At 44.2% G+C, this 138,649-nt stretch overlaps 3 protein-coding genes across 4 annotated transcripts; 2 read left to right on the top strand and 1 right to left on the bottom strand.

Moving 5' to 3' along the window:
- The first annotated feature begins 22,293 nt into the window (after window positions 1-22,293).
- On the top strand, window positions 22,294-26,268 carry TEX55 (testis expressed 55). Its single transcript, XM_071572195.1, has 5 exons — window positions 22,294-22,354; window positions 23,431-23,874; window positions 24,151-24,213; window positions 24,909-24,973; window positions 25,965-26,268. The coding sequence occupies exons 2-5, from the start codon at window positions 23,713-23,715 to the stop codon at window positions 25,975-25,977; spliced, it is 303 nt and encodes a 100-aa protein (XP_071428296.1). The 5' UTR covers window positions 22,294-22,354; window positions 23,431-23,712; the 3' UTR covers window positions 25,978-26,268.
- A 10,722-nt stretch (window positions 26,269-36,990) lies between these two features.
- UPK1B (uroplakin 1B) lies at window positions 36,991-49,413 on the top strand. Of its 2 annotated transcripts, XM_071572173.1 has the most exons (9): window positions 36,991-37,092; window positions 41,268-41,321; window positions 42,312-42,399; window positions 42,931-43,131; window positions 44,671-44,745; window positions 45,477-45,599; window positions 45,895-46,074; window positions 46,855-46,938; window positions 47,563-49,413. In XM_071572173.1, the coding sequence occupies exons 3-9, from the start codon at window positions 42,331-42,333 to the stop codon at window positions 47,611-47,613; spliced, it is 783 nt and encodes a 260-aa protein (XP_071428274.1). In that variant the 5' UTR covers window positions 36,991-37,092; window positions 41,268-41,321; window positions 42,312-42,330; the 3' UTR covers window positions 47,614-49,413. The 2 variants fall into 2 exon arrangements, with proteins under 2 accessions (XP_071428274.1, XP_071428284.1); XM_071572183.1 differs by lacking the exon at window positions 41,268-41,321 and having other exon boundaries at window positions 36,994-37,092.
- Window positions 49,414-54,118: 4,705 nt separating this feature from the next.
- Window positions 54,119-114,835, bottom strand: ARHGAP31 (Rho GTPase activating protein 31). Its single transcript, XM_071560465.1, has 12 exons — window positions 113,663-114,835; window positions 78,521-78,623; window positions 77,876-78,020; window positions 73,338-73,420; window positions 72,626-72,733; window positions 70,795-70,940; window positions 68,886-69,084; window positions 66,999-67,123; window positions 64,522-64,581; window positions 63,087-63,710; window positions 62,443-62,750; window positions 54,119-61,568 (listed from the first exon to the last, which is right to left on the bottom strand). The coding sequence occupies exons 1-12, from the start codon at window positions 113,760-113,762 to the stop codon at window positions 59,115-59,117; spliced, it is 4,455 nt and encodes a 1,484-aa protein (XP_071416566.1). The 5' UTR covers window positions 113,763-114,835; the 3' UTR covers window positions 54,119-59,114.
- Between the last annotated feature and the right edge of the window lie 23,814 nt (window positions 114,836-138,649).

Raw genomic sequence — 138,649 nt, 5'->3', positions numbered from 1 at the left:
GGAACATTTGGGACACCCTTGAAGGTGATCTGGAGGGCTTGGAGGTCACAACACTTCCAGTCCTCCTCATCCTCTGCTCCCATTTCTCTTCTCTACAGCAGTAAGTTTAACTGCAATTTTTACTTGTCTGGAAAGTGATTTGGAGCACTCTTTGAAGCCCAGGGGTACCCCGTGTCTTGCCCTGATGAAGCTTCATGTAGGGGAGATGTGCATGGTGCAAGAAAATTGCCTTGAGCTGAAGTGTACACTTCAGGGAGAGTGCTTTGCTTTTGAGATAAAGACAACTTTGGCTTGCCCGCTACCCAAAAAGAAGTCATAAGAAACATTCTGATTTACTGCTGCCTTTCAGATGGGCTATCTAGCTCTGGTAAAAGCTAATGCCAGTGTGCAGAGCTCCTCTTGACTTGAAGGGAGGCTGGTGCCTCATAGGGCTGTACATAGCAGCAGGGAAGCAGCAGGAGCTGGAGCAAAGCCACTGCCGGGTAGTGTGCATCTCTCTGATTAATGCTCTCAGGCTGCCTGTTGACAAAAGCAGCAAGAGGATTTGTAATGCCTAAGCTTATCATCATCACACTTTGAGAAAATCCGTCTCCAAGAAACAGTGTAAATAAGTAAAGTTTTACAAGTTAGTGGACTCGACTAATTGAGTAGCCCTTGTAAATTAATAACATTGAAGCAAATGTGCAAAGACTTTGCTGACTTTCTGGAAGATGTCTAATAAGGTTCAGGTTTACTAAAATTCCCAAAGTATCTGGTCCCCAAACATTTTTGTAATTTGTTGAGACACTAATGATAGCTACTTCTAGTGGTTTATTCAAGTGCGTTAGTACAAGGACAGGAGAACCACCAGTAGGTCTTCCCTCCAGATCCAGCCAGGTGCCAGTTCTTCCATTCCTACTACCTTACAGTCCTACAGTGAAAGGTGGGGGGCTCTCTCCTTCCTTCAAGGAGGTCCTGTGAAAAAACCATACTTAGAGCACTTTCAGAGCCAAAGTGGAAAGTCTCAGAGCTATCTCTGTGTCACTGTTCCTGCCTGAGGGCTCCATGTCTCAGAGACACCACATCCTTCTACCCTGAGCAAACACATTTAATAGTTTAGCCCCAAAAGGTAAAACATGGAAAAAATGCTTGGTTTCCATTTATCTTGCACTTTTTGCTTTTGCTTTGCTTTCCCTCATCCCAGCCATTAACAGTTTGGTTTCCCTGAGGACAATGTGGTTGGTGAATAATGCAGAGTGAATATACTTTTTTATTTATTTGAATGAACTTTGTCTTTCTTTTTCATGGACACTGACAGCAGTTCCTGCTACTGTGTTCACTGTTTGAACCTGTTAGGACATCCACAGTATTTATTTTTACTTTAATGGCTGTGTATATTCATATGGCTTTAGTCATGTTGCTCAGAGCTTGCCCACCCTTAAAATTGTGCTGGTATAATACACATTTAGTTGATGGCTCCCCCACCTTCTCTATATAGGATTGAGAAAAGCTTATGATGATCCAAGTTAAGTCTGTAAGGAAATTATGAATTAAAAAGCAGATGTAAAACACTTTTATACTGAAATGAGAGAGCTCAGGGAGAGGACTGTGCTGCTTTAACTAACCCAAGGAAAGGCTGTGAGTGAGAAAGGTCTCAGGTGATGGAGAGGTGCCTTCCCTCAGGTTCAGCTATTCCAGTGGAAGAGCAGGTGTACTTCAGCTTCCTTTCCCTTCCTATGGGAGGATGGACCCTATTCAGCACTGCTGGCAAACCACAGAATTATAGAATCAGTTGGGTTGGAAAGGACCTCCGAGATCATGAAGTCCAACCCTTGGTCCAACTCCAGTCCCTTTACCAGATCATGGCACTCAGTGCCACATCCAACCTCAGTTTAAAAACCTCCAGGGATGGGGAATCCACCACCTCTCTGGGCAGCCCATTCAAATGCCTGATTACTCTCTCTGTAAAGAATTTTTTTCTGATATCCAACTTAAATTTCCCCTGGCAGAGCTTGAGCCCGTGCCCTCTTGTCCTGTTGCTGAGTGCCTGGGAGAAGAGCCCAACCTCCACCTGGCTAGAACTTCCCTTGAGGTAGTTCTAGACAGTGATGAGGTCACCTCTGAGCCTCCTCTTCTCCAGGCTAGACAATCCCAGGTCCCTCAGTTCCCAGGAAGCTTCCAAATCCAAGCCATGGCAAAAAGAAAGAGATTACTTGATGGGACCTAAGCTTGAGGACTTTGCTCAACTTGGATGAGGCAGGGAAACATGCACAGCTTCCCTGGCAGATTGTGCAGGGCTGGCAACTCCCAACAGGGCAGCAGTGCCAGTGAGCTGGGACAGCCGTCCTTTCCATCAATATAGATGCCCTCGCTTTCCTGGGGAGGCCTGGGGTAAAGACAGTTTTCATCACAACCTTGACCAAAACCTGTTTGGATACCACAGCAGGCCACACCACTTGCAGAACTGTCACCTGCTGTGCCCAACCCAACAGCAGTGATGGGAAGGAGGAGGGCTTCCATCAGGTGCTCTTGAGCCAAGCAGGTCTTTGGACCAAGAGGTGCAAAGTACAGGATAATGACCCCACCACCTGCTTCACCTAAGCCAAATCATTGAGCCAGGCTGGCTACTGCTGCGCTCAAGCAGGCAGAGGACTTTTAGGATATAGACTTGGCAACACACAAGACAGCAGAAGATCTATGCTTCCAACAGTTCAGCAATGGCAGACTTCCTGAAAGTCCTGGTCTAGCCTCAGTCCTTTAACCTTGTAGCAATCTTGCTGACATGGCTGAGAAGCTGTGAGACAGCTCTGGGTCCCATGATTTCTGCATCTCACCTGCTTTTATGAAAAATATTCTGACACACAAGATGGAGCTCAGTATGGGAGTTCCAAGGGGCCCTGTGTGCAGTTGTGTGCAATTGCTGCAGATTAGAGGGGCTGCCACCAGTCAGCAATAGCCCAGCTTTCTTTTACACAAACAGGTACATCAGGCAAGAGACCATGACTGTCTTGCTGCCTGCTATAACCTCTTGCCCTTGGTAATCCTGTGTATAGACCAACCCCTGATCCTGGAGCTTGCTGGTGCAGTGCAAAGAGCCTGGCAGTGCTGAGCAGCTACTGTCATCACAGCCCCCAAAACCCCTGCTGTAGACAGGCCTTTGTCTCTTGTGAAGTGACACGGCCCTCACAAAATCATCCTTCTTTTTCCTCCTCTCCATCCTCTTTTCTGAATCCCTAGGCTCTTCTCTGCTTCTTGGTGAAGGGCAGCTCATGGTCTGCTCCCTGGAGGAGTCCCAGAGAAGCACTCCTGCACTGAGGCCAGCTCAGAAATCACAAGTGAGATCTCCAGCATCTGAAACAGGATGTGCAATCTGTGTGGTCGAAACAGGAGAAATATATTCCTTTTACACCACTAGAAGCCAAACTTACTTCTGAACTTCTCAATCCAGAGACTTCATGCCATGGCAAGGTCTTGTTCTCAATATTTAAATATGAGTAATATCTCTGGCAAGTAAGCGCCTGTCTGATAGAACAAAGAGATTCTTTTGACAATCATCAAGCAAAAGTGAAATTTTAGTTGTGCATCCCCAAGACAGTACAAAAAGCGCTCCTCTTTGGGTGATATTTAAGTGTCAAAGTCAGTCCTCTGCAAGTGCAATTCTATTCCAGGCCTGTGGCATCTGCAGGCTTACAAGCTGATGTGCCACAAGAGAGCAGAGAGGAGAAGATGTTCATATAGAGGGAAATATACATTTACGATGCATCCACATTGTGCAGCTGCACTGGGTATTATTAGATTAGCTTCTCATTTTATTAAATCAGATCACTGCAGAAAGGAAAGAGATCAGATGTGATGGTCTAATGAAATATCAAAATATGAAGGTTTCTTGCTTTAAGGAAGAAAAAAAGCATGAAAGCTGCTGATAAATCCCACAGAATTGATTGGTATATGAAAACATTCAACTCAATAGGTATAACGGTGAAGGAAATGGTGGAAAACAGCTGCTAAAGGGGCACGTAAATAGAATAAAAGAAGACAAAGAAGCAAGTCAGTATTGCTTCTCTCCTCCCTGAGGAGCTCAACAAAGCCCTGGAGCTCCTCACAGCCAAATCCCAGGGCATTTCTAACTCTCACGAAAGCCCAGCCATGCCAGTGGCTCTGGTTAGAGATCCTGTTTGGCTTGTTTGGGGAATAGTTCCTTAGTGTCCTCTTGGTGGATCTCAGTGCAAGGGGACTGTGGCAAGAGCAGGTGACACAGGTCATCTCTTCCTGCTCACAGCCATCCAGTCCACCACAACCCACACCAGGAAAGCAAATCAAACTTCTCCAGGAAAGTGAGGCACCTCACTTCCCCAGTTTTTATGCTACCAGCTGGTCTAATTTCTCTTGACATTTCTTCCATAACAGCAACTGCAATGTGTCAGGATTAATTAAGCCAAGCAGTGGGCAAGTCTCAAAGGAAAACACACATCTGCCATGACCTGCCCCCACCTAAAAGCCAAGGACTCTTTCCTGCCATGGAGATGGAAGGGAAAAGGGAAAAAGAGGCAGAAATGGTGCGGCATCTTCCAGCGGAAGAGGCACAGTGAGCAACCTTGAACTGTCAGAGGAACACCTGCAGGGCTACAGCACTCCAGCCTCAGAGCAAGCACCTTGAGCCTCATTATTGAGCACTTCAAATAGACCCCAGTAGATTTTGCAAGGTGTGCATTAGAGATCTGGCAGGCAATTAAGGCTACTTCTCCCCAAATTTGAATATGTGACAGAGTTTATTGGAAGATTGCCAATGAGAGGGTCAGAGATCAATGTGTTTCCATGGTCTGGAGACAAGGCTGACCCTCCATTCACAGTCCAAATGGTGGCCTAGCAGCAAGGAGCACAGCTATGCTTCCCAGCTTCAGGCTGGAAAGGAAAGCATATCCGCAATATAACTAACAACCAACACACTGGTAATGACAACACAAGGGCACAGCACTTGCTTTTTGTGAAGTCAACTCTCCGTTCCTGAGTGTGGCCAGGAGAAAGGTTTGCACCAGAGTGTGTGCAGTGGTAAAGGATGCCCATACTTCCAGATAGGTGCAATAGCTAAGTAGTGGCACAGTATCCAGCAATTTCCCAGGGGCCCCTTTTCTAGTTGGAAAGTGAGACATGGATCAGCGCTTCAGCTTAGTGGCAGTCATCATGGTCACTTACACCAGAAGATAACAGTTGGAAATGCTGGGATATTCTCACTACCTCTTCTTCTTCCTCTTAGTTTCTTCTTTCAGTTCCAGCACTGCTGCCATAACTTTTACACTTCCAACAGTTGGATAAGGAGCAGTAGATACTCTGTGCTTTCAGTTCAGCATTAATTCCCACAAGCTGAGCTCTGTCACTCTCACCAAGCAGCAGGTGGCTCAGGAATAAGAGAAATTCCCACAATTATCATAATGTTTTAAGGCAGGAAATGTATTTTAGTAATAAAAAGACGCTGTCACAGTAAGTGGCACTACATGTAAGAGATGTCATAACAACCTGCACAGATATAATTACCTAAATGCTAGTGTTGGTTGATTATCAGAAATCCTGATCCATGAATAAACCTTCTGCTCGACTCACTGTGTGTGATGTTGGTGTATGTCAGTGTCTAGATAACTGCAGAAATGCTTGGTTGAATGTCTTCTAATTTTAGCAAAGATTTACATTTGTCCAAAAGACTTCAACAACAGTACATTTATTATTATGGTCTCAAAATTAATCCTCTCATCACAAACCACCAAGAGAGATTGCTGCATAACCAAGGAGGCCAACTACAGACAGGATGACAAAGAATGCCTTGCAAAACCTGCAACTTATTAGTTAAAATTGTTTATTAATAACTTTTGAGAAAATCTACTGGGATAAAAACAGGATGGAAACACAATTCACATACAGGAAAAAAAGGGTGTTATATAAGCACTGTGTCACTGAGCCCACTTTACTAGGTAGTAATACCAGAACAACAATCTCTAAGCTGTGTTGTACAGATGTTACAATACAGGGTGTTAAAGGCTTTGACCTTATTTGATACACTCCACATTCTTCAAGTGCTAAGGCAAATTCTCTGATGAGATACCCAGTCATATTTCTGCTCTCTTTCTATCAAAATAAGCATAGCTATTTGGCAGAAGATACTCCAGTCAAGCCAGGCTAGGTATAGAAGAGGATGGAGAATGCTTAGTGATCAGTAGTTTTTTTCTGTATGTGGTGTTCTTGCAAACATTTGAAGCTGTGGATTTTCTCTCTGACACAATTGTGATGTAGAGTTGCCAATGTATTATGAATAGAGGTATTATATCGGTGTGTGTAACTGTATATTCCAGTAAATCTCTTGTGCTCAGACATCTCTAGATATACGTGGTCCTTCCTTGCCCCACCACTGATGAAGAGCTCTGTCTCTGTCAGGGTTCATAATGAAGAGGCACTATATCTCCAGAGACATGGCATACAATTCTCAAGGTCACTATTTGTCCTTAGGCATACTCCATCTGCATCCACACCCCACAGCTTATTGCACTTTAAGCCTGTCCACATGGTAAGTGGTTTTCTAATACCAGCCATAATTTTGCACCCAGTTGGCATGTGGAAGGCTATATTAAGCCCAGACGATTAATGCTGTCTTTGCTGAGAAGCAAGAAAATAGTCTCTGTGCTATTATACACTGCCAGCTTTCCCAAACACTTCAGGCAACTAATTCTGAGGACTTTTTGACTGAATTGACATAAAATGCATCCTTCCTCTCTTGTTGCTTTTTAAATGCAGTAAGTTAATTTTATACTGCAATCTCAGAGGTCATTGGCAAGAGCATGTTCTGCCTGCCACCAGGCACTTAAGGAAATGTAGGAAGACAGTCAGGTCTCATTTGTTCTGGTCATCCTCCGTGGACTTACATGTCAGCCTAAAGTGTATAAACACCAAATTGTTGTTCATCATCCAAAGTCCCCTGGATCTATCCATGGGGAGATGTTTTGGAACAAATATAGTGGTTATGGCCGTCAATAGATACAGAAAGACAATGTGGACATCGGTAGATGTGGAACTGGAAAGAGGACACCTGGAAAGAACTAAGAAAGTTCCAGGAAATCCATCAGAGCAAAGTCATGAGAAGAAGTCATTTATAAGACAGACATGGTGGGTGAAAGGTTTAAGAGAAAGACATTTTTATGTACATTTATATATTCTTGACTTCTGGGACTGAATGCTTTGTGAACACACCCTTCAGAAGATATTCCTATTCAGGATTTGTTTTCCAAATACTTTCTACATCCTCACATCCTTAGAGTGTGAAATAAGGTGGAAGCACCAGTCTTATACACTAAGCTGATATTCCCAGGGAATTGGACATTATGCTTTGGCAGCCACCTTTTGCAGGTTCTTGCTATTATTATTGACTGACATAGTGCACATCAAGGTGAGGTTTGCAGCTCAGGACTGAGACAAACTGTATGTAGTTAAAGCTAGAGTGAGATGTGGCTGTCTGCAGTGTGGATACCTACATGTGAACCTGGGGTTCACGTGTTGACTTACAGTCAACAGAAAACGAGTCAATGCAGACTGCAGACTCTGGAGAGCCATTTAGCTGATCAGCTGTGTCTGCATTGACTGAACCTCTGCTGACTGCAATGTCATACCTTTCCACATACCAACACATAAGCGATGCAGTTGGATGTAAATTTTGCTGTCAGTAAGAAGTTTTGGAAATCCACTCATTGCCAGATTCTAAGGTGAAACATGCTCCAGACACTGAATGTCTAGTTGACCTTGCCTTATCATTGTGTTCTGTTTTTCTTGCAGATTGCTCTGACTAACATTCAGTATCTGTCTTCAAAGTGTCAACTGCAAACACAACATGGCCTGATATCAAATATGTAAGTTATCCTTTTGCAGACTTAGATTGCCTTATAACATCATAATCAGTGAGACTTTAATCTCTCTGACTCATGTCATCCAGGTAATGGGGCTTCAGCAATTCTGAACAAAAATCAGTCTGAGGGCAATCCATCAAACCATCGATTTCTATGCACAAAATGAGAAGTTGCTCAACTGCAAAATTTTGACATCCACTAAACAGGAGATGCGGTGGTACAGAAGTGGGAACTGAATGTTTAAACTCCTCACTGTAGATATATCACCTCCACAGCATTTCTCCTTTCCACAGAGGTGCCATCTCTTAACCAATAAGTACTTTCTGTATGGACACTGATTTTACTGTCTGTCTTCCTGTGAGATTTGTGAATAGGCAGTTCCAGCAGTGCAAGTTCCTCACTTGGAACAGAGAGGGTGTTGATAAAAGCTGATTTCAAATCAGTTCAACTACTCTTGGATCAAATTATATTTGGGAGACAGGAGACCTTCTGTTACATCAGTCAGAACAAAGTTATCTGTTTTACTGTGGTTTACGATGTCAGTGCAGTCATGTGCAGAACACAACCAACAAAACTACTGCTGTTGTGCACCACCATTTCAACAGGAATTCTAGAATCTGGGTTAGTTCCTTGGCACATGACTTTCAAAAGGGCCAATGAAAAGGGTATTTAGATCTTATCTCTTCAATCTGCTCTTAAGCTTATTTTTAATTATGGAGAGAGTTAGCAGCATACTTTCTACAGCATCCAAATGATTAAATTTTTGAATCCTGGACAATGTAATGTCCAATAAGGCTAAGTTCTCCATACAGAAAATAAGAGCCATAAAGATACCATTCTTTTGCTACCCAAGATGTCCTAACATCAGAGATGTCCTAGCTTCAAATGTACTCACATACTCTTTCTCATTCCTGACATATTCTGAACTGGCAAAGAAGTCCAGGGTCCCATCCTACAGTCTTGCTGGATTGCAGGGCCAACTTCTCAGCTCAAGAGCTTACTGGTGGGAGCTCCTATGGGATCAGGTATTTCATGTCTGAAGACTATTGCCTTCACCAGTCTCATAAATAACAAAATAGAAACTTCAATATGATAGATTGCTTCTTTTTTTTTTTAGGCAGAAAATCACACACTGTTCCCTGATTTATATGAATGCAGAGTAGCCGTTTACCTTGGAAGTCAGATGAACATTAAGGAGATTTTTTTTGCATATTGTTGGAAAGCTGAAAGGCAGTCTACTATAAAATCGATACTAAGGCTTTGGCAAAGAGGGAGGAAATAATCTGTCCTCCATATCCTGACTGGATAGGCCAATATACTGACAAAGTGAATAACAACAATGAAACACTGGAATAGTTGCTCAGTTTTGTGTGCATGCAAATCTTCTACCACTCAGATGCTTCAGGAAGAAGATCTACAGCTGGCAGGAAGGACACTGGTGAAGCTGTTTCTACTTTTTTGAGGGGGATTGATTAGGATAACTTCTCAAAATATGTTAATGCCTACAGTTCAGTAAAAACTAAAGGATCTGGTCAGGATCAAAGCCCCGCAGGCAGGCATCATTAGGCCAGGCCAGACAGGATGGTGGATGCATGAAACCCTGAGCCCAGGTTGCACTGACTTCTGCATTCTAAAAGATCTGCTGGAGACAACAGGAGTCCAGATGTGCAGAAAAGCAGGACTGGTTCTTGATATTCAGAGTGAGACATTTCTAAAGCTGGGCAGCAAAAGACTTTCTGCCTCATGCATAGACATTTCAAAACCCTTCACTTGAGTTACTTGATGCAAAATGTCTCTGCTCCTTCGTGCTGGAGCTGCTAAATTAAGTGTGTTACTTCCTATAAATCCTTCCTGTTGTCAGTGGGTTGCCTCTTACTTATGGCCATTGTCCCTTTTGTTGCTAGCAAGGAAAGAAACATAGCAGAAAGCTTTTGTTTAATGAGCCATCACATTTAAACATCATTTGTCTCAGTTGTTTTCCTTTTCTCATCTACCTTTGCTCATTAAACTCCACCCCGCTTGGTTGTTAACAGCATAATCATGGGGAGCAATAGCATCACGAGATTCCTTGTACCAGTGTGATGTTGCTACCCCTGCTGCTTTTCCCCTATTCACCAGCTCTGATGGGGCTGTGCTTGCCTAGCATTACAGCCAGGGCAGCAGCAGCTTCAGAGCCAGTTTACTCCGGCTGAAGGCTGAACAGCTGGAACTGTACTTCCCCATATGGAGCAGGGTTTCAGATGGATTTTCTTGGTGCTGCCTGTGACGTTCACCTTGTCCTTTTGCACGTCTGTCGCAGTCAGTTTCCAGCCCCTTGTCTCTGCAGTGGGGCAAGGAAAAGAGCTATCAGTCTGTTCTGTACAGATGGCACATAGCTGTGGCAACATTGAATGGTGATGGGGGGCAAAAAGTGAGGTAGAGGAGTAGTGTTTGTGCCCCTCTACAGGACATGCTATAGTTCCTGTGCTTCCTTCCCTGTCCAGAGCTGCAGACATCATAAGCCTTGCAACCTAAGCCAAGCAACCATGGCAAGGCTTTGGGATAAAGGAGCTGCTCACTCCAGTTACTCTATGGCTGCAGATCCTAGCCAGAACTAAAGAGAACAAAGACAGATGTGTTTTCCACAGTTCTTATCTTCATGGGCATGCTCAAATACAAGCCAAAAAATTACCCTTGCATCCCCAAACCTCTTGCTGAGTAAGTTTTGGGGAGGAAGGATACACCCATTGACTCCTATTGTGACTCATTTTTAGTATGAAGAACTATAATGAAAACTCCAAGACAGTTTCTCGGAGTGTTATTTACTTCTGTGGTTTATGGTGGCAATCTCCAGCACAGGGGCATTGAGACCTTAAGGATGGCACTTTGTACCCGTGAGGGCAGTGCTAGGACTAGGAAGCTGCAGTAGCACCCCACAGTACCTGTTCCTTGTCATGTTACTTGAGTGAAGCAACACATGTGATGAGTTTAGTCTGCAGTCCAGGTGCCAGTGGTGGGAGAAGACAACTGTGGAGCTGTTACTCTTCTGGCTTGTGGGCAAACAGCTGAGTCTGGAATAGCTATGAGTGGGACTGTGTCTCTACAGTACCAACAGAGGCCTTTATAACCCTGTTAGGAAAGCAGGTCCTCAAAGGAAGTGGTCATGTCCTCCTATCTGAATCGCCATTAGCTGACTCTGTTATGTTTCCCATCTATATTTGCCAGGTTGAGGTTTGTGTGGGATCTCATCAGAGGATAAACCAAAGCCCCTAAGGTCAGTAAAACAGGGAACACTGGACAAAAGGAAGACATTTCTGAGAACATATTGTAGGGCCAAATCCCTGTAGAGATGGTTGTTTGAAGCTTATTCCCAGACCATTAGGAATACTCCGTAGACACCATGACCTCCTACAAGTGGGAAGGTTTACTTCAACCTCGAATAAAGTCCATCTGCCCATTTTCCAGTTGTTCAACCTTCCTGTGAGCTGAAGGGAGCCAGGTCAGTCCTTGCTAAGCCACTGTGTGGCAACTCTACCTGGACTTGTGGGTAACCCTGAGCACTTTTTCTTGGGTTTAATTGGCCATGACAGCTACCAAGCTCACAAGGAAAAGCATTCCCCGGCAGAATGAGGAACCAAGAGGCAGTGCTTTTTTAATGGGTGGCAAGTGTGCTTCTTTGTCACCACCCAAACCACCTCACATTTGCATGCATACATGGTGCTGAGCCCATATTTCCCAATCAGAAAGGCTATGGCTAATTTCTTCAGACAGTTCAACCCCAGAAAGTCAGACCTGAACATCTACTTCTCCAAGGCTTAACCCAGTGAGCACTATGAGTGAGGCTCAACCTCTTTCACAGTGCAACACTACCCCAGGTCTTGCAGAGGGGCGAAAGAGTTGCAACTCTTCCATACTCACTAGATGTTCCTGATCTTCGTATCTCCCTTTTTTACCCATCCAATCTGGAAAATACTCTCTCAGCCTTGTTAATTATTCCGTGTACCTTTCCTTCACAGGGAAAAATGGCACTTTCATAATATCTTGTCAGACACTGTCACAACAGAGCTAATTTCTCTTTTATGAAGGACTTGATTCAGAGCCAGGGAAGTCTCTCCTGCTTGTCTTTGATTCTTGTTGTCCAGATCCAACTTATTCTTTTAAAGCTAAGCTCTTTATTCTGCAATACCTCCTAGATTTTGTCGTTGCGGGGAAATTTTACCAGTGTAAACTAGGTTACAAGATTGAAAATGAAATAGTTTTACTGGTAAATATATGGATAGAAACTCCTTTCCTCCTTTGTTTTAGTGATGTTTTGGAAGAGGCTTAAATTAAACCAAAAAGTCATTTATTCTAAAAGAATGCCTGCAGGGGACATAAACCAATAGTGCCTTAATTATGCCTGTATGCTCATTTTGATTGCTTTAATGTTTCTAATTACAGTGTTAACACTTCTCCCATTTGACAAGCTGGGAAGACAATTTGGCTCAACCAAAGAAGCTGGAGCATGGGTTATGAGAGATGTACATCACCTTCCAAAATGGCTTGATCCTGCCAGCTTGGAAAGAAAGGATGCTCTCATCGCCATTCTGTTATTTCAGCCTGTTCTTCCATTGGGGGCACTGATGGGATAGCATTTTCAATGACAATGCAGCGGCAATGAAAATGCTGCTATTGCCACTTTTGGCAAGAAAACTTTGTGGACATATGCAGAATCATAGAAAACAAAGTTGAAAGAAACTGCAAAGAATGATGTCTTTCCTTGTGGGAGAAGACGAGATCCAAACTTCTCTATAGGCAGAAGGCCCCGAGCCATTTATTCTTGTGCTTAATTACTGTACCATTAGTAAAGGCTTCTTAATGTCTAACGAGATCTTCCTTCTGTTTAAGCCAATTACATATTGTCCTATCCCTCAGGAGACACAGCACTGATTATTACTTCAAAGCATGTTAAGGCCGATTCAAATTTAACAGCAAATGCTGGATTGTGAGTGAGGTATCTAAAGACTGATACTTACACATATTTGGATGGAAGCCATAGCTTGAACAATTTTTAAGAGGTCTCCATAGACAGTAGAAGTGCTAAAAAACTTCAGTACAGAAAATTTTAATCCAATTTGCTTAGGTGGAAGGGAAGGATGGGAGCTTTTAACTAATGCCTCCGAAGATAAGTTTCTCTTACATCCAGAAGAACATTAATTCAGATCCCTTAATAACATAGTCTGAACTGTAATTTAATTGATAAGAAATAGATGATATTTTATCTTAGTAAATTTAATCAAACTATTGCAAGGCCTTCAAGCTCCAAGACTTCACTGTCCAAAGTTTAGACACATCTTCATAGCCAAGCAGGGGCTTTGTCACCATGCTATCCACCGCTGAGCCGAGACAGCCCATCTAAAACAGGAACAAAGGAAAGGGAAAGGGAAAAAACCACAGAAGTCAACAGAGTAATGCTTCAGATAAGTGTATCACTCTCTTTGTAATCAGTTCGACCCCATTTTTAGTCTCAGATTCAGAGACACACACACCCTGTGTGTACTCAGGTCCAAAAATAGGAACTTTTATATTTCCCTCTGAAAACACTGAACCCATATCTTCAAAAGTAAGTGGGCCAGTTCCTCTGGAGTCAGCACTCTCTTTTCCTGGTTAGTTCTCTAATGTCTTCTTTGACCACATCCCAAGAAGGTTGCCAGTATCCATCCTGCCCCCTTTCCACCCACCATCTTAGAAGATCACTCCTTTGTAGGATCTGGCTCCCTCTGCTCCCAGAACACATCGGGTTTGATATCTATAGACACCAAGACCACTCCTGCTTTTGAAGAGAACAGTAGTTACTCAGTCAGGTGGGGCATGCACTTGTCCAAGCCTTGCTGACTATGAAAGTTAAATTACCAGAGATGTAAAATGGACACACATGAATTAAAGCATGTTAAGCCCTGCATGGATATTTTGGGACAAAGTGACCTTGCTTTGCTTTTGTTTAATTGTCACCATAGTGGAACAAGTTCATTTTTCTTCTGTATTGGAGCCCCCACACAGAAGTTTAATGCTTTTCAACTTCTGCACTTTAACTCACACCTCACATTAATTTGTCTTAACTCCCCATGTAAACATGCTCTCAGAGGACTGGTTTTTCCTCTCCCATGTGATGGTTCACTTTGTCACAAAGTGAAACGTGTTGGAGAAAACTATTTGCGGTGAATTTTCCCTTAAGCTTCACCCGCAGTTACATCTTAGTTGTGAATTGCTGCAGAACTTCTCTCTCCATCTAAGATTCTCTACTTTTTTCCTAAGCTTGTATACCTTTTTCCTCTTTCAAACATCTACACTGGATCAGCTTATGGTAAGTAAAGCAGCATTCCTCAACCAGGCAGATAGAGAACTGCTGGCCTAGTCTACAGGTGAGCCACAGAGGTGATCCAGGGAGATTAACTGCTGCGCTAAGGATCACAGTCTACATCTGAGCATAGAAATCATCTAAACCCAGGCCTCTTTTGCCTCAGAAACATTTTTTCTCTTGCTCTCAGTTGTTTTTTCCTTATTAGAGTAGTCAATGAGCTTCTTCAAACCTCAGGATCATGCCAGTTGTGTGGGAAAGAAAAAAAATACTGCCAACTGCATGACTTCCATCCAGGGACAAATCTTTCTCTCTCTTTTCTTCCATCCTCCCTTTTTAGTTAAGAGCAGTAGGAGACCTTCACATTAAGACACTGAACCCATCACAGTTGGAATAGACAACGCTAGAGTGAAAGGGGAGGTGATGGAGGCTGAGACAATGTATTTTTAGTCATTTCGATGAATTATGGAGATGTGAAGTTGATAATTTATTGAAGAAGGGAAACGGGGGACTCTATGTAAATGTTTTCAGATGAATAATTAATGTGCCTTTCTAGCATCAGGGGGTCTTTAATTAAAGCCTCTGTTAAACAACGGAAGGCAGACAGCCTCAGCTCCTTGCAGCAGCTAATTGCACCTTTCCCATGTATAGCTACAATTCAGAGACAAAGCATCTTTTGCACCAATAAAGAAGGACAGATTCTACCTAGGGTGAGTGATGGGAGACTGTGGAGGCCAGCTGCGTGACCCCGAGGCTTAGGTGATCTGCATCACATTCTAAATTATCTCGGCATAAGGGCCAAATGAGGAGGTGTGGGTAAGTGATGATGGAGGGGGTACTTTGAGGAATGCAGAAACCCACTCACAACCATCTGTAGGTTACAGCCCCTTCAAGAGGGGCCTAGTGACAGAGTTATCCAGGGTCTTGCTGTCACTGCATGATACATTTGTCTTCCAAAATCCTGTTCTGTGCCATCTCTGCTTCCCTGTTCCATTGCAAGAGATGGATTCATAGCAGGGGGGAGCAGAGCAATAAGGCACATTCACAGGGTGAAGAAAAAAGGCAAACCTGATTCTTCCCTTTACTCAGCTGCTATCCTTATCCCCAGCATCCTCCCTATGCACCTGGACTTTTCCTTTCTTCAGGGGTGCTACAGCTGATGGGGAGAGGACGGGATGAATGTTCACTGTGGACTTCAGTCAGAACACAGCATCCCCTCCCTCTCATGCCATGTGATGGTGAGACCAAGCTCAAACATTCTCCCTTACGAGGCCTGCGTCTCCCAAAAGGTCTGTGCTTATTTCCCAAGAGAATGTATAAAACCATAAGTGACGGGAACTAGAAAGGGACAATTAAGGAAAGACAGAATTCCTGCTCTGGTTAATACCTCTGAGGAACATTCAGCATAATCCCAAACTTGTCTTAATTAAATGTCATGGGAACAGCAGGTAAAATTCCAAACAGGGAACAAAGTCTTGTTCTTCTTGAGAATGTTGTCTAAATTAGAAACAGATTAATTAGTTTTGACACCTTGGCAAAGAAACAGTATCTCACAATTTTTTCATTCATCCTTAACACCACTAACATCCATGGTAAAATTATAAAGTGAGGGAACAGGAAAGGCAGCTGAAACTTTATTTTTAACAAAAAGGGTTAAATCTAAGGTAGGCTTAGCAGGTTCCCAAAGCAAATATTTACAAACACAGAAGGTAAGAACACCTCTTTCCTACATTGCTGAAGATTGGGCTGAAGGGGTTACCTAGTCTGTGCCAGTCATCTATGAAACTGGTTTGCTTAACCTGCTACAGGTATCTCCCCACTTTCTGAAGCCTTATTTGAGGCGGTCCCTTCTGGCACTGAGCACAGACAATCCACAGAACATCTCCCCAAGAAAGGTGTCTCCGATTTCCACAAACACCTTGGTTTTCGGGAAAGCATCGCATCTTTGAGATTGAGAGCATGTGTCTTCTGTTTGTCCACACCAATGTTCTTGACAAGTCTCACATGTGTCTACGAGCTCAGCGAAGGTTTGCTGCTGTGTTTTGTGGGGTCCAGCGCTGCCAGAAGGACTTTGGAGGATGATGCACCCGGAGACTCTGCAAGCAGCTACGAGGCTCTGCTGCTCTCTGCTGGGAAATGCGGGCAGAGCCGGAGCAAGAGGCCGGTCCTGAGGGAAGAGCACGATCTGCCAGCACGCTCTGGCATGGTCTCTGAATGAAAACACTCAGAGCCACCTGAAGAAACGCAGACCCATGGGAGCATTCTCCTCCTCAATGTCGCTGTCCGAAAAGGACCCCCACATCAAAGGCGGCAGGTGCAGGAGCAGTCTGAGTGCAAGTCAGTAGCCCTGGTCACCTCTCTTCCCCTTGCATCCCAGCCCTCTCCACTCTGTTGCACTTACACCTGCTCTCCTCCCAGCCTGTAATGTGATTACTTTCTCAAAAACCCTCTGGAAAGAGGGCAGAGCATCTACTGCACCATGCAGGTAAGGCACCAGTGTGTGGGGTAACTGCATGACCCACCGAGTCACCAGTCACCACATGGATGCACAGAGATGTCTCTCCAAGAACCCCAAGCCTCTTTCTCACAGCCTGTTTGTTTTTGGGGGTTTCTTTTAATCATTGCTCCATACCACAAAGCTACTCATTGCTTACCAGCCCTCAGGAAGGCTTTAACTACATCTGTCTGCAACTGTGCAAAACCACAGTTTGGAGTGTTCTGGGGTCACAGGGAGCAGAGAAACAGCAAGGCCATGGACACAGTAATTATAGAATCATAGAATCATAGAATCGATTGGGTTGGAAAAGACCTCCAAGATCATCGAGTCCAACCCTTGGCCCAACTCTAGTCCCTTTACCAGATCATGGCACTCAGCGCCACGTCCAATCTGCGTTTAAAAATCTCTAGGGATGGTGAATCCACCACCTCTCCGGGCAGCCCATTCCAATGTCTGATTACTCTCTCTGCAAAAAATTTTTTTCTGATATCCAACTTAAATTTCCCCTGGCAGAGCTTGAGCCCGTGCCCTCTTGTCCTGTTGCTGAGTGCCTGGGAGAAGAGCCCAGCCCCACCTGGCTAGAACTTCCCTTCAGGTAGTTCTAGACAGTGATGAGGTCACCTCTGAGCCTCCTCTTCTCCAGGCTAAACAACCCCAGCTCCCTCAGCCTCTCCCCATAGGGCTTGTGCTCCAGTCCCTTCACCAGCCTTGTTGCTCTTCTCTAGACTCACTCCAGCACCTCAATATCCTTTCTGAACTGAGGGGCCCAGAACTGAACACAACTCACCAACGCAGAGTACAGGGGAAGGATCACTTCCCTGGTCCTGCTGACCACGCTATTTTTGATACAGGACAGGATCCCATTGGCCTTCTTGGCCACCTGGGCACACTGTTGGCTCATGTTGAGCTTCCTGTCAATTAGTACTCCAAGGTCCCTTTCTGCCTGGCTGCTCTCCAGCCACTCTGTGCCCAGCCTGTAGCACTGCAGGGGGTTGTTGTGGCCAAAGTGCAGGACCCGGCACTTGGCCTTATTGAACTTCATCCCATTGGAATCAGACCATCTCTCAAGTCTATCCAGATCCCTCTGCAGAGCCCTCCTGCCTTCCAGCAGATCGACACTCTCCCAGCTTGGTGTCATCAGCAAATTTGCTGATGATGGACTCAGTCCCCTCATCTAAATCATCAATAAAGATGTTAAACAGGACTGGACCCAACACAGACCCCTGGGGAACACTACTGGTGACCAGCCGCCAGCTGGATGCAGCTCCGTTCACCAGCACTCTCTGGGCCCGACCCTCCAGCCAGCTCTTAATCCAGGAGAGGATACACTTGTCCAGGCCATGGGCTACCAGCTTTTCCAGGAGTCTATTATGGGAGACAGTGTCAAAGGCCTTGCTGAAGTTCAGATAGACCACATCCACAGCCTTCCCCTCATCCACCAGGTGGGTCACCTGATCGTAAAAAGAGATCAGGTTGGTCAGACAGGACCTGCCCCTCCTAAACCCATGCTGGCTGGGTCTAATCCCTTGTTCACCCTGAAGGTGCTGTGTGATTGCCCTCAGGATGAACTGCTCCATCACCCTGCCAGGCACAGAGGTCAGGCTGACAGGCCTGTAGTTGCCAGGGTCCTGCTTGCAACCCTTTTTGTGGATTGGGGTGACATTGGCCAACCTCCAATCATCTGGGACCTCCCCAGAGAGCCAGGACTGTTGACTGGGCTTACACAGCCTCATGGACTGTGCAGCAGGTGAGCTCATTGCTCTAGCCAGCAACCTCATCCTGGGCCCCAACAGCAGCTCCCACACAAGAGAGAAAAAAATTCCCTAGCCTGGAGCTGACCAAGGCCCTCTGCCCCTTTAAGCAATAACATTAATTTTCTATTATGTTTCATCTCATGCATCTCGTCATGACTTTAAAGTCATAGATGATGCGACAGGAGTTTAAGATGGGCAATTTCAGGATTTGGCTATTATGTATGTATATTTACAGCTCAATAAAATAAGAAGAAATATTCAAAGTAAACAGACTGTGGAAAGTGATTTCTTCCAACTCTCCACTGCAGACTTGCAAGAAACCAATCAAAGAGGCTCAGGAGTGGTTTGAGCGTAATTTATTAACCCAAACGGGTCCGCATTGTTAACCAAGATTATTTATAGTGAACAGCTCAACCATCACTACTGAACAACTGTGTGATACTGCAGGGACAAATGCAATGAGTTACTACAGAGATAGGACAAAACCAGCAGCAGGTCTTTGTTACAGCTGTTAGAAAAAGCATCCCCAGGAGACAGACACTGAATCTCTAATGGCTATCTTATTTCTCTGACAATTTATTTAAGTTTTAACTTAACAGCAGGAATGATAGCCACAGTTACACAGTGCCTCCCAATAAAGGAGAGTATTGCTGATCTGCAGCTGGTGTTTTCTTATTTATTTCAAAGTCTTTAAGTTCCAGACTTAGCATATGGTGCCATATAAATAATGATATAATAATACGTTTTTGCTTTCCACGTGCCTGAGTAGAAAAAAGCCATGTGATTTATCTTACATGAGCATTGTATTTAAGGCATTATTTTGCTCAGAATTTTTAATGCATTTAAAATGCAGCTTCTGCTTTTTGTAATCTGTTCTTTTGAAAGAATAAACAGAACAGTGATGTTTATTTAATAGAGTCATTCATCTTACTTCCTTGTGCAAAATCCTAACTTTCCAGCCCCAGCAGCCAGATCCCTGCAGTAGGCAATGGGGTTGGAAATGGAGAGATCTGCTGTTTACCAATGAGGCATAGATGAAAGAAACACATGGGGCTTGAGATTTACCCACAGCACGACCCTATTGGAAGCCAGCAGGCAGCTGAGAACTGCTTAGTCCTGTCCAGTAAAGGATAGAGAGGAGAAACCCACAGAAGTTCTGTAGGGAGTCATGCTGTGGCGAACACAGCACTGGGTGGCTCAGCACACAACTACCATACACACAACAGATATCAAGATGCCTCTTTCAGATGAAACAGTAACAGCAGTTACCAAAGCACACACCACCCCCATAGAGTATGGCAGGGATGTAACTGTTCACAGCTTTCCTTTCAGACCCTGGATAAACTAGCTCTGTGAGCATCACAGCTGCAGAAACACCCAGCTGAAGGGCAGGGAAGATCTCTTAATTCACAACTCAGCTATTTCTGGATGCTTCTGTCTTAAGTTTCTAGAATTACTGGCTGAGAAACCTCATCAAGCAAAAACTTCTTGACAGCTACAAGAGCCTTTACAGCTACAAGAGTTGCAAATGTGGGTTTATACCTGCCCAGGTCACTGCAGAATAATCAGAGTATTTCTAAGGGGCATACAAGACAAACCAGTGAACGTTTTACTTGCAAACACAAGCCTGCTCCATTGGTCCACAACTCCTAGAGGAAATATGGCAGGGTCCACAAATCAAGGACTGACAATCCCAAGCACCACACAATGTACTGTACCCTCTCCCATCATGTGGAGATTGAAGGAATGAGATCCTGAAGTCTCCCTGAAAGTCCACCCACGCAACTGCCTAACAAATTTATCAATTTACCCTTCAACAAATTTACCAATTTTCCCCAGCATCTTTCAAGATCTTTCCAAGTGAACACAGACCAAAAAAACTTCACACTCAAAAATCCAGCAGTCCCATGCTGTCTGGAACCACTGCAGTCCCATGGGAAAGAGGGAGAGGCAAGATGGGCTCAAGGGAGTTAAGCAATGACCCAGCATCAGGTCAAACAGCCTTGCTCCAGTGCAAGATGATCCGAGTGCAGTGTGGCTGAGGGTATGGACCGCACTGTCATGAACCTGTACCAGAGCAGTGGGGCACCTGTTCTTCTTAAAAGTTCTTCAGCATGTCCTGAAAACCACACACAAACTGAGCTTCTCTGAATAGAAGTGACATCTGTAAGTTTAGAACAGCTTTAGAAGTCCTCTATTTCCCTCCCTCTCACTCCCCATAAGCCCCCATGGCAGTTTCAGCCATTGGTTTCAATCCCAGCTCTTGTCAGACTGGAGCAGGAACAAGAATAAGTCAGAAGCTGGTTACTGTGGTAACCCAGCACAGCTTTCATCTTTATTCCTTTCATCTCCACTCTGGGGGAAACTGACAATCTGTTTATTTGCTTTTTCTGATGAAGTTCATCAGAGAGCACACCAACTGCCTGGATTTGTGTAAAACCGAGGAGAGAAGAAAGTACCTCTCACACCAATGCACATGTAAATATTTCACTTGGCACTCTTCTACCCCACCTCTTGCTTCTCTGCTTCCCTTTTCGAGCTATTTGACAAATTCTTTTCCATCTGCCCCTCCGTGCACAGCTTCTCTCTCTCCTCCTCTTCCTCCAGGCCTCCTCACTACCATGGCACTTATTAACAGAGCCAACAACAGCAAATGCTTGTCCTGGGCTTTCCTGCATCTCTCATAGGTGCATGGTTAGGCCTACAGGACACTGGAACTCACAGTGAAGTAACTCAACTCCCGGCAAAACAGAAGGCCAGTGGCAGGCTGGGTTATGGGAGACCCCCATGTCCTTCCCTGTGCCAAGGCAGCTCCCACAGGTGGCTCACTGGATCTGGCACACACCAAGAGAGCTCTCTAGCTGCTGTGAGGGGAAGAATAACTCAGGTCAGGGAGCGGTTGCCATGGACAGAACCAGACCCAGGGCCAGGACCAGGGTCAGCAGCATCACCAGAGCAAGGGCCAGGCACCGCTGGCAATGGCACCATGGCCTGGATCAGCAGTAATGTGGCCAGGGAGACAGGGCAGGGATTGTCCCCCCGTACTCGGCACTGGTGAGGCCACACCTCAAGTGCTGTGTCCAGTTCTGGGCCCTCACTGCCACAGAATCACAGACTGTTCTGAGTTGGAAGGGACCCACAAGAATCAACAAGTCCAGCTCTTAAGTCAATGGCCCATACAGGGGATTGAACCCATAACCTTGGCATTATGACAACCAAGTTTTAACCAACTGAGCTAATCTCACAAACACATTGAGGTGCTGGAGCCTGTCCAGAGATGGGCAATGAGGCTGGTGAAGGGTCTGGAGCACAAGATCTGTGAGGAACAGCTGGGGATGTTTATCCTGGAGAAAGGGAGGCTCAGGGGGGACGTTATTGCTCTCAACAACCACCCAAGCAGAGGTGTGGGCAGGTGGGGTCAGTCCCTTCTGCCAAGCAACCAGGATGAGAGGACACAGTCCTCAGTTGCGTCAGGAGAGGTTCACTCTGGACATTTGGAAGACTTTCTTTACAGAAGGGGTGATTAGACATTGGAATGGGCTGCTCAGGGAGGTGGTGGAGTCACCACCCCTAGGGGTGTTAAACAAAAGACTGGACGTTGCAATTAGTGCCATGTTGTAGCTGACATGGTCGTATTAGGTCATAGGCTTATCTCGATGATCTCAGAGATCGTTTCCAACCCGATCGATTTCGGGATTCCGGGATCCCCGTCACCACTTCCCGGCGTTTTCGCCCTAATCAAAAATGGCCGCGCAGCACTCGCTGCTCACGTCACCTCGGCGGCACCGCCCGCCGACACACGTGACGCGGTTTCCCCGGCAACCGCCCCGGCGTCCTGCACAGCCCGCCCTCTACGGCGCGCGACGAGCGGCATAAAGTGCCGGCGGGGAGCGAAGCGCCCCCTGCCCTGCAGACCTGGGGGCAGGTGAGGGAGAGCCCCAGGGAACGCATTCCTTTCCTTCCTTCCTTCCTTCCTGCACCGACCCGCGGTGCCCCCGAGTGCCCCATCCCTGCCTGCGCCGGCCCGACCGGTGTGCTTTGCCCCCCGGGCACAACACGCGGGTTCCCAACTGCAGGGACGGGCGCAGGTCCTGCTCTCCCAGCACTCCGCTTCAGGCCGCGCTGGTGCCAGCAGTACCCCCAAATCCTTGGAGCAGCCGCGGGCGCTGCCAGCGCTGCCCCGGGCGGGTTCGGAACGGGAGGAGAAGCGGAGCAGAACTGGCTGTGCTCAGGCACGGACTGGGACGGGAGGGCAGCACAGCCCCATAGCACGGCCCCCCAGCACAGCCCACCACCCCATGGCACAGCACAGCCCTCAGCACGGCCCCATAGCCCATAGCACAACCCCATGGTCCATAGCACAGCCCACCACGCCATAGTGCAGCCCCCAGCACAGCCCCAAAGCCCACAGCACAGACTACAGCACAGCCCCATAACACAGCACACCCCCACAACCCCACAGCAGAATCCCATAGCATAGCACACAGTACACCTCCACAGCACAGCCTACAGCCCCACGGCCCAGTCCCACAGCCTGCCAGGGCGAGCCCTGCAGACATTTGGGCTGCCTGTTGTCAGGGAGCAAGGCTGAGTGGGGACATGAGCCCAGAGCTGAGGGCAACCCCAGCACAGGCAGGGCACTGGTGAGAGACCTCACCAACAGCAAGGAAAGGTGGAGGGTCTGGGGTCCACCCAAGGGACTTCCACAGAGACAAAACTACCTACAATATATACTTAGAGTCCCCCTAGAAAAACTAGTCAGATCAGGCACAGATACACCTGCTACACGGTTGGTTCAGAGCAATTCTGAAGGCTTGGGCCTGAGCCTAAAGGGAGTTCCTGGGATCATGCAGAAGGTTCTGGTGGGGCCAGTCACAGAAATTGAAGACTCTTAGTGCATGTTTTAAGAGGAGTTGCAGAAGAATGCAATGATGTGTTGTGTTGGTCTGTGGAGGTACATGTTTAAAATATTATTTGTTCTTTATTTGTTAAATATTTTAGCAGGAGCACAACAATCATTCAGAATCTGAAGCGGAGGAATTTGGCACACCATCAGCTGCTGAACCATCCAAGGACCAGACACCTATAGCTGAATCCCCACCATCACTGGATGACTCACCTGAGGTTGAAACACCAGCACCTGCAGACCAGCCATCTGTAGTGGAACTAGCTGTGTCTGCAGACCAGCTGGTTATCAAGAAACTACCAGTTACCACTCCCAGCCAGGGAAAGAATACCTGAAATCAGATCACTTGTGCGTGAACTGCCAGTTTCAAAGTCAAGATGCACACATCTGACTCCACACAGGATGCCAGTAACACACCTGTGGCTGCGGCTTCAGCACCAGAGACTGCGGGTGAAATATCAGAGCCAGACATATTTGAAAATGCCTATCAAGTCTCCATTGATTACGTGGAGAAACATAAAATTCTGGAGATATTTCAGGTGAAATACATATTTCCTTTTTCTTTCCAGAGGCCTACATGAGGAGCTTGGCCTAAAGTTAGCTTGAACCAAATTATCCCTTCCCCATATTCCTCCTTGTTGTGTGCTTTCTTAAGTGTAAACTTAAGAAAAGCAGTAGAACAGGACCCTTGATCATCTTTGGTGTTGGAAAGAGACGCTTGCTTTTTAAAATGCAGTTAGTGTTGGAGCAGAAAGTGCAGCCACCCACCTACACAATTATCAATAATGGTTTCCTTCTGTTTGTCTCTGTCTCAGGAAATCACCGAAAAACTCGTGTACCACAAGCCTGATGACCCCTTGCAGTTCATATTGCTGGAGGTATGGTCTTGCTGGGGCTCAGTGGGGACTGTCTGTTAGGGCCACAGCAGAAAGCCAGCTTTGCTGAGCACACCAGAATCATGGTCAGCCTGGGACTGTTTCTCTCACGGTGTGTCTGCTCACTTGAGAGGAGGAAGCACAGAGCAGGAGCAGAGTGCCTGGGGTGGAAGGGACCACGTGTGCTCTAAAAGGAAAAGGAGGGAAGGTATGGGAGGGTGGGTGAAGAGGTGGATGTGGAAAAAGGATGGAGTGAATGTGCCCTGGGGTTAACTGAGAGGTGAGAGAAACTTAAGGACAGAGATAGGGCCCCTCTGTGACCCTTCCCCAGATCCCTCTATTCCAGACTGAGAGGGAACACTTCTGCCCACACGCCTCTGTTCAAAGCTGTCTCTGCTGATCCTGCAGGGTATTAAAACACAGCTAATTCAAAATCAGTCATGTGAGACAATAGTTTGAGACTGAGCTAGATTGCTTCTTGGGAAAAGGAGGAGGTTAGAGGAAAGAAAGCAGAGAAAGTGAGTCTTTCCCTTTGTTGCCCTCTACTCAGTTAGGAGAAGCACCATCTTTATGTTTTGCCACTGGCTTCATGGTGCACTGAATGCAAAACCTGCAGATGAATGTCAAGGTCAGTTCTGGGCACCAGTGTGTAAGGAAATAAGCTCCCAAATGACCCTTTTCCTTTTCCTTTTGCCCAGGTGCAGTCTATGATATATGCCAGGCAGGCAGAAACAGAGACAATATCGGAGGAGAACAAAGATGTGTAGGTGTTTCTAGAAGAGGGCCTGTACACTCCTTTTGGCCCCTACTGACCTTGCTATCATGATATTGCATCATGCTTTTGTAGTCATTGGCAATAACTTGGAAAAGGTCTGCTTGTATCTCTCATGTTTTCTCTGTTCTGTATGTTTGTACTTCCCCTTGGGTTTAAATCCTGCAACCAAATATTGGAATCACAAACTCAGATCTAAGTGTGTATGGACCTGCATACACATGTGGCACATCTTGAGAAGTCAGGTCTGCTGAACTCCTATACAGTTTGTGCATACAAATGCATAAATCCTGTATTTAGGCCACTCCTAGGCTCTGCTTTTCCGTGCAGAGAAACCTCACAGCTCAGACAAAGCAAGCACAAAAGCAAGTAGAATTGAAAAGCAGTCCTGGACAAACCACAACCCTCTTTTTTCATGCTGCATTGGTGGCTATGCAACAATGCCTATCCCCGTCTAATAGGCTGGGTCTGGGCTTCTTCACTGCCCCCAGAGCTCCTCTGATGCAAGAAGATGTCTTCTTCCTCTTCCACACACTGGGTGCAGCTGTCACACCCTCAATCATTCCTGCTGGGTACCCATCATTCTGCTTTTTGGGGTTGCCAACAGAAAAGCAACAGTTGCACACACCCTTAATGGCTTCAGAAAACATTGTCACTCAGGAATGTGGGAGGTGAGTAAAACTAAACAAACCAAAACCAAGCACTGGTAGCCCAGGGAATTCATCAGACGAGGTACATTTCGCAAACACATCATTTGAGCTGCTTTTGATTCTTAAAACACAATTCTCATTTTCATCCTATTTAAGTGTCTGTTTTCACCCTGTTAAGAAACTTCATCTTTCTTGTCTCTTGCCTGAAGATTATTGAAAATGTGCAACACAGCATACTGTTGTTTTGGCCTCATATATGGTGTATGTGCAGTAGATGCCAGAAAGTTTTTGTCTTTTTTCTTTAAATATCTACAGACTTTTCTCTTTTTTAGGCAAGTGTTCTAATTTCCTGATGGATGGCAGTATATTGCCAAAGGACTGTCTCTATGGCTATGAAGAGAACATTATGGAAACTTCCATCTATCTATTTTTAGCTAAAAGTATGATGATTAGGTTGTGTGATTCTCTGCAGCACAACTTGGACCCCAAAAGTCTGGGAATAACAGAGGCAAGTATTTGGCATACAAATGCCATGTCTGAAAGAGTTTCATTTTTATCTAAGGTTCTCAAAAAAGATCAGCTCGCTCATGTATTTCTAGGTTAAAGGTAGGTGAGCACCCCTGTCATTTATAGGACAGGGAGGTTTTTAAGGTTATTTTGACCTTAGAAATGGCTCAAGATTCAGATTCAATCTCCATTGCTTTTATAAGAAGTTTGATGTAGACTTAGGCATCTAGATCCCACTGAAGCAGTGACATGCTTTTGAAATCACTACTTTGGCAGCTGAAAGAATCAGACACCGAGATTGTTTTTCAGCTTGATGTATTTTTGATCAAGAATTTGTAAGCAGTGCTATGCATACATGCCTTGTCCTAACACACCTCTGTGAAACCAGAAATGTATGGAAGATAAAGATAGGGCTGAAGCCTTCTCATCTCTATGGTCATTTGTCAGCATGTTGTCCCAGGAGATGGAGAAGTCATGTCTTTGAATTTTGCTGTAGAACAGGATTAGGGTGCTTTTGGGTACAGCCTTAACTGTCCACTTCCTGCTTCTGTCATTTGTGTGTTGTATTTTATTGTTCTCTTTTAATTACGATAACCTTTTGACTTGTAATATGTCAGACAATAAGTGTAAGCCTTCAAATTCATGTCATCATTAGGAGAGTTATGCAAGGAAAGTTCATTAATTGCTCCTTCAGGTAGGCCGAAGTGATCTGGAAAGCAGTCTTCTTACAGATGACAAAAATTTTGCAAGAGAGGCCCTACCCAGCATTCCTCAGCAATCTCAGGGCCAAAATTCTCCTGTGGTGGCCTGGCCACCTTATCTCATGCCAGCAAAGTTGCTGTGTGGTACCAAGAATTCTTCCCAATGCACAGAAGAGAGAGCATTTGTCTGTTCCATTTCTCACAAGAGAGAAACAGAAACAGTGTTTTCTGTTCATTTCTGTCCTCAGGGGAGAGGTCACTCTCCTTTGAGGAGCAGCAGTTGTATAGAAACAAATAAGGCAGCTCCTGGGGCCTGGATTTGGAATGTGTAGATGGCAAGAAACTGGAGAAGACAGTAGGCCAAGGACAATCCTTCAGCTTTTACCAACATAGAGGGAGTTGATCAGCTCTGAGCAAGAGCTTTGACCAGAAATCTTGGAGAACACATCATGAGCTGAGGAGGAATGTCACTTCCTTCACCTCAAACCTCTCAGATGATTGAATTGTATTTTGAATTGCAGTTTTTCAAGGAAAAAGAAGCCCAGTAACTTAATTTTATGAAAACAAAAAAGCATCCTCCAGAATGTTTGCAAATTATTGTGTTTAAGCTAGTGTCACACAGCTTTTGATTTGCTTGAATTCTTCTGAAAAATACACTTTAGCTCTAGAAAAATTCTACTTCACAGTAAGGCAGTGCTGTTTGTGTATAAGAAAACTTTTCTGTAGTGAAGAAAAGGAGAAAAGTTAGATTTAAAATGGAAACTTTGACTACAGTCTTAATTCCAGAGTGACTGTCCCTTTTCCATAATTTCTTTCTCAAACCATTGGATACTTATTTCTTCTTCATAAGTGGACATTTATCAACATGACATTAAACTGTCATTAAATTTCTTGCCTTGAGTGCTCTAAAGGAATTAGCAGTTCATTGTGTGTAACCGAAACTATTCCATATAAGTCCTTATAGCACACTAGTCACAGTATATTTGAATGCCCTCCAGAGTGTGCTAACCAACGTGACTAACATCTGTTGTTTGCTCTTTCTCCTCTCCGTGAGGGAGACATCTGTGCACTGAAGTGCATTCTTTTAAAAAGGGTGGTTTGTGGGGTTTTTACCCACAGCTGTGTATTGCTGTGTGCTTCTAATGGATAAGGATAGGTCATGGAGTGAAAGGTGTGGAAGTTGGAGGTAGTTTGTATTTCCTAAGGATGATTCATCCATAGTATGATCTGGGCACTAAGAAAGTGCATTATTTTCAAGGAAGAGGTTGTTTTTTGTTGATCCATGGACAGGCACAGGAGCATGGTATGCAGTTAATCTGCCAAATGGCGTAATCTAATGATCCATAGAATGTTTCTGTTGTGAACCTTGTACTCTTTCAGAAGCAGGATGCAGAGGAGGAATCAGAAGGAAAGTGTAGTCACTGTGAAATAGGTCTCTTGGATCCAAACATCAGGGTTTTTTTTGCCACGTCTGTATGGAACTTAAAATTACTTAGGTGCCCCAAGCAATACTAAAGTTGCCTGTGTACTGCTTCTAACCAATGGAAAAAAAATGTTGCAACAGCTGATTAAAGATCCTTTGAAAAGCTCACACAGAGTCTGCTCTGCTTCTTAGTTAGGTGGAGAGTATATTTTTCAATGGCCAGCTGCTTATAGCATGAGACATTTCATTGTGACTCATGGGATATGAATCATTGCTACATAACACCAACTTTAAGCTCGTTTAATGTCATTGATTTCAAAGTTTCACAATCATGTGGAACTCAGAGTAAGCAGCAGCAACTACTTAGGGCTTTCATGTCTGAAATGGAAGAAACTAAGCTCTGGGTGAAGTCTGACAAAATACTCAAGAGAGATTGCCAGCTGAAGACTGAAGAACGTGGAAGAGCTTGGAAGGGAATATACCAGGGCAAATTGATCAAACCCTGTCTGACATGCCTTCAAGTTGTATTCAGGGGGAAGCTTCTCTTGACCATTCCTTCAGCCAGAGGAAATGGAGACAAAAATGACAAAACATTCCATGAAGATCAGGCATTAATATCCACGTCTGCATTACTTTTTCAGGACTGTCCTCATGGATAAAACTAATGTAGCACCATCATCAAAAGTTCATGGCCGTAGCTCAACATACAGAAATGAAAAGGAGAATGTTGAGTTGTTGAAATGACATGGATTGGATGAACACTCAGTCACCATCTTCTCCTGGGGAAACTTGGTGGGCTGGAGTGTCATTGCAGAACAGGTGAATTTAGGCAAAGGAGATGAAAGAGATTTCTATATACATAATTCAACACTGGAAACTGACTGCAGACACTGCGATAGTTGGTCTGGTTTAGAAACACCTGGTATGAATTAATGGAATGGCTCTTCCTTTCTCCCTCAAGGCTATCATCTCAATTCCCCTGCAACTCCTCTCACAAGTGGAAAGAGCTCACTCTCCTTTGTCAGACCTTGCTGCTGTCAGGCAATAGGAAGGACATCTCATTGGCTTATTCACTCAGGAGTCTGGGGTAAACTTTCTGTCTTCCAGTGGAGAAAACAGGAGAAACCACTGATATCCTTTCATAAACTGCATTGAAATAATACCAGGGAAGAAATAAGCTATGAGATGGATTCATTTGCTTTCTTATGTTGTTCCTTTGAGACCAAAAATAAGCATCTTTTTCATTGTCACTCATTAAAGTGGCAAGAGATGGAGGAATGTGGGACTACACAGAGCAGGACTTGCAAAGGTGCACAGCTATGAAATACAGTTCTCAAAGTAAAAAGGAAGGCATTGTAGCTAAAGGAGTGAAACTCAGTTTACACTGGCCATAAAAACTTCCTTATAAACTTGCAAGCCTTTCAGGCAAATGCCTTATTTGGAATCAACTGGTCCAACCTTAAAAGTCCTTATTATTAACTAGGATGTAGGTTCCATATTAGAGTTAGGGAGTTTGTAAGAAAAAGAGATGACCTCTGTCCTTCCTCCTTCCTGTCCTCCTGGTTTCCTAGAGCATAACACAGGAAACAGAGGTGTATGAAGCCATGTGTAATAGCACAACTGTTCATTAATGAGAAAAATACATGTCATACCAGCCCTTGAAGAATAACAGTTTCCACCCTGAGGAGCTTCTGGTGTTTGGACAGATGAGTAGATATTAGGGAGAAGGCTGTATTACATGCAGGCAAACAGTCAGAGACCCAAAATTTTTAACAGTGGCTCAAAGTTACATAAATACCATGAACATCATAGCCCCTTTGAAGAGCAGAGAGATGCTGGCTCTATACTGCTATTGTTTAAGTATGCCCTTGGGTCTAGCATAACATCCTGCCTCCTTGCAAGGAGATTCAGGGGAGGACAGCATTGCCAGTTTGCTGAAACCCTACACTACTGAAAGCAATTATTGCCCACTGAAGAGCCCACCTTTTGGCCCTGTTGTTTGAATTCTTGATAGGCTAACAGAGCTATCTTGACAGACTTCTTCACTATGGTACGATGTCATAACACCAATATGTGTTTGACATGGCAGATAGGAGTGCATATGGTAGAAACTCGGCCTGGTTTTGGGAGCAACAGCTCCCTATTTTTTGCACTGTTAGACGTCTAAATGTTACCAAATGAAGTGCAAAACCCTTTAGAAATGTAAGAGCTAAGCAGAGTCCAGCACAACTCTCAACAAAATTATGTTTCGTAGCTACGTTTTGTATACCTCTTAGATGTTGTTCTAAGCCTTCCTGGCTTTTTGGAAATCATGTGTGGAAAAATAGCGTTTGAGTAGTAGGTTAAAAAGCATCTGAAAACAAAACAAAAAAAAGAGTAAAACGTAACCTTTCCAATGTACGCCCATGAGAGGGCAGCACAGACCAGCTGAGCCTTCACTAAAGGCTATTATGAGGCAGAGAGACTCGAAGAGTTTACATCAAGCCGTGGAGCAACTAGAAGTCGAAGAGGAAAGGTCCACGTAAAAGGTCTGGATTGTCCAAAGCACAACCCCATCTGATGCCCACGTGAATCTAAAGCCCAGGTATAGCTGGATGCATGAAAGGGTCTCAGGGGATTTTCCAGTTACTTACTGAAACCTTAAGAGAGTTTCATAGGAAAAATATTGGACAGTGCCTACAGTCCTGTCAAAGCAATGAGTTGGTGTGAGACATGAACCACACCCTTGCCAAGGCAGAGGCTGTCACCCCAGAGAGCTATAAACTCGCCCAAAGCATGCATGCTATTTATTTCCATCCCAGCATCACACCAGCCAACACCCTCTGCTATTCCACTTTCCTCTTGCTGCCAAGACTCTTGTGACGCAGCTTTAAACCGACTGCCCTCCCTCTTTCTTTTGGGTACTCCAGCCCTCTGGCATGGTGGGAGGTGGAGATGCTGAGATAAATGAGACATATGCTTGCAGCAAGTGCGTTGGAAACTGGAAAGTGACAGGCAACCATATGTAGATGGCAGCGCTCACAGCCAGCCCCTAAGAGCCTCCTACATCAGAAGCAGCTAATGCAGAGGAGGCATTAGCTCCATTAGGATGGATTTGGGAGGAATGAGGTACCCCAAAACACTCTTCAATAATAAGATGGAATCAATTAATGTGAACAGACTTTTTTGGCCCCTTGAAAAGAAGCAGTAAAGGTTCCCAAACAAGACCTCTTCTTTTGAGCATATTGTGGCTCATGACTGACATACAGAATTTTGGAGAAGTGGTTTTTAACCATAAGCAAGAACAATGCAGTCACTTCTTTTCTCCTGTTAGAGATCTCTTTGCAAATCCCAGATAATCCTTTGCCAAAGACACAATGAGATTTGTATCCTCTTGTGAGCACTTCTATGAAGACAGGCTGAGAAAGCTGGGATTGTTCAACCTGGAGAAAAGAGGTCTTAGGGAAGACCTCATTGTGGCCTTCCAGTACCAAAAGGGGGCTTATAAAAAGGAGGAAGAGGGACTTTTGATACAGACAGATAGTGATAAGACAGGTTTAGATTAGATGTTGGAAAAAATTCCTTTACTCAGAGGGTGGTGAAGCACTGGAACAGGCTGCCCAGAGAAGTTGTGGATGCCCCATCCCTGAAAGTGTTCAAGGCCAGGCTGGATGGGGTCCTGAGCAACCTGATCTAGTGCCTGGTATCCCTGTCCATGGCAGGGAGGTCAGAACTACATGATCTTTAAGGTCCCTTCCAAACCAAACCATTCTATGATTCCCTCTGCTCAGGCACCTGTTCAGAGTGAGCTGGCCTGCCCTCATCTGAAGTTGAAATTCAAAAGAAAGCCACATCTCCTTTACTGGCCCTTTTATGTCATCAAGGGTGTTGGCTTGGCAGCGTCACTCTTGCAGGGCTTGGCCCTCTTTCCCTGCCAGGAGAAAATCCTGTCAGTGGGAGTGGAGTCAGGGCAGGGCTTGACCTCAGGGCTCCCCCAGGTTCCTCCATGTGTGTTTTATCTTCTGGTCTCTGCATGTACAAAAATGTGATCTGTAGGTTGCTGAAAGACCTAGGTGAGATCAGCTGCTCTAAGATGCAGATATTTTGGTCTGCATTTTCCTTTGCAGAAATTAGCCTCAGGCCTGTGTTGAGGCTCTCCTATGAGTTTCTTTCATAGTCAGCAGAGTAAAAGAGGCCTCCTTAGGGTGAGACTTAGAGCCTAAATCTCTTTCAATGTGTGCAAGAAGGCACCCTAAGGGTCTTCTTTATTAGCAGTAGTAGTAACCAATAGAGATTAACCTTTATAAACATCTGCTGCTTCACTAAGCTTTTGGGCTGAGACCACTGAGGAAGGGAGCCTAAGCAGCTGTCTAATTGTTAGCAGTGAGGTACCAATATTTAATTTGTTACTGCCTTTATCCATGCTTGGAATGTCACTATAAACATTAGTCCAAAAGTCCTGGGGAAGCAGTTCCTTGCCTGAACTCAGTTCTTTACCACACAGAGTAGCTTCCTCCAAGTTGTTCTTTCTGCTTGTTCACATGACAGGAGAAACAGTCTGAAAGGCTGAAAGTACAGATTTTCCTGCAATCTCATGATTTCAGTAGCTCAGGATTTATGCAACTGTGCAAAATCTTGAGTCTTAATGACATCAGAATACAGACATGGTCTGTATTTTTATGGTCTGTACATTTATATAAGCTCATAAATAAAGCTATCCTACAAAACTGGAAAAATATGATGTATCCCTTTTCTTCCCCAAAATATTAAAAACCCTGATCCTCTAGAGTGTGCCTCATGGCACTCTCTTTAGGAATGGAGACTAAAATGCCATATTCATTGCTAAATGAAAACACCAGGATTAGCTGTGTCACAAAGATGCTTGTTATCTGGGTTCTCTGTAACAGTCTTCACCAAGGTAGCTGAGGTTTTAGAAGGAAGTTCTTTACTGCATTCCACATTATACTAAATATATACATACAGTTATGCTTTTCAGTCTATATGTTTGCAGGTTTAGCTGGGGTGGCCAGCCCAGTGACCCAGTGGTTTATCCTAACCCACTATAATTAGCCCATGGTTGTTGCTAACCGTATGCCATTTGTCTCCACACACTCAGCATTGTTTGGTAAACAATTTCAGAGACAGAGTTGCTCTCCCCTGATCTTACTAGGTGGTGTTCACTTATTTATTCTCCGCACCCCACTGTTAGTCCTCTCTCTTGTGACTCAGAAGTATAGAAGTGGCAAAAAAGGGGCAAAAAATTGCTAAAAGAAGAAAGCAGCTGTAGCAAAAGACACAACTCAACTGGGGAGGCAGGAGGCAAAGCTGGCAGAAGGCCAGGCCAGCTGCAAACCCGAGGAGCACAGCGGACATCTGTCCCACACAGCCCACATCCTCGCCCCCTGTGCGGATGCCTTGAGATGGGAAAGGAGGCAGCCATGAGGAATTCTCCTCCTGGAAGGAGCTGGCTCCTGGCCAGGGCATGTGGAGGGTAGTAGGCATGAGCCCCAAGCCCAAATCTGGCCCAGGGAAAGAAGGTCAAACTGCGGACTGGGAAGCAGCTGTTCACAGCCCTCCTGGGAATGTAGGAGCAGAGCTGGGTGGCAGGAACTGGGGGGGCTGCAGCCATCGGGAGCAGTGCCCTCAAGAGGAGGTTGCTGACCTGGCTAGTGAGGTTGGGACTCTGCCAGGAAAGGCAGTAGCACCTCCACTCATGGGCAGCACCTTCACAGTGTGGTGCAGTGCGGATGCTGTGCGCTGCCGCCATGTGCTAGAGGGACCTTCAAAGAAGTTTCCCTCTCTGGGACAAACAGATAGCTGAACCTGTGCATGGGTGCACAGGTTTGGCCAATGCTGAAGCCACATAGCTAGAGATGCAGGATCTCCCAAGTCCTCTCCCTCAACAATGAGGTCTGATCTTCCCATCCAGCATCACAAATGCAGTCAGGAGCCTCCTGTTCATGCATGGGAGTGGCTCCATCATGACACTGGCATGGGGCAGTCACAGAAATGATTCCTGGGAGTCTGCTACTTTGACCATAAGGTCCTTTTCCTCCCTATGTGCTCTCTCCCTCCCTAAATTCTTCATCTCACATTCTCTCAGTCTTGAATCATAGTTTCCATGCTACAAAGAAAAGAAATTCAATGGATTCAGGAAGGTGAAAAAGTGTTCTTAGAGGTGAGGAACCAGGCCAAACCATTGGAATTACTCGCAACATCTATTCACCCCTTCTCAGTGACTTTGGGCATCCTCCAGCATGCCTTCTGCATCAGTTTTGAGTAAACACACCACACTTTATGGCAGGCATGTTCTCACATTGCCCTGTCACCTAGAGTATGTTGCAATAGCCAAGTGATAGATCTGAAAAATTTCATTTTCCACCTCCATCTGAAAAATAGGCCAGGCTGTGGCCTCAGCATCTGACTGTCCCTCCAGATGAAATCCCAAATGACTGTGAGCCTTCACTCCCATTCCAGCACTTTTCTTTTAATTCACACGCAACAGAAGTGTGCATGTACATGGACCTATGTCTGGATACACAAGGAAAGCATGTACATGTATGGATTTCTACATGTGCAGTGTGTGATCATATGGCTCTGTGAGAGGGTGTGCGCTCTCATCAGTCTGTAGCTTTCACAAGTACAAGGGATTGCACAAATGTATGGGTCTGGTAATGTAGAAGTGCTGGTTCATCTGAAGCATGCCAGTGCAGACACAGACCTACAAGAGAGGCTAAAAAAGCTGCAGGGACCCCACTGGATGTACCCATAAGTGCATCTGAGCTTTCCACTGCATGGCTTTTCAGCCCCACTGCGCTCCCTTGCTCAGACAAGGTCTCTGTCTGACCCTTCTCTGCAAAGGCATTCAGGCAAACTTACAGTCTGACCTTGTTAGCGCAGAGCAAAAGAAGTGCAAAGAAGCAAACAAAATGCCCATCCAATTCACTCCTTCCCCCTACCAAATCTTATCCAGATTATAAAACAGATTAAATAACTGTGAGCAACCAAATGGTGATGGCAGCTGAGGAGTGACCACCACCCACCCCAGCCTTACCCTTTCTTCCAGCCCAAAGAAAGATTCACTCTAACAGCCTTTTGCAGTGTCCTGGACAAGGCTACAGAGCTGCAAGAGCTCAACCACACCAGGGCTCTCTCAACAGCAACCACTGTCAGTGCTGGTGATTGGCAGGACTACAAACTTCACTGCCAGCTTCCTGTTCCCTCCCTCCTCTTTCCTCATTTGCTTTTCCAAAGATAGTATTTCCACACTTGCTGTCTTCTCTTTTCTCCTTCCTTTTTAAGATGTGATGGGGTGTCTTGCCACAACAGCCTCATGTCTAATTACTGCCCCAAGCTCATACAGGCTGTGATGTTCAGGAGGTGCACTGCTTTTCCCCCTGCCAGCTGCTCTCAATGTCCAGCAGCAGCAATGGGAGCCTCCCCTCCTAGAATTCAGCACACCAGCTAGTGAGAAACTCCTGGTCCTGCCAACACTGCCAAAATATGGGGTGGCAACTGCACCAAAATAGACTTCATATGTAGGGAGCAAAAATAATGGGCAAGGTCTCAGTTATTTAAGTCTAGACAAATGTGTCTGTATGCTTGAGGACCTAAATGACCCAAATGACCTTGACCCTGCCTACTAGATCAGGCTGGCTGCTGGGTGTTCTTTTGCTTATCACTGTGATATCTCGTGGTGCTGGAAAAGCTAAAAGCACTGTTCTTTCTTCAGGGTGAAATCTCATGAGAATCTCATGCAAGAGATAGATCTTTCTTCAATTGTCTCCAGGTACCAAGGGATCCATACAATACTATTGCAGTTCTCACTAATTTCACACAAAATATTTGCCAGGATGGGAACCTACTGGATATATACATGTTATATTCATGGGGGGGGTTGACTTGTGAAGGGCTCTAACAACATGGAACTCCCCTCACCCTTCCCAAGCCCATTACTTATTTGGCTTCTTTTTGCACCAGCAGATGGAGAACACCAAGCACTACCACCTGTGCTTTTGCCAGAGACATGCTCAAGGCTCCAGTAATGTGAATCATGGCTTTTGGCAGACTTGTATTGGAATGAGTGAGGGAGAGGAAGGTGACATTCCTTTTCTGCTGTGTTCCTCAGCCTTTGCCCTTCTCAGTTCATCACAGGCCAATTAATATACATGGTGTGTCTGTGCTTGGCTTTGCTCAGTCTTAGTAAAACTGAGTATGTTAAAAATCCAGAGAGCCCAAGGAAATGGGATGGTCCCACTACTTTTCATGTTATTCAGAGTGTCTTGCAGAATAGCCAACACTTACACTTCTGTTTCCAAAAACAATCCAAGCAAAATAAAATGAAAATGGATCAAACCCAAAGCACTGGATTTTTCCCATGCAATGTAGTTAAATGAAAAGATTAAAATTAATTTACTCTCTGTTTCTATTCAGTACATTCTTCTTATACCCATGATCAAACAATAGTTCAGCAATACTTTAGTCCAGCAATATTTACCTCTTTCCAATTTGCCCATCCTATTTAAAGTTCAAGTACCTCATATGAGTGACTCATTCATCCACCCTTTCAAGGATATAATAATAGAAATTCTTTAAAGCTTTGTGTTTTTGGCACAACAGCATTCCGATATGATCTAAGAATCACAGAGACACCCTCTGGTCCCAGGGGAACCGGGGAACAGGTTTGGCTAGAAAAAAAGTTTTACTCATGTGATGGGCACCCTACCAATCACACAGCACGTTCCTCAAGCAACCTGGGCTCTTTAAAGGCCAGCAGAGGTGGGAGAAAGGTTTTGTCAGCTTGGCAGGTGTGTTGGGGTTTCTGTTGGGAAGAATCACAAGAAGAGAGGGGTGAGTACCTGGCTTTGGTGATCATCTTCCCTTTATGGCAAACGAGGGATAAGTGTCTGTTAGTAGAAAAGGCAACTCTTATGTTTAATGGTTTTTATTTTAGTTCCTGGACTGTGTTTAGTATATGAGTCTGGTACCTGGATAAGGTTAACTGCAGTAAATTATTAAGTATTTAATTTTTCTTAACTTTGGCTTCTCTATGGCTCTTTTAATTTGTTTCATATTTTTTCTCCTAAAGACTGGGGAGAAGGGAATGAAAAAATTAAATCTGTTGTAAATCTGAGTTTAAGAAAAAAAAATCAAAAATAAAAAAATGTTGCAGAGGAAGATGATCTTGTATTCCCCCTCACTTGTGAAAATAGGAAAGGGGAAAAACCCACTTGTTTTGGCTGTGCTGAACTAATAAGGGAGAGAAAGGAAAAACCTACCTCCCAGTGCTATTTCCGAGGTAATTATGGTTGATGGTGATTTACCAGCCACTCCACTGTTCACACAGGCTTAATTTCTTAGCTATCTCTCTCCAAAGGGAAGTTAATTAGACTCTGACCCCTGCTTGATGCCAAGCTTTGTTTTTGCTTTATTTTCCTCCCCTGGTAGCGCAAAATAACTGTCTGACTCTTCCTTTTCTGAGTGTGGTTGATTCCTAGCACACAAGTAGTTCTCTGCCAAAGTAGCTGCATTTCAGGGTAGGTGGAGCATTGGGAAAAGTCCAGAGGGGCAGGAGGAGTGCATGGCTTTCTGTGTGCTGGAGGTGTTTGCTTTAAAATAAGTAAACATATGATGAATCGATATTTGTAAAACATTTGTCTTCTTACAGGGGAGTCCAAGCGACTCATCATTAACATATTAAATTGCATCCTCTTAAAACCTGTGTAACTCTGAAGATGATCCAAGCACTTGAAAAATACCTTCTTTTTAAGCCCTTTAGGGGCTACATTTTCGACTATAACCAATTACAAAAAAAAAAGTGGAAGTTTCTTGCTTAATGCATCAGACTCCACAGCAGGTCCGGGTGTGGGCAGGTCTGTGGCTCATGGAGTCCTCCCATGACACCATCGCTGGCGTTGGCACAGCACCTCCGGTAGCGGTTCCACCTCAATGACTTCCCTCCATCAACACCCCAGGGCTAGCCCAGGCATCTCGCTCCTGCCTGTGGAGACATGCTCTCCCCTGGGGCTGGGTGAGCGCAAGGGACAGGAGGTGTGGTGCCTGGGCCTCTGTGCCGGAGGGGTGTATGGGCAAGGACCAGGTTTCTGCCGTTGAACAGCTGGGTTTGCTTGGTTGCGCTCAAGTGGTGCGGAGCCCTTCAGCCAAGGTGTGTGGAGCCCATGAGTAATAAAACAAATGTGCCCTTTGCCTCCTTGCACCAGGGGATGGGAATGCAACGCCCTTCACGAGGATGCTGAGGTAAAGAGAGGTAGCAAGGGGTGATGTGAGGACCTGTAAGCCCTGTCACCAGGATGAGAAACCTCCATGTAGAGACAAATGATACTCACAGGGGTGTTTTCAGGTGTCCCTTTGTCACAATGCTTAACAACTACCTCAAAACAAAAGACAATCAAAATGCTACTAGCTTCTGCATGTGGCAATGCCAAATCAGTTCTTATCCATTGGCTTTTTTGTGTAGAGATGGAGTGGAACTAGGCTAAAAAGGGGAATTTCATCTCTAAAGCTACTGAAATCCTGTCCCAATCTATAAAAATAAAGCATGGAGGCTTCAAAAGATCAACCAGCCCAAAGTGTGTGAGGGCTGCACAGCAGAGCCCAAATCTCACTTGAATCCAGGGACTGCTGGCAGAAGGGCTTCCTTTCAAAGCCTGTACGAGGTTATCACCTAAAATGCAAGGGCAGAAGTCAGCCACTGCAGAAAGGAGCTTTGTTTTTATCTCCCACAGTTGTGCTGCAGGTCTCACAAAGCCACTGTGAGTAGAGGATGTGAGAAGAGGTCATGAAAGCTCAAAGTGCATGGAAATAACAGATCTTTCTGCCACTGGAGGAGCAGGAGGAGAGGGAGGCACTGTTCCTGGGCTCTGACATCTGCATCACCATGAGTGTCAGGGGTGTTTGGGGATTCTGAGGAGAGAGGATAGGGGAGAAGTCGCAGTCTAGGTTGAGACCAGTGCTTCAGAGAGAGGAAGAAGCATGTGCTTCAGGAGGCAAGTAGGTTTCTTTTGTACAATAAGAGCAATGTATTCTTCCCAAAGCTACTTGGAGTATGGAGCGAAGCCTGTGGTAGTGATAACTGAATACTTCAGACCTAGATGGGTCATAGCTAAATTGCAAGGTTCCTGGGATGTCCTGAGAAACACCAGGTCAAGGCTGAAATCCCAGGACCTGGCTGCCTTTTAATGTGGAACTTTTGGATAACGGTTGCCCTGAAGCTCCAGTTTCGTCAGGGGTATCCCTGAAGCCACAGGAATCTGTATTTGGGCTATAAAACTAATCTTAACCAGCCCAGGAAGAAAGCTCCTCTACCTCCAAATGCATTTGTGTCCACAGGCAGAGGCTGATCCACCTGTGTCTGTGGGGGCTGGGAGGAGGGCTGCCTACCAGTGTCACACCCAGGGGCGGTTGTGAGTCACATCTCTGTGCAGCTTGCCTTGGGCAAGTTGGCCAAGGTTTGTCTCATGACTCTGTACTCATGTACCTGCACCAAGTGCTCTGCAATCTGCTTTTGCTTAACACAGCTTAACTCTGAGGCATGAGGAGCAGGCAGTAGGTGCAAAGCTCCAGATCTCCCACAGATTCTCCTCTGGGACCTGTTGAAGGATTAGTTCTTCAGCTGCCCAGCTGTTGTCATGGCACTGGAGCACCTGCACAGTCTCTCATTGGTGGTGATGATACTGAACCATCTTCAGTGGAGAAGGGGTCAGACAAGGTTGCCACATATGGCATAGGGGAGTGAAGCAGATATCAAGAAATGGATCCTTTCAGTGCCAATCACCTGGAAGCAGAGGGAGAATTTATAGAAATATGGCAACATCATTATGTTGTTTATTTTTAGATCTACAGTAAAGGCTTTTCCTTCCCTTTTCTTCTTCCTGGTCTCTCTGCTTCCTGCCACGCTGCAATCCCATTGGACTTAGTTAAGGTACTGGAGAGTCTGAGGTTGTCTAGAAACTTGCCATTCTCCAGCTGATACCTGTGGGATGGTGACTGTATCCATCTTTCCTCACAACTGCAGTAGCCTAGGAGATGGGCTCACCCCAGGAGAAGAGGCTTGCTTTCTCCAATTCACATGACTGCAGCAATGGCTGCCCAAGGAGAGGCAGGAGTAAGCCAGGTTCTGCCTGACAAGAAGAAGAAAACCAGTTTGTGGGGATGCAAGAGCATGGGCTGAGGGGATGGCCCATGTACAAGGTGTGAGCACTCTTGTTAACTGAGGAGGCATCTTGCACTCAACCATGGTATCTACATGGCAGCTGGAGCAGACCTGCTTTTCCATGTGGTAGTCAGTGCCTGCATTCAAGCAGGAAAGATTTCCTTGCTTTTTGGACTGTTCCCTGGCTTGTGATGTTTCTTCGATTGCAGTAACTAAAGGCTTTTCTGAAATCTCTGGAGTTTGCAGCACAGAGGTCCTTGAGCCAGGCAGCAATCTCTCCAGCTTTCAGATGAGTAGAGGACCAGAGTCCATCTCAGGTTTGGCAGACTCTGCAGTGTTGTATTGTAGAACACATGGCCAAACATTGCCTAGACCCAGATTTGATCTGCAAGACAGTGTTATGTGACCCCCCTGGACATGCTCACTGGTCAGGAAGATCAGCAGGAACAGAGCATCAGGCTGACCTCATGAGCCTGCCAATTTCAAGTACAGAGCCATACAGTTTCATGTATATTGTTCTGGCCTCCAAACACCTGTTTGGGACTAAAAATGGCTTCTCACTCTAAAAATAACAGCCATCCCTACACATGCTGTCATAGGAAAATAGAAAATGCTTATGTGCTCTGCTGGTATAGCGGTGAGAACACTGGAGATGTTGCTATGCCTAGCCCTCAAACCACTGCAGAAAGAGTGGTAGGAAATACCTGTTTTCCATCTGTCAGCGTTGGAAGTCCAAATAGGGCAGCTGCTGAGTTGGCAATAGATGGCATTGTTAGAGAGTTCTCACAATGCTGTGCTCCTCAGAAAACTCCCCTTCACTGACACCTGTGTCTGCTTATATATATTCCCACAGTTTCTTTGAAGAATTGTGAAGTCAGTGACCCCAGCAAGAGACATACAAGTACAGGTACTCTGGCAAAAGAAGTGTTTTCAAGCTGCTTTTCCTTTTGTCTGCTCAAGTTGGGCCCACTTCAGCATTTCTTTCTGGGTTTATATTTTCTTAACCACCTGGCAAATGCAGCTGTCTCTGGGTTTGGGGTTTTTCCCTCCCCCTCTCCACACACACATGTGCTCCATCCCTTTGAAAGAAAGACTTGGGAGGCACTGGCATTTGAGCTTCTTTCTCCAAGAGGTCTCACACCTCTGACTGGTGACTTTATGCTCCTCTCTCTGGAAGGGGATGAATTTGACATGGGGCACCTGATTCCAGGCTGCAGGGTATACTGCTCTCAGGAATTTGGTGGGTATGCTACTTGGCCTGGTTCCCATGAGCCAGTTGCACCCTGAGCTACTCCCTCCCTCACACCTGACTTGGAGGGCTCAGCTCCAGTTCCCAGCATGGGTGGGAGATGGGGATATCCTTACAAAGTTCTGCCAAGTCCTGCACCATAGGTTTGTGTGTGGGATACAGCTAAAGCACTGTACTTACCAGTTCAGTCCCATGGCAGCACTGGACAAAATGAAACAGCCAGTGGGGTGTATAGCATGCCCTGGAGTAACACTGACTCCTCTGGAAGAGGAGCGAGGTGAGAGCACTGAATTTGTTCCCTGTCCATCAAGATGTAGCTGGTGTTTCTGGCTAGGTGGAAATGCAACACCATGAGCTAAGGTTGGCATGGGTGTCGTTGTGATGATGAAAACCCTACCAAAAACAGAGATGAAGACACTAACTGCCCCCAAAGTGGTTCTAATCTTCTGTAGCTCAAGTATAAGGAGAGTTTGAGTTACCAGACTAACATCTGGGGAAGTTTCTCCTCTGAAACTAGTATGAAGAAAGGGGTAGGAGGTGCATAGACAGGCTGGCAAGTTCTGCCTATCCTTCTCTTCACGGATAGTTTCTATTTCTGTGTGAATCATACTGTGGCTCTAATTGAAGACTGTATTTGGTTTTTCCTAGGTTGCATGAAGAATTAAAGATGGCAAAAAGTGATGACTGCATGCACATCTTACAGGGCCTATTAGTCTTTGGGAATGTGGTCATTGGGGTAAGTGAAGTGGAACAAATATGGGTGGAGGCTTCCTTCCAGTATGACAGTTAATAAAAACAGCAGTTCTCAGACATGAAATCCTTCCTCACATGTGAAGTCCACATGTAAATAGTCCAGTAAAGTGTGAGAGAACAGGAAAAGGAGAGCTGTCCTAGATGATCAGTTTGGAGGGAAAGGGAGAGCAGGGGCTGATCCAGAAAACTAAGGTAAGTTCTAGGGGCAAACTCTCAGTCAGAGCTGACCAACATCTTTCCAGCCACCTCCTTCCATATAGTGATTGAATAGTTCTGTTCATTTTTTCGTAATAACATCTTCAAGTCCTAAGCCAAACCTCTCAGGTCTAGGGTGAGTGAGATTTGCCTGCAGTTCCTCAATGTAAGACATTGTAGAGTTTGACAGAGGAGGAGTTGAGTAGCTCCCATTGGTCAGGAAGTCAAACGAAAGGAAAGCAGTCTGTGCCTGTTTCTGTCTCTGCTATTTCTTTGAGGAAGCTTGATCTAATGGATTTCTTGAACTTGTGCTTCTCAGATGTGTGGCATTGCCCTGACAGCTGAATGTATCTACTTTGTGTCTGATCCACATGGTCTCTACCCTCTGCTGGAAGCCACAGAAAACAATGACATCCATGCTGCTGCCTGGATTGGCATCTTTGTCGGCTTTGCACTCTTTGCTTTATCTATCCTTGGTATCATTGGAATCATTAAGTCTGACAGGACCTTGCTGTTGGTGGTAAGTGTACCAAAGTTTGCCTACCCATTGCTGACAAACTGAACAAATCCCGCCTTAGTTTCCCTGATCATCTCAGTAATCAAGCAATAAGCAAAGACAGCTTGTATAGTGATAAGGAATCGAATGTTCTTCTTGATCAGGGCTGTGGTGTCCCAGAAGTTGCCTTCTGAGAAGATGCATGCATGAGCAGCTCATGAACCAGGATGGGGGAACTGATGGAGATGGCCACAGTGGAGGTTTAAGCTGTCTTGACCCTGACCTTGCCATGAAGCAATGCAGAAGCACTTGTGCAATCACATATAGCTGGGATGTGGTTTAGATCTTTGTTTCTCCCCACCCCTTACTGCTTTTCAGCTGTCATACACCATTCAGTTTAGGAGCTGATAAGTAATGACTACTGTACAAGGCATTAGTAAGTGTCAGTATACCAAATATGGGTGCAGTTGAGAACATCAGACTTCAGCAGGCAGATAGAAATTACAGGGGTGGGGACAGAGATTTGGGTAAGCCAAGGACAAGTTAAGATGTGAACAACTCTTTGTACAATGTCTTACTTAGTCCTTTAGTCTGGCAAAACTTTAGTGGCAAAACTTGAAGCTGGAATGAACAAAGGATAGAGCTGAAAACTCAGGAATTGACTCTCTCTTGGATTTATGTGGGGTGGCAAGGTGTCTGTTTTAGACAAGAGGTGGTCAAAGATCTGAACTCTTGTGCCAGGAAATTTCCCAGCAAATAAGCTGAGGAAGTAGAATTCCCACAACTCTGAATTTTGGTGTATTGGCTGAAACCTAAGGCTCTGATTTAGGAGATATGAGAGGGTAAAAGGGGCAGAAGACGGGATAAGAAGTCAAGAAATGTCTTGAATCAGAGAACATTATAAAATGTGGGAGGAGAAATGGACACAAGAGAACTCTGAAGGGAATATGGAAAATGTCAAAGGAATTTTGATGAAAAGGGAACAGAAGCATTGAAATAGACTATGAGAGATGACCCTTGGAATCTGTTTTCATGAAGAATCTTTGCTCACAATGTAGGAGTGTTAAGGAAATCTGATGATGAACAACCAGGAGGATCAGAATGACACACTAAGTTGCACCTTCTCTTTCCCCAAAGTACAATCTCCCCTGCTAGGAGCGAACAGCTTCTTGCTGAAAAGCCTATAGCTATCAAGTGGAAGAAGGAGACATGACACAAAAATAGGTTGCCAATGAGATGCAACAAAGAAAATGGCCAATGTTATTCTAGGATTTATCAGTACAGTATTTTCCATAAAGGCAGGGTAGTCTAAATGCCATGAGGCTCTGATGAAATCTTATCTGTGAGATGGAGAACAATTTCAGTCATTTACCTTCAAGGAAGAAGATTGCAAATTTAAACAAGCATGAGGAGGGTTACGTGAACATTCAGGGGCATGGAGAGGAATGAAGAGACTATGATAGCCTGGCCACCTCTGCTTTGAACAGGATTTCAGGCTTAATCTTGAAAAAAAAATGTTTAACTGTTTCTCTGAGAACTAACTCTGCTCTCTGTTTCCCACAGTACATCATTTTGATGCTGATCACTTTTGCATTTGAAATGGCTTCTTGCATCACGGCAGCAACTCACAGAGATTTTGTGAGTATTTCTTTCCTCACGTATTCTTTTAACTGTACTGAGAAATGCAGTCCTAGGGCACACAGTCATCCTGGTCAGTGTAGTAAATGGCCTGTGTGAAAGTACAGTGTAAACTCACAGGACTACTGCTGAGCAGAAGACAGCCTCACAAAGAAAGACTCCAATATCATTATTCTAATCAAGTAAATTACTTTGTTCTTTCTAACATAGTTTTGTTATTTTTAACATCTTAAAGTGTTTGCAACCTTGCAGTTAAGGAAATAATAGCATGGGTTAGCTGAATCATCAATACAGTCGTTAGTCTTTCAGCTACAGGCTGATTAATCCATTATACACACTGAACACAAATCTTCAGCATTGCCCCAGGCAGTGTAACTAGTGAGGGAAAGATTACATGGGTTATTGAAGATATTGGTGGAGAGGGAAATGATTTGTGGTGCTTTACTTCCAAGCAACATAGCAAATGCAACCCATAGCTTTTGCACATCTCCTGTGGTCTGACATCTGGTAGTGCCTGCTTAAGATCTGTATCTTTCTTGCTCTGGCTCCTCAAGTCCTGGTTTTCATTCTCTTGTGTGTAAAACTGGGGGAGAAGCATCATTCCTGTTCTCCAGCAGGACACTGAAACAAGCAAATAAACCCTCCCCAAATAACCCCATATTTGCCTTACCTGGCCACATATTTACATAGTTTTTGCATTCTTCTCTGTTTTTTTTTTTCTTTTTCTGTAGCTCACTCCAAATCTCTTCCTGAAGCAAATGCTGGAGAGGTATCAGAACTCAGAGCCAGCCAATAACAATGACAAATTGATGACTGAAGGGGTCACAAAGACATGGGATAAAATCATGCTTCAGGTAATAATAACACTGAAAAGTCACTAATTACTACAAGCTCTGCAGGTCTGGAATTTCAAATCCTTCTTGGGGCCACCCAGTAATAAAGAGGATGGCATCTGCCTTGAACCTTAAAGAAAGTCCTGACACACTCCCCCTTTTGTTCATTTATCAGATAACAGACTGTCAAAGGCAGGCACTTCAAAAATCTCTCCCATAAATCTGTGGTTAATGCCTTATCAACCATGTGTAGCATCCAGACATGCAGAGCTGTGACCTGGGCCCATAGAAACCATTCCCTTCTCTCTCCCTGCAGAACCACTGCTGCGGGGTGCTGGGCCCCTCTGACTGGCAGGAGTACACGTCTGCCTTCCGTGTCACACACAGTGACGCTGACTTCCCTTGGCCACGAAAATGCTGTGCCATGGATGAGCAAGGGCTTCCCATCAGCCTTGATGGCTGCAAACTTGGAGTCCCTGGATACTACAACAGCAATGTAAGATCATCCCTGCTTTTTCCAGTTAACATATGTTGGTCAACAGTGACTTGGTGGAAGGGAAAGAAACTGTGAATAGCCTTTCTCTTCCACTGTAAGCTATGGGTGTTCATAAGTTTTCTGGAGAAGAAGAAGTGCCTGAAGTAGAGTCCTGGCTGAACACAGGATAGGGGTTTTTTTTAAGACAAAGAATTTCTGGATGGATAAAGAACTATTAAGAAAACTCTCCCAATACCACCAGTAAGAAGTGACATCTCTGACATGTAGATGAACAATAGCTAAATCAAACTTATCCCAAAGATGAGTGCATATAATATGAATGAGCAAATTAGCAGTTCTCCTCCTCAAGGTAGAACTTTTCAGTAGGCCAGTGTGTCCTATTCAAATAGATTGCTGGGTCATGAGCATCAGCTTCTACACCATCTTGCATTTCTGGAAGGCATTCAAGCTTCCAATTTTACCTGCAGCTTCTTGATTCTGGAGGTCAATTCTGTGTCAGCTATACTTGGTTGTCTAAGTGTACTTGGCAAGTGGATGGCACAGGAAGTTGTCCTTGAAGTATCTGAGATGGGTCTGCTTTGGATTTGGAGACAGAAACAGGTTATCTGCAAGTTGTCAAAAAGCAGTGTAGCTCTGGCTTGGTTTTTTAAGACCCTAAGAAATGCCCAAATTACAGTAGGAGAGGAGTGTGTCACCTCAGTCATTCTCGAGATGCATAAGCCTGTCACCTTGCAGTAAAAGCTCAAAGCTGGTATTGAGTCATCCCTGGTTATCTTCCAGGGTTGTTATGATGCTATTTCTGGGCCAATGAACACACATGCCTGGGGTGTTGCCTGGTTTGGGTTTGCCATCCTCTGCTGGACTGTAAGTACTTAATACTTGCCTTCATTTCCTCTTCTCTTTTCTTGCTATTCCACACCCAGTTGGGTGGAGGTGGATGACAGGACTGACGTGTTTAAAATGTCCATAGATTATCATTATTCATTCATCACCAATCTGCCTGTAGCCTGTTCCACTAACTGCCACATTTACAAGTTCCCATCCATTCTGGCTGGTGAGGTGAGAAACTAGATGGCCTTCCAGCCTGATGTGGCTCGCTGCCATCTCTCAGCAATACAACTCAGCAAACAAAGCTTGTAGATATTTCTTTGTGAAGGGTATTGGATCACCTAAACAGCAATCATGATAGATAATTAATTTTTTAGTTTGAAGATTTTGTATGAGTGTTTTAAGTATTCAGGGTTCAGCAGCTTCATGACAGGTAACCCCCAATAAGAAAGCGATACAGTCAAATAGCTGCACATACCCTCTTTCTTCACTGTATAGCTTCTGTGCAGATAAAAATCTTTAAGAATCCTCAGCCTGAACAGGCTTTGCTCTTCAAGAATTTCTGGTGCTCCCTCCTGCCTGTAGGACTACATGGGACTGGGAGAGAGGTGGAGAGAAGGAAATGGGGAGCAGAGAAACTTAATGGTCTTGTCTTTTCAGTTCTGCGTCCTCCTTGGTACCATGTTCTACTGGAGTGGAATTGAATACTGAAGGCCCAGTGTCCTCAGTGCTGTCCTGAAACGCCGTGTGAAACTGCATTTGTTTGTCTCCTGCTCCATTCTCCTTGTGCCATGGAGGACTTGAAGTTTTCCCACTACCTCTCCCCTATACACTTTTGCCCTTTAAAAAACCTGACACACAGAACTGACTGCAGGAAAGAATCTTCTTGTCCCTCCTTACTCCTTGTTCTGCAGCCTTAATGTGTCCTGGCTGAGGCACAATCCTTCTTTCATGGTGCAAGAAATCCTTGGAGCATAAGAAGTAATGTGATTTGTACTCCGATGACATCAGAAAAGAAAATGTCCACATACACTTGCTGCAGAAAAAAATTAGGCTGAATTTAAATCAGTGCTAAAGGCTCCAGCAAGGGTTATGTGAGCAAAAACTGTAACCTCTTGTGACCAATAAAGACGGATGCTCCAAGGGAGAAGACTGCAGACCTCTCTAATATATTTTATTGTTCAACTTCTCCTCCTGGTCTCTGTCACTCCTTGCCTTAGAATAAGGCAGATTCTCTGAGAGTTTAAGTGTGTCAGCAGCAAGACATGTCACAGATAGAAAGAGTTGCTAGCCATGCCCAGTAAAAGGCTAGCTCACTCCTCAGCAATATGCTGCCTATATGCAAGCCTACCTCCTGCCACTGATGAAACTACTGCATGTGCTCCTACCTTCAGAAGTGCCAGTCCAGGAAAAGCTCCACTTGCTAACAAGCAACTCCTTCAAAAAGTTGTTCTGTACTTCACACAAGATTTCACACATCTACAGGCTAGAATTTGTGCAGAATACAAAGGGTCCTGTGCTGTAATTGGCTCTGCAAAAGTGGCTGTCCTATGTCCCTAGTTTATTGTGTTTCTTGCTTCAGCTACCTGTGTGTATATGGTTACATCTCCTATGTAATTCCCCTTCCAGATCCCTGGATCAGGTAGGACAAAAGGCCAATAATGGCAATGAGTATCTCTTGTGAAAAATACAAGCAAGGAGATAACTGAACCAAATCCAGTCCTTTCATCAGCACTTACAGTTCTCAGTTCAACAGAGGCTGTTTACTCTTGCTCAGATTTATCTGCTGTCTTTCCTAGTGAACACTTCAGTAGTTAAATGTATTGAGAAATATGCTCCTATAGAGCATTTTAAGATGAATCCTTGTACTGGTTCAGATCCTAACATTTGCTATCTGCCTTGATTCTTTGTTTTTGTATATTCACCTAAATACTAATTAAAAAGAAGTGGAAGTGAATTTTTTCTTTTGTTTCAGATTGCGTGTTTGGGAAGAGGAAATAATAATGGTCCGTATCCAGGACACCTGGGGCAGGGCAAAGGAAGGCTTCAAGGTCCTGTAATGCCATCCTGAAGAGCAGACTGCAAAGCAGCATGATGCTACAGAAACTCTGCAGCTTAATAGTCCCTTGTTAGAGTGCTGGGGAAGAGAGAGAGACAGACATGAGGGCAAATAGCTTGATGAAGAAATGAGTCCCTGCAACATGGAAGTTTTCTGTATGAGTGTGCTTTCAGAACAGAAAATCCTCATAATTCAGCCACTCCCCTGGTTCAGAGGGCTGGTGACTGTCCTGGAAGCCCTGGCACCTCAGAAATTCCATGAGGAAGTAGGTCTTCACTTTTTTCATGAGACGAGTCATGGATACACCATGCAGACTCTGTATGTCAGTGGTTAGAGTCTGTTTTTGAAGGGGGGAGGGGGGAGTTTCATGGTAGGGTTGAGGTTTTTTGTGTCTACGCTGCTGAAGGCAACAATAATACCTAAATGTAAAGAAATCTAAAGAGAATCAGCATTTGTCTAAGTAAAGGAGCAATAGCAAAGACTGGGCTCTCTGTTCCTTGACATGAACTTCAAATCCCTATCAACTGCAACCAGCAGAAAGGAGAGAAATGGGGCAGGAAGGACCAAGCAGGCACACAGCCTCTGTCCTTGCTTGCCCAAATCCCTCCAATAATTCCACAGCCATGGCAGCCATCATGGATAGCTGCACTCCTGCATAAGGGCCTCTTGCTCAGGTTATTTCTGAAACTCAAGTAGCTCTGCAAGTGAGTGAAACAACTGGCTATGGGACTTTTTAGAGACTAGTAAGATCCATTCTGCATCTGGATGCCTCTGTAGATACAGCCTGGTGAAAACTTTAGGACTGCATAAGCAGATAAGTTCAAATATTATTTTCCTTCTCAGGTCTTTGGCTTCAGACCCAGAGGTCTCTTCCTTTCTGCTACATCTAAATGTGGGGTAGTTAAAGCACTTCACTCAATGTAGAGGAAAATGCTGCAATATTTTGCAGGAGAAAAGAAACTAAAACTACTTCTAAAGCATTAACCGCTCCAAACAGTTGCAAATTATATCACTGACCTATTACATAAATGGCAGCTCAAGTCAATTAAGTTTGGGTTCTTCACATTTGCTTTCTGCTTCCTAAGATTTTCCCTCCCATTGCACTTCATGACTTATATTCTAAGAAAATAAAAGCAGTGAAAAAGTGATCCAGGCAATGGTGGATCTATGCAGAAGTCCCAAACATGCCACAATGCAAGCAGTAAAAAACAGTTTCATCCGCCTGAACTAAGCAGGAAGGAGAAGACTGGACTGATGTCTGAATGGTATTGAGCAGGGTCGTGAAAAATCCTGCAGAGCTTTTTCTGGTTTTTCAGCTTCTGAAGGTTGACTCCAGTCTCTGCAAATTCCCTGGGATGCCAGGGGGAGGGAGAGGAAGGGATGGAGTCCATGACAGGAATGGTGGTGAACTGGTTTATGTGTCGGCTGAGACTTGTAAAGAAATCTTGGTCATTCTCAGCTGTTTGTATTGCTTCCTGAAAGATGTACGTGGTCTTCAGAGCAGGCAATATGTATGTGTGCACAAATCTACTGAACAAAGACATTCTACTTAAGATGGGACAAAGAAAAGAATTCTCCAGGTGGAAGCCGTATGGTTGGTTTGGTGATTTGCTTTGTGTATTTATTCTCCAAAGGAGTAAATATTCACAGTTCTATCTTGGCACTAAAAGTACATTTCAATTCTCCCATAGAGTTGCTAAATGTATTTTTAGGTCATTAATTGATTGCAATATTCCCAGCTCTGAGAAAACAGAGACTCTGAGAAGCATCCTCTGTTCTTACTTGATGGAGCAGCATGGCCTCCAAGCCAAGAAGAATCCCACATCCTCAACTGTTCCCCTTCCATGCACACAGAAACATAACCTGATGTTTTTCACCCTATCAAATGTTTGCAGCTGGCAGTACTGAAGGTGTATGTTCCTTCAGGCAATAGGGCAACGGGGGGCTGCCTTTGTGTATTTTGTGCCTTGATCTCATTTTTCCAACAAGCTTTCCTATTCTTTCCTCCTTGTGCCTCACTACTTCTTTGCATGAGATAGCTTTGCACAGACTCTCTCAGGCCCTGTTTTTCTTTACCTTGCTGGTTCATGTACAATGTACAATGACCATTATGTGCCATGCTTGCATCCAGCTACCCACCTCATTGTGGAAACCAGGAACCAGGCTGCTTGTACTGTTCAGTATCCTCTGACTCAGATGATTTATTCCCCATCCTGCTCACTGCCCTGGCATCTTAGTTTCCCACATTCCATACAACAGAGGGACTTGTGCCAAGCAAATGTTTATTGGGACCAATAATGACATAAAACTAGCTCATAAATGAAGCCTCCTACTCCCAACCCTTGGCAGCCCTTGACAACTGGGGAAAGCCCCTGCAACGTGTGGTATGATGGGAACCTCCTGCAAGAACTTTCCCTGTAATCTCAGGCATCCATCTTTGGGACCCTGCTGCAGAGGAATTGAGGATGACTGCTGAGGGTTTATCCTCAACAGGCATAACAGGTGAGGGTGTTTCTGACTGCTTTAACTTGCATGTGAGATGAAATTCCATTATAGGCAATGTCATCTGCAGTCCTTGCACATCCACTAGTTGAGATAAACCCTGTAAGAGAACTGAGTGATGAGCAGGGAGATGATCCGGCTACCCGGGGCTGTTGCTAACTGTGAGTGAATGCAGGACTTCTCTCTTTTTCCCAAAGCAACACTCACCTTTAGCACAGTACTGTGGATGGCACGCAGTCTGGAGACTGAAAAGCCAAGTCACTCCAAAAAATATCACTGCAAATAAGCAACCTAGTCCTTTTACACTTCTCTTCTGCATCCACTGTCTGACCCTTACTGTTTAAAGTAAATGATCTCGCTATGCAAAAAAAACCCAAACAAAACAAAACAAAAACACCCACACCAAAAAAACCTCAACAGGTAAAGCAGTTTGTGAGCACCTAGTTTTTTCTGATTTATACTTCCTGATTCTTACAAAGGAAGAGGGAAAGAAAATGTTACCTGATATTCCTTAGACTGGTTCAACTCTATCTCAGGGCTAGGTGTTGGGGGTTTTTTCTTTTTGAGTTTTACTTACCTAGAAACTTTATCTGTTCAATAATCCTCATGTATGTTACTGTCCTTTCTTCAGCTCTGGTTCTTCTCATGTTTGTGTGCCTTGTGGTTCTTTCTTTGGCAGCTACAAAGTTTCTTTGAAATCATTTACTCTCACTGAATTAAAATATTTCCTGGTCTTTAGAGATCAGGGATTTAAATGATAGACATATGTAGTCCCTGCAGCAGATGTGCCATGGAAGAAAACAGGACCCATTTTAACACAAATGACATGATTCCTATGAGTTTTGTAGGTTTGCAAAATGTTCATCTCATGCTGCAGTTTGCTAACAAGACATGAGAAAATACCTACCCTGTTTACTTATGCAGTGAAGCAAACATTCAAGTTTTAACACTCATACTGTATCTACCTTTTGAGGGCAGTTCTGAGCCTTGCAGGTTCCACTTATTTCTAATCCTTAACGCTGAAACTGTTCATCCTTTACCCTTGTGGTGAGGCATGTTTTTTGAAAAGGCCTTTCTCTACCTTTGACCTTTATGATCCTGGGTTTTGCTGGTTTTGATGCCTTGTGCCAGCCTTCTTCATTGGGCCAAATTTCCTTCCCTGCACTGCCTGCATTCCCTTTGCTGCCAGTTGACCTTTAGCCCCATCCAGTGGGATAGCAGCTAGATGTCCTGTTGCCCATAGCTGCTGGACTCTGGGGTGCAATGAGGATGTGTGAGACACCAGTACCAAATACTCTTTGGCACCATGTTAGATTTCTTCCCGGTTAAAAGCCACTGTGGGAACTTCCTTAATCCTCATTATGGCTTAGCTGAAAGTATCCAAGACATTGTATCTGTGGCTTCCAATACAACCTATACACACAATTGTCCTGGGTCAGGCAGGCAAAAGAAATTGGGTGAAATTGTGTTCAAACAATTCCATGTGTTTAAGCACCCTGATTTAGGATGCAGTGCTGATTGGACCATGAGCAGGTCTGCAGTGTGCCTTTTACTTAATTTTCAAACCACAGGAATGCTGTTGGGCAGTTGGAGATTCTCCTCTTGCCTTACGGCAAAGTCATTGCTAGACTCTCTGGCACAAAGAATAGAAAAATACTGTTTCTTGTACAGCACTAGTAATTTGCTCTAACAACAATTCCAGAGTTCAACAAACATGGGTTTCTCTCTCACTTTGTGTGCCAGTTGCCATGGCAAGCAGGAAGCACAACCCAAGCATTTTCCTAAAGGGAAACTGAAGTCATGAAGGAGGTAGGAAAGGGAGGTAAGTCCTGTATTCAGCTGCTGAGTAGGAAAAAACCCAAAAAAATCATTTAACCTAATGATTCATCTGGTTTTTAGGGAGAAAAGTGAACAAGCTGCACTGCAGATAATATCCACTGAAGGTACAGCCACAAGAACACCCCTCTTCCTTTTTTCGTGTGTCTGTTCCCAGGAGAGAAGGGGCACATACTAATAAATACTCACTTCCATGCTACAGCTCAAAGATTGGATTAATGAGAGTGAGGGAACTAAGTTCAGAATTTGCCGAAGTTCTTCCTTGTCCTTCACAAAGCAACGGAAGTGCATACATGATGCACCAGATGCTTCACAGCAACTTTTGTTCCAGCTTGGCTTCTGCTGTACAAGCACTGGGATTCCAAAGTTTTTCCATACTCCATGCTGCACTGCTCTGCATTATCACAAGCAAGGCAGAATTCTACAAGAGATGTGCTAAATGGGAGGATATGGTTGTACCTCAGGGAAACTTCAGCATGGAAGAACTAGAAATGGTAAGAAAAAAGATAACTTTACCCTTGAAAATTTTAAAGCATTTCAGGTAATGGTAATTCTACAAAAGTGTCCAAGCTCTCACTTAATTTTCAGAGCTGCAAAGTAGATGCCATCCTCATAACCTCCAATCAGAAAACTGTAGTTGGGCCCTAACCTTCAGTCCCCACCATCAAAACCCACACAAAACACAGATCAGTGCCCTGGCCACTCACACAACAAAAGAGGGGCTCAAACTCCATGTCGTAGGAAGACAAAAACATTTGCACTGCATTCATAAACCAAATCCAGGAAAATGTCCCACAACATCACTAAGTCACAGGTCTGTTTTTTTATGAAAACTCCAGTTTAATCTCATGGCTGAGACTTGGCAAAACATTTTTCTTTTGTGGCTTTTGTTTTTCTTTTTTTTTTTTTGTAACAATCAGGCACAGAGGCAGGCACACAGAGAAAAAAGCGTAACAAAAATGCAATTCATCACAGCTAGCAGGAAAAATAATCACAAACCAGTGCCAGTGGGTTGGGGATAGTCCTTTTCACAGTGTCTGACTTCCAGCCCTTCCTGTCACCTGGCAGGAAATAGTATTTCAAAGGGGACCAGTGCCTGCAAGCACAAGATCCAAGGTCTGGACTGCTGCATGGAGCCCTCAGAAAGCTCTTGCCTCCTGCCATCCTTCCTTTCTGGGGCTGTTAAAGTCCTATTCCATCTCCAGCTGAACTCAGTGGCAAGCTTTCCATTCCTTGCTTGGAGTAGAACTAGTTATAACCAAGTCTTTACATCAATTAGGAGCAAGCAAATGTTAACCAAATAGGTGTCAGCTACAGCTTCTCTACCACCCCTACAGATTTTTATTCTTTTTTTCTAGAGATGAGGAGAAGCAAAAGGGATAACTGCAAAACTTGGGCATGCTTGAAAGGTAATATATGCTTCAGAAGATTGTTTGCATTTTCAAGGACTGGGGAGAAACTTGTGGGGGAAAACTAAATAAGTCCCTGCACTCTGGTCTCCCCTGATCTCATCCCTCCTCTTCCTGGACAAGATCCTGCTCAGGAAGGCATATTCAGGCCTTCTGCCCACCACAGATTAGCCAGAACTAATTAGCTACTCCATGGGCAGAAAGCCCATATTTGATCTCACACTCTCAGTGCTGCAAAAGTTGCAGCAGAAAACAGTTCCATGCATCAGCCCAAGTTTCAAAGATTGTAAAATATGTATTAGGCCATTCCTTCATTTTAATTACATTTCCTCTTAAATATATCTATATAGAATGATCATATATATATATATATATATAAATTATTAAAATGTTCACCACAACAGGCATTTCAGAATCCTTAAAGAAAGAAGAAAGATTTTGATTGCACCATCGGGACTCTGGATGAGGGAAAATGTTGCAGGCTTTATGGATGGTCACTGATTCAGACCTAAGTTCCTCTGAAGCTCTAAAGGTGAAAAAAAAAAAGTACTTCATTCTTTCTTCAGTGCTAGCATGAGATGGACAGCCCAGAGGACTGGGATTTATAAGGGAAAACACAGTCCTCATTTCTGTTTACTCTCCTGCCAATAAGGCAGATCCCACATGAGCTAACATTAACCATGTCCCTCCTTTTCACCAGGAGATTCTCATCTTTGCCAGCTCAGCCATTTCACTCTGAGCTACATTTACCAGAAGCTGCACAAACGCCCTGACTACATGGGAGGAATAAGTGAAATTTACTCATTTGTCTTCCACTGGTAAAAGTCCACAAGCAACCCAGGCTGGTGATATGACATGTCTGATACTGGGACCATCTGCAAACTTCGGAATAGCCTTTACACTGTTCACAGTCTCAGGAGACTTGAAATGTCCTACAAGGTCCTTGAAATGATCCTTGTGGAGCTGCAAATGATGAGCCAGTCTGTTTGGTCTTTTCAATAATACCAAGAACAACCAATGTAGCTTTGCTGAACACAAAACTTCAAATTCTGGACCAGACTCATCTCCCATAAATCTGATCTATCCCTCTATATAATGTTTCACAGATAAACAGTGAATAAATCCCAAACAAACAAACACACAAACTCAAAAAGAAGGGGAAAACCCCACAAATCCTTCCCTATAGACACCAGGTCTGACCCTGAAAGTGACATCAGGGATAGCTTAATTAAGTTGGATCTCAGGAAGATCCTGTCACACAGTCAGCACCATTCAATGGAATATGGCATCTCTCTTCTGACTCAACCAAGCTCTGGTCCTTCAAGCTGACTGCAACAACGGGTATCAATATGGGTCCATCCTCAAGCATTCCAGACTGCAGAAGGCTGAGTCTGGCGCTGGGAATGATGACACCTGTGAAACAGTGCACCCTGCAACTAAGCACGTACTTTCAGCTCTGCAAGACCTGGGGCTTTAGCTAAGTGCTCCTGATACATCAGTTGAAGGCTGGAGATAAAACTGTAGCTAAGGAACACGATCAAGCTACAAAAAAAAAGATATCATTACAGCACCTCTGCTGAATTAAAATCCAGGATCCGGATCTCAGTTCAAATTCTGAAACATCCCTAAAAAGTATAGTCTGGATACAGATTTTAGTTGAGGTTGATCTTTAATATTAAGTAATGCTTTTTAATAATTTTCTCTTGCAGGAATGCCACCACTTATGCCAAAAGCGCTATTACTTACTGGAATGCTGTTAAGAGCTGAGACAGTGTATTATACACATATTGCCAGACCTCATTTCTTGTTCATAGATCAGCGTATATGAGAATAAGGAGGGGGGGGGGGGGAAGTGATTTTAACATGCCAAGGTTTCATCACATTTTCTTTTTCTTTTGATACATTATTTTCATGAGCTTCTCTAGCTCTCTTCCAGGTGTCTTGGCAGTCAAAACTTCTAGGAACTAAAAAAAAAAATAAATCCTTGTCCAAAGTAAACTATTTTATTGATGCCAAAAACCCCTGAGCATCATTTCTACAACTTTCACTTCCTCTAAAATCTTGCCACAATATCTCGTATCCCACTTTCCCAAATTATTTGCCATTAACCCAGCCATGGTGATTAAAAGCTTTCTTCTGGGGCAGTAAAAAAGGCATTTGGATGCCATGTTAATTCAGTGTAGAGCTGTGCTAACTATGAGGGACTGGCAATCCTCTAGTTTTAGTAGGAGGCTGCACAGGCATCTTATGGTCTGGAAGTAGAATAAAATTGTCATGACACTGCGTATTCTGGGCCTGCTGTCCACAGCTTGCCCAGGTGAAGTATAGGCTGACATCTGTGAGAGAAAATGGACTCAAACAGGAACTCCAGGCTCTCATCTGGTTTAATGTTCTCCCTTAACAAAACTGACAGCATGGATTTAGTTCTCTGCTCTGTACAGACTGCAGCTGGTGACAGGGAAAAGCCCTCTTGTTTTTTCAGACTCTTTTTGGATATGGCAGAAGAAAATTCTGCTGAAGATATATTACTTGCATTTGTGAACCCAGAATTTCTCAAGAATACTCTGGTACCTCTCCCGTTTAGCAATCAAAGAGTGCAGAGAAAGCACCGTACAGGCTCGGGGCCCTCCAGCCATAATGACACTAATTAAGTGCTACAGTCAGACTAGGACCTCATGGGTTGAGTTTACTAACCATTTGAAATTGCCAGTACTTCAGAAAAAAAACCCTAAACATACATCCATTGGGAAATTCTGGCTGACACTTACTCTGATGGCTACAGCACTTCCTAACAGATGCTCAGTAACTGCTGAAGCTACAGCCCATCATACCCATCCCAGGGCCTGCAGACTCAGACATCTCCAGGAACAATGGGCCCTGCAAGCAATATTACAAGGTCAATCTCAGTGCTGGCAGCAACACCTGTGTTCCCGTCTCCTTCGTAGTCACTAGTGACACTTAAATTGCACAGGCTGTACCTGACACTGCCATTACCCATGGTCACATACCAGGCAACAGATGAGCCTGTGGTAAATGTAGAGTCAGAAGCTTTACAAAGGAAGCTTTAATTCTATTCCCGCAGCAGCTGTTGCATATCTGAACATGTATTTTTCCCCGCAACATGAATGTTCCCTTCAGGAGAGAGTTTACTTCACTTCAAATCTCCCTCTCAGGACTTGTTCATGATCTGATCTGCAGTCCCACAAATCATCCTGTTTACCACACTTTTAATCATTCTGAAAGCACTGAGGTCCAGCAAGGTGACAACCAACCATGCTCTCAAAGAAACAGCATAAAATCACAAGGAGAGGAATATTAAAGGAAGAAGAAGCACCTGGGGACATGCCACACAGTGGCAAGGGTCAAAGATATGTCAGTCAGGGTGCAAGAGGGCAATAACCCAAGGACATGCAGATCAGGAGATCCTCTTGCTTTTCTCTGCTTTTGGCAGTGCGGAGCCCAAATGGAGACAGCTGCAGAGGTGTCACCTGGCTTTAAGCAAAGATGGAAATAGTTGATACTGGCCTTTGTTATGACCATGTCTTGGCTTTCATTGATACTGTCCTGAGAAGTCTCTACTACTGGGAAGCCAGCTGCATACTCATTCCTCAGCCACATGGATCTTCTCTGCCCAAAGAAAATGTGGCTAAGCACACAAAACTCATGAGCAACACCTGGAAGATTAAAAGAACAACTAGGCATTCCCTGTCCAGCTGCTTTCATCCCAGCCAATGCACATGCTGGAAAAGAGCACATCTTTGATGCAAGGATAGAGCTGGGGCAGTGTGTTCAGGTTGTATGTTTGTCTCTGGAGCATCCCTGGGTGTCTCACACCCTATGTGACTTGCTCATGCCAATTTCACCTTCCTCTTCAGCTATCCCCAGCCTCCTGCACTGTTTATTTGCACTATCTAAATCAAACAGTCCTTCACTGCTCTCTGGGAAACAATGGAAGGAGTTCCCAAACATCTGGACCTACCGCCTAAGCAAATGCTGTGCCCCTGCACCCTGGGCTACAGTGTTTTGTAACGAGGTTTCCTCCAAGCCCTATTTTCTAATTATACAGAGATTTATTTTTCCTTTTTTCCATAAGAAGAATGAGACTCACAAGTCTTGTTAGACAAAAACCATGAGAAAATGCTAGTCCCCTGGGACTAGCTTTTAAAAAAAAAAAACAAAACAAAACAAAACAGACAGATAGTGAGGGACTAGGCAGGGGTGAGAAAGGGAAGGAAAAGCAAGACAAAGAGGCTATGACTTTCCATAGAAAAAAGCTTTGCAGGAAACCATAAAGGATTCAGGTCCATCTTGCACAAAATAGTTATAACAACAGCAAAATGGCAACAGAGTTGGTCTTGGACACTCCCATTCCAACCATCCCAGAAAAGGAATAGGAGAAGCAGCTGCTATTCGATCTGCCTCCCACTTCGTCCATCCAGAATCACAGAACGCCTCTGGGGCTGGTAGAAGCAGCTGGTAGAAGTCTCCAGTCTCTGGCCATTCTTGGGGATGGTCATTTTGTTCCGCAGTGTCACCCCCTCAGGCGTTGTCCGCGACGTCTCAGACAGATCACCACAAATAGGGCTCAAAGAGGTGGTCTGAGTGGGGCTCCTTATGGGTGATAACAATACCCTGGAGTCTGCTGAAGTGGTAGGGTGGTCCATAATGGGGAAAGGGGGACTGAAGAGAATCAGACTCTGGGGCCTCCCGGGCCTAGATCTATAGGAAGGCTTGGAGAACCCTGATGGCCTCTCTATCTTTGAAGACTGTGGGATACCTCCAGCTGTCTCCCCTCCAGAGGTGCGCTTTCGGCGTAGAACAGGGGCATCTAGAGCAGGGTGATGACTGGACTGAGAAGGCTCCAATGCAGAGCCAAGGCTGCCATGCCAAGGACAGGCTGAGTCCTTTTGAGCTGGGTCACTGTTTTCTTTTTCTGCTTTGGCTTTCTTCTCTGTCAGCGGGCTCTTGGGGGCCTCCAGGTGATTCCATGCCACCCGTGGACTTTGCCTAATTGCCTGCTTGGCTTCTGTTTCCTTCTTCTCAGTGGGTGGAGCAGCATTCTGAGCCTGCAGGGGCTGGGGGATCTGGGTGTACTGAATCTTGGGTGGTATCACAGGCACTGCTCTAGCCTGACACATCTTAATCATGAAGGAGGTCCTGACCGCTGACACACTGACGGGGGCAGAGTTACGACGGCCAGTGGTGGCATGGGCCACTGCCAGGTAATCCAAGTCTAGATCCATGGAGGCATTGAAACAAGCCCCCCAAGGAACACCTTTACTGGCAGCAGGGCAGTGTGTCGGCAGGGATGGGACAGAATCACTGCTTTTTACTTCTTTCTGCCCACACAGGAGGTTCCCAGTGGCAGATGGCATGGACAGGCTCTCAAATGTGAAGAAATCTGGGGCTGTGAGGAGTGAATCCAAGTTGAGGGACGAAGGCCTAGTCTTTACTTTGCGAGGCGTTTCTTCACCTTTATTACTCAGCTGTGACTCAGGGGCAGAGCATATTGCTTTGGTGACAGTCTCTCCTTCCAGGGCAGTGTCCTGAGAGATGGATAACTCCTCCTTTGTGTTCTTTGTGTGTGAAGAACTGTCTGAGCTATTTTGGTATGGCAAAGACAGCTCTAGCTTTGAGCTCCAAGGATTTTCTTTGCTCACATCCACTCTCTTTTCCTCTGGCTCTGAAAGAGGTATTCTGGAGGGTCCTACTTTCTCATCTGGTGCTTCTCCCCTGCTCAGAGCATACTTGGGTTTTGGAGGTTCTTCTGGAGGACTTGGGTCATTCTCATCTTGCATAGCTTTGCTGAAACAAGATGGGGAGATGGTTTGTGTTTTGGACAGCTCACAAGTCACTGACAGAATGTCACTGTGTGGTTGCTGCTGGTCAGCTGCATCTATGAAAGAGAATGGGATAGTCCACAGACTCATCACTGTGTCTTTACTGTCCAAGGAGAGGCTCCGACTGAATCGTGGTCTAAGAGAAAAGCCTGTCTCTGTTTTCTGCGTCTGTGGATGAAACTCCTGTATCAACTTCTCCTGAATGTCCTTAGAGGTGGGGGAATGGAGAGGGCTTGTAACCCACTGGTGATCCTCCCATGGCTCCACAAGTTCTAAGCTCTGCATATTATCTGTCCAGGTGTCCTCATCATCCTGGTCACCAGCATCCTGGGTTCTGCTAACAGTATTGCCTTCCTTTACCTCCTGGATCCCAGTTCCACTCAGTGCCTTAGAGGAGAATGTGTCCCTTTTATCAGTAGTCATTATCTCATGCTTCTCCCTCTGGGTCTGGACTCCAGTAAGACCATCCTTTTCCCTCTGCAGCCGGCAAGTGCTATCATTTTCTCTTCCTGACTCTGGACCTGCTTCTTTGGAACAAGGAAATCCATCACTTGGGGCAAACTCATTAAATTCTGACTGACTATGAATCTTCTGGTCCAGGGTAGAAGTGACACATTCACTCTTGCTGTCCACCATTGGGTGGTGGTTCTTTGGAGTGGGTGTGCCAGTTGGAAGAGTACTCAGTTTGGGTGGGGCTGAAGCACAGCTCTGCTGTGCAGCTGCATCAGACTGGCACTTGTGAAGGCTGTCTTGTTGCTCTATGCTGCTGACACCAAATAAGGGCCCCTGAGCTACCTGTGATGCTCTGCTTGCAGATGTCTGTTCATCTAGTGTTGGACTCTGCTCTGGACCAGAGGAAAGACTATCTGTTTGTACTGAAGAAGATTCAGAAATTAGGCTTGTCTTGGGGACAGGTGCTGGCAGGAGCAAGAGCTCCTCTTCAGGTTCAACAATTTTCAGTTCCTGCTGTATCTCTGGCCACAGAGGTTCTAGAAGGGCATTTGCTGCATCCTCCTCAGTCTGAAAAACAAAACAAATGCCATGACCTGGAAGCTCACAACTTGCCAGTAAATACACCTCAATTTTCCCCACACAGCAGGCTCCTGGATGAGCACATTCATGGTACAGAAATACAGATGGGCACTGCTACCAGTTTAAGGAAGGAAATATATCTGTAAACAAGTGGGTTTATGGAGGAGAAGATCCAAGGTGCAGCCAAAATGAGGCCTGGACAGATGCACTGAAACAGTGAGCTGAATGAGAAGCTGGAATGTTTCAGTCCATTTCTCAGTTCTTTCCATTCAGGCTGCCTTGGCTTTGCCAGAGAATATGCATTCCCAAACTGCACACAAACTCAAATGAATAATCTATTCAAGGAGCTATGCCAACAGATCTTTAAATAGCTGTCCAGAGATAAGTATCACTGTAAGAAACTTGGTGAAAAGCCTCTGCTAGAGATACAGAGCAGGCAAAAATGGTAAGAATTAAAAGAAATTGTATGTAGTAAATGGAAGAAAAAAGGACTGTTCAGTCTGTCCAGGACAAAATGGGACAGCAAAAATAGAAGGGAAATTCAGAGACCATGGGTCAAAATGCTCAGACATCCGGACAGTCTCACATCTGGAGAGTTTCAGAGCAGACAGATTGTAGAAACTGAAGAGGTATAGTTACAGGAAAAGACCAAAAGGGGACAGTAGGTATTTATGTAAAGGTAAATCACAACAAGGTGATGTAGACAGAAGAGAAATCAGTTCATGGTCACTTCTTGACCCTGCTTTGCCTAGGTTATAGACTGAGTTTTCACAACTACACACACACAATTGAACTTTAAACAACCTTCCAGTCACCACCATGACATGGTCCCCCACCTTCATTCTTATGCCTTCTTCCTTACCACATCTCTTAATTGTGATCCTTCTGCCTTAGCTGTCTTGATCTCCTGTTGATCACAGCTTCTTTCTGAGGAGTCCTCCTTCATCTTTAGCTGTCTTTGCTCTGCTTTGTGTGCTGGGAGTGGCCCCTTATGAAACTCTGAGGTTGCTGTTTGTTCCAAGGTGGGACTCTGCTCTGAGGACTCTTGGGGGCTGCTGGCGCTGCTTGTGCAGCTGCTTTGCCCACATGTTTTCTGATTTTCTGCAGCTGGCTGTGGAGTTTCTAAGGACTCAGATTTTCTGGCTGCCACCAGCTCCTCAGAGCTAGAACCTGGATCAGAAACACAAATGAATGATGTAACTACTAGCGACTAAAAACTTGTGCCCTGAGACGAAGCAGTCCTGCTAAAATCCAATACCAACTAAGAGAGATAAAGAGCTCCCTTCAGGCATAACAGGATGTTTCTGGGAGGCCATGTACCTCCTCGGTCTCATTGTTGCAACAAACACCAATGTGACATGCTTTCAGAGTCAACACCCACACTGCTACAGTTTGGTCACTTTCCTGCCACAAGAGTAGGTTGGAGAAACCTCCACACCATCAAGTTGCAGGGCACCTCCAGTAGCCTGACTAAGGATTCACACCCCACTCCGTAACACAATTTACCTCTGGATGCTGCCACCGGCAGAGTGGGGCCCAACTGTTTCTCCTTCTGCTCTGTTGCCTGCTCTGTCCTTGTGTGGGTCCCTGCTTCCAGAGCAGAGGGGCTTGTGCTCTCCACCATCAGGGAAGACAGTTCCTCCAGGCTGGAAAGGGAAAGCTTGTCCTTGGAGGGCAGGCGGCAGGGCGTGCTATTGGTGCTGATGACTGCAGATACCCTCAGGGGGACAGAGACAGCAAACGGCTCTGAGATGTTCAGGGCTTTCCTCTGGTGACGAGGAGAGGCCTCCAAAGGAAAGAGGCTGCTTGGGAAGCCTGACTTGGTGGCTGTTTCAGAGGTGTAGAACATGAGCACTCCTTTGGCCGAAGTCTGCTCATTTTCAGCATCCTCTGCTACTCGGAAAACCTTCAGCTGCTCAGGCGGTGACTTCACCTGCAATGTTCGGGACAGACTTTTTTCCCCACTCAGCTCTGAGCTTCCTTTGGCCCCCATGGCACATCCTTCCCGTTCCCACTCATTCTCCTTGCTGAGGTCATATGAGCTGCCTGTTCCTCCCGTCCGTATCTTCGTTGGAACAAAAAACCCTCCAGTAGTCACTGACCGTTTGAACCTGCTTTTTTCATCCTCCCCTAGAGATGAGAACATAGGAGGAATTCAGTGGGAAACAAAGCACTAGCAAACAAACTTCCTGTGTAAGGAGCCCTCCTCAATCCCTCCAGGAAGGAGTTCTGCCCTGGTGAACACTCACATTTCCCCAGATATATAGGGACAGCAAGTACTGAAGACCTTCCAGGCTCTAGCCATGGGACCTCCTTTAAAGTGGGCAGGCAGGGCTGGATAGAATGCCCTCCAGAGGAAATCACCAAAGATTTTATTAGACACCCTTCTTAATCAGATGCAGCCAAGTCTAGGGCTATGTACATTCCAGATTTTGCTGGCTTATTGCAAGCACTTTTCGTCTATGAAAGGGAATTTTGTGCCCAGCATAACCAAAAAAAAATCAAAGCAATCCAACTGCTAATAAAGATGCAGTTAGACACAGTGGTAACTCTCATGTGCATACACTGAGATGAAGGGTCAAAAACGCATGCACACAAATGTGGGGGCACACATCAGCAGCCATGGCATAAGAATACAAAAATACCCAACATGATGAGATAGACAAAGATACAGACTGCTGCATCCATTGAGGACAGTGAGGCATTGGAATAGGTTGTTCAGAGAAGTTGTGGATGTCCTATCCCTGGAAGTCTTCAAGGCCAGGCTGGATGGAGCACTGAGAAATCTGACCTAGTGGTAGGTGTCCCTGAGCAGGGAGGGTGGAATTAGATCTTTAAGGTCCCTTTCAACCCAAATGATTCCATGATTTTATGATCCATGCTGCTGAGAATGCAGAGCTGTAATCCTTCACTGTTACAGTGTAGGCTATTGATGTCTCACCTTCTACTGGGAGGGAACACAATGAGTCCATGCTCTTTGCGGGCCGAATAGTCGCTTTTTCTGTGGAAAAAGAATTTTAGAAGCAGGTATCAGAACCTGTGGCTTTGTTGGCTTCAGCCTATGAAGATCAAATGCTACATATATATAGACAGGCGTGCCCGGCAGACATCAAAGTTATTTTCCATTTCCAAGCATTCCCACCATGTATCTGCACCACGTGGCTTATTACCCACAACACTTGTCCACACAGCTGGGGATCTGCTAGTGCTAGCAAGAGCTTTGCACCTGCTGGACATGTGAAGAGCTATACTTAACCCAGCCAGTCAACACCATCTCCACTGTGAAGCAGTTAAGCATCCCAAATGCTGTTATGTGCCACTGCCCTCCCCAGTCGAGGGAGGCTATTTGTTGTGAGGCACTTTTTAACTAAACTGACATAAATGTCTTCTCATCTCTCATTCCTGATAGCAAATGTTGGGTTATTTTTATGTTGCACTCCCTGGATTCCTTCACTGATGTGAGCACACCCTACCTCCAGCAAGCACTCTGGGAAATCTATGAGAGCAATATGCAACCTATTTTCCTGGTCATCCTCGCTGGACTTGCTTGTCTGGGAACAAGCTGCCATTTGTTACTAGACATTCTACAGGTCTGTTCCTGACAGGCTTTGGAAGCTTGTAGCTGTTACTGCTATAAAAAAGGGAGATGGGGAAATGTTGCTGGCAAGGAAGACAAGTTAGTCTCTGACAGCCCAAAAAGGTTCCGCGGAGATCTGGAAAATGTCTGGGAGGAAAGTTTGCTGTTTACAGAGTTACACAAAGTAGGTAAAACAGAAAGTGAGCAGGCTTGTTGGACTTCATTTGTTTATATAATTAAGGCTTCTGGCTCTGACTTTTGCATGAGCATAGGAGAAACTCCAGCTACTTTTTTGAATTTATATGGAGTCCTGGCTACTTTTTCTGTTCATATAGCAATGATGTCTTGGGCACTGGCTATGTTTTTTTCAGGAGAAACAGAATTCAAGCTGTGGAGCTGACATTTTATGTGACTTACAGACTTGTGTTCATGAACACAAGCTGTGTTAAAGCATGTGCTTAGTTTCAACACCAAGTTCATCTGTTTCCTCACATTAGGCTGTAAGCAGAGAGCACACAAAAATATAACATGGCAGTGCAAAAGTACTGCTTCAGAAAGACATTACTACAGTCCCTAAAACTCCACACACAGTTTAGGCTTTGTGTGTCCTGCTGGTGAAAATGTACAGCCCCCTGTCACTCAGCACTGTTCTTGGGACACGACTCAGCCTCCATGGTCACTGGGCCACAGTCATTCCTGGGCATCCTTGGGTTAGCACTATTTTGAGACAGAGTATTCCTTATCAAAGTGACAAGGTGATCTCGTGACCAAAATAGGACAGAGAGCTATTTTGAAGTCTGCCATGGGCACACTATGCAAGACCATCTGTACGTGCAAAACATGGAGGAAGGCAGGGGTCCAAAAAGAGCTAGATTCAGCATTTGGGATCACACCCATTTCTGATCCAAACACAGTCGGTCTTATATGTGGTGGTAGGTAATGTTGCCAACATTAACTATTTTATTTTAAGTCTAGCAATGTTTGGTAGTGGTCCTCCAAATACCAGCTCCTGCAGTCCTGCAGATTATGTAAATAAAAACTCCATCTTCTTTTAAAAAGTAAATTCATTGACTTGGAGATACCAAAAAATCTAGGGCACATAAACCTAAAACATTTCTTTACGAACCCAAAATAATTGGTATGCTTTTTTTCAAAAATGTGATTACTTTTAAGTCAAGTTCTTGATTTTTAGAACTTGAGTCATCGTTTCTGAACACTGGGAATTGGCATGGCCATGTGATTTTCTAGGAAGCAGAGTGTTTAAGAGATTGCAGCTCAGAAGAGGCTAGAACTTTGGATTACAGCCAGAAGAAAATATAACTCTTGCAAATTCTGCAAAAGCAATGGTTTCTCTCAAAGTCCTGAGAGTCAGGAGCCAGAGGAACTCCTGGTGCCTTATTTTTCACAAAGACAGTGAACACAGGTGGTTCTTACTGCCTTTTAGTGGAAGGACAGCCTGGAAGGACAGCCTAAAAGGACAACCATTCACGCAGTGCCATGTAAGGAACATTAGGAGACAGAGGCTGGCTGTGCTGGAATGGACTTATCCAAACCTAAACAGCATTTCCTAGTTCCCAGACTTGACAGCTGGACAACAGGAGCCTGTTTAGGTACCAAAATGAAATATTTACTGCAGCTGTCTGGCATATCCTCCTGAAAGGCTGCTTCTTGCCATCACATGGAAATGAGAAGTGCATGAAAGCAGACAGGAAGCATGACCCTATCAGACTATCTCAAGTCTAATACTATTAGTGCCATGTGCATACAGGTTGCCCTGTGCTATCAACATCTCAGGAGAAAAGCCTCAGAGAGGAACACTTAACTGAAAAGCATATTCTTACCAGAGAGCTTCTGTGCCCTTACAAAGACACTCCCATTTCGACTTAGTTTCGACTTTGATTCTGAGCCAGAGCGGCCCAAGTTAAATATCGACTTCCATTTCTTGGACTTGGTGGATAATTTTCTCCTGGAAGGAAAAGCGGCTCAAGAGGTTACTGAACCCTAGAGACTTTTATCTTTTAATAACCCACAAAGACCTCTGAGCTGTCTCCCATCAGCACTGTCCCTCTTTTCTTCCCACACCTTGTTTAATTCTAAAGCCTGCAAGGCATAGCTATACAACCAACTCTTCTTGGTTATATAGCTAGCAATTACCCTGTAAGTGATTTATTTGTATTGTTGATTTAACCATTTCATGGATGGAAAGATACCTAAATCTTCAGATAGTTGGCTCAGCATCATCCTGCAGCAACTGCGATTGACTGAGCAATCAACCATGTTTGTGTCCAGAAAGGAGGGGTTTACAAGGCTCATGCTGTCATGCACCACATCAAAGAAAAATTGCCCTTTTAACAGGTTTTAAGGATACAATGCATGAAAAATCCAGGGAATGGATGGAAGTGGTACAATTGCTTAGTGTACAACACTCTCCTTTAAAAAACATGTCCTATGATGAAAATAAAAGCATCCCTTAATAGAAACTGGCTGTTATGCTTCTCAGGCCACCATTAATTTAATAATAGGTGTTATATATTCATATGCAAGTATAATGTACTAACCAAATAGGAGGAGGCTTAAGGGAATTAAATCATTTTCTCATAATTGTCAGAGGAAGAGGGACACCAGTTCCCTGTCCCTCTTTGGAAATCTCAGCTTTATGCAGAAAGAAGCTGCCAGTCCTGAAGCCATTCTTTTTTTCTATGCATATTTTTGCACAAAGTTCGGTTTCAGTTCCTTCACATACCCGTTCTGTTTCCTCCTTCAATCTCCCCTCTTCCAGAGCAAGAACTCTCTTATCTCCCTGTCTTGTTCTTTGCAATGGGCTTTCTACCCCCACAGTTCTGCTTCTTTTCTCTCAGAAGAGGACAAATCAGTCCTACAGAGAGGATTAATATCTTGTCCTCTTCAAATGAGAAAGGAAAAGGCACTCTAGAGGGGCAATATATCCTTTTGTCTTAAGCTGGTTATCCTCTTGCCAGTATTCTGTTAGATGGCTCCTTTTCGCTTTAATATATCAACTGACAATAAATATCTTTGCTCTGGTGCTTTATAGGTCAGTAGATTAATGAGCCTTCTGCTGCAGAGGTTATAATCTGTCAGAACCAGGCAGCAGAGTGGCCATATATTAACAGTTAGATAGCCCAAAAGATAAATACTTATGCTGGGCAGCTGTGCAAACAACTGCAGCAACCCCAGCTGAAATCAGACTCATCTCCTGGCACAGACATAGCTGGCATAGATGCGACTGCATAAATATCTCTCCATGCTGGGAGTGAAAATTAGCCTTATTTCTTGGCTAGAATTGTAGAGAAACCTGGAAAATAATGAAGCTGAGCAGGTCACGGGCACCAGGCATGCTGTGGACCAGCCACCAGCAGGTGGAACTCGTAGGTGAGCTGTGCCCCAATCAGCTCCACAATCATCCTGTGTTTAGCCAATTTCTGATCTGGCACAAGGATTCAAAGACAATTAATTTCTCCTGCAGGAGGCCTGTGAGGTTCTGCCCTGATGGAGGGATGAGGATTAGTGGAGCTATGAACCCAGCAACTGCAATACTTCTCAGGAGCAGCGATGCCTCTTTTGAGAAGGGCACAGAATTTTCTCTGGATGGCAGGTGATGACTCCTGAGTGCAGGTGTGGGGGTATCATGCTGACAAAAAGATCGTTCCAAATCACACTGGGGAGCCTTCACTTTTTCATTTGCACTTTACACTCGTTTTGGCACTCACTTGCTGTCAGGAAGGTCAACAACTGTGTGGAAGAGGGACCCAGTTACAGGCACAATTTCAGGCAAGCTGTTCTCTCTCCTCTCCTTCCGAGCAGGGTGGGATGCAGACAGACTCCGTGCCTGTGCTTCTTCCAGGCTCACCAGTTTCATTGGCAGGGAGGCTGAGGGGAGGGTCAGACTTTTCACAACTGATGCACTCTCTGAAAAGCAAGAAAATACACTCCAGTCTGGGGTGAGGAGAGATGAGAGCAGGAGTTTCATGTCTTTATTTGACTGTAACATCTTCTGTGGAGGGGGGAAAGAAGTGGCACGTGCAGGGAGAAAGGCTTTTTGTCAGATAAGTCTTTCAGCTCTCCAGCAACCTTATCCATCTGAGTGCATTCCCAGCAGGGGCCATGCTTGCCAGCCAAAGGCACTTCTGTGTGAAAGAGGTGTCTTTGAAAACCACCAGGATTCACACAGTCCCTTTTCTCCTCCCTCCTCCATCTACTCCCACCCACCCCTGATTTTGGAGCAGTTCACTTCCTGATCCAAATCCAGTGCCTAGTTATTTCTCTCACTTCCATATCCTTTTCCTTGTCTTGTTCCAGGAAGCGGAATGGTTCTAAAAACCAGCATTACATTAACTTTCTAATGCACTTCAGGGCCACAGAAAGCAGTGGGACTGAGAGCCTGAGAAACTGAAAGTGTCTGTTTACAGGAGCAGTGGCAGAGCCAACTTCCCATATACCACCCAACAACAGTCCTGTCCTGAACAGACAACCTCAAGGTGCGTGAAGGAAGTGCAGGCTCTGGAATCCACTCAGTACTCAGCAAGTTCCTGCCTATGCAGAGGGGCTGGGTGAAGGGGCACTTTCCCACTAAGAAATCAACTCAGACCATCAGCATGTTCCTCTCTTGACTCCATATGGCTCTTAAAAGGCCAGCGGTGTTCAGCACTTATCAAAGTTGGGCCAGTTTTGGGTCTGTGATCTGCAGTACAACCAGAAGTCTTGGAATTTACCAGCCATTGTTTCACTACAATGCTTAAGGCAGCACAGGAGCAGTTGCTTACTTTGTGCCTTCTGCCAGGGCATAAATAAGGGCATAGGAATGACACCTGCACCACAGCACAGGGGTGTTACAAGTTGAGCAGGACACCACACTGGAATTGTGGGACTCAGGGACAGACTAGCATACGTTAAGGTAAAGATGGGCAGAATAAGTTGACACAGGGCTGGAAAGCAGAAAGATGGATCCTCTCTGAGTTCTGAAGGTATTACTAGTCTTTCCATTGTGAAAAACAGAAAGGTGCATATTTCTGAAATTATTTAAGGTCAGTGTGGATTCAAGCCTTCTCAGTTCCCAGCCTTTTGCCAACAAAACCACCACTAAGCAACAAAATCAGCATCTCTGAAAACTGTTGATGTCTCAGGAAAAAAAGAAAATTCTTTCATAAAATGTCCTCGGGAACAAGATATAAATTTTTGGAACAAAAGATTAAACTTTGTCCTGGGAGTCTGACCTCTGGCTTGGGTGGATATGGTGGCTGCAGGGCAGGTATTGTTGGTATGAAGAATTGTAACTGGGGGAACAGTTGAGACTGTGGCTGATGGACTTAGAGACAGGGTTTAGATTGGGATTGAGAATCAATCAGGTGGTCTTCCTTTTGTGGAAAGGGTTAAGCCAGATGAGGTCAGGCAAAAGATGAGACATAAGACAACTTGTGAGAACACTGAAGAAGGCTAATATTCAGAAAGAAAATGTTGAAGATAGGGATGAAGAGATCAAGAGTAGTGAGGTATTGGGCTCAAAATGTCTGTGGGAGAGTCTGTGATGCAGGTAAGAGTTAATATGCTTGAAATATTAGTAGAAGGGAGAGTTGGAATACATGGAAAGTGACATGTGGAGTGGCTCAGGGAGGTTGTTACCAGTGCTCTCTGCAGAGCTGGTTTTTCTGCTGTTGTTGAAGATCTGATCCACGTGATTCAGGATGAACTCAATCACCAGTTGCTGCACTCGCACCTCCAGGAAAGCTGCATCCCCATTGCAGCCAACTGCCTCAATCTCCTTTGACCTGCATGAGGAAAGAGATGTACCAGTAGTGAGAATTGCCACACACAGCCCCTGGGAAGGAAAGACCAGATTTCTTCCTTGAAGCTTTAGAACAGAGATGATTTCCCCACTCTTGATGCACTTCTTGCTCTCCTTCCCTCACAGGCCCTCATCCTCTCTTTTCTTTTTCACTCTTTTAAAAATTATTTTCCCTGTTTATTTTGCTACCTCTGTTATTTCATTTCTTGACTGTGTTGTTTTTCCTACGTGGCTTTTACATTCTTCAGCAGAGATAAAATTGTGACTCTTAAACTACATCCTTCTCTCTCCTTTCTTGTCTTTTAGCTGTTTCAAAGTTGGACCTGAAAGACCACACAGGAGCCTTCAAATGCTGCTTCTAGATCCCTATCCAATGCTTCAATCACCTGTTAGTGAAATCCCTTAGAACCCTACTTAGGTCTTCCCCAGCTCAATTTTTTCAATGCTTTGCCATGTGCCCCAGTAGTCTCTTCTCTGCCCCTCTGTACTTCCACATTCTCACTCTTGCTCTCAGCAAAGAAACATTCCTTATCTTGACATGCCAAAGTGTTGCTGAAGAAATTATCTCTGGGCAATGGATCCTTTGTAAAGTTAATGACTGGTGTGTTAGATAATAGCTTGGGGCATTGCCAAGAGGATAACCCTGTAAGGAGGCTGCAGTTGCATTGCTTGCTCCTTTCTTTTCCTCTCTGGGACTTGTACTTATGAAAGATTGCAAAGGGAAACAGACTTTATTTTTTTTGACGTGGACAGATGCTAGAATGAAAATGTTTCAGTAGTAAAGGTGCACTTTATTTTATTCAATAGAGTCAGCATTTGATTCTTTTTCAGAATTTGCTCTGCCAGTTTTGTGATTTAGAAGGGTGAGATAACTCTTTAGAGAATGCTTTTCAGGCCTGTATCTCTTTAGCCCATGTCCTCTGCCAGCCCAGGGCTTCCCCCACCAGCTCTACCATCACACCTTTCCTGCCCAGCTTCAGTCCTGGACTCTCCCTGCATCATTCATTCCTCTAAATACAGAGGTATTGGATGGATGGGGAAGGCAATTTCAACAACATATAAAATGTTTCATTTTTTCCCCAGACTCTATTTTTTCTTGTTCTGCTTACCTCTACAACATATAAGCTAAGCCTCTGCCTGCATCTTATCAAGGCTTCTTCCCAGCAGAGTGCAAGGCACAGCAAACATGAAAAACTAGCTGGTCATCTCAGATCTGACACTGGCCAGCATTTTAAGCCCACCAAGCTGAGCTCACTTTTGTGCAAGCATATCTGGGTGCAGTCTGTAGTATTTTTGTCCTGTTTTTCTCCCTTCCAAGCCTTGCTGTCTCTCACCACCCCACTGCAGAAGCACTGGCACCATGAAAAATATCATTAACGTTCCCCAGTGATGAGCTAACTCCTCATTTTTAAATCTATGCTCAACTTGCAAATAGCAACTTTTTTTAATAAGAAACACACAAAACCACAGGCTTCCTTGGATGCTGGCAATAAAACCTTAGATTATTCAACCTGGAAGTGCTGCTTGCTCTGCTCTACTCTTCCCTTTAGTAGTTCAGCTTCTCCCTGTCTTTGCATTTCCCTCAGGTGATGGGTCTTCAGGCTGCAGTGTTGGAATTCACTTTGGAGCTCAGCATGGTGCTCTGCATGAGAGGACTTTACACTGTACCTGAGAAGATTTGGAGCCCACACCAAGGCCAGGTTTCTGGTGTGCATGTTGGTCATGTTGCTGAAGGAGGCCAGGTGAGTCAGGTGCTTGATCAGGTATTCCAGCGTTCTGCAGTGATTTCATGTGAAGAAAGCAAAATGTGTCAACTTACTAATGCCTGCCCAATGGGACAGCAAGGCTCAGACCCAGCCCTGTCCCCTTCTCAAGGAAGGCAGTGTCTGTCATGGCACAACAGACCCCACAGGGCAGAAGATACACAGAACTAGGATTTGCATGGAATGGCAATGAACATCTGAACAACTGCTCCGTAGTGGCCAAGGATGGGGCATGAACCTAACTGTTCTTATCAAGATGAGAGCAAAGAAGATGGGAGATGGGTGAAAGAAGGTGTGGGATGATGAAAAGGCTGAGCTCTTGGCTTTTGCTCAAGCACCTCCAACAGATCATCTCCTTACCACACCTTGGACAACAGCCAAGGGTGCCCTAGCAGCCAGAACTGGGGAAGGAGGCTGATGGACTTCAGCAGGGAGATCTTGTTCTGTCTCTAACGTTTGCTCAATGATGTTTAAATACCAGATAAATTGTTTCCAGATTTGGAAATGGTGAGTTAGCTTTTGGGAACTGATTTCTGGAAATGAATTCCACTGTTGTTTCAGGCAGTATTCTCTGATGGTGAGGGTCACCCTCAGCACCCCAGTGGACACGTTCTTACCTGTAATGGGATGGTGGGAGCTCCTGGATGACATTTTGAATTCGTGCCAACTGCTCGTCCTCAGGGAAGCGTGACACTGCTTCCTGCAGAGATAGAAGAAAACAGTACACCCTGGAAATGGACTCAGGGGAAAGGGAAAAGGGATGAGAAGGGTCACACGAGACAGCCTGTGAGGGAGTGCTCTCTTGTTACCTTACAGAGCTATTGGTAGAAGAGGTTTCTTTGTGTCTCCAGCAAAGCAGAGATTTCCTGCACTGTTACTTCATGTCCTGGTACATCATCCCTATCAGACTTAGACAATCAATTAGGAATTACTGGGGGGTTGGGGTTTGTTGGTTTGTTTCTTTGTGGAGTTTTTGTGTGGTTATTTTCCCTTTTTTAACTTGGGCAGTGATGGGTGAAATAGTAAGAAAGAGAGAAGTAGAAATAATGGAAAAAGTAAGAAACAGTGAAAACCTCCCACACACCCCAAAACTGTGTTAAAAATAAAACAGGTTTTTCATGCCCTGTGTTATGAGAACACCTTGGATATACATGTTTCATATTCTTCAAAATAAGCAATATTTTGACCATCATGTGAAGATAGCTGTAGGGATTGTTTGTGTGAGTTTGCATCTTTTATGATGGGAGAAGCCTTAGCAAAATCACTGTCCAGGTAGATTAATAAATTCTTATATTCAGGGTTAGACAGAACCAAGGTTATATACCTTGGTCTTGAGCAAATCTCCTGAGCAGATCAAGAGCTTAGAGAGCTACGATAAACTTTTGTTTGCATTCCTAAGAGTTCACTGCATTGGTATTCATCTGGTCAGTTATTCCCTTTCAATATTTGTGCTGGGAGAGGACAAACCACCAACAAGTTCAAACAATACATGACTGTCTGGGAACCTCCTGCCTACCCTACTGCCATTGGATTTTGGAGCAAGTTCAAAGAAAGATGCTGTGACCCACACTGCCAGCAGAGGCTGTGCCTATAGACAGATGTCAGCACTGCTAGGAAAGGAAAGGAAGGAAACAACCCTTCCCAAACCACACGTTGCTTAAACATTATGAACCTGAAATTGCCAGCCACAGCTAAAGAAGTATCTTTTTGCAACAGTCACTACTACATCCACACTGCTGATGCTACCGCCTCTGTTTTTGTCACTGTCCTCTTCCCAGCAGATCAGTTCTCATGTGCAACAACCACCAAACCAAACACTGCCAGTTTCAAGGACAGAGAAATGATGGCAAAGGAAAACAAGTGAGCTCACTATTTAGGTGTATATGAGATGCGGATGTACTTGTTTTGCCCAAATTAAAGGAAGGTTAATTCCCTCTAGTGCTTTTTACACATAACTATAGCTCCTTTAAAAAAATAAAGAAAGCCTACTATCATCATCCCAGAAATTCTAAGTATAAAAGCCCTTGTGATCCTGATACAAGGTTTCCAGTCAAATAGTCTTGTCCAAAGATGGAGATGGAGAGAAACAAAAGCTTTAACTGGTGCCCCAAAGCATTAGATAGTAGAATGTACCTAATGATTTGACAGCAAGTGAATACCAACTTCACTGAGGTCAGAACCTGTTCAAACCTCTGAGCAACATTTCTGACCCATATAAGTTGTGCCTTTGAAATCTGAGGGCCCCTTCAAAAATGCAGAGCATAGCAGCAGAATACAGAATTCAAGGAAGAACTCCTAATTCCAACTATTACATACTGGCTTGATCATGGTATGAACCTATGTCATTTAGAAATTTTTTTACTCCACTAATGATTCGGGGGATGCACGATTCCTAAGCCCTGGTTAACAAGTGGAATAGAGACCAGAGAGAAGGTAGGTTTGGCCTCCTCAAGAGCTGACTTGCTCTGAGGGAGTACTTGATCCCTTAGGTTAGACCAAGACAAGCAGAGTCAGCTTATCTATCCTGAGAAACAACCATCCAACACTACAATATAAGATGGCAATCATTTAGCAAAAGCTGATAGCCAGTTAGGTCATGACTGGGATGTTACACCTGTGAACTTGACATAGTGATGACCAAATAGCCACCCCCTCCCTAGTCATTAAGAATTTGACTTTTCTTAGACAGAAATCTCTGAATCACTCTGATGACTCAAAGTGCAGCCTATCCCAACTCAGAGACATCTCTGACTGAGTCAGGCTGGGATTAGCATGTGTTCTTTATTCCTACCAGCTCTTGTCTGCTGAAGTACAGCTGCCACTGTTCCCTGTTCAGACACCCCACACATAAACACGCTCGTACTGCTTGGTCCTTGGGGAATTGGTCTTTTTTCTTTCTTTCCTCCTGGTATCTGACTGTGCTTCCTGTCAGCTGGGTTACCAATTATAAATCCCTACTGAGTAGATTACATGAATAATGGATTTTGTGTCTGAGCGGACAAACTGAAAAGCCAGAGATTAAAAATAAAAACTCTTTTAGGTCAACCCAAAGTGATAACATTTTGGGAAGCTGGCATAAGATTTTAGAAAACAACTGTTTGAGGTTGACCAAAAGCATCACACTCAAACATAAGCTGAAGAAATTACATTATAAATTTTGGGCTGTTTAACCCTCTTTTGAAAGACATTTTATGTAAGCTAGATGTGTTGATGGAATGTTGAAACGTTTCCTTTAGAAAGTATTTGTAAAAGAAACATTTAGACAGTTACAGAAATGTTTTTCTTCTTGTTTTTGAATAAAGGTATTTACCAAAAGTATCTACTGAAAATCTGCAAGTCATCATTCCAAAACTGCACTTTTCAGCAAACATTCTTTCCTAAAAGAAGTTTCCATCTAAATCTTCATGTTTCCTTTATTTTTCTTTCATAAATAAGTAGTGATAGCCAGAAAGACACCAGCCAAATAACTTAAACAAGAATGAGACTCATCAGTTACAGTGAATGCTTGAATAATACTCTGTATTTTCAAGATCCTATTCATCCTGGCTGTCTCCACAGATCCTACCCTATACCCTCAGAATCTTTATATTCTGGAGATACGAGTCAATTTTTCAAATTGCTCAGAATTTTTCCTGAAAATTTGACTACATATCACCTTGAAACATGGACCAATCTTACTTAAAATCTGGCATCAAAACAGCAAGACACCTAACACCATTGCATATCAGTCAGGCAGCACAACAAGCCACTTCCCTCCCCTTGTTCCCCAGCACAGTTGTGTCCTAACAGCTACGTGACTTCTTATAGCAGGTTGTTGCTTGGATGGTTCCATGTGGCTTTGCCCCACAGCAGGCTCCCCCTTCCACAGACATGTCAGCCTCTTCCCATAGCAGGCAACAGGAAACTATCTTTGGAGAGTGCCTTCTAGTGTGGACCCAGTGGATCTCTCTCAGTGCCTCCTGTGCCGCAGCAGGGTCTTTTGGAAGTGCTTAATTCAGGATAGAGGCAACACAGCAATACCTGAGTTTGCAGAACATCTTCACTGTAATATCTAACTGTTTGGTGATGACTGTCCCCTCCTCCTCCCAGCAAATGGAATGAGTAGGATGACAGAAGTTCTTAACAAAGGACGGATGTTGCTAACACTGAGAATATAATCACTCCCATCCTCCATTCCCCCACCCCAGTTATCCATAGAAGTTGGTGAATTCTTTTAGCTGAAAATGCATACCTTTGGCACATAAGATTTCAGCCTCAATTATGGGATTTGAATTTGTTGGTGTCATAAAAAACTGAAAGTGGATTTAGAGTGGTAAGAAGCAGTTAACTTTAACAACAAGCATAGCTTGCTGTGCCACCTTTTAATAAATTATTATCTGTTGTCAAAATTAGCCAACTCTCTTAAAAATTCAGGCTTTGTGGTCTTATTTTTCTGCTCCCCCACAGTCTGCTCCTAGGCTCCAACTGCATCCATGTGTAATCTGTGACTGTTTTACAGAAGCAAGTAACTAGTCCTTAATTGTTTAAACAAAGTTAGAGAATTCTGCTTGACAAGTTGCCACTTTCCTCTGCCATTTGTATTTGTGATGTGATCATGATGGACCTGATGTGCTATACCTGGCATAATCTGCATACTCATTTGCACTCCTACAAACTGCGTGAAAAATGCTACAGATGCAGAAAGGCTGATGCTTTACACATGGGCTGAGCAATCAGTTTGTGCAGGTGTCAGGGACAGTTGGAGGGACAGGAATGAGGAAACCACACCCTTATGATTATGATCACAAGCCCCAGGTGACCCAGAAGACTCTCAGTGATGGACAGTAATGAGGAAAATAAAGAGCATTTGTAATTCTGGGAGGACATGCACAGTGGGGAGAGAGACAGCAGAGAAGCAATGCAGTGAAAAAATGAGCATGATCAAGGGGAGGAAACAGCAGACAAACTGAGAGAAATAAACATGAGATGGTGAAAAGAAACAAGGACAGGGAAAGAGAGCCAACACAAGATGAGAAGGGAAGAGCACTGAGAAGTGTTTATATGGATAGATGCACCAGAAGCCAGGACACTGGAGTGAATCCCAAGCAGCTGTCATGGAGGAATCTGCAGCACATCCACACGGCTGCAGAAGAACAAGAACAGCAAAGGGTCTCACTGTGAATTTCTTGTAGAGCTCATATGTGAGCAGAGGGTTGGGCAGTTCCCTGAAGTACAGCTTGCAGAGTGACCCCACGCAGTGGATGTCCTGAAGGTACACTTCCCTTGTTAGATCCGGGCATTGGTCAGAAACAAACTCTTGTCTGAAACAATACAGAAACATAACAATATGGGTGAGAAAGAGCTGTAGCAGGCTAGTACTCCACCCTCAGTACTCCTTTACAGCTAGAGAAAAAACAAACTGGAAAGCAGAGATGTCTCTGCAGGCTGGCCCAGATTGTCTGCAATGTTCAGGCCTTAAGGTTTCAACTGGTCTCCATTATTCCTAACATAGTTCCATGGGTGGACCCCAAACTGATATAAAGAGATTGCTTTGTCTCAAAGTGAGAGAGGACAATTCAGCATTTGTGCTGAGCCCCTCCATGCTTTCCCCATGAATAGATATAGAAGGAAATAGTTCTTTTCTTTGTCATGGGCTCATCCCTGAAATGTTGTGTTTCCCTGTTACCAACTTCAGAGACAATTTATCTTCTGCATCAGTGTACAGCACTGCTGGCCACAGTCTATGCCTGAGGGATTAACATCAAAAAGATACTGAGCAATGTCACTGAATCCCTCTGACACTCACATACATTGCCCTTACCTCAACTTTTGTATGTTGGATGTCACTCCTGAGAGGCGGTAGATCCCATCCACAATGCCATGAGTCTCGATGAACTCTGCACAGCTCTTCAGCACATAGGGAACTGGAAGAGGAAAGCAAGGCAAGGTGCATTAATGAAGGTACACCGACAACTTCCACAAATCACCACAGAGACAATTAAAGAAAACTCAGCAGAGGCTCTCTGCAGATGCAGGGAATGGAACAGCAATGAGAGAAAAACAGGGCAAACCAAGCCAAACCCTGCAAAGTGGCAGTGAGGATATACTATGGTTGTGCCATGATATGCTCGTTGACATCTGACAATAACTAACCCTAAAGTTAGAGAAACACTTTATAAAGAAAGGTAGGGTTTCTCTCTTCCTTTTACTTTTCCTTAAAAAAAAAAAAAAAAAAGGAAAAAAAGAAAAAAGAAGCTGTTTCATTCTAATTGAAAGCATGCAGCAAACATAAAGTCCTGGGAAGCTCCCCCCTCCCCAATATAGGACTGTAGCCTCGCTGAATTGTGCCAAAAGGTCTGATCGGCTTGGATAAAAATCAGAGAAGCATTTTCACTTCCATATAAGCCCACATACCCACACTTTAGTGCTCATAAACTCCCACAAAGGGGGTATGAAGTTCAAATATTGACTAGATCTGCACACTGACAAAACCTGACATAGGCTTCAAATGAACTCCAGCAACATAACTAGACAAAGACTTAACCAGTCTTAAAGCTGAGCGGAGCCTGAGGCACAACATTTACATCCAGATCTGGACACAAAGTATATGTTTATTTTTTCCCCATTATATATGTATAAGAACCCCCCATTCTCTTGGTCAGACCAAGCCTCCCTGTCCCCAGTACTATAACAACGCTAGCTATAACAATAACAGTTAGAAAGCCCTTCCTTATTAGGTGCTAGAAACTACTGTATATTTAATGCAATGCTTCACATAGCCATAGGCACAAAAGTCAGTAAATGCAGAAGTTAAAAGTTCCCCACTGTAACGCTGACTCTGCTGCACTGCGCATTTGGAAAACTATATGGAAAAACACAGACTGGAAAGCCAGGCATACAACTACTGCATCTTTGTGACACCACTGAGACAATGCCTCTGACTGGACCTTCCCTGAGTTCTTCTGCTTAAAGTTCAGGACCATAATAACACATTAATATGTACTTTATCAGACAGCATCCAGTGACAGCCTGAATAAAAAGCCACCAGTACATTATTGTAGTTCTCATGGGAGCCACTGAGGCCAGAGCCAGTCCACGGGTGGACCTACCCCTACCAAGCAGCCCAGGCCACAGGCTGTGGTGAGAAGGGCTCCCAGACTGGTTCCTACCTCAGCAACATGCTGTTACCAAGCCCAGCCGGGGAACTGCTGCCTCTCTGTCTCCTGACTCTTACCAAGGGAAGTAAAAAGGTCCTTTTGTGTGTTCCTTCTCTTCCCTTTTGGCCAAGCCAAATGCAGAAATACACAGTGTAAGTGATTACTTGGAAGCCCGAACGATCTAAAAAGACTAATTATTCTCAGTCAAAGGAGCCTTTCCAAAGCAACTGGGAAAATTTGACTCTATGTTTTTTTGAGCAAGGACTCATAATGCAGGTACATTAGTCATGCTGTGTTACACCCAAAGCTCTTGTGCTGATTTTTAAGAACCTCCACTTGTTGGGCTAAGACTAACAGTGGAGCCCATGGCAGAGGAACCAGCCTAGTACAACAATGTTCAGGGGTAACCATGAAATCACCAAGAGAACAAATAAAGTCTATAGAGTCAAAGTTTTGCCTACAACAGTCACAGAGTTACAGTATTCTCTTCTCAAGGATTTCTGAGGAGGTGTCACATCAGTGCCTGCCAGAAGGAACATGAGAAATATTCCTTTCAGTGAGCCCAACAGGTACATCCTATGACAACAGAATGGTATGGAAGGGGTCTGAGAAAAAAAAAAAAGAAAAAAAAAAGAAGTATGAAATTTCCTTAATATCCTGCCAAGAAAAGTCCAAGTGAGACATCAAAAAAGAGGACCTTCCTATCTCTAAGTAAGTCCTGATTATCTGGAACTGCAGTGAGGAACTCAGGTCATATGATGATGTGCATGCTAAAAATAAAAAAAAAAGGAAAGACTTTAGGCCTTACTCCATTTCTGGATAGTCAGGCTGTAACATCTTTATTGAAGGAGTTATGCATATATGGCATATTAAGATGTCCTTCTTGGTAGGGGTCTCTTGGAATAAATGTAATGCAATCAGCAGAAATGAAAGGTAGGCAGATCCATGTTCACTTCAGATCTATTTGGGTGGGAGAAGAGAAACCATTGCACCCCATGCAACCTGAAAAAACATTTAATTGAACAGAAAACATAGTTGATCAGGATAGCCATATGACAAGGTTTCTTTGAAAATTAAACAGTCTTTCATACAGACAGGCTTCATATGATGGTGCCTAGCTGCCACAAGAATGGGGGCCATGCACAAAGTGTTCCTTATTAGATACTTTTTAAAACCTCAGAATAAGAACACCAGCAAAAATGCATATATTGGTATTTGTTGTGAGTAATTTAACCTCTTGAAAGAAAGTCCTATTAAATCACACTGGTTTTTTGGCTGAGTTTTAAATTTCCTTGGAATAAACTAGGTCAAGAGGCCTCAGGCAGGTAAGCAAATCCCCTATACAAGAACCAGAGAAGGCTAGATCCATCTGTTGAGGACTGGTAAGCAAAAACAGGGGTTTGGGCGGGAAAAATCTGTAGCAAACTTATAAAATTCAACCCATTTTTAAAAGTGGGTAAAGACTCCACATAGATGACCTAAAGACTGCAGATAAGACGATATGCACTGAACTCTGCCAGTATCTCTGCCAGTATCTCTTACTGCAGCCCTGCACTCTTCCTTTTCCAGCCCTGGGCTTCTCATGTATCTTTGTCAGTGCCCTTCACTCATCATGTACAAGATTCCTGGCCATACCAGGTCCTTGGCTCATATGAAGAGAAACAGCCAGCTGCGCCAAAGTTTGTTGCAGTTTTGTGATGTCAAAAAAAATCCCACATTGGACACTTTTCACTTCCAGCTGAAAATGACAGACTTTGACCTCAGAACTCTGGAGATGAAGAGACTGCATCAGCTTCCTGCAAATCACACCCCTAAATGCAGTGCTTGTATGAAACTGGAGCACAATAAATGTTTTCTTTGAGCAGAACCTGTAGCTCTGACATTCCTGAGCAGCTCTGATCTACAAAGCTGTCTTTTGGGCACTTGGGGGAGGTGTGGTTAGAGCAGCAGTGAGCAGCTCTCTCCCATGTCCAGGCATTTCTGAGGTGGTTTCACTATTTCAGATGAGGCTCCTGATGAACCAAGGCTGTGGTCAACCTGAATGTGGGGAGGTACAGACTTTGGCATGTATTTTACAACAGGACTCTTGGCATTACAGAGCATACATAAATCACAGAACTGGGTCTCTCCCGAAGGAAGATCAGATGTGGATGGGGATTTGTAGCAGGGTCTGTACGTGCAGACACAGAAAGGAGTGGGTGGCGGGATGTCCAGTCTTGACACTTCTATAATTATAACTGTGCTGGAGGCTTAGAAGTTGCAAGAGGCAGCTGGTGTCACACAGACCCTGCTTGTTCTGCCAGACAGCCAAACTGTCCTCATTTAAAACTACAATAGAAACCAGATGGAGGAGGAGAAGAGAACATGGAGCAAGGCATCAGTCAGAAGGGAAACTGACTTATAAACATACTGCACACAAAAGACAATACTTCTCTTCCCCTAGACAAAAATAAAATAGAAGGACAGTTGCAGTAACTCATTCCACTCTCACTGGATATTACCTCCAAGTTCAGTGTATGCAGACATTCACCTTCACCAGGGTCTTTTCCAAGACCACAGTTTATGCCACCTCCTTTACATGTGTCTGCTCCTCCTGCTAGATCAGGTACCTCATATTCCCCCTTCTGATCCCTCTGGCTTCCAGTACCAGCAAGGGGCACTGAACGTCTCCCATAATTTCTGGTATGGAGGGGAGGCTCTCCCTTTTCCTGTCCCTTCCAAGTCATAGTGCTGCCACCCACAAAACGTCCCCAACAGGACAGAAGGTGCTCAATCTTTCTATGTCTGACAAAGGCTTCATCTGGCACTAGACTGACCATTTGGGATCTATGCTGGGGAAACCTGTAAGCATGTACCTATCTAAAACACTGAGCAGTCCAAGTAGGACAGGACACTGGGAAAAGAGGGCATAATCCCACTTAATTACTGCTGGAAGGATGGCTTCCTGGCCTCCCACCAAAGCCAGTTAGGGCCAAAAAAGACCTTGGTCCAGCAGGAGATGCAGGCCTCCAGTGCCACCTTCTAAAAGAAACTGAATCTCCACAGGCTACAGGACCCCAGGGAGGAGACTGCTAAGTCAGACACCCTACCCAATCAGTGTGAATACTGCCCAGTAAGACAGTAAGTTATCTTACTGTCTTACTGGGTCATGTGTTCATGGTACACTGGACTGAACTGGACTGAACAGCAGCAGGCTTCATTTTTTACTTTATCCTTCTGTTCTTTCCTCAGAGGGCTCCTTGTAACGATAAACATTAGTGACAGAGATATTCAGGACCTCCTTAGTAGTTGGTTCTGCCACAAAGAGGAGGTTTCATGTCCTCTCTAATTTTATTTTAATTTTAGTTCAAGTAATGGAAAGATAAATGTAGACCTTTCATTTCACCTGGAACATCAACATTTTGATGTTTGACTTGCAGAAAATAGTTTGGATCTTTTTTTAGTGCCTCCCCAAAATGAATACTGAATTAAAAAAAAAAAAAGTTGTGGGCATTTTTATTTCATCATTTTGGGTTTTTTATATATTAGGCTTTTTTTAATTGTCTTCAATTGCCCTCAATAGCAGTGTATGCTTCTTATCATGCTATGTCAATAGCATGACAATAAAGGTCAAAATAGTCTCTTGTTTAAATTACTAAAATGGCTAAAGTAGGAAATATTTCCTTCTCAAAAGTAAGTGTTTCAGTCCACTAAGCAAGAGTTGTTATTTTGTACAAGCAAAAATAACAAAACATAACAAACCAATGTACTAACTTGATCTCCTAATCACAGGAAAGGAACAGAATTGTACAAATGGCAACATACTTGAGAGTCAGTATCTCTGATATGACATTTCTCTGTATTTCCTGACTTTCTGCTGTAAATCACGAGTTTTAAAGCTGATTCACCAGATATTTTTATTTTTGCTGATATTGCTTGGTTTTCACCAGGCATAAGGTTGGTTGAGAAACAGATTCCAGAGCAGATCAAACTGTGCTTTCCTCCCTGCAGCTTGCCCAAGCCCTGGCCCAGCACGTCAATCACAATTCCAGATTTGCCTCCCAATACATAGCCCTTACTAGCTAAGGATAAATCCTGCCTTGCCCCCAGGAATTACTTCCTTTTCCTTCCACTGTCTCCTATCCAGTGGCAGACGGGAATGGAAGAGAACACAACACCTGAATTCCCTGCAGAGGGTCTCTCCTGCTCAGAGATGAAGTTGGCAGAGCAGGAGAAGGGGATGGTTTGCCCTGTCTGGACATAACTGCTACAAGGACAAAGAAAGGGCTGCAGTCTCCAGGATGCATATACATACTTTTCACCAGCATTAGATTAATTTTACAGAAATGGAAAAAAAAAAAAAAACCAACAAAACTGTCTCACCCTCAAATTCCAGTGCTGAGTCTGGCTGTTAGTGCTGAGTTGCCACAACCCCTCCATGCATACACACCCCTGTATTTAAATAGCATGAGACAGCTAAACACCAAGCAGGCTTAAAAACCCCCCAACCTGTTACAGTTCACCTTGTCTTCTCCCACTTAGTTGCCACAAACACAGTTAAAAAATATAAATAGCTGAGCAAAGGTGATCTGTGTAAGTCACATACTTCATGTTTTGTCTCCCTTCTGCTTCTGTGGGAAAAGTCCCTGCAATGTCACAAAGGTTAGCATGACAGTGCCATTCCCCATGATGAAAGCACCATCCTGTATTCAGTTGTGATTCTAGTGGGCAAAAATGTAGGAAAAACAGATCTCAAATCTGACAGATGCTGCAAACCATCACCTTCCATGCCCTGCATGGGAAATGGAATTGCTGAGTGCTCTTTGGGATGTGGCATTCCAATTTCAAGTAAATGCATTTCAACACAGCCGGCAGGCCCAGTGTGAGTTTGAATGAAGTCAATGGCACCACTATCAAGGGGTTTTTCCCATTGATATTATACCCAGCTTACATCTGACATAACACGTGTAGGAACATCTGATTTTCCAGGGCAGATCTGACAACCATGGTGTTCCAGATAGAAATGAAAGAGCCCGGGGCAGACCTGGCCATTTCATAGACAACACACATCAAAGAAAACCTAAGAGAAAGTACTGCCAAAGCAGACATTGAATGCTGACTCCCAGCCCTGGCGGTCACTGTGCCCCTAAGAAACATGACTTTACCTTGACATAGCTCACAAATTCTGTCACGCAGGCACTTTTAAAAGAGCTTGTACTAAATACTAGAATAGTTTTGTTAGGAAAACATCCTGCTGTGAATTTCCTGCATAAAAAGACCAGATAACTGAACAGGATATCTCCACTCCTAACTTTTATGACTCTCTGGTACAATCACCTCAGAAAACAGTGGTTTAGGTTCTGCATGGCAGGTCAATGAGCTGCGCATGTCCTCAGCAAACCATTTGAATCCTAACAACTCTGATCCACAGCAGCTTAGGGTGGATATTGTACATAATTTTGTTCACCACAGCACAAGCAATTGGTGTCAATAATTCTGGAGGCAGGACTAAGAGGACAATTTAGACTGCCTCAGGAAACAGACTCGGGTGTAAGTACAGAAAATATCAGAATAGTTCTGAAGCTGTATGTAATGAACTGACCTCTGTCTCTGTAAATGCCTAGATACTGTGAGGATAAACAGACTGTAAGACAGGGATTCTCCTATTAGACTCGAGTTGGATGACACATACTAAAAACACTAACAAATCCAAAGGCTATATCAGTTGATGGTGTGCAGGAGTAAGCAGGACAATGCTGATGCTGCAGCTCAATGGAGCTGGGAGAAACAGCCTGCAAAGGAAGAGTGCTGGTAAGTGTTGGTGCTGGGATGGCCAATCAGGGACGTAGGCTTCATCTGAAGTGTCTTGAGCGTCTGCTGTCATTCATCTAGATCAATAAACAAGCGTATGGACTGCAAGTATCATGTTTTCTGTATCATGTTTTCCCTTCTTCCTCTGCTCTCCTTTTAAGCATGGACACTTATGAAAGCCATGCTAACCTACTTAACTGCTGGCAACAAAGCAATGAAAATATACTGACTTCATAAGTTTGTTCCTCCTCTCATTAGATTTTGACGTACATGTTTTCATTTACAAGACGTTTCAAAGCAAGTCAGAAAAGAAGTGCAGTCTCTGTCTTTTACCTGAGCCTGCTAGCTGATGCTGACTTGCTCCATTTCTTACAGTCTGAAAATTACTCTGAGAAAAATATGTAGAAACCAACACCTCGTTTGACACATGGAGATCCTTACATGGGATACTTAGGATCCCAAAATCTGGAGAAAGGTAATTCAAGGGGATCAACACATACTCCCTACTTGGGTTTCAGTGTTAGTTTGTCTCTTAGTTCTTTTACCTGGGATAATAGTGTGTTAGGCAATAGGGATTCCAAGATTCTCTTTATACGGAATTCTTTTGGAGCTGCTGTTACAAAGAAATTGTTCATATTTAGAGCTTTATGTGCACCTGAAAAATACCAGTTATTGGTTAAATAGTTTTGAAGTCCTTTGTACTGTGCCTGTCACAAACACCACCTCCATACACTGAAATTCATAGCAATCTCTAGAGGTTATAAAATTTGTCTGTAGTTTCTGTGCTGCTCTGTCATATCTCACTTTTTTCAGATCCTTACTTCACTTTTGTAGTGATGGCCTGGTGGTGATAAAGAAACTAATTCCCAAATAAATGTTTTTGGAAGGCTTTAGGAACGAGGTGAAGAAACAGCATGCAGTGAGGAACTGGGTTGCTATCTCATGAACATGCCTGTGCTGCAGCAAAGTGGGCTGCTCTGCAGTTCTCTCTGCTATTCTTTCACAGGAAACTTCTGTTGTCCCTTCAAATGAACAAGGATAGGATGGAAGTCCATCAGCACTCATGGTTCTCCTTTCATGCTTGCCACACAGCAAGTTGTTTGCAGACGTATATGACAGACACTCCCAAGCTCTAAAGCACACATATAACTGTGCCAGCTAATGCAGAATGCCAGTGCCAATGAGTTCAGGTGTGTGAAAGGGAGAACAGGGGCCCATTATCCCAGTGAGAGCCCAGACTACTCTTTGATAGCCAGGTATGAAGTCAGAAAGAAACTGATCCTGGACCAAGTTCTCACGCAGATGAAAAACTGCATAGTTGAATCTCACAGCGCATATTTGTATCTTCTCTCTTCTTCTCATTTTGCCCTCTGTCACACTGATGGAGTGATGGAGACTGACACTAGATTGTGCAGCAATGTTCTTTCATTCAGGCCTCTCACTGATCTTGCCTCTAGGGCTCTCCCAGTGAAGAGCAATATAGCAATTTCCAGAGGTTATTCCAAATGGGTTGTCTTACAGATAGTCAACAATTAAGGGCAGAGAGCAGTACAAACCACTGAGGATCATTAAATATCACAGACAGACAGATGAGGAGCCTAAATACAAACCCATAGCAGCTGCAAATGAGAAGTGAAAGGCAAATGAAAACAGACTTTTGAGAAAAAGTAAATAAGGCTTTATGATGTCAATCTGATTGAAAACAAACATGCAAAGGCATTAACAATAATCAGTCATTAGAACTTGAAGCCAAGCAGCACCAAATCCATTCCATCTTTGTTCAGTTGCTGAGCATATATTTAGAATGAGGGTTTTCATTGCAAGGTTGCCTGGATCTGACCCAAAGAACCACACTTATACAAAAAATCCCATTGAATTCAGCAGTATTTTCCAGAAGAGAAAAAAAATGGTTTGTTCTCCATCCTCTTACCTTTTACTGTGCCATGCAAATACTAGCAAAGGAGGTATGAGAATGACAGAACCATTTTTACCAGCTTTACAGGAGCATAAAATCATGGTGTGAGTTTCAACACACAGTGGAGAATTAAAGGTTCTGTTGCCAGTGGAAGGTCACCTAGAAATGTTCCTCCCAGCCCTGCTCAGAGGAGGCTGGAAACAGGTCAGCCTTTATTTGAAGAGGATTAAGCTGTGGGTGACTCGGATTGCTGATGTATTCCTGGTGAAACAAGTTGCTGTTCTACCCATCCTAAGTAGTGCCCAGGGTATACGATCACCACAGTCTGTGGGCTCAGTTTCTGTGTCTGAGAAACATCGAGAAAATTCTGTCAGAAGCAGCACCTGAGCGGACACATATAATTCTACACATATATAAATGTATATCTATGTATACATCAGCATATATACATATGTGCACACATTTATGCATGTATATATGTGTGTGGGGGAGGTTTCATGTGCATTACCAGGAAATTCTTCTTAAAGAAATAGCTGGTTTTTAGCAAGGTGTTAATCAAAGCCTATCAGAGTCAAAAGATGCACAAGTCTTACTAGGCTGATGTCATAAGTCTGGGGGATACATCACCATGTGCTGGATCTCTTGCTTGTTGAAGCTTCCTTAGCCAACCAGAGAATTCAGCATTACCAGACATTTTCAATGCTCTCCTGTCTCAGGCAAAGGGCATTTAGGTAGTGCATTGCCCTGTTTGTTTCTACTGTGCAGAAGGTCTTTTGGGGTGAAGTGCTTGCTCTCAGCCAAGGAAAGCTGTTGGTTTGGGGGTGTGTTCCTCAAGCATGCATGGATTTCTACATCAGCAAGTCCAGAGCCAGTCTCAGTGGATTGGTTTAGTTAAGAAAGGCAACCCAGGAGACGTGGGTCATTTTGGCTACATCTTTTCATCTCCAGAGGCTGCAGTACTCTAAAGTGTACTCTTACAGCCTTGATCACAAGGCTCATATTTTATTTTCCATACACCACAGAGGGTAAAGAGCTCTAAAAGAAACTGCTGAGCAGCCTGGCTACAGCATCTGGATGTGGTGCTGCTCCTTCAGGGCTTCTTTCAGAAACAGCAGGGAGCACAGCACTGCTCCATCTGCCAACCTTGTGGCTCATCAATGTCTCACATATGTTGCAAGAGGGCAGTTTGCTTGCTCTCCAGAGCCTGAGAGAATCATCAAGGACAGCAGAAGATGCAGGACAACATTTGCAGATGGTGTCACAATGCCTCCCAACTTTCTAGAGGCTGATGCTGGCTGGGATTGTTTAGAAGAAAATATCTCCTGCCATGCTGTTTGTGTCTACCTCCACTTCAGGATGTCATCACACAACTACTGAGAGGCACCTGGAACACATGGAATGGTTTCTCCAAGGCTGAGATGCAGGGACTGTACCTCTGCAACTGTCTGCCAGAAGGGTAAGAGTATCAGAAGGAGAAACTAGTTCTGTCAGAGAATCAGTGATGAAAGGAGGCACAATATGGCTTTTACAGACCCTAGAAAAAGAGGAAAAGAAACAAAGCTGAATAAAATATTCAGCATGATGGTGTCTTCTTAGTCCCCAATAGGCTTCTATCCCCTCCTCTAGTAGAGACAAGCCTATACCATACTCTTCTATGTATTTCCAAGACCCTCCTGCCTCCAGTGGTAGCAGTTGTCCCCATGTCTTTCGTCCTTCACAGAAAATCCTCCCAGTTCCACATGGGATACAAGCCTCTCCCTCCCTTCACCTTTCAATAAGTATGTATGTCAGGGGTTATCAGGCTGAGGGTCATTCTCAGTGCTAACAATGAAAAAAAAGCAATAACAAGCTGTTACTAAAGTAGTAAATCTAATCCCTTTGCAATTGTGCTCCTCAGTTTCCAAAACCCCCAACAGATTCCTAATATATTCCATATTTCACTCTTTATTTTGTTTTCCATTTGGCAAAGGACAGGCTCTGAACCAGTATAAAGAAAAACAACCTTCCTGTTCCCCCTAGCCTCCCCCCTTTTTTTTTTTACCATGCTATCTCTGCTCCAAGTGAAGCCAGGTAGTGCTTATCATTTCCTCTGAGCAGCAAACACCAGTGTGCATGCGTTTCCTGCCGGCGAGTCCTAAACTGCAAGCTGACATTGTTTTCAAGGCTCCCCTCTCTTGGAGGCAGGAGCAGCTCTGCTGCACAGTGCTTCCTGTTGATCTCAGGCCTCTCTTCCTCGTAAAGCAAATGGGTTTCCTGACAGCATCTGTGTCCTTTTCCATGAGGATTAGCAGGAGCCATTTCCCTACACAGTGGCCAGGGAATGAAAAAGAAATGGTAGTGGAGAAAAGGATGTAATAGGGGGGAGCAGGGGTGGATGGGATTTTTTTCCTAGCAGTTTTGGAGAACGTCTGGGACCCCTCTCAATAAGGAGGAGGGAGAAGAGGTAAGAGGCCAAAATAATACAGCTATGTCTCAGAGATGCTGGTATTTGCAAGTACTAGAAAATCACTTATTAGCAGAGAACATCAGAGACTAATTACAGCTGCCGATTTCCCACTGCTAAGGAATGTAAGCTCACAAAAGAAAAGCTACAGTCACAGCCTCTGCATTCCAGCAGCGCTGTCATAAGCTGTGGGAAATGCCAAGACCTTTACACCAGACTATTGCCTTCGTTTTTATTCTCTCAAATGGAGGAATCACTACCACTGCCAGCACTGTTTCAACAGTAGTGGAGAAACTGGCGATGATTGCAGAACACAAATCACACCAAGCTGAATCACTCGAGCCCTGCAGACTGCCATTGTGTGAGCCATGGCCATAGAAGAGAAGGGAAAACCCAACCAGGCACCATTTCATGTCTTCACCATTTCTCCCAGTCCATGCCATTCAAGTTTCGTATTTTTCCCATTAGAGAATCTAATGGTCTTGTCCCAGCTCCCACCCAGAGGTTAACAGTTTGCGGCACACTGTAAGAAAGTCACACTGTAATTGAATGTGTGACTACAGGCTCCATCATCATGGTGGGAACACAAAACAAGGCAGACAATGAGAAGCACAGCCAGTTGTGGCAGCATTGCTGCCTGCCCTTCACAATATTTCAGCCACAAGTGTCTCACGGCCTTCCACACAGGGCAAGGAGTTGGGTTGTCTTAGAGTATCTTCCCCTGCAAGCAGAGGTTTTCCATGACTGGGAAAATAGAAACCCTCTCCATTTTCTATACCACATCTATACCACCATGGCCAAACAAGTTGGGGTGGGAAGGGAGCTTACTAAGGGGTCCCTAACAACAACCAGAACAGGGTCTGTCCTGTCAACTACTGCTCCTAATGGTCCTCTGGGATGTTTCAGGTATATTTCAAATAAAACTTATTATTATACTTTTCCTATCTGTGGCCTAATCACCTTCCTGTGTCACTGTAGGAACTAAGCAAAGGGTTACACTTCCAATTTCTGGCCCTAAATTGCCACAGAGGCTGACAAAATTATTCCAGCTGTAAGCAACTGTAGCCAGCAGCAGATGTGGCCCCAAGTCTGGCAGAGACAGCAGAGCTCTAAGAGAGAGAACTGGGGCTTAGTTTTCCTCACAAGATGAAATTCTTATTCAAGGTGCAATTACAAAATCCTAATGGCTGGCACGGGGGGAAGAAGCAAAGGAAAAAAGCCCACCTACATTCTCACAGCAGATGTTGGCCAGGGCCACTGAAATTTGCATTGCTGACATTGAAGCAAGCATTCCTGGACATGGAAGGTGTGACCCACACAGCTAAACTCAGCTGGAGCTGCACCACTGCTCATGCATGACAGTGGGATAGCAGACCAGGGGAGGAGACCTCCCTGAGCTTTTTAGGGAGCTCCAGCCTACACAGTGCCAGCAGTTCTGGAGAGTGCTGAGCAGCTGGCACCACCAGCTAAATCCCGTGAGTATTTCGCAGAATGGGATCCCGTTTTCAAGGCTGCTCTGGGAGCAAAGCTGCACTTTGATGAAGGATTGTGCAAGAGAAACAGTCTCCAGTGTGCCCACATTTTCCCATTGCCCTCTCCCTCTCTTTTAGTGTGGCTTGCTATTTGTGAATGAATTACCTCAAACCCTCTGAAGCAGTGTACTGACCAGGAAAAGGGTGTGGGGTGTGGGGATTATTAATGGAAAAATCCTTGAGTGTTTTAGCCCTGCAGCATGGCTACAGTTACAAGGAAAACAGGATACCATGCTGCATATGGGGAGAAGGAAGAGAAATGCGGCAGAAACTCTGATGATCTTCAGAGACTAACTAGTAAGGAAGAACATGTGGTGGTGGTTAACAGGCACAGCTGGCCCGAATGACCAGAAAAGAAATGAAGGTGCACAATACTGGTCTGCATAGGGTATAAATATCATGGAGGGAAATGGTTTGTTCTGGGTGATCAAGGAGCTGTAACTACGAATGAGTGAATGAAATTACAAGGGGTTATTTAAGCTGAATGATAGGAAAAACCTCCTAAGACTGAGATATAGTATCATGTGGAATTGCCTTCTCAAGGAAGCGGGTAGGAGGCACACTGCCTGGATATTTAAATTCAGTCAGGAGATTACCCTGAAGGGAGCAGTCCTGCTCAGGCCACTGAGACAAAGACAAAACAAAGACAAAGACAAATCTTGCCAGCTTTCTCATGGTGTTATCAGGTGGTGCCTTTAAATCCACAGTGAGATCCTGGAACAGCTTGCTGAGTTAATTATAAAGAAAAGCATATAGTGCCCGCACTCACTACAGTAAGGGACAACCGCAACCAGCAGCTGGAGTTTAAATTGGATACTAACGCATATGGGAAGAAAGGCTACTTGAAAATCATCCAACAGAATGGTTTTCCAGTGGGAAAGTGTGCATTTCACAGAATCAAAATGCTTCACCAGAACACAGAGATTGTGTTCAATTTTTCAACCAAAGAAACACTCAAATCTATTGTTTCTAGAAGGTTAAATGTGTTCACTCTCCCACCATTATTTTTAAAGTAATATAACCTTTTGGAGAATTTTTGTTTTGAGGGACTTTCTATGTTTTTTTATTCCAATTCCAGATAAAAGAAGTCTTGTGGTAGGGGAAGTAGAGTACAGTGAAAAACAGGAACCAGCTCTAATGGACATCAAGTCATCAATGACTGGCTAGTGTTTGCTCCTCTCTGTAGACTTCTCAGGAGAGCAGAACTCTTGCTTGGAAGCTGAAGCCCAGAATATCATGTGTGTTTGTTGTGAATGAATGAGAGAAGAAGGAGGTGAGTGTCCTACAGTTTGCTTTTCGACCCCCATTTGAAATCCTGCTTGTATCTTACACCCCACACTGTGAGGATGAAACTCCAGCACGGTGTCACAGAATGTGCTTTGCTTCTGTCAGCAAAAGTCTAAATCCTGTCCAAGGAGTCAAGAGCATCATTCTCATCCCATAGGTGCAAACAATGAGAAACGGAAATTATTTGGCAGTCTGAGGACCTGCACTGAGACCGTGGATGACCTAAGTTTAGAGCCCATGCCTTTGATTTCCATTCCATAACTAATCAAAATGGCCAGTTTTCTTGCATCTGAACTTCTGGCAAATAGAAACTTATCTTCAAAAATTCAGAAGTTGGTAAACATGCAGAAATTCAAAGTGGTTTGTCAGAATCACTGACCCAGAAAGTTGAGTTGAAAATGTGTTTTTCTGTGAGAGACTTAATTTCCCCCAAGCTTCTACCAAACCAGAAAAAGCCTCCCTACAAAAACGTCTAGCCAAAACCTGGACACACAGGCTAAAACCTCAGGAGATTTGAGTCACAGACCACTGATCAGATTGTCGGAGCAACCTCTTGAGTTGTTTGTCCTAAAAGTTAGTTTGTGCCAAAAGACCAGACTTCAGTAGCCCTGTGCCTAGGAATGTTTGGAACTGGATCCACACTTTGTGGCTTGGTGTCACTTCTATAATTCTTTTCTTTTTTTTTTCCTCTTGAATAGTTGTCTCATAACTAAATACCACAATAATAGCAAGAAGCTACCACGAGGTCATCTGGGGAGAAACTGCAATACTTACGATCATTTCAGGGAAGGGAGATTGGTAGGAGGTGGCAGGAGTGACCTAAATTCCCTGAAAATGATATCCGCTCTGATCACAGAGCATTTATACAAAACTTCTTGCATTCCTTGTGTACTGATTTCCTACAACTCCTCAACTACCCATTGGTTTCCTTTCTTTACCTTTCATTGAGATTTCACAGGGCGTTCAGTTTTCAGCATAATTTTCTTTCCACAGAAATCATGCAAGCCTCACCGCTGGGACCTGGATAGAGGTTTGAAATCCCTCCCCAGCAAAAAGGCACTTGGATCTGGCATTTACGATTCAGGCCCATATCTTCCAACTGCAGCTCTAAACTGCATCAAAGACTTTTGTTCCTAGCTTTTGTTCCCTTCTCTGTTCCCTTGAAATGTCAGCAAACATGATGGCTTTGTTGATGCCATCAGGGTGGTCTGACCGCTTCCCACGCTGGGCATGTGGATTGGGTAGCTGTGGAGCAGTCAGCAATTCACTGGGTGTCCCCTCTAGGATGTTGTTGTTCCTCACACCAAGGCAGTGGCCTGAAGCAGCAACATTGCCATGAAATCAACAGAAAACAAATCCACCTCCAGCTGCCCTGGCTCACACAGGGACATTCAGACTGTTTGTTCCAAACCAGCAGCTGCTGACACTGCCAGGAGGACAGGAAACCATGCTGGGAACTCAGGGCTCTCCTTGGATATTGGGATGGATATCCACCCCTTCAGATATTCCCTGCTTTGTCTGGAGTAAGGCTCCAAATATGTGCATTACTGCTGCCTCCTGAGCCAGCAGACTGCAGGGCTGTCAGAGCTCACAAAATTCACGGCTGTTCTAGCTCTTTGTTGATTTCCATGTGGAAATGGTTTCTCCCAAAGCCAAGTGTGTGTGTGTGTCTCTGTGTCTGCATGTCTGTGTCTGTGTCTATGTGTGTGGCAGTGTAGGGATGGGATGAACAGGCATGTCCTGCCCCAGACACCTCCTTGGATGCTGCCAGGACTGCTACGTTATTACCTGAGACCTTCCTGGCTACTGCCTGTTCCTTGGCCAGCACTGGATGCCCTGTGGGGTAGGGGCAGACAGCACTGCTGGCCATGCTGACCCATATTGTTCTCTGTAAGGCTGAAGGAGAGTCTGTGCAGAGCCCAGCAGGCTGTGCCTGAGCTCTAGGAAGTGCCCACAAAATATGTCTGCTGCTGTCACAGGGCAGTTCATGGGAGGGATGGGGAAAATCGGCTAAGAGTCAAGTACCAACCACAGGCCATCTTTCTCTGCTCCATCACAGGAAACACTTTCAGCCTGCACTGCCCAATAACAAATGCTTATCATTACTCCTCTGCCCACCCAAAGTGTTTGTACCAAGGGAGATCTCCAGGGCTTCCAGGACATTTGTCCTGCTCTCTCTCTCTGCTTTGCCTACAAACAGACTGCAAAATTTCAGTCATGGCCTCTCAGCTGTTCTGAAATAACAAGTTTGGTTTCAATCTGAAGTGCTTGAGCAGCACTGCTCTACTGCACTTCGCTGAGAGTCATTGCAGTAAGGATGTGATCCTATTTAGGAATGAGCTGAGGCTCTTCTTGCTGTCTGTTCTGCATCTCTCAGGTTCAGTGGATCTTTTCCTAACACGATACTTTTCCCACTGTTTATTAATAATTGATTTTCTTCAATAGAGCAACAAAGGGGCCTGGCCAAAGAGGAATTTTGCAGCAAGTCTCACAAAAACCGTATTTGTCTGCAGCTTGGTTTCATTTAAGGAAAGTCATTCTGTGATCAAGCGCTCTCAAAACAAAGTTTTGTCTCCAGGTCTCCAGAACCTTCCATTCAGACACTGTCATTGGAGCTTTCAACTTGAGCACTCCTCCGATCCATATCCAGCCTCACCAATAGTTTCTCAGCAGTCTGAGAAGAACAACCTACTTCCCTTGGAATGGATGATACCACCACCTTCAATGTCAACTGCAGCAAATTACAACAGTGCTACCCACTGTTGACAAATCCACCTGAAATTTGGTTTTATTGTTTTGTTACTCTTGACAGGAGTTCTTGTGTTCTGATGCATTCTTTGGGCTTCCCTGGAACTACTTTGTGGCTCACTCTGATGGTAACAGGGAAAGTGTGGATGTTGCAGGAGCACTTTCTTGCAGGGGAGATTTGCAAGTACTCACATCACACGGAAGTTGGTTTTGATCTGCTGTTTCACTAACGTAAGTCATAAGCCTCTTTATGGCTGGGAATACTTTTTGTATATGCAGAGCTAAAGTACTTCCATACCAGTTGGCAGAAGTATACCAGATTTATACTAGAATCACTGAGGTCAGAAGCTGGCCCGATGCCATGCAGGCTGTGCTTCTGGAGGAGCTCAATGGCAAAAGGTAGTGTGCTGAAATGGAGGCAAGGCTCAGAGTGCTGCAAGGTGCTGGAAAAACCTTTCAGATCACCAGTAACAAAATGAAGGCACCCCTTCTCCAACAGCATACAAATCTCTTATACTTCTTCTGTCCCACTGTGAGAGACCTTGTGTGCTGGAGCACTTAAAATGACACACAGGGTGACAGCAGCCACATGCTAGGGAGGATTTGTTGTACAACACACAGCCAAGAAGTATGCTCCTAACTGCATCCCTTGACTTGTACAGCCCTGCTCCATCCAGGTTTGCCACACTGCTCTGCACATTCCCTCCTACTCCACAGTTTTATACAGTGGAGGACAGCTAGACAGGGGACATTCAGTGTGGCCAGCTCTGCCTCTGGCCTATCTGAACAGAGTAGGAAAGGGGCTGCACGGAAACACATCAGTACACATGCATGAAGTGCTGACAGAGCTGTCAAGGTCTATAGACCAATGCCCTGGCCTCCTAGGCACAGGTGGTCCCTTATAGACTTAGAGACTGGTTTCATATGCAAGATTTGGGCCATCCCAGTTTCTAGGATGGCTCTGGGCAGAGACTGGAGTCAGTTGTATGAATATTATACATATTGCATGCCCCTTGGCCTGAAATACTGGGCATGATGGCATGATTCACCTGCATAGCCTGGTTCATAAACCCCTTGCTTTCACAGTGTGCAAACAGATATTTGCATGGATGATGTCTTGTTGGACTAGGGCTGGAAGCGGAGATGGCAAAGAGGGTGGGTGTACACAGGCAAGCTTGTCTTGTTCAGAGAAAACAGAGGAAATGTAGCAAAAGATAGTGGTGTTCTCAGAGAATCCACTTTTGAATCTGGCTTGTCTGACTATGACCTGAGACTCCTTTATAAATTACATCAGGAAGGCAACGTTGGCCAAAAGTACACAACAGCTCATCATAAAATGTGAAGAATATCTATTATGCGCTCAGCTAGTGACATTTTAAAGCCTGTAATTTTTTGCATCTGTAGTCTCCTGGCCTGTAGTATTTATGCTCCTTTCCCTTGGAGCCAAGCTAGAGACAGACTCAGATAAAAATCCTGCAGCTGAACACCCTGTATTTCAGGGAAATTGAACTCAGGCATATGTACTTCAAATTCAACTCTGAACAGAGCAATCTGAGAGGAATCAATTAAAAATGAACCGGGCTACAGACAGGCATCTTTATCTTCCACTTTGGCCAAGAGACAGCAGAGGCCAGTGCAAGAGCTCCAGAGTGTAATTCAAATGGGCTTTTGAGATATGCAAAACTCAAGTGCAATTCAAGTCTGCTTTGTAGGCCTGTATACCTTCAAAGACAGAAAACATAAGGTCTATTTCTTCTGATTGCAGGTTTTGTTGGAGAAATTTCTTAACTTCAATTTGGTAGCACTTGGGCAATCTCAGTCCTCTTTTACACAATAGCCTGGGCACTCCTGATTACAAAAGAAAAAGCATTGGAAAAATATTAATTCAGGAAACAGGAATGTTATAATCTTGCTAGCACAAAGGCAAAAGCCATTGTATGCATACAAATTTAGAAGCAGCAACAGCAGAATCTTTGAAGGAAAACAGCAGCGATTTTTATTATTGCCTTATATGAGTTCGGAATGTTGCAAAGTTAAACAAAGCAATTATAAGGCTGGGTATTTAAAAACACCTAATGTTTCACAGCCTTTTTTGACATGAATCAGGTATCCAAACATCTGGAGACTCCAAAATCTATCAGGAAACACAGACAGATGAGACACATCAAGAAGGAAGGTTCATGGCTGCCACTGGAGAGACAAGGAACAGCAGGAGATTCCTGCAGCTTCTTTTGGGTAAGAAATGTTAGTTCTCATGGATGTGTACACTAAACAAAAAGAGGAAGAAAAAGAGAGAGCTAAAAAAGGTTTTCGCAAGTCTCCCGCTGTTCTCTGTCTTTCTCACTTTGCTCTGATCTCTCTGTACATGTCACTGGCTGGCAGGATGAATACTTTCTGATTCATGATTTCATATTTAATTCTTTCTATATAAAAGGAATTTAAAGGAAATTATTACAAATGGTTTGGCCACACTGCATCAACTCACTGGAAACTATTTCACTATCCCTGATGTTTTCTTTCTTTTCCTCCTTTAAGAGAAAAGTTAGATGCTTTCCTAAACACTTTCCAGACTTGAACTATTCACAGATTGCATGAGGAAGGCAAACACAGCCCAGGCCTGGAAGAAAGACTCTCTCATACTGGTTGCCCCAGTAGCTTGGGGCATTGCAGGGACTGTCCTCGGCAGTGTTTCCTTTCAGAGAGCTGTTGCTGCATGAAAATGCTTTGGGTATAGCAATCCTGTGCTCATCCCACAGGCACTTCATGAAAGAGGCAACTGTTCCATGTTGGGAAGTCAGAGAAATCTCTGCCCAGCAGTGGCTGCTGGAGGCACCCTGATTAAAGCCCCATTGTTTTGTCCACTCCAGCTAAACCACTCCCTGATGAAGCCCCTGTCTGTCCAGTGGTTTGGGAAGAAGCAAATAAGTAAATACAGTCATTGCTGGGAATAACAAAGATTGGAGGAAGCAAGGAAAGAGGAAGCAACAAAAGAAAAAATCCTTTAATGCATTACATTTCTTCAACAGCATATGCCCAGGAGTTGTGTTTCTGGACTATGTTTCTTTTGTTTTTCTTACTGCTGGATCTTGCTGTACTAGGGGCTTTGAGACACTAACAAACACATTGCAAACACAAGAAGGGGTGTTGCAGGAAAAGGGCGTTGAGATCATACTTAATCAAACTTCCTTACATTTTGATAGCTACAGTGCTGCCATACAAGTCAATCATCTCTTTGCCTCTGCAGTTGTCTACAGACAACACAGCTGAGCCACCCACTTCAGGCCATGACCTGTATCCTGATGTTAGTACATGGCCAATGTGTTTCAGTGGGAAAAAATGCCAGGCTTAATTCATATCCTTGTACAGATCTATTTCAAAGGGGGAAGGACTGAATGATCCAAAAGCAAGAACTTGCTGGAGACTGTAAAATGAGAGTTTCGATTCCTAGCACAGGTTTCCAAAGAGAAGAAAGATGAGGCACTGCATCCTTCAGCAGGCAATGTAGCTGAGCTTATTTAAACATTAAGTATTGAATGTTTAACCAAGTGAGACAAAACTGCTCTTGCTCACATCCATAGACTTTGGAAGTGATCACAGACTAAAGATGATTTTAACATCAGTTAGGGACCAAAAGGGGAATGAAAAAATGTAGTTAGCTTATGAAAAAAAGCCTCACTCACAATGCAGTAACTCAACAGCATCTCCTTTAACTTTACAAAACCAGGCTTGCTACAAGGGCTGAAAGGAATCAGAAATTATTATTTCACCTCTTATCTTGTCTTGGTTTTGGATAAGAACCTGTAAGAGGAGTTTTGGATAACAAGAGTTGTTGGCACTGTGAGCATGTTCCTTTACTCCTGTCTATCCTTCAACTGTCTGTACCCAGAAAAGTCTCTCTTCATCTGCTCTACCCCTACTATCAAAGCTGCCAGGATTTCAAATTTTGTTCCCACCTACAGTCCTCTATCTTCTACCATCCATTAGCAGTCTCTCGTTCCAATACACTTAGTTTTTCTCTCAGACTAGTTTTTCCAACCTTCCCCTCCTCCATTTCAAGAATATTGGAATTTCCTCACATGCTTTTCTCCACTCCACCTTTGCCCTTATTCCCCATGCGTTTCCTCTCATGTCCTTTTCTGTTTCTCTGCCACACTTCTTCCCTCCCAGCTCTTTCTTTGGATGTGTTATCATTAGATTCTATCCATAAATTAAGATTGGGCCTGGTCCCAAAACCAGAAACAACTGAAGTTGCTGCCAATGACTTGTAAGGGGCAGTCCTATCCATGAGCCAGTAATGAACCAGGCCCCATAATGTGCAAAGAGAAAGCTTTGTTATTGCATAGTCTCCCTTCTAAATCAGAGACTATAAAATGGAGATTGCAGTCTTGCAGAAATTCTTTGTAACACCTTTTTTTTCCTGCTTGTTTTCTGGGGGGGTTGGTTTTGGTTGTGTTTGGTTTGGTTGGTTAGTTGGTTTTTTGCAAGAGTAGCAGAACTAAGGACAGCATCCTGGCCAAATTCCAGTTTAGTGTGATCTCTTGTGCTATTTCAGATACATGCTGCATTGTTTTTTCCATTTCCTAGCTCCAGAGGTTAGGTGGTAAATGGCTGACATGTTCTCTTAAACACTATAATGTCACGTATTGAGGCAGAGGCCTCATCAACTCAGAAGGAAGCAATAGCAACCTTCCACTCTGGGTATGTAATGCCACCCTGGTGATCCTCACACTTCCCTCTGAGGCTCTTGGTATGGGCGCTTGCCTGAGAGAGCCACGCTGGGTGAGCATGGTACTTTTCTCCTCTCACTGTCATCCAGTGTGACACTCCATAGCTGCAAGAGCCCACTTTTCAGTACTGGGTGATGAAAACAGCTATGACTCTTCACATTTAATAATAATATAAAGCAATAATAATATTGAGAACTTTGTACCAAAAAGAAGACAGTATCACCATCATTTAATCACTGAGCAGGGTAGGATGTGGAAAATTAAGGAGTGCCCAAAGGTCTCTCACTGAGTCAGGCAGTGGCAGGAGCAGAGCTTGCCATAGCCTGTGGCATGCCATCAATGTGACCCCTGCCACCTTCCTTATGCAATTCAAACTCCAATCTGAGCTACTCAGCCCCCTTTTGTGTATACACACAGGAATCCAAAGAGAAAAGCAAAATGTGTGTTTTTAAGCTGCCTACATCTATACCAGGTCACCAACCTAGATGCAGGATACAGGAAGCCAAGCTGAGGGTGTAAAATCTTATTTCTCATGTGAACACCCACATTCCCTTGTAGCCACCAGTACTGTCTCAGCACAGGGCATAGAGAGGATCGCCCTGTCCAGGGCACACATGGAGCTCTTCCCAATATTTCAGACAACTGTGTTGCTGGTAGCTTGCAAAAGCATTCAGCCAAAACTGCTGACACGTGTCAAATTCCCCAAGCAGCATTCCTGGCCCAGCCAAGTGAGTTTGAGGAGCCATCTGGCCAGGGACATGGAGCCCACGTGTCAGGGAGTGGCCTCTTGCTCCCCAGGCTGGGATAATTGAACATTGTTCAGCTGCTGAATCACTGCTCTGTTGGGTATCGGGCTTGTCTCGTAGGGACAGCTAATTAACATGCAAACTGCCAGGGGGAGGAGAGGGTCAGAGATGGACCTCACCCCTTTCTCTCTCCCATAATCAACAGGAGGATTTTGAGTCACCACAACTCCTCGAAGCCAGGAGGGCAGAATGGGTGGGGAAGGGGAGGCAAAGAGAGAAACCTCTTGAACACGTCCCATTCAAACACAAATAGAGGACGTCAAACATGGGAGAGGATTTTCCTGTCATAACATGGGAGTTTACTTGCAGTTGGTCCCTGGAAACTTGTGAGCAGCCCACAAAGCTGCTCAGAGATGTCAGCAGCACACAGTGCCATGCTTGCTGCCTTCTCTTCCTTGTCCCACATCTGCCAAGGTCCTGTTTTTCACCACCACAATCCAATCAAAATGCTGAAAGCACCACAGGGACATGACTGCACTGAATATCCCAATCTCCACACCGAAGTCACCATGAGATAGTAGCCCTACTGCCGTCAGGCTCTTTTTAAGGAGGCAGGAGTGGGGAAAGGGATAGAAATAGGGCACTTTAGAAGATAAAATATATTTCCTTAAGCACCAGAATTGATGTCAGGTGCACCTGCACTATTCCTTGAATCACAACTATACACAACTATCACAATCTTTTCATATCCTGCAAACATTTTCTGTTAAAAGGCAGAAATACATTTTTCTGATTTTTTCCATTCTCCTGAAAGAAAACATGCATGTGTCTTTCTCCTTTTTCTACCAATGCTCAATTACATTTGCTTCATAGATATATAACATTTGAGAGAAAAGTCTTGCTGTCACCCTTTGTCCATCTGCTAAATCCTTCCACCATCCCACAGTAAGTTCAAATCTGTAGCAAGAGACGCATGAAAAATCCCAAGGAGGGAACCACTATTAAGGTAGGGATAGGTCTCCAAAGAACTTAGGATCCAGAGACACAGTTCACATCTGTCTTTAATGCCCAAGAGCTAACATCAATAATTTAATGAGTGCCTTACATCCTGAAATATTTCACAAACTGCAAAAACAAGACTCACTCCACCCACCTCTAGGTTGGGAGGTGGCAACTCTTGAGCCAGGCAGAGAAACACTACGTGACAGTTTAGGACACAAGATAAAAAAACCAAATCCGAGCTCCAGCAGAAACTCCTTCTGTGAAGAAAAAAACACAGCACAGCATGTACATGTATAAAAAAGGCCCTATCATCTATTAAAAAAAAAAAAAATTAACCAGGGATTTTTTTAAAAGCACTGAAGTACTTTTTTTACCCTGTGCTCAAATTATTTCTCCAAATGATGCCAAGGCAGCAACTTGACTGAATCAATACTACACTTGCCATCTTCTGAATCACCCACTCCATTCTGTAGCAGTTTTTATTTTGGCCACTCCCATGCAAGCACTAACCAGACATAAACTTGCTTAAGGTGTAATTGCTGCAAGCGTGGCTTAAAGCTGAACAGCAGCACACTTACTGAGCTGCCATGCTGAGGAGCCTAAGTAGTATCCAGTTAATCTTCTCAAATCTCATTATTGCAGCAGAGTGACAGATGGGTATTTTAGCAGGCTAGAAATGAGGCCTAATTAGGACTACTAGCCCTTCTTTGTATTTATCACATCAGTTCCTCCCTGCCTCAAGCACGTTTTTGAGCAGCAACAGCGGGCTGCCTCTACCACCATGCTCTGCCTGCAACCTCGAGGACAGCAGGCATTGAGTCACCTGCACCCACCTGACCCAGAGACAGGGCTGCAGGAGGATCTCATTCCTCATCTAGGTTCGGCAAGTCTGGAGGGTGAGACCAAATTTAAGTTACTGGGATACAGAACTGAATTTCCTGACTCAGACCTGGTTTGTGGCTTTACGCAGTAAACCTTAGGTAGCAGTATGTAACTCAGTATCGAGTCAGGAGGGAATGATGGACTCAATGGATCAAAACCAGCTTTTCTCATTTCTGCTCCTAAGCCTGCCTTAGGCACAGACACTTGATGTATTGACTTTGGCAACATGTGCATACTGCCATTCTGGCAATAAAAGTTATGGAAATGGAGTGGGACAGAAGAGGATAAAAAAAACAACAAGTAGGGGGAACTGAAAACATTTGAGAGAAGGGAGAATCCTCCATACCTCCATACCCATTGTAACCCTGAGCCATCGCCTCAGGCCAAACTCCATGCTCTTTTTAGAGATTCCAGGACATTTGTTTTAATTTTTTTTCCTTTTTTTTTTTTCCTACATTCCTCCTTGTTGTACTTCTGGTTTCCAGTTGGGACTGGAATGGAGAGAACAGATTATAGAAGGAAGTCTGTTGCTCTATTTTTCTGGCTTGATTAGAAGCAGAAGATGCAATAAATCTCACAAGAGAGTTTGTTCTCATTTAGCCTCTTGTGTATCTGACACTGCCTGACCAGAGCAAGGGTAAGGAAAATGCAGTGCCAAGTGGAGCACACTGAGAAGATAAAAAGAGAAAGAGCAAAGTGGTGAAGCTGTTCCCCTCTCTGATTGTGCACAAGAAAAGAAAACAGTTCAGTACCACTGACAGCTTATTTATTTCACACAAATTGCAGCACAGATGCAAGGGCTCCAGGAGGAGGCTCACCCTGCCTGATCACACCTCTGAACCTCCTGAGGTGTGACTGCCACCACTAGCAGTGGCATCATAATGAGAGATGAATAGATAAACAAGCACTAGTTGCATGTGGAGCACATGGTTTTCCACATGCTGGATGGCCCTATTGTGCTGTCAAGCTGCCTGTCTGCAGCAGTACTGACAGTCATATTCACTGCTGAGATGGTAAATGCAGAATAAGAATACTATAAAAAAGATCCCAACTCAAATATTCAGATCCAGATACACACATACATAGACACACACACTCCCTTTTCACCCAGTGTTCTGTGTCTGCTAAATCAGCATTTTTTGATCAGCCAGCGACTAAAGATGGTGAGCTCAGGCACAGATATAGCCTAGATTTTCAGCCCTGCATGCCACCTGTGCAGAAAATTTGAGAGCACATTCAGCACCTCTGAGATAAAAAGGCAGTACCTGTATGCTGCTGTATTTACTGAAAACCAGAAGTGGTGTCCTTTAAATGAAACTTGTACTGGAGAATCTGACCTGGTCTCCTGTCTAATGCTCTTCAGGAAGTAAGTTACACAACTGCCTCCTGGCCATTTGAACACTCAATCCCTATGTTAGAGATGGAGGTATAACTCCTCTAACCATTTGTTCATGTGACACTATTTAATGACATTATAAAACCAAATACATGTTCCCAGATTGGAGAGAGCAAAGAGAGGCCATGAGATTTAAAGAGAGCTTTGCATTTGGTTTGGGGTTTATTTTTTTGTTCTTTCTTTAACTGTTCTGTGCTTTATAAAACTAAACAAAGCCTCCTGTTCCAGATGATAAATCTTCATGCTGCTCCTGGCCCCAGAGAGCACAGGAGATAATAGCATTTCCAAAGGCATTTAGTTAGCTGAGCCTTTGAGTGTGGAAGAGGGCAGTGAGTGGAGCTAGAGATAAATGGCTATGAAACCAACTCAGCTGCTCAGGGCATATTTCTAAGAGCAGCAGCCACAGCTGAGAATCCTGCAGAGGGATGCACATTTCCTCTCCCCTTGCTCAATTCCTGTGCTGGAGAATGGCTTGTAACCCAGCTGCCATAAAAGACACACAGTCCACAGTGCCTTCTTTGGGGGAGAGATGGGGGCTGGTACAGCCACCACTTGAGAAAGATGTGCTGCTTCAAAGCATTTTTTGTAGACTTTCTATTAAGCCAAAGCTCTACACAGCTTTCAGAAGATGCAGCATATCCATGTATTATATAAAGCATACATTAATTCATTTGAGCTGGCCAGCAGCAAAACAGCAGAAACCATTAAAGAACAAGGGCCCTTTATAAAAAGGCAACTCATTCTGAGCATTAACCAGGGCAGAAAGGATCCTTTACCTTCTCCCAGTTGCACTTTAGTTATTGACTGAATTTGCCAGTCTATGCTGGGATACCAAGGCAAATTTCTGGTAGTAACTGTATAGATTACTAAGAACATCAGCAAGAATTAGGAGGAGAGTTGCCAACAGGTTGAGGGGAGCAATCCTTCCCCCCTGCACTGTTGAGCCCACACCTGGAGTCCTGTGTTCAGCTCTGGGCTCCACAGTTCAAGAAGGACTTACTGGAGCAAGCCCAGCTCAGGGTCACAGAGATGATTAAGGGACTGGAGCACCTTGCATATGAAAAGGGGCTGGGATTCTTCAGCCTGGATAAGAGAAGGATCAGGAGTGATCTGTCATTGTGAATGAATACCTTGATGGGAGGGAAAGAAGAAAAGGAAGCCGGTCTCTTCTCAGTGGTGTCTACTGACAGAATAAGACACACAAAACCCATGAGACTCCATCTAAACACAATACTTTTTTACTGTGATGGTAATCACAGAGGTTGTGGAATCATCATCTGTGGAGATAGTCAAAACTCAGCTCGGCACAGTCCTGGGTAACTGGCTCAAGCTGACCCTGCTTGAGCAGATGTTTTAATGTAGGTATCTCAAGAAGTCCCTGCTCACTTCAGTAATTCTGTGATTCTGTAACATTTTCTACTGCTGTGAAGGTAACTCTTCCTATATGGACATTAACTCACCTAAGTCAGAGCCGTAACCCAGCCAACCTGACGTTCCTTGGAACTGGGTCTGTCACATACATCATCAGCTGCTGACACCAGGATGGAGGGAGGCTCTTTGAACTTAGGCCAGGCTGCTGTTCCCAAATGGAAATGTAGAGACTGAGGGAGAGGAACTGAAGGCAAGTGCAAAAACCATGAGTTTTGCTTTGCCCCCTTTGATGCCCTGTTAAAATCAAAAGGGCTGGGGTGAAAATGGGGCATGTAATCAAGTTGCAATGTCATGTTCAAGGAAGGAGGGTGAAACAGAGGAGGACTGGGACTTCCTTGTCTATTTCTGTGCCAAAGGCCTTGCAGCATTAGAGGCTGAACTCCTCACTTAGACAAGGATCTGGCACTTGAGTGAGAGTGAAGTTTAGTATTGGTGTCTTTAACTTCATTATATGTAAAGGCCAAACATCTGACAACATGCTAGGTTTTAAGCCCATGGTAAATCCTTTCATATCGGCAATGACACTGGTGCAGAAGATTAGAAAGACTGCTTGTGGTTTCAGATAAATATAATCTGTAGGTTTCCATGTCAAAGCTCTAAGTGTGTCTGGCACCTTGGTGGTGGTTCAGGACTGGAGGCAGATGCTAGTAGTTCTCCATCCTTTAATCACGCTCCAGATGAGAGATCTAGTCCAAGCCATGATGTGGGCAGTCCATCCAACAGCCACCTCACAGGCCCTTCAGAACGTGGCTGGGTATGCTGTTACTGACAGGCTGTTTTAATTTCCCTTATTACTGTTAAAGGAGAAACAATGGAACATAAATTTTTGGCACAACACTGACTGCCAGCAAATGTTGCTGTTGTAGAACTGCATCATCTCTGCAAAGCCTGAGTTACAGATGCAAGCTTTCTAGTATTTTGTTTGTGTCATGAGCTCTCCAGACTAGAACTAGGCCTACACAAAAACTTTGAATCCAAGAACCCCAGACCAATGAGGACCTCCTAGACTTGTTCATCACATGTAAATCAGCGTGTGTTGCACATCTACCCCATGCAGTGCCAGCATTTCATCCACCTTTGAAAGCTGTGATACCACAAGCAGTGAAGTTTGGTTCACTTCTTGGTTTCCGTGTTCAGATGAAATCAGTTGTTACCAACAAAGAGAAAACATTTGCTAAATCAAAATACATTTTCTAATCTAGAATCTGCAGACAAGACCTGATTCATGCTGTTCGCAGGGGGTGAGGGAGAAGGCAGGATCAAAGCGGGACTCAGTGCATGCAAACTGCCTCCCGTGGTGCTCAGGAAGGGAAATGTAAAGCAGGAGGCAACATGGAAGATCTCTCTGCTAATCGCACAGTGCTAGCGATGGAAAGTCAATACAGAACAAGGAGCTGAGCTCGCAATATGAATGTTAAATGGCAGTAACACTGTGCCACAAAGACGCAAAAAATCCAGCTCTCAGGAACTAGAAACAGATTGAGCAAGTAACACAACCATCATCCAAAACAAGGAGGAACAGCAGAGTAACAGAAGCAAACAGATGGCTTCTGCTCTCGTTGTTCCCAGTGTCTTTTTGCTCTCACTTGTTGCCATAGAGGCTGGTATCTGGAACTCAAAATGAAATGCTCCACTTGTGAGAACTGATGGAGGAAAAGCAAGATTTACATTATTAACAATTTCCCCCACACTATCCATTTTGGCCGCAGAGTTTCTCACTCTATCTGCTGGACGTGCCTTGGAAGATTCTGAAAGGCCAAGGAGCTGTCTCCCCCCCAAGCCCAGCCCATCTCCTTCACCTGCCAGTACATGTACTCTGTTCTCAGCGCCCCTCTGCCACAGATCTCCTTCAGTGTACAATAGTACAATATCACTTCTTTCGCCCTCAACCTTCAGAGCTGTCCCTTTTGCTCTTATAACAAAGGTGAGGGATGCAACCTGAAATATCCATACAGCCTGCATAACTATAGCCAGGAATAGATCCCACAGAGAGCAGGTCACGGGGCTTCTCAGCGTATCAGCACTGTGACAATGTAGAACAGACCACAGCAGCACATCACACAAAAAAAAAGAGGACTAATGCACTCCCAAGTCAGCCCAAGAGGCCAGTCTTGTCCTGTTCTCTTTCCAGCCCCTGTGCTGCTTCCTTCCTTGAATGGAGACAAGGGTTTGCATAGCCACAGAGTAAGGTAGGTCAGGGAAGAGATCTAGGTTGAAAGCAATTTGGCTACAGAAAAAGGTTTCTTTTCAGCTTGATCAGTTCTTGAGACAGAAATCCCCAGTGTCACAGTTTCTAATTTTGAGAGCGGGATGAATACAGTTCTTCATTCTTCTGGAGCAGATTAAATGAGCGTGTGGCATTTTCATTTTTCCAAGGGGATTTTAAATTAAAAAAAAAGGCCTTGTCTTTTTCTTCCACTTTGTTGTTAATGATCCTTTAGCAGTTTTCCCAGGACTTTCTGCATGCATTGCTAACCGAAAGCACCTACCCAAAAGTATGGGCATGTGTTCACTTCAAAATATCACCACAAGAAAAGCAGCTTAGAAGAATGTACTAAGGGAACAGAAATGCACCTTTGTATGGTATACACTTAGTTGTGCTATGGACTTGCAAGCACACTCCTGCTCATATCTGCATGCTCTTATCCCATAAACACATGCCGCTGCACATGCAAGCGCAAGAAAGGAAAGCCACACAAGCCAGAAAAGCTGCTTCACATCTGAGTAGCAGGTTTAATGATTGGCTCCAAAGGGATTCCGTTTTCAAAACAAACCACTTTTTTCCTTGAGTGACAGGTCTTTTTATCCATTCAAGTACGGACAACACAGCTTCAGCATGAAATTCAAAACATCAAAATCAGGCACAAGATAGTGTGGTTAACAGGCTGCACCACAACAGGCAAACAGTATCCAATGTGACCTTTCCTTTGTACAAAGCACGTTACTGCTGAATTATTGTTACCAGTTTCCCTCAGAAGTACCTGCCTATCCTACAGAAAGGTCTTTACCTACTGCAATTCTCAAAAGCATTTAACATCCTGTTTGTGGAGCTAGTACTACCATGGTTTTGGAGACCACTAGCTCTAAATGAAAGCTTTCCTTATTCTTTCATTCAAATGTAGTTGTGACAAGGCAGAAGCAGTCATTGCACAACCACACAGCATAGAAGACTATCATAAAGGCTAGCCATATTGTTGTCTCCTTTGCCATACTACAGTCCAGGGACTTGTAAGGGTTTCCTCACATGCTTCTCTGTGCTACATTTGCAGACAACAGCTCCCTTTCCCTCCCCAGCCTCAGGGAATGCTGCTGGTTTGCCTTGCTCTCAACCACGGCATGAAGAAGCCTCAAGTGGGGATCACAAGGGAATTGGTAGCTACAAAGCTCCTCAAGTGAGCAACCCTTTTTCTAAAGCAAAAAACAAACAAGGCCAATAAGCAGCATAAGATGAAGAGCTAGAAAGTGCTTTGGGTGCTACAGGCTCAGGATGAGACTCATTGAGGGAGCTGTGGGGAGTGTGGGAGGGGGTTGAGAGGAAAAGCTGAGCTCATTGCATCCCAACCAGACAACATAAGGCAGGAAACAGATGTGGAAGAAACCACAGAGGGATATAGCAACAGCAGAATTAATTCTCCAGAAAAAAGGGGAATCTCAGACACATAGAGCTGACCTGAACCCTAAGAACAAGGCATTGAATCTGAGACCTGGATTTTTACAGTCCTGGTATCATCTCCTAGCCCAGCATCTGGACACCATCATACTAAAAAATGAAGGAAACAATTTAGCCTCTTTCCACTTGACTCAAAGCAAATGAAGCAAAGGTAGGTCTGGATCAGGAGCAGTTTTTATGCAAAAGACTGGACTATCTTTTACCAGCACAATCCAAGCTTCATAGATGCTGTGTATATTTCCACTCTAAAAAGTGGAACTTTTACCTTGTTGTGTATTTGAAATCCCAATCTGAATCTCACACAGTTAAAAGCACTGGGAGTATTAAACTCCATTTTTACTTAGTCTGTCTAACAGCTTTGACTCTTACAACAACCACCTCTTAGAACATTTCTGTGATATAACAAGAAGCAAGTCTGCTCTCTGTGACTGTTTTCTTAGGCAGTTCAGACTGTCCTGCCCCAACTAAAGACAGTGCACAGCTCTCCTGGTCCATGTGCCACTAGAAAATTATACTGTTGTTATTATAGGAACTGAGGGCCTGACATGCAGCTCCAATTGACTTCAGTAGGGGCACACTGCATTTTTCTCCTTGGAAACCAAGCTGGTTATCAAGAGGCCAAAACATAATTCTAATGTTAATCCTTCTAGGATATTTTCTGTTAGCCTCATTGCACTTGTACACTTCAATAAAGTTTGACACAGGAAGAGGGCATTAGCATTAACTTCTTTCTGCATTGGTGCCTATCTATGTCCAAAACCTGGGCACAGACACTGTTTTCTAGTGAAGCTCTGATATTCCAAAAGATCACTTGTCTTTGTGTGTGGATTCGGTGCTGGTAGCAACACAAGAGGGACTATGTGAAATCAGACAACTTTTACTCACTGGTATTGCCAGCCATCATGCCTCCATGTCCTATGTGAGCTTGGCCTCAGACACACTGCTAGTTAAGTAATTGTTTGATAATTCTAGCAGGGAGGAAGTAGAGTTGATGTTTCCCAAATTTCTAACCCTCTTACCATGAGAAGGACTTGAAAACAAAACTCAGATGCACACTGAAGTTTCAGAAAATGGAAAATGACAAGGAACCCAGCACTGATTTTTATTTTATGTTGTGGTTTTTGTGGCCTGAGTCATGAATTTAAATTCTTGCAAGCACTGATAGCAGTCTGCCCCCATAAGGAGCGTGACCAGTGTCTGTATAAAAGCTGCTGGCAGGAAAAGGCCAAGCAGGGTCAAATGCGGTAGTGACAGGAACTGACTTGAAACACAGTAAATTTAACACATCTGAGATTCTAACCAGCCATGAGACAGCAACATCTGTCCATCACCACTGACCTGTGCCAGATCTAAAGAATCGACTTAGAGCTAAAGGCTTTGTATCACATTTCTGTCTCCTGAGCTACCCCACTGTACCTGCTAAAGTCTTTTCATTTGCCCATTTTTAGATACTCTGTAATTCTGTCACAGCTTTTATTGTATAATCATAAATTTCTTTCTAACAGAGGCTTAGGTACATGTGTCTGGTAAGGGAGACAGCAGGATCTTCAGCTGTCTCTGAAGTGGGCCATAGCAAGTTATTAAACAGTTAAACGAGCGGAGAGGAAATGCTGATACCTTAAGTAGAATATAATTCTCTCCACTGGAATTTGGCAACGACACAGGGACTAAGGTCCTTGCAAAAAGCACAAGCTGCTCTTCAACAACCACAAGCATGTAGAGACTCAAGTTGTGCCTCTCCTGCACAAAGCAACACACAAGTAGTGCAGCACCCCCTAACTGTAAAGGCCATGTACTAATCCAGAGGGGGAAAAAGCCAGGCTGAATTGTCTATGCTAACCTTGGCCATCCCCTGTGCTACCTATGCCACACCAGCAAAGCAGGTGTATGAATCCCTTTGCCTGTGCAAGACCAGTCACACAAAACAGCCCTGCAAGATGGTGTAAAGCTTACCTGAGCATGAAAGTACAATCAATATGACTCATGTCCTGCCTGTCTTACAGGCTCTTCTTTTCCAGTTAACCTTTCTGGGTACATTTTTCAGAAAACTCCACAACAAAATGTTTTCTGGACAGCAGTCAAAGTGCTCTCCTGCTCTCATTACTTCCAGATACCACAAACAGTTTTACAACTTCATAGATTCGTAGCAGGGAACCAGCTGAGCCTGCATCCTACCAGTTAAACATATAGTACTGTCTAAAGCAAAAAAAGTTACTGCTTTATGTCTCTACAAAAGTTGCTGCTTGCAGGAACACTGACTTGTCAATGAAAATAATTTTTAGCAGGACAATTCAACTGTCCCCAAATCAGCCATCTCTCATACTCTAAATGTGCTTCTAATTTGGTATAGTTGCAAGTTTGTGATGTCCTGATGACATCTGAACCCTCCTTTTTTCCCCAAGACATCACTTTGGCATATTTGGTCACATTCCTATTGATTCCGAGAGCCTTTCTAGCAACAAAATTAGTATTTCTTATACTTCAATTTCTTCTCCCCCATCCTGATAAATAGAAAGGTACCAATCTAACTTACACCCTTCCCAATAAACCTGGATCCCACCTCACTGGGCAATGGGATGTGCTGTTTAACAAACTGCAGTACTGCATTAAGGGAAAGGGGCTTCTTATTCTCCCCCACTGCTCCTCAGCAAAAGAGACATAAGCAGGTTGGAACTGTGAACCATCCCAGAAATGTGACCTGAGACAATGTCCTTCTATCCAGTGCTCAAAAAAACTATTAAAAAAACCCCTATGAGATTTTGGGTAATAGACTTAGCTCTTCTAGCTGAATTTCTACTGCAGTAACTATGTTTCTCCCTTTAAAATTTCCCATACTGCTTCAAAAGAATATACTGCCTGTGCCTGCCTTCATTGGGTTGTTTTCCAGGGTTCCTATAAACAGCTGCAAATAGTTCTTCCACCACACCAGTTCATGTTAGCACTGGATGGCATTTATCTCTCTGCGCCTCATACTGGCTGGCAAAGGGACATCAGTTCATTAAGTATGTTATTTTTGCTCTTTCAATTCAAATATCATTAAGGTCTATGTAAGTTAAAAAATATGGTATCTGTTATGGACAATCCACAATGAAATTGAATGACTGGTTTTCCCCCATTTATAAGTAAATGCACATATATAACATTTCATCCCAGTGTTGTATCTACTGCTTTCTTCACTGTGGAAAGGACTACTGTTATGTAGTCCATGCCTCTGCCAGTGAGGTTCCACACTGTACTTCATCAGCCATGCTCATCAGCAAATGAAAGACCTGATTGTACAGCCCTGACTGTACAAAGCTGACATTGCTGCTGGAAGTCGGGGTTTTTTGGTCAGAGTAACTTGACATTGGTAAAAGTTAGTTAATTCAAACTGGAATCTGGATCATAATGTGAACATTGCGCATGGTAACAGGCATGTATTTATTTATTCCTCTTGCTAAATTTCAGGTCTTTCTGCCTGCCAAACCCACAACTGCTTCTCTCGTCATCCCACCCACTTTCAGAAAAATCATTCTGCTCTTTCCCTCAAGGATTGACCATTTGAAATTCAGGACCCTCTGATTGTATTGGTGTTACCTTCTGCCTGAGCTACTGTGTTCTTATCCAGTACGTGGGGCACGGAGGTCAGGGGGAGGAGGAGAGAAAGATAACAGGCAGGGTAGTGAACATGTTAGCTCAGCTGTCCCCTACACCACACATCCTACTCTACCCCTTACCCCAAGTCTCTGTCCTGTCTCCATCCAGCAGTAAAAGGACAACATGGGAACTCTACTGGAGTCCAGTCCCTCCCCACAGTCCTGAAAAATTCTATTCTCAGGGACTTCAGGAGGATTTTGAAGTCCTGGAGGAGGCAATATTAAGCATAGTTCAGATTTCCAAACCTGACTCCCTATAAGCCTGCTACTCTACCACCGCCAGGCAGATGGGAGAGGACATCACAACCTAAGTCTGGCTGCATCTGTACATGCTTAGGCAGCCCAAGAGCCCTAGCCCAGTCCTTTCCCCACACATAGTGCTACTCATGCAAGGGTCATGCACACGCATCACCAAAGCAATCTTCCGATCATTCATTCATTGTGAGTAATGGGACAGTGAGTCCACTTCCCAGGGATAAACCAGCTCCAGGTTGTCTAACCCTTAGCCTTTGGAAAGGTCTGGTTTGCAGTCTTGCCAGTAAAAAAAGGGAGACACACACTCTGCTTCTCTGCAACCATAGTGAGAATAAAGAAGCATTTACCATCCTGCCCAGAGCTCTCGAGATACTCCGTCAGGTCGCAGCCGAATGCGCTCGCAGTTCCCTTCCTCTTGAGTTTCTGTTTGGCTCCCTTGTTCTTCATGAGGTTAGTCCCAAAAGAGGTTCGCCTCCCCTCCTGCCTTGCCCCCCTCCCCCCAACCTCACGCTGGGTGACAAAAATCTTGCTCTTCTCCTCAGACCACCGCCCGTGTCCCGCTCCTGGGGAGCAACATCGGGGGTCCTGTATAGCGTCCAGCCAGAGAAGTAAACATTAATCCCCACCAGATGTTGGGCTGCTCCTGTGGCAGAGGAAGGTTAGGGCGAGAAGAGGCTCCACAGCCAGCAGCAGCAGCGATCATAGCCTGAGCCCGGAAGGGTTCTCATCAGAGGGAAGTGGGTGGTGGATGGGTGCCTGCATCAGAGCTGGCAAGTTGGGCGCAGGAGATGGTTGGGGGACACCTTTCCCTCAGCGCAGTCCCGAGACCCTCCACAGGCACCTTCTGGGGCTCGTCAGTCGCGCTGTCGCCACTTCCAGCAGTAAACGTCCCAGTCTGGTCGTCCTCCTCTTGGCTTTCGCAGGAGACTGGAAGTTCAAACGGACTAATGAAAAGGGACTGGGGAAGAGTCTGCAAAAGGCTCCTCTTTGGCTCCCCCCCTTCCCCTCCTCCTGCCTTTGGACAGTTAGAGGAATGAGAAACCAGCTTCCTGTCCTGACTCCCGCTCACTCGGTTCTCTCCTTTCCCCCGTTTTACAAATCCTAGGATTATCCAGCTCAAAAAAATGCTGAAAGGAAGTTAGCTGAGGAGGGGGGCGGAGGACGGTTTTTGGCAGTAAAATGTGTGTGTATGCAGGAGAGGCTGGGGGAAGGCAGGGAGAGGAGTTGGGGGACAGGAATGGGGATCTGGGAAGAGGGAAAACTTGCCCTGACAGGCAACAGATAACGGACTGGCTGAGAGGAAATCCCTGCGAGCGGAGACGCAGCCTGTGGAGCGCTCAGACGCTTCCTGTCCTCCCAGCGCTCAGCTCTGCAAAGGCCCGAGGAGGGTCCAGCAAGGAGGAGAGACCAGGAGCCTGTGCAGTAAATCTCTGCCTCTATTCATCCAGTCCTTCATCACAAGGCGCCTTCCTGCCCTCAAATACGACTCTGTCACTTCAGGATTTTCCTTCCTCTACAAAGGTGCAGGCTGGAGCTACTGAAGTGCAAGAAGGGGGCAGAAAGTTGTGAAACTAAAGGAGGGGGGAGGAGGGAAACCTTCAGCTCCCTCCTCCCCAGCAAGCAGAAACAGATGCTGTCCGGGCATCTAAGTTAACATACTTTTGAGTCAGCTCCTAAAAAAGGCTCCGCTTCACCAACAAAGGGGTTTAGATAAGGAGCTGAAATGACTCAGTAGCAGCAAGAAGGGAAACAGGATAGGTCTGCCTTTGGGCCCTGAGTCTTGTCCATGTCATCTCCCTTCTCTCCCTCACAGAACACTCTTCTAGTCCAGTTTTCAGTACATGCTCATAAAGACCAGTCACTCGCACTTACTCCATATTTTTTATCCTGGAAACTCAGACCTTTTTACAGGGCTGGGTATGCCCACCAGCATACCTAGGGAGGCAAAATTAACTCTGCTAAGCCTCCACTGACCCCTTTTGCTCTGTGCCAAATGTTGCTGTATGAGTCTGGGTGGAAAAATAAACAAACAAATGAAAAACAGGAAATTGCAGATTTTCACCAAAAATCAGACCAAAGACAAGGAGAGTAATTTTGGTTCAAAGTAAAACTGGTCAGGAAACAGGGCAAAGGACTGCCTTAGCCCACTTCCCTCCACAATCCTGGTCTCTGCACCCCCACATATCAGAAAGACTCCATTTCCTCCCACAGACCTCTACAAACTCGCTACTTCACCCCTTTATTTTGAGAGTCATTTTTCAGAAAAATCAAGTCTCTCTCTGTGATTTGATCACTGCCAAAATTCATTCAAGTTTTGCCTGTTGATACGGTGACATTTTTTTCTTTAGACATGTTGGATGTTATCACTTCATACAAAAGAAAAAACATGGAGAGTCCTAGTGAAGGACCTTGCACAATTACAACTCCTATTATGCAGTTTATCACTGCAATTATCATAATTATCCCCATTTTACAGCTTGCTGGCTGACAGGTTGAGGGAAAAATTATTTGCAGAAAGTATCATAGAGATGTCTGGCCTGTCATCTCCCTGTCCTCTACTTCCGCAACCAGGCTACAGAGGAAAACTTAGCTCTCACCACCAGACCAGTGGTTGTTCTCAGGAACCCTCAGTCCTCATGAAACACTTAAAACTTCCTTGAATTTATTCTGGACTTCTCACAGCACCTTGATGTTGAGTCAGCACATAGGATCCCTCCCTGTACCGGCGTGCCACCAAAGCCATCGCGTGCCACAGCGCATCCTGCCTGCCTGCCAAAGGGCAAACTTCAGACAAGTTGGACAGACAACAGGATGCTCAGACCTGGATGTCTTGCCAGGCCATCCTCCTGCTGCAGGTCACTGGCTGCCTTCGGTAGGAAGATAAAGCCCTCTCCTTGCCCTCTCATGGAGGAGGCATGTCCTCCTGCACATGCCAGGCCTCTTCTGCATGGCTAAGTCCCAGCACCGGACCAGCAGTGGGAAAACAGGTTCACCATGGTGAGGAACCACACCATCTTCTTTGAAATCCTGAACTCCCCTCTGCAGACCCCTTCCTCAATGAACCAAATAGGATGTTTAACCTCACTGTGCTGGTCTTCTCCATTGCTCTATATCAGGTGGAGGTCACATCACTAACAGGGTCTGTCTGTGTCCACAGCCTTCACCTGAGCCTGCTGCCTGGTGATCCACTGAACCACAGTCCTGCCCCACCTCCACTCCCTCCCTCATCTTAGATACGGTTTCTCCATTCCTCCCTTACAAGTTTATCCAAACAGGATGTCTTCAAAAGAGCATGGTTTGAGTTGAAAACAAATACATTCAATAAATAAAATTAACCCCTGCATGTATAGAGCTTCCTCATGTCATCAGCGAGGGAGCTATGGCCTCAGGGGCAGTGGGGAGAATCCCATGCAGTACGGAACCCCTCCCCTCCCTTGCACAGCCCTGATCCAAAGTCCACAAGCCCAGAGCATGGGGACTCAGCAGCACTGCTGTGTCAGTCCAACACCCTCACCCCTTGGTATTTCTTAGAGGCCAGTAGGCATTTTCAGCTGGAAGCACCATTTCTTGGAGTCAGCTCTGTGGCAATTGTCCACAGCCGCCGAGTGAGGTGCCATCTTTGGAAGCCATGGCAGTGGGTCCTGCTGGTTGATGAACAATGCAGAAATTGAGTGCTGCTCTCTGATTTTGGTTGTCTGAGGACTGTGCTCTGCTGCTCTGACCTGAGCCAGGAACCTGGACTATGACTACCCAGAGACAGGCTGCAGAACCCACCAGCAGCCATTGCCACCCAGGTACTGCAAGCGGGAAAGGAGAGAGACTGCCATCGTTATGACAAGAAAAACAGTTTTGAAGCACAAGTAGAGAAGAGGAGCTAGAAATAGAAGGGAATATTCTCAGTTTATTCACAGGGGCTGTCTCATGCATTGTAGATTTGCTGCCCTGCTGCCTCGTGCTGATGCCCACATCTTCTTTCCCATGGAGGGAAGAGAGAGATGGAGAAAGGAAACAGCATGGCAAGCAGGGCAAAATAGATGTGTGCTGCAGCAAGTGAAAGAAGACATGAGGAGCTTGAGGAGAGCTCTTGCCAGGCAAGCTGGTCTACGGGGGTGGCTTTCCCTGTGCCAGGATGAGGTTCAGCGAGAGGACAGAGGGGAGGTCACTGTGGGATTGCCTAGGGATCCCATGGCCAGGAGGAGGAGGAGAAGGAGGAGGAGGAGAAGGTCAGGCAAGGTGAGCGGGAGCCAAACAAGAGAGGCCTTACAAACAAAGCACTTCGTATCGGAGCCTGAAATCAGTGCTGAGCCAAGGGATTTTTTTGAGGGAATGGGGCGATGTTCTCCTCCAGAGAAGAAAAACATACGAAGCCTGGATTTGCGCAACCCAGGAGGCAGGGCAGGTCTCTGCGCTAGTTTAAGAGAGCAGGGCTAAGGAGTAAGCCAGTGTCCCTCCCGGAAAAGCTTTCACAGACAAGATCAGGCAAAGCCAGAGAGGAAAAGTGCTCAGGTAAGAAGTACAGAAAGCAAGACAGAGTTCAAAGATGAAACAGCTGGAAAAGAAGGGGAAATGTCTATCCCTCAAAAAAAAATAGGAAAAGAAAAAAGTGAGTCTGCAGAATAAGAGCAACACCAAGCAAAGCCCAAGCTCTAGTAGCATCCATCTCTCTGTAGGGATTTCTTCCTCGTCCCTGCCACCATAAGCACAGTGTGATGGCCAGCTACCCCACAGCCCAAATGTGGAAGACATGGCCCATGACATTTAATGTAATTCTTTCCCTTTAAACCTGTAAATGTAGGTCAGGACTTTTAAGTTAGTCACAGAGGCCTCCCTGTCAGCAAGAGCCACAGGTTCACGCAGGAAGGTGTGGCAGCTCCCCACATCGCTTCACTGCTGATCGGCGGTGCCTCACCCACCCTTCAGCTTGAGAACGGATGTGGTAAGGCAGTGTCGTGTGTGAATGAGCACAGTATGGATAACTACTTTACAGTTCTCTCGGTTCTCACAGATGAGGTATCGGTGACACCCAAACAGTCAGAGCCTGAGGAACAGCTTTATCTGTTAGGTCTAAGTCATTCTTCCCCTTCTGAGAGTTGGGGGCTGCAGTGGAGGTGTTGCACAGGCTATTTCTGGGCATCATCTCTCCCCTCCCTGCTGCATTTCCTTCATTGTGTTTGAGCTCTTTCCTATCTGTGGCCTCTGAATCTCCACCGATCTGCCAGGCGCCACTCAGCACAGAAGAGGGGGCGTGGAAGACCCAGGGAGGGGGAGATCTGAGCCCCTAAAAATAGCCCTGCCAAGTACGTCTGTTTCCCTGATACAGACAGTTCATTGTTAGACTCTGACACGGCAGTTCACCCTCCCTCCCCACCCCTCAGCATACTCTCTTTCCTCTCCTGTCCCTCTCCAGCCCAGTTTCCTGTCTACTCCCATGTCTGTGGCCAAAGCAGGAGTGTATTGTGAAGCCAAAGGCTGGCATGAAGGCTGTTGTTTTTCTGAGCACATTTTGGACTGCAGACTATGGTGTTGACCTTTGTCACAGGGCATCTACCACTCTTGGTTCCTAATTTCACCCATTCCCACACAAGCCCTGTCTTCTCAGCTCTTACCTCCCTTTCGGCCTTCCAGAGGACCCTCTTGACCGACATCATGACATACCTCACTCTGTGTGTCCTGCCCTGTGCAAGTCTTTTTTTAGCCACTTCCCACATACAGCACTTCACTTACAAATGAAGGAGGCACCTCACATATGTTACCAACTGTCCTTGCTTCTGGCTGCCTGCCCACCACATGGCAGTGTAACCAGAACCCTTTGCCCACAAGGTTCTGGTTATGAGCCAGCATGATGGTGTGGTATCAGTCATGTTGTAGAAGGCAACCAGAAGAGAACAAACAGAACACCCCTTCTATCAGGAAGGTACTTTACTCTCTCTTTGCTGGTTAGGGCACAGGACAAGGATATTCAGCCAGAGGTTCAGAGGTAGTCACTGACATATTGGACATAGACATGTGTTTACAGAATCACAGAATATTATGAGTTGGCTACCTCCTTGATTATTGTGCCAGTTGAAATGAAGTCTAAGGTACATAAGACATGTAAAGGTGGTGCTTAGGGACATGGTTTAGTGGTAGACTTGGTAGTCCTTCATTAATGATTGGACTTTGTGACCTTAAAGGTCTTTTCCAATCCAAAGGATTCTATGATTCTAAGTAGCCTAAAACTGCATGATATTCAGTACTGACCATACACAGCACAACTACAAAACATGCAAATATATTTTTAGCCAGATTGCCTTCTTGCACTGTTCACAGTCGTTTCAGAGATGTCTTGCATGCAGAAAACAAGATGAGGAATATACCTTCATTCCCTTTCTCAGAGCACAAACTCATCTGAACTGTGATGTTTGCCTAATCCTGTGTTTGTCCAGCATCTAATTCTAATTCTTGACTAGGAACTCCAATTGTTTGTAATTTAAACAACATAAAGACCATTATGTTTTTCTGTGTAAAACTTTATTGAAAGCTCAATAATATATGATAGTATTACGAAGCAAATATTCAAAGGAAAACAATCTATCAACAAATCACACTGCTAATAAAAGATTCCTTCATCTCAGAGGATGTTCTGAATCTTCTCCAAGCATCTCATCAACAAGACCACCTATTTGGTGAGTCAAGAAGACCTCAAACCTCACATGATGAAGCCATTCCAAACTCACAGAGGCCTTTTCAAGAGCATCCTGCCAGCAATTTTTAGAATAACATGGAAGAGACAGCTGGCAACTCTATGCTGAGTACAAAAAAGGTAACTTTTCATAGAGAGAGGTGATTTCTTTAACACATTGCCTTACTGCAAATAACAACAATAAGGATTTCCACCAAACCAGGAAATGTTTTTGCTTGCTTTCCACCCCCACCATCAGCTAACCAAAGAAGCCTACAGAAATAAATAACTTGCTTAAAACTCCATTATAACTCTATAGCAAAGCAAAAAGCCAAATCAACAGCATCTATGAACAGTGTAAATTCCTTAACCATAAGTCCATTTATTCTCATGTCTTATCAGCCTGTGAACACAAGTGATAACCAGGATTCTCAAGCACAGACAGAGTCTCTAGGAGTTGAGAAAACTCCGCTCGTTGGGGAAGAAAATCCTGAGATCTATCTCTTCAAACACCAATTGTTTAGTCACTATGTCCAGCAGCTTTACTACCTCAGTCTAAAAGATAGCAGAAGATTTTCAAGTATTAAGCTCTTCCTCCACATTTGCGACCCACTGGTTTAATTGCAGTTTCCTCTGCCCTTTAAGCCCATAAACACTGTTCTAGAATTAATGAAAAATCTGTTGAACCAGAGGACTATAATGCAAAAGAGAAACTATTTAGTCTCTCCTCATCTCAGTTCTGCCAAACAACAGCATTGGTAGCATTCTGTAAAAGACCCCGCATGTATAATATCTAATTACATTGACACCAGCACCCGCTTCACTGCCTGTATTTCCACTTTCACATGTGCCTCTCTTATTATCTGTTCTGCAAATCATGTTGCCACAGGAGAAGGAAGTTGTGAGTTAACCCAACTACTTAAAAACCATTGTACTTGCATTATTTTAATGGTGATGCAAGGTTGAGAGCTGAAAAAAATCCCTATTATAAGGACTAAGATGGAAGGGAGAGAAGAAATGAGTTTAGGGGTTCACTCAAGCAATCATCCATTTTATCATTTTCTGTAGAAGATAAGGGCTGTTTCATAATAATCTTTTTTTTTGTTGAGAAAAAACCCAACAATTAGCTCAGGGGATGCTCACTGTTTTAGGACTAAAAGCTAGCCTGGTTCATGCTATTTTTAGAAGTCACTTAAAACTTGACTTCTTTTGTTCTAAGGTATTCTCTTGATCACTTGTGAGAATCATCTTTTCTATGAGAAAGCCATATCTTGTTTTAGCACAAGCTTTCAACTAAGACTCTTTTTATTGCACCTGAACATCTACCACAAGAATGAGTTCCTATAAAGAATCACAAGCTATCATGGTGGTCTTCAGCTAAGATAGTCTGACACTTCATCTGTATCTCTAATAAGGCAAAGTATGATTTGGTGGCAGGAAGGGGGAAGAGAGGAAATACAAGTTTGCAAAAGCCAACACCTCTACAAGAGGGCTGTCAGCTGTGACGTGTGGAGTGCTTGCAGCTGCGTCAAGCAAGGCCAGGTGTTGTTGCAAGTGGCAGGCTCCAGCACAGTTGTTTCTTATTTCTACTCACTGAGCTAAGTCCCTGTAGGAAATGCACTCGTGGGTCTGCACAAATGATCTTCTATTGTCTTTTCTGTGAGGCTGATCATATTCCCTCTTCCTTCTAGGCTTTTTCTTCCTGCCTTGCACCACACCTCTCTTCATTGCCAGGCATGTGCCTAGGTTAAATGGAAAAACATCTTGCCTTTCACTGTGCTCTAAAATGCTGAAGGTACCAAGTAGGAAAATCAAGTGGGGTAGAGATGCCTTCTGTCTGAGATTTGAGTGTCCCCTCTCTCAGAATGTGTAATATTAAAGCTCTCCATATACTCCCTCAGGAAAAACCATGTTTCTCCTTTAACATTTCCTTACCTGTGCCCTGGCTGTTCTAGCAGAATGTTTTCAGTGGGGATGTGCCAAGTTGTGGAGGATGTTTTTTAAACTTTTTTGGCACACTTTGCTTTCTCTTTTCCTCCGTTTTCAGAAGTGTCACCAGCCCTGCACTGCTGTCAGCAACATTATTTAGTTTGAATCCTACTGGGTCTCAACACCTTTAGGCAAAGGTGGCACAAAGTTATCTTCTTTCCATCAAAGGTCAAAAGAGCTTGACTTGCTGTCACTCTGACACCTCATTGTCTAAATCTGTAGTTCAGATTATTTCCTGATTTATGCTAATATTATACACGATGTGAATTATAGCAGAAAGTACTCAGAAGACTTCAGGCTGGAACCAGTAATATTCTCTCTGTGCTCTGAATTTACTTACAGCCTACTTTTAACTTTTATGGTTAGTGTAGCATTGTTGTAGCTGGCCAATACAACTGGGACATCTAGAGCCCTCTCTTAGGTAACTGGGATGCAGCAGAACCAGTGTCTTTTCTGTAGACTAGCAGTGGGTTTGTCATCTTTAGAGTAAGCTTTTGCTAAGAAGCCTGGCTCCCTAATGCCGCCCTGCTATATTTAGACCCTCTTCTGGTGTGCCCACCCAGTGCTGTTCCCCTTGTTTGTTTCCTACCAAACAATGAGAATTGAAAGAATTGCTTGGAAAGGAGCCAATGCTCTTGCAAACGAAACTGTCAGACAGCCAGGCTTTGCAACGGCCCTTTGTAACATACTGTACTGGGAAATGGGAAGCAATTGTGCCTCTGGTCAAACCTCCAGCATGGGCTTTTTCCCCATACTAAGAGCTATGTGGTAGGGCCCAGCCCCAAGGACTGTCTTTGAGGAGGTGTCAGGAGACATAGGGGAAATGCCGAAAGGCAACAAATCAGGATGGCAAGAAGCAATGTAAGATCTGTTCTCTGTTCTCCTTCACTCTCTAATCCTATATTCCTGTCAGAACGTATTTTAGCAGCAGGTTGTTCCTGGAAAGCTTTTGCTATCTGCTCTGATTGTAGCAGAAGCTGGCCATGCACATATAGGGTTACAGGTGCGGTCAGATGCCCTTCTCCCTCACCCCGTTTTTCTTTTGTGTGCTCTTGTGGTGTTTGGCCAACATTCTCTGCAACATCAGCACTGTAAGGGGAGCAAAAAACAGCCCCAGCTCTACTGGTGTGCAGAGCAAGAGCCACGTTAAGATTACTTTTGCTTGTTTTAAAAAAATGGAGCCAAAGTAAAAAACAAAGGAGGGGGGCAAACAAAAACAAACATAAAAAACCCCATCAGATAGGCAGAAAAGAGAATGAACAGAAGCTGCTTTTAAGACAGAGAGGTCTGCCTGATCCACAGTAGCCTAAATTATGAGAGCCTGGAAACCACAGATTTTGTTCCATTACCTTAGGTTCCAACTTTGTTGCTTCTTTTGGCCTTCTGAGCCAAAATTTCTGTAGCCAGAAAAGGACATGTGTATCCCTGAGGGAGATTCCAGGAACATCCTTCAGTTGGATCTAGTTTGGGTTTTCCTTTAGACCCATAAGCATTAGAGAGGTCAGAGCTTCCAAAAAAAAAAAAAAAAGCCAACATTTTCATGTGGAAAAATGGTGCTGAGCACCAGAATGACAGTTTAGGGAAAGAAATCAGATAGAAAGGTATCTGCCTAGACCACACAGGCATCTTCTAGTCCTGCCTGAAAGAAGGGCTGTAAATCTCCTGTGAGGAACAAGGGAGGAGTATGTGTGACTCCAGTGTAGTGTCATACTCTACTGATCACTACATACACGTTTTTCTCTGGCAAATTTAAGAGATGCTGGGACAAATCCAGTGGTTTGAGTTATAGTTACATAGCATCTTTTTGTAGCAATAATAAGTATTTGCAACTTGAAAACAGAGCCAACTTTTAAGAACAGTTTAGGAGAACACATGCTGGCAGGAAAAATGCAACTGGGGGAAAAATAAGTAGATAACAATATTTTGACACCATGGGCACACAACACTAATTCATGGGTATTGTAGGACAACAGTCAGAGAAACTGCATAGATATGTGGACAGTACAGGGAACAATTCAAGTGTTACAATTCAAGTTTTACAGGTAAATCAGGTAAAAGGGAGAAATTAATGCAGCAAGGAGAGGCTGCATTTCAGACTGACCCTTAGCAGACAGGGTCTATAGGATACAGTGGGTAAGACTCCACACTGTTGCAATTCATCTCAGAAGACAGCATGAATAACTCAGAGGTCCCTAATAAAACTGAAGGAGTCAATTGGGAATGTCCTTTGTTATAGGAAATAACATAGTTATTAGAAAAACCAATATGCATTGGGTTTTCTGGGTTGTAATATTATTGTCATACATAGCAACTGTCTTAAAATCCCATCTCCTTTAGCCAAGGGATTTCTTCTAAGACTCTCAGACTTTGGTATAAACCACTACCAAAAAACGCTACAGCCATCATTAGTGTACAGGGAAATTTTACAAATGCAAACTCTAAAAGCTTGGAAAATTTTGGATGTCAGGCTGAAAAACAAAGCCCTGTGTCTGGAACAGCTCCTGATTTAGTGCACACAGGCTGGAGGAGAAATCTGCAATCCTCTTAGTTCAAGTTGCAATAAAGAAGGAGGCTATTTCATGCTTGTTATTTATTGCAGAACACAGATCCACTGTGCTCAGTGACTAAAGATCATTTATGGAGCCTTAAGAGTCAACAGGAAATTATATTCTCATTTTGCCAAATCACTTTATCTTGATGCCATTTTGAAAAGACTGTTCATCTATTTTGGTGGTTGCTTAGGAAATGCAAGAGGGATAGGTCTGCAGCCACATCCTCTTCTTACTCTCCCCAAGATAGCACTGCAGCCCCCTGAGCAACTGCTTGACTGTCCAAAGAGACATGAGGTCCTTTTGTGACCTGTTGTGGCAGCACAGCCAAGTGGAGGAAGTCCTGAGCCCCACCTGAACAGGAAACAGAAAAAGTACCAGCAGGGAGAATCATGAGAAGAAAGTGGATTCATGACACTCTGAGAAGCTCAGGGATGGCAATGAAATGGCTGCTGAGGTGGTGCTACATCTTTGGGGAACCTGCAACAAAACACTGCATTTGGTGTTTGGATGGTGAACCCTGTTCTGGGAGGAGCCTCTTGCAGAAACTTCTGTTTAGATATGAAATGGAGTAGGAGCAATAGAAGGACTGCTGAGGGAGGAATCATAGCTTTAATTGTGTTTTTAGACTTTAAATTAAATGTATTTTCCTTTTAGAAAATGAAGCTCTTTGAAAAATAAATGTGAAATTTTGACACAGTATATTAAAGGCCTAATCTCACACCAGCAAAGTGAGGCAAGTCACCAGTGCAAAGTCTAGGAGAAATTTGCTGAAGTCAAAGCGCTCCTTTCCCTACAATGTACAGCCTTTCCTGGAAGTTCTAGGACATTTCCTTAAACTTATTCATTATTTATTATTATTTTAGTTCAATAACTATTATTTTAGTTCAATTTTAGTTCAATAACTTATGTTCTGATCAGCACTGCAAAGTTCATAGCCAGCTGGAAAACCGAGGAAGACTAGATTTTCTTTTTTTGGTCTCAGTGAGGCTTGAAAGGCTGAGATCTATTAGCTCTAAAACCTTGTGAGACATTATGAACCAAAAAGAAACAATTCAATTCTCTGCCTATAGATACTATGTCCTTTTCTTGCTAAATCAGTTTTTATCAACATGTATATCCTGAACAAGTACCGTGTTATTCCATTTTCTAATAAAAAGCAGAATTAAAATGCTGTATTTCTGCATCTTAATTGAATTCCAATTCTTACCCAAAAATAGCTTGACACAAATCAAAGTAAAAAATAATTATCATGTAAATAAACAGAACCACTCACTATTTTCTAACATAAGTAAATGCAAATTATGGATTTGAATAAATGTGAGCTATTAGATTGTTGTATTTACATGTGCAAAGAGCCCAGGCTAGCAAAAAGTTACCAAATTTAGTGGCGGAGCTATATTTAGTTTCAAATCAGGATGTTTTAATTACCAGCTAACAGGAAGCAACCTTTTTAGTTTAGTTTAGTTTTGTTTTCTGGTAATTTTTGTGGAGTTTTGGAAATAACTACAAATGTGAAACATAATTAAAATAGATTATACCAATCATCTTTTTTTGGTCTCTGATATTTTTAAATCACACCATCTTGAACAGACATAATCATATATCAGTCATGAGGAAGCTTTACAAATGCTTTTCTAAGATACCCCATTTTTTTGCCAATTCACATTTTTCTCCCTTTCAAACTCTCAGGGCTACCCACAAATGAGTTGGAGCTGGATCATCTCTTTTCAGGTTAACATTTGCAATAAGTAACACAATTTCTCATGTGTTGCTGGGTTTGTTCATTCATAAAGGCCAGAGAAGAAGTGGATAGCATTGAAGACACCCAAAATTTAATATGTGCTTAGCAGTCTCCAAACAAAAGAAGAAAATTACAAAACACTGTTTACTGTAGTCTAACACTACATTCTGCTTATTACAGGCATGTGAAACCACAGCCACTCAATACCTGAGGGTTATTAACATTTCTTGAACCTGTTTGGAAATGCCACTGCATCTGAGTACAGCTCTCGCATCAGGAATACTTAAGGCGCCGCATTTCCAGAAGACCTTGGAGTCTCTGTCACCCCTGTCAGTCCTCTTGCTCTGCCCTTTCCGGGTACAATGTTTCCCGTACTTCAGCTTTTCATGCCGTCCTTGGGTTCCCAGAGCCTGTTTGGAGACTGCAGAACAATAGCAATTGCTGAAAATACGAAATGGGAGGAAAAAAAACATCTTGGTAAAACACACACTGGGAGCAGGATATAAAAATGAGACGTGACAGCTCAGCTCTGGGGCCCCAGGATCTATAGGTTGTGGACAAAAACGGCTTCCATTTTTCTTCTACAGTCTTACCTCTTTTTCTGCTTCTGAAAAACACCAATAAGGAGACTGATCCTCTTTGTCATCTCTCTTAGGAAGTATATTCTTCTTGTGCCAATACCATCATACCTTTTATTACTGTAAAATATTCCGGATCCTTCTCCCTTCTTTCATTTGGCTCCTAAAGCTCAGTGAATAATTCTGTAATGAATTGTTTATTCAGCAAATCTCACTTCTTTTTCCATTTTTGGAGTATCCTAGAGCAGATTAAAATTTCCTCAGGTTCTTTATTAACTTATGTTATCTGGCAAGTTTTCTCCAGTTTCTTCCTCTCCTCCATGGATTGACTGTGAACTTTGACTGATTGTGGTTTCAGGCATTTGAGCCAGCTGTGACAAGTGAGGCCGCATGGCCAGATAAAAATAAGAGCATAGTCACATGCCAGTGTTTTACTGTAAAAAGATCATCATTATTACTTTCAGTTGCTATTAACTTTTACACCTATATCTTTCACTTAAGAAGGATGTTGAAGCAAGAATCATTTAAGTATAGGACTGCATGGAATAAATTTTTCATTATATTCAGAAGAGGATATATCCTCAGATATAAAATTCTGAGAGAAAATTGATGACCGAGAAATTATATTGTCAAGCAGCCAAAAGCAGCTTCATTTCATTGCTATCCTGGGGCAGCCTGATATTTTCCATGTCCCCATCCCTACCCCTGAAAATTTGTTGTTCAGTTGCTGGAGGCAACTCTTAAGGCAAGTGGAGCAGGTAGTGACACAGGGATAACAAGAAAATGATCCTTTCTTTAAACACCATGTGGGTGAGGGTTGCCATAGTAAGGAAATCCCAGGAAAGGGTGTCCCAATATTGGTATAGTATGAAGGAGGGCCCTTTGAATGGAATGCTTGTCTTGGCTGGCCTCTGGTGTTGTGTGCTGGCCACACCTTGCTGTAATGGGAGCTCTGGTGGAAAGTGCAGGCTTGCTGCATGCTCCCGTCATCCCTGAACTCCTTCATTTACCTTTCCAGAGAGGGAAGGAGAGCCAGGGGGTGGAGAGGAATAGCAAAACGGTTTTTTTTGAATAGGCACTGTCCAAGAGCCAGAGTGCTTTGTGGAAAAAGAAGAAAACAAGGGAACTCCACCCTTTTACCGCAGAAACGTCTCAACCACATCCCAAACTTTGGCTAGTTAGGAAGTCCTTCCCCACACTGAGAAGCAGGCTGGAAAGGGAGACAGGAGAATTGGGATGCACAGGGACTCAGAGATATTATTAAACATGCTGGAGGTTTGGTTGCATATTTTTGGCCTGGTTTTGTTGGCACAAGGACTTTCTTTGCTGGTTTTGATAGATGACACTTGCTAAGGAGGCCCTCCTTTTGTGTCAAGATGACCTTTTCTGGCAGAGGAGACAGCTTTGGGCTCTCCTAACTATGCTTGTTCTGCAGCCTGCTTTGTTAAGGAGACCCTCCTCTCAGACCTGCTGCTACATGTACTAAAGCAAGACTACCAAAGAAGGCCTTTACATAATGTCTTCAGATAAGGACTTCAGGCCAAGACCACCTTTCCTTCCCACACAGCTCTTTGGCTCTTCTACAGCCAGAGCCTCCATTCCCTGTGTGGGAGGCAGACAGCCACCATGCCATACTGGACAGACTATCTATCCTTACTGAGCTGTGCCTCAGCGCCTCTTACCAGCTTGGTAGCCACAGAAGTGGACCACAGGAGGAGGGAATTGAGGAGGAACCAATTAAGGACATGAGCCATGACTAAACTTTATTTGCACACTGAGCATATGTGGAGAATGGACAGGGAAAGAACTGTGACTGTATTCAGGGAGGGAGCTTGGGTGTCTTACACCTTTCAGAGGTGTGCTTGGTCACTCAATCCACTGGGAGATGATGAGGAGGAACTAGAGGCAGGAGAGACCCAGCCACTTCCCCACACATGGCTGATCTCAGCCCATGTCATGCTGTGGTGATGTGGTATGTTGTGGTGATGTGGGACATCCTGTGACACAACTTGTGACAGAGCCAAGAGAGTTTAAAAGTGCTAGAGAAGAAAAGCCTTGGTGTGTTTATTTTAGGTGAAAACAGGAAGGATGCTGGTGAGGCTAAAAAGAGCCCAAGCAGTATTCTTTCAGAAGCCTACACCTAACAAACTGTATTTTCTGACACAAGATAAAGGCAAGGTCTCATCCTTTACGTAATACCTTTTGTGCAAAAAGCATTCAGTCAGATAGGAATTTCTTCACCTCCCTCTGAGAAGCAACCCTATCTGGGTGGTAGCAGAGCTGTCATTTACATGAAGGTGACAAAAAGAAGCACACATCTGAGAAATCAAACTTGTAAGTAGCGAGTTCAATCTGGTCCAGAGTAACAGTGTCATGGACCTTTCCTGAGGAAGGAAACTTGTAGTTAACATCCTTTATTACGGACTTCAGTGTTCAACTCATCTGCAAGGGATCACTTCCAACACTTTCAAACTAAGCTACTCAAAGGAATTAGCCACTCTTGTGGGTTTTGTTGCATGCAGGGGAATCCTTGATCCAAGTGCTGATCACAATTTTTGTGCTTCGTGTACAAGTGCTGCTAGAGCTGTAGTTCTAAGCTAAAGCCTCCTCAGTTTTCCTGATTTTTGTTTTAAAGCAATTAAAGCTTGCCAAGAGGAAACAAAGAAATAATATAGCCACTCTTGCTGATAAGTTTTCCCCATAGACCTATATTAATTTCTTCTTTCATTAATGATGTAAGCAGGTAGATTTAATTTTTGAACAAAACCACAGTTAGTAACACCTGAGCCTGCTTCTCTGGGCAATGTACCTCTTTATAAATCCCTGTGTCTGCGGTAACTAACGCCTTTTAATTCAATCGTTTGTTAATCATTTTCCTCTGAAGAAAAATTAAAATCTACTCTGACACTCGCTGAGAAGGCTGCAGCAGGACCAACATGTAGGGGCCTCCATGACTTGACACTGGAGGCGTTTGTGTGATTTGGGACACAGTTTGACATCTAGTGGTAACGTGTGGTATAATCCCAGAGCTCACACTAGAAGGTGCAAGGGTCACAGTCCCGCATCAGGCAAACTGAGGGAGGATTCCTCAATCATCATCAGTGTTATGCACTTTCTTATCCTGCACTGACTTTTGGCTAAAGGAGAAAAACAGCTAAGAGCTGTTTTTAAAACAAGACCCAGGTCATTTTTTATCCAGGAAACCAACATATTTTAAGATTTGCATTTTGATCTCTTTGTTTATGAACTCTTAGAATATTATGCATGCTTTTACCATGCTAATGAAGAAATAGCAGGAGGGTCTTAACCCAGGTAAAGCAATAGAAGATGTGCAAATAGTTAATTCTGAAGTGTGATAGGAGGCTCGGTTTAAAGAAATTTGGGATATTTCAGCTTCAGGTTTGATTGGTGCTATTAATGAGTGCAAACAGGAGAGTCTTGTGAAGCTGCTCTGCTGCTAGGAACTCAATAATGAATATACCAATAGAGCAGTCTTTATTAAAAAAAATGTTGGGAAGAGCAAAATTATTCAGGTGATATGAGCAGCAGCCCAAAGTAAGACTTCTGGAGAGCTGCAAAGTCTTCTTTGTTATTTTTACTTCTCCACATTTCCTACAATCAGAATGGGTAAGTATCATTAACCCTTAAGAAACATGATTTTATCCCAACCTACATTCAAAATTATATGGGGGAATTACATGGTCTCAGAAAGTTTGGGCAGTTTCTAGCTTCAAGACTCGCTCTCAGCGGGGAGAAGCTCTTCTGAACTTGCAAGATCTGCTTCTTACCACTAAAATCAACTTGTGCAGAGAGAGAGTCATCAGACAGTTTCTTTGTCTGCCTGGAAACTTTAGATTAAGTATGTATATAGGGATTAGTAACAATTTACCAGTGCTGAATTTGGCCCATTGTGTACAGCTGCTGAAACAAAAAGATTTATTGTTAATTGGAAATTATATTAAGAGTTCTCAAGCATTTGTGACAATTGTTTTCTTTCTGTTTATTTTTATAGAAAGAAAATAAAAATAATCAGAAGAGCATTACAGATTAGAGGTGATGAAATAGCCTACCTGGTCATTGAGATGTAGCAAAGCAAAGAAATTCCCCCTGCCTCTCATGGAACTAAACCATTTTTGTGTGTGCATAAATGCAGGGAGCAATGCCTACTCCCTGTAGCATCATTACATGAACCCCTATGTGCTGTGGTACAAACCACATTTGAAGTCCATCCTTCGGTGCAGTAACACAATGTTTGCTCCCTCAGGACCAATTTCTCTGTCTCTAGAGTATGTAGAAATGTGCAGCTTTAACTCCCAGGAGGTAGCTCAGTTGATCACCTGAAAATTGGCTTTTCAGCTTTTTCCTGGGAGTAAAAACCCAAGATTTGTGACTGTCCAACAGATACATATGGGGAGATTCAACTGACAGGGCCAAAATCTTTGGCAGCTTAATCAACCTGCCTGCTTGGAAATATACCTCTGTTTAGCATGTAAATCAGTGGCTTGATTTTCCACAGCAGTGGATGAGAACCATGCTTCTTCTGCAAGTAAGTATCCAAGTTGCAGGAAGTCTCCAGGTGCAAGAGGTGGAAAGGAGTAAGAAGCATCAGGGAACATTGGCTCGTGGTAAAGCAAATCTCCTATTTTCACTTTTCTTGCCGTGTCCCATGGCTCATTCACGCATCATAAAAAGCCATCCTTGCCTTGCCTTGCTTTGCCTTGCCTTGCCTTGCCTTTTTTTCTCTACTGTAACAGCAGTCAGCTCCTCAGCACAGGAATTATCTCTGTCTATCTGTCAGAAGGGTGCCAAAAGCATTTGTGGCCCAAGACAAACAGTGTAGTTGTGTTTCTTCTAGAAATCGGGCACTATTACAGAAAGAGGAGAAAACCTAGAAGCAACAGGAGATTCAGAGTAGGATAATCAGCATTGTGGCCAGTGGTGCCTCTCGTGTTTCCTAGTTGAAGATCTTGCAAGAAAACTTTGTAGTAGATATGCTTTTGCATGAGTAATGTGATAGAGGTTTAAAGAAAGACAAGAAGAGTGAAAAATTATTTATAATCAAGATATTACTATCAAGGTGAAAGTAAATAAGAGTTCTTTTGAGGGGTGGGTCTGAAAAACTGGAAAAATGGCCATTACTTTACAAAAAACCTTGTAGCCTATGAGTCCCATCTTTGCAATCAGCTTGTGTCACTACATGTCCATTTCTAAGCCTGCGAACAGCTAATGAAATCCCCACTGAGGACTACTGCACAAATGCAGAACTAAATGTTTCAGCATTGTTTATAAAATGTATAAATCTCTGGCAACTGATTAAAAGTACTCTTAACAAGTTTCAATTGATATATTTTTTTAAATAACACTTGAATATTTGGGAGAGTGGTAACTCAGAAGGACACAAAAATACCTGCATAGGATAATGTTGTAAAAGTTAGTCCTTTACAAGGTAATGGCCATGTCTTTGGCCTTCCAACACATAACAACAAAACCTTCTTTTCTTATTAGTATGATCTTTATAATGATAATGATAACTGTTGCTGTTCTTGCTTTGTACAATATTGTTTCCATAAACACCTGTTGCATGTTGCATTGACTGTACATCACATTAAAACAAAAAGACAGGAAAGATTTTAGTGACATTTTTAAAGTACTTGTGTCTCTGGATACTGCTGTACCCACGCTAAGAATTATTCTAGTCTTAGTCTTCCAAACAGGAGGAAGAAATAGGATTTTCATCCCTGTTTATGGAAGTTTCCCATTCCCTTTCTCCTCCCATCATGTCTCCTCTAGCACTCCTACAGTCCTTTCCAGCTGGGAAGGTGAAATCCTGAATATTCAGGTGAGTGATGGCTTCTGCTGTCCAGAGAGGGGATCCTGGTCCTCCTGTTTTACACTGCAAGTCTCTCAGCCTCGAGGGCATGCTGTACCACCTGCACAATATCAGTCTCTTTGCTCTTGTTCCTCAGCATCTTGTTCTCTATGCTCCTGTTCCTCAGCCAACCTCTTGCATCCTATTAAGCACTTTAAAACAAACACCAGTTCATTCGCTATAGAGAAATGGCTGAAAGAACTCATGTATTGCAGTGTCTCAGCAGCTCTGATGCCTTTTGCAGAGACAACAAAGCAGGGACTTTTGTTTCTGGATATTGTTCCTATTTATCAGTAATGCCTCTTCAGGTTATAGCATCCTGTCACTGCCTGAGACCCTCTGAGCCCACAGAGACCATGCAAAGCACAGAGCCTGGGTGGTAGGGTACACAGCAGCCAGTGACCACTGCCCACTGTACTTTCTGGCAAGAGCCCCGGCATCACCACAATTTAAACACAAACCAAACAGCCAGGGTAAACCTGCCCGTGTGTTCCTGGGCAACAGCTTCCTTCTCAATCCGGACATCAGACACACTCTCTCTGCAGCAGTGCAGCTCACAGGCAGAGCCCACGTGGAGGCACTGGAGGAGCAGACCTTTCCATGCCCTCTGGTAGGTGCCTCCCTTACGCAATGCCTTTGCAGAGGAAGTGCCATTATTGCACTAGCTGGGACCTGTGCCTGCCACGTGCCCTGCCGTCCTTCCCCTGAGGTACCATTCACATCATCTTTGAAGAATTAAGCTGCAGCTGCTCCAGGGCTGGAGCTGAAAATGTTTTCCCAACAGATTTTCAAAGGAGATGTCAGGGGAGGATTCTTCTCCCCGAGCTCTGCGACGTCTACGTCAGACCTTGACATCTACAATATCTCTTTTTATGATCAGCCACAAGGAACAGGCACTTGAAGGGCATGGTTCATTTCTTTTTGCTGACTATAAAAGAAGTTCACAATGATGAGCTTAGATGCAAACGTCTGCATTCAATCAAGGGAGGGAGATGAATTCCATTCCAGTGCCCAAAATTTTTGGAAGCTCTAAACATTTAACCCCATTGCTTAACATTCCAAAATTATTCCACATTTTTTAGGCTGGAAGCATTTCTCTTTTTTTCTGGCAAGCTCAGTCTTTCCCTTCTTGCACGCTGTAAAAAAAAATCTTGGCATCATCTCAGACTAAAATGGTGGATGCTAGTTAATTGTCTAACAAAATTGATTGATTAAATTTTTATCTATCTATTTATAAAACTTTTAACACTATGAAGTGCTATAGAAATGCCATGTTGTTGTCAATAATTAATGAAGTAACATCTGGTGGACACAAAGATGGATCAGTGTCCCACAAATTAAGGTACACTGTGTTAACTTGAAAGCTATTTTTAGGTGAGTGCAGCTCATTACAAGCTTTCATAGAACAGTTTTGCCGAAAGAACAGCCCTTGCCTCTGACAGCTTTTATTGTAGTGCTTGCTGCAGCTCAAATAAAATAGTAGCCCAATACTTTGTTTTCATCAGGATTATTATAGATACCCTTTCCTCTCTCTCCATTCTCCTCCGTTTCTGGAACACCACCAGCAGCTGGGATACCTGGTCTCCTGCCAATGCTCCACTGAGCATCTGTCCTGTGAGCCTCTCCAGTATCCTCCCCAAGAGGTAACTTCTGTGACTCTGTGTGTGTGATGGTAATGAGATGCATGTGGCTTCGTTTGATAAGTTCAGAGAAATGTGTTGTGCATTTGGGTTCCAAGTGATCCCTCCTTTTCAAGGCTACAGGAAGTAAATCAGTCATGTTTTAAATGATCCCACGCTCCAGCTGCTGCAGATTTGGAAATTGTTAATGAATGCTGCTCACAGTGTTATCTGCTTGTGGCCATATGGCTCTGTAGGGAGAAACTTTCATCTCAAAGTATTCTGCACACCTTCCTGCTGTACTTGCAGCACTGCTGGAAGGAACCCCTCACTGGGCTAGAGTGTGGCAAACAAATCAGGTTCAGTAGCCAGTGCACTGCAGCTGGGCATGAGGAAGAATTTTATTTTTATGGCTTGTACACAGGCTACTGGGGCAAATTTTGGTTTTTGTGCCAGTGTAGAGCAGACTTTAAAGGCTTTGACTCCTAATGATGTGTGGACAGCGTTCTGCTTGGCATATTAATGAATGAAATTAATGCTTTTTGATGGCATATTCTGACTTGGAAACTCTCTTATTCCCTTCTCAAGGCTCAGCAACCTCTGGAACTAATGTCCATTCCTTCTCCCCATATTCCAGTGCCAGAATGCTATCCTCTGTGTGTGGCTAGGATGAGGCTTTACCATATAGAATGTATGCTACACACTAGATCGGTTATTTTGGCGTCAGAAGCACTTTGTGAATGTGTGTGTGTGTGTGGGAAAGGCTGGGCTGGGTCTGCCCAGAGCACATGGGCTGCAGCCACATGGCCATGGGAGCCACTGGCTGGACTGTCAGCCAAGGAAGGCCTGCCTGGTAGCCCACCCACACCACACCACACCCCTTGGAGCCTCTGATTAGCTGTGGCACTCCTCACTTTGGCTAAGGGGACAGTGAGTGGTCAGTGAACCAAAGGTCCTGCCTGGAGGGAGTGGCCACAGTGACCAAAGTCTGTAAAGAAGCATGGAGGAGATGGCCATTGTGTAGTCTGTTCCCTTTGAAGCTGTCAGATTGTGACCTTCTCAATGCTAACTATGTTCTTTCTCCCCTCTTTTTCTCTCTTTACTCTTTCTTCTCTTAGTCTCTCTTCCTTTATTCTTTTCCCCCTCTTGTGGGTAACTTAAACACCTATTTTCTGTATTCAACTTAAATTGCAAGTACCTCACTTAAGTAGCATGGAGTTTGTGTTTGCCAAGTATAATAAAAATTCTCTGCAGCAGTGCTTGCTAATCCTGGTAACTTTTAATGCTTTGTGAAGTTGCACGTTTATCTCTGTAAATCCCTTTTTGCCAAAATGTGTATTTTCTCACCAAATTAAACGAAATCTCATAGAGAAAAATGTGTAGTTATTCTTTGGACGTTAATTCAAAGCACCAAAGAACTCCGGGCTTTACAAGAGTTTGCAGTAAGCAGAATCTCTTGAAGCCCAATATTAATATGTAACACTGGATAAAATTGGACCAGGTTGTAACAATGTAGACAAGTAAAAAAATGGGTTAAAAGGGGCCTCAGGAATTCCTTGTATCCATCTCCTGCCCAAAAGAGTACCTATATCTGGACCATTCCTGGCAGATACTTATCTAAGGTTACCATGAGGGAAACCCACTCATCCCAGACAATCTACTTCAGTGCATCTGTACCCTTGAATTCCTTTTGCTGCAGTTCATTACATTTCCTTTCCCCAGCATAGATATGAAAACATTTTTTCCATACTTTTTGTAGTGGTCTTTTATGTGTTGAAGACTGTTCATCACATCCTCCTCCTCCTCAACCAATGTCATCTTCTCTAGATTAGTCTAGCCAAGCATTTTCTGTCTTTTCTCACACATCTTGTTTTCTTGACCATTGACCTTTGTTGGCACCCTCCTCCCAGACTGCCCAGTTGATCCACAAACATTTTGAAGTGTGATGCCAGTTGTCAAGATGAAATCATACCAATACTAGTGCTGAAAGATTACTCTCCAGATTCTTAACAGGAGTCTAGCCATACATCTTAATATGGTCTTGCACATTTTCATGACAGTGTGACTTTGATGATTCATAGTCTTATTTTGATCTGGTGGAAACCCTTCCCACCCACCCTTTTCTCAAACCCCTCTGCGCAGTACTGTTACATAGATAGCAATAAACAGTTGCTTTTCAGTATCTAAGGGACTTGTTTCTCTTTGAATGTTACTGATTTTCCCCTGGGAGAGATGAAAAATGCCCTGTAGCTCCAGATATACCTTAGAAAACCAATCTCCAAATACTTTAAAAGATTACAGCAATTTGCATAGCTATTAAAAAACAGGCCTCTCCATGTGAGGTCTTTTTAACGGCTGTATGAAGCTTTCTCCCCATTTTGGCTGGCACCAACTGACATTTAGCCCTCTCTGGCAACAGAATGGAGCTCAATCCAGCAATGGGAAGGCCTTGAAGCGCTTAACTTCAACTGCAGCATCCCATGTGTATGAAAGAGTTTTGTCACCTTCCCTGCTGTAAGGGAGTATTCTTATAGTTCAGAGGGAGGACACTTAGCAGAGCCCTTTGTTAGGAAACCAAAGGCACAGTTAGCGTATTATCCCCTTTTGTTGCTTTGTCTTGTGATGGAGAGCTGCAACAGTCACCCTAGCATTTCACCAGAAGCAAACATTTCACAGAAAGGCCCCTTTGAGTGTTGTTCCAAGGGCTTCAGAGCAGGTCAATGAAAACAGGCAGGGATGATTAAACTACAGACCAGCTGAGGTGAGCTTGCCACAACCGTGATGTTTGGGTCAGCCAGTGCTTGTTTTCTGTCCAGGTTTTCCTTTTGACAGGCGAGGGTCCTGTCTCCAGTTATACAGCTTTCTAGGCTGAGTCAGGAGTCAGAGAGGAACTCCTCAGTGCCCTAGGGGAGGCAGATTAACTTCCAAAGGGGCTGCTCCACCATTTTCTCCACTGCTGGTGTGCATATGGGGCTGGAGGTGAACACTCAGGGGAAGGTCTGTAGTAAAAGCTGCCTTGACAGTTCTGTCAGGATGATGTGACTGCTCTGCACAAAGCAATAGGTGGGTTATTTCTCACACTATCATAACACCACTGAGAGCTTTCTACCTGTCTGTGGCCCCTTTCCCCTCCTCCTATTGCTCAGCCAAGTTCTTTGACCTCCATGCTCCCCGCTCAGCAGAGAAAAAATAGCTCTGCAGCAAAGTCGAGGACAAGGCAGAATTGTCAGCCTCTGCTGCTGGTGTCAGGGTCAGGCCAGCTGACAGACAAGGAATCATTTGAGCTCAGTGCTTTGGCAAGCTAAATGAGCAGTGCTGGGATCGATCACATGGGCCTGCAGATATTCATCATGGGTTAGATGCACTGTCACCAGAGGATGGTGCCTCACATGAGGGGCACCCCTGTCTCAGCCTCTGTAGTTAAAGAGCTGGAGTCAGAGGGAAGACCTGAACTGTATAGAAAAACTTAGGAAAGTTAATGCCATAATATGTTTTTTAAAAAAAAACATTTTTTTTCAACAGAAAATCTCTAACTCTTTTAAAATGAAGCTAGTTGCTGATCTAATTCCAAATGCTCTCTGCTTGACTTGAAAGTGATTTCAGCAATGCTTTGATCTACACCCAAAAGCCACTGGGAATAGCACCAACTGCTCAAATAGGCCAAAGTCAAGAAAGGAAAGGATCCCTACACTAAAAGAAAAAAATAGCATCCTGGTTCTTAGGCTTCCACCAGATCCACCCTGCACCCAGGCAAGCTCACAGGCTCTTAGGAATTCTGTTCAAAAACAACAATATGCTCTGGAAGGTCACATGCTGTTGGGAATGTTTCCCTTCTCTTTCTTGATCCCTCTATCTAGTCTTATAATTACAGCTGGCTAGATTATTTTTACAAATAAATTATCCAAGTAATTCAGCCCTTTATCCAGCTCATGAATCATTAGCAAACAGAATTTGCTTTTTGTTGCTCTTGGTAATTATTTCATGAGTGGTTCATGCAAATAAACTTCAGTCTGTGTGAGGTGTCTGCAGCTTGCTCCCCTCTCCTCTTCAAGCCATGTAAGTGGCTCCCTCGCTAATGTGCTGTGCTTTGCAGCTCTTGAACTGCACATTAGAATGCTTTTAATTACAAGATTTCTCTTTCCTAATACAGAAAACACCCCTGCCACAGCTGTGTCCCAAACATACATCCAGGCAGAACCCCTTTCATACCCGTCCTCATGAATAAGAAACAAAAGAGAGTGGGGGAGGAGTGGAGATGAGCAGCTGTGCAGAATCTGAATAAATATTCACTGATTCCCTTTTCTGCAGCATCTGCTGTCTAAGTC

This window comes from Pithys albifrons, chromosome 1, assembly GCF_047495875.1.
Source record: "Pithys albifrons albifrons isolate INPA30051 chromosome 1, PitAlb_v1, whole genome shotgun sequence".
NCBI lineage: Eukaryota > Metazoa > Chordata > Aves > Passeriformes > Thamnophilidae > Pithys > Pithys albifrons.
Note: the sequence above shows the minus strand (reverse complement) of the source record. Positions and strands in the feature narration are given on the sequence as shown.

Coding starts and splice junctions, on each gene's coding strand:
- ARHGAP31 (XM_071560465.1), bottom strand. CDS start 113,762: ATGAAGAACAAGGGAGCCAAACAGAAACTCAAGAGGAAGGGAACTGCG. Junction 78,624..113,662: donor CGAGAGCTCTGGGCAGGATG/GTAAATGCTTCT, acceptor TTCCTCTTCCAG/TTCCCTATGTGCTGAAGAGC. Junction 63,711..64,521: donor GTGTTCCCTCCCAGTAGAAG/GTGAGACATCAA, acceptor TCTCATCTCTAG/GGGAGGATGAAAAAAGCAGG.
- UPK1B (XM_071572173.1), top strand. CDS start 42,331: ATGGCAAAAAGTGATGACTGCATGCACATCTTACAGGGCCTATTAGTC. Junction 43,132..44,670: donor ACAGGACCTTGCTGTTGGTG/GTAAGTGTACCA, acceptor TGTTTCCCACAG/TACATCATTTTGATGCTGAT. Junction 46,075..46,854: donor CTGGATACTACAACAGCAAT/GTAAGATCATCC, acceptor GTTATCTTCCAG/GGTTGTTATGATGCTATTTC.
- TEX55 (XM_071572195.1), top strand. CDS start 23,713: ATGCACACATCTGACTCCACACAGGATGCCAGTAACACACCTGTGGCT. Junction 23,875..24,150: donor AAATTCTGGAGATATTTCAG/GTGAAATACATA, acceptor TCTCTGTCTCAG/GAAATCACCGAAAAACTCGT. Junction 24,214..24,908: donor TGCAGTTCATATTGCTGGAG/GTATGGTCTTGC, acceptor CCTTTTGCCCAG/GTGCAGTCTATGATATATGC.